The sequence below is a fragment of the Lytechinus pictus genome, chromosome 15 (assembly GCF_037042905.1).
Source record: "Lytechinus pictus isolate F3 Inbred chromosome 15, Lp3.0, whole genome shotgun sequence".
Lineage (NCBI taxonomy): Eukaryota > Metazoa > Echinodermata > Echinoidea > Temnopleuroida > Toxopneustidae > Lytechinus > Lytechinus pictus.
This window is the reverse complement of record NC_087259.1, coordinates 1,014,593-1,135,747: the sequence shown is the minus strand read 5'-3', so window position 1 is coordinate 1,135,747 and position 121,155 is coordinate 1,014,593. Positions and strand designations below refer to the sequence as shown.

Here is a 121,155-nt window from a genome sequence, read left to right as displayed (position 1 = left end):
TTCCCAGATTTGCTATGGTGTGCCCCTCACAATATTTGGATGATTACGATACACAACTGCATTGAATTTATGTGTTGTGTTAAAGCTATATAAATATACACGCAATTTGATTAAAATAAGTGGCCATAAAATGGCTTTGATATCAAGAGGTTCCGGGGCTCTGCCCTAGCTGGACCCCACCCATAAAGCACTGTTATATGGATGAGTTTGGACCATGGCCGGCCCCCAAAAGTTCTACAACCAAACCAAAAAAAATGAGGAAAGAAAGGAAAGTGTACTATATTTTTCTGAATATCTATCTTCGTTAGATTCTCATGAAAAGGTGATTTTTTTTATCTCGCTCGCTTCGCTTGCTCGGGACCTATATTAAGCTACTTCTTGCCAGAAGCGCCATTCTACTGTCATAGACGATTTCATTGAATACCTTGATCCTCTTTTAAGTTATCTTTCTCGAGGGGGTAAAGAAATCTTTCTCCTTGGAGATTTTAACATCAACCTCCAATCTTCAGATTCTCGAATTAGTAGCACATTTACCAATTTTCTTCATTCGTATGCACTATATCCATTAATAGACAAGCCGACACGCGTTGTTGGCTCCTCACAAACCCTGCTTGATAATGTTTTTACAAGTTCTTTATCTGAAAATCTTCAAAGTGGAATACTATATTCGGACGTCTCCGACCACATGCCAGTCTTCGCTTTTCATAAAACACACAGTCACCCAACAATAATCAATAATCCTAAACAAGGGCTTACTTATTTTAGAAAAAATACGCCAGAAGAAATTAAAAAAATTGAATAATGCTCTTTGCAAAGAGAAGTGGTCAGTAGTTTTTGAAGTGCAAAATGATGTCGATAAGGCCTATGATCTGTTTCTTGATATTTTATTTAAAAAATTCAATGAACACGTCCCACGTCGACTTGTGAAAGGCAATAGAAGGAATATAATTCGTAAACCGTGGATCACTAAAGGTTTACTTAAATCAATTAAGAGGAAAAACGTCTTATTCAAGAATTACATACGTAATCCAAGTGACTTATCACTACACAATAAGTTTAAAAGGTATCGTAACAAATTGAACGCCTTGATTAAGCATTCTCGAAGACAATATTATTTTAACAAATTGCATGCTGCATCCGGTAAAATCTCAGCAACATGGACAATTTTAAACGAGATACTAGGGAAAAGAAAAGGAAAAGATTTTCCTTCTGAACTTAATATGAATAACTTAAAAACTAGTGAACCAAACGAATTAGTTAATATGCTTAATAGTTACTTTGTCAACATCGGTGTAAATTTATCAGATTCTACAGGTAGTAATGAGCCGTCTCCAAAGGAGTCATTATTTCCAAGATGCAGCAAATCAATATTTTTCCAACATGTTACTCCTAGCGAGATAATATCCATTGCCAAAACTCTGAAAAACAGTAAATCATGTGGTCACGAAGGATTGAATACTTTTATTTTAAAAAAGATTATCCATAATATCGCTGATCCTTTATGTCATATATTCAACATGTCACTCACGACAGGAACTTTCCCCCAATCCTTCAAACTGGCAAAGGTAATACCAATTTTCAAAAAGGGTGATCGCAATCAATGTAACAATTATCGACCGATTTCAATATTGCCTTGTATGTCTAAGATTCTCGAACGGATAGTTTACAATCAATTATATGCTTTCTTACTTAAACATGATCTACTGCTTCCTACACAATATGGTTTTCGTAAGAATTACTCTACAGATTTGGCAATATTGGACATATATGATAAAATAACATCTGCCATCGCCAAAAAGCAATTTGTCGTAGGTGTCATGTTAGACCTGTCCAAGGCATTCGACACCCTTAATCATAAAATTCTACTCCATAAGCTCGAACAAAGTGGTGTAAGGGGAACGCCACTTGGATGGTTTAGTGATTATATTTCCAACCGGCAACAATATACTGAATTTGACAATCATAAATCCGATATCCTCAATCTGAAATGTGGCGTCCCACAAGGGTCTATACTCGGGCCTCTCTTATTCCTAGTTTATGTAAATGATATCTCACATGTTTCTCCCAATCTACAATATGTCTTGTTTGCTGACGACACAACCCTACTTTACGCTGATGAAAATCTGGATAATATTTTTTCTCTGTATAACACCGAACTCCCTAAATTATTAAATTGGCTTCGTTCTAATAAATTATCGCTCAATATCAGTAAGACCAATTATATAGTATTTCACAGTAAAAACAAACCAATCATTGATAACCCAAATCATAACATTATTGTAAACAATACTATCTTAGAAAAGAAGTCAACAGTGAAGTTCCTAGGTATTTTACTTGACGAATGTCTTACATGGAACCCCCAGTTTGAAAACCTTAAACTTAATGTATCACGTACGCTTGGCATCATGTCTAAGCTTAAATTCTACCTTCCCACTAAGGCGATGATTTTATTGTACAACTCATTTATCTTGTCTTCATTGTCATATGGAATTATTGTCTGGGGAAATTGTTATTCCAAACATATAGATATGCTGTTCAAATTACAAAAGAGAGCTGTAAGGTTGTGTACAGGGTCTCATTATCTAGCCCACACCGACCCACTTTTTAAAGAGCTTGGATTACTAAAAGTTGCGGATATAAATACCATCCAGACAGCACTTTTCATGTTTAGATTGAAAAATAAAATATTGCCTTCCCAATTCAATTCTATGTTCATATGTAATTACCAAATTCATTCGTATAACACAAGAGGCTCAGAAAATTACCATTTAATAAATCCGCGAACTTTGTTAACATCTAAATCAATAAGACACAGGGGCCCCGACGTCTGGCATTCACTTCCCACTGAGATCAAGCAATACTCATTTTTATCGGCATTCAAAAGAAAATTAAAATACCACATTTTATCTACATATTAGTAGGAGTTTTCTTGGGCAAGTTACAGTTAAGTTTATTTATGCTTTATTTGTATGTTATTTTATCAAGTTATGTATATGTATTTCTGCAATCGTATTCTTTAATTGGGAATAACCCCTTTCAAGCTCCTTATAGCTTTTTGGTTTTTCCCATATTTCTCTTATAAGTTTTTATAATCTCAAATTCATGTACCTGATTACTATATATGTAATTCAATTATTAACGTTTTATATTTTGAATGTATATATTTTGTATTGTTTTTTATCATGAGAAATAAAATCACTCAATCAATCAATCAATATACACTGTATATATGGAAAGCTAGCAACGTCAACATCTAAAGGGTACATGTTTGTTCAAAATATATTTTCTAGATGATGTATATTCATACATTCACTGTGTTCTTGACAATTCAGTATGCTTCTTTTTGTTTTCAAGGACATTAATTGAGCAAATTTCCAGAAGAAAAATTATGACATTGATTGATTTCATATACTTGAGATTGATCGGATCAGGGGATCAATTAATCGTAACTCTTTGTACGGGGCCGTATTCTGAAAATTGTCTTAACTTTTCTATAAGTCAGCAAGATAACAGCTCGCTAAAATTCTCCTAAATTGGTATTCTGAAAATTGTCTTATCTCTGTAAGGACGTCCCCTATTTTATCTCTGACGTCGCGCCCAATATTTCATTTATCAACCAATCATCAAGCTTGTTATACGCTTAGGTCAACCAATAGAAGCGTACGTCTCTTCTGAAAAATAATGAAGCGCATTGTTGATATGAGGCGTAATATCCTTGCGCTCTCAATGCTTATGCTTGATGCGCTTTCTCAGAGACGTATTTTCTCTCGAACACCAATTTTTAATTGCTGAAAAGTCTACCAATCCGTCGTTATAATGTCTCCTTTTGTAAAACATGTTCTCGCGGGATGCAACAAGAAATTAATATTGCAGACTGACAAATATCACATGCAACAATAAGTTACAATAGCCCCCTACCTCTTATATTTTTTCTTGTATTTTGCAAGGAAGTTAACGCAAAGATAAGAGAACTTTCAGACTACATATCTCGATATGTTATCTTGCGCAAATGGGTATTTATGCGCCGTTCTTTACTTTACGCATAATTCTAGCACTGACATCATACGCGCTCAGCGAAAGTTACAAGAAATGATACAAGAATTTTCGGAATACGGATTTTAATGTAACTCTAAAGATACAAGAATATTTCTCTTTAAGACAATTTTCAGAATACGGCCCCTGCATGGTCACTAACAAAACTGTATTGCCGAGCTTTCATGAATATGGCAAAAGATCTCCACAAACTTTGCATGCAGAAGCTAGTGTTTCCAGTTCACAGCGCAACTTTTCCCGAACCCGAATCCCTTCTTGGAATCTTCGGGTTTGATTTCAAACAAATATCAGGAAATACTACCGCGAATTCGAACTTACATTAGTCCTAGTGACCAAAATATCAACATATTACTTTATTCAAATATTTGATTCCGCTCTTGAAATTGCTTCATCATAGAAATGAGGTAATCTTGGATGAAACAACCTTAGATAAGTCAAATATTTGACTTTATCGAAGCAATTGTCTATACCCTGGACCTGTTTCATATAGTTACAACTATGGTAACTTTGTCATTATGGCAACTACCATGGATACCTGACCTATTGTGATTGGATGTTCAGGCCTGTTACCATAGCTGTACTAGTGGTAGGTGTCAAAACAAACCCCAGGTTATGCAAACATATACCTCTTCTAAGTAGCATAAATGTCTGTGGTGGTCTCAGAAGATTTCATGGAATTCATAAGAATTATGGGCTGTGACCCTCACTGCACACTGTCAAAGATGTACATTGGCGAACAAAACTGAGAGATGTTCTATTTTCCCTTTTTTACATCCATTTTGATCAAAATTTTAAGTGCAATGATCTCTTGACTTTTGTCTGCTCATGCTGCAAAATTCACTCAAGTGTCAAGGTCACATGATCGGAAGACCTAAATTGAAGTGATTTTCAATTGGAATTTTATACACACACGTGCATATGTTAGAACCAGCATACTAAGGAGCACAAGCTATGTTTATCAGTTCAAATAAGTTTATTTAAAAGTAAAATAAAATAAATAATGAAATACAAAAAGACCACATGTTAAAGCAGTACTGTAGTAGATGAAGCTGTGACATAATATGGAAATCAATGTGACTTTAAACTCAAGTCTCAAAATATGAAAATAATGGCAAAATAAACTGGCATAGTACAGGAAGTCAAAATAAAGAGTAATAGATGAATATATATATTGACAAACAGAAAGAAAACATTGCAGCTAATTAAAGAAGGTAAACCAGAAAGTTGGGTCAATCATTTTGGTCCATAACCCAGCTAAGAAATATGATCAATTTTTGGCTACCAGGTCATAATTAAAAAAAAATCACTCAAATAATTTTGATCTATGTTTATCTTAGTAACGATAAAAAACAATAGCTTACATTTATCAAAATAAAATTATGGAAATATGGACAAAAAAAGATAAAGCTACATGTATTAATTTCTTTTCTCTGTGGTATAAGTAAAACAGAAACTGAAAGGAAAGGTAGATGAAAGTATGTCCATGCATGTATAAGTAAAATCCTGGTATGAGAAAGAAGAAAAATCATATATAATGTACCAAATTTACAATTAAATGGGTAGCTTGCTTGCAAAGTCCTGTTTGTTTTGTTTAAGTATTAAGTCTCTTTTCAATAAGAGACATTATTATTTTGTCTAAACATCAGTAGCACGGTATCGGAGGTGCTTTTGTTTTGGGCCATTTGCCCTCTAACATTTTATCTTGGCCCCTGGACTTGGCTGCCATCCATGCATACACATCTTTTTATAATTATGTCCATGAATACTTTGACAGATATGATTATATCATTACTCATATATAAACAAAAGAATAATAAATCTTATCATAAACAAAAATAGAATTTAAAAAAAGTATTCAACAAATTAGAGAAGAAATTGCCAGCAATCATTTGATTCAGTCTCCTTTTATGTGCCTTAGATCAGATTCAAGTCAATGACTTAGCCTTGGCCAACATACTAAATTGGAAAGTGTTTTATCCATTCACAATAGCCTATGAAACAAAGAGTCCAATAACCCCTTTCAAAGAAAAAAAATCTTTGATTCCATTATAATGACCCTCTAGCTCATTTTGGAATACAAACTCCAAGGCTTTTTCTGATGATTTAATAAAATCGAACTTTAGACAAAAATACAACTCTCTGATCTTAATAATCAGCCCTTGCAGCCCTTGGAATGTTAACTACAACAAATTATAACTTGCAACAACAAATTGTTTATAAGTAAAAATAAAAAGAATATATCATGTTTTTTTTTCCAAATTTTATATTTGGCAAATACTGATATATATATATATCTGAAAACTGTGACAAAAAATATTACAATCATGTTTTTTTTCTTCTTTCATTCAAACATAAAGCAAAAAGTAAATGAACAGCACACAATCAAAATACTACAAAGTAAACCTGCTTTGATAAGATACATTCACTCTCTGTTCTTAACTTGAAGTATTTCATTCAAATAAAATATATTTTTTAAACATAATACATACTCTGAAAGGAATAAATTGATTTAGTTCTTAACACATACCTATCTCTAGGGGGATTTTTATTTTCATTATATCATCTGTTATTCTACAAATTTGACCATGTATTAACATTTTTATTCATTAGACAAATATATATGGCATGTTGGCACTGTTTTGTTAATTTCAGGGAAAAAGAAATTCTGAAGGTTTGGTCATTGTTTGAATACATTTTCCAGCTCTTATTCACATTATTGCATTGTATGAATATATGAAATTGAATTTTCTCAGTTGATGATATAGATTTGTCAAAGTTCAACAAGCAGCAAACTTGATCTTGCCATTTCTAAGTGACATGGGAGCTATCTCAGGTGAGGTCTGATGCAATTCTTTCTTGAGCTGGCGAGCAAGACGTGAAACAGTTACAGGTCTGGGGGAAGTGGATCCTCTCTTCCCCCTAGCTGGCTGCTGACGTCTCGATGCTGGTGACTTGACGGGAGATAGATCTGTAATGCCATCAAGACGATCTTGAAGTTCCTGTATATCAAATGATAAAACTTACAGTCAGGGATCACCAGGGACTTTGTAGTGTAGGGGGGGAATTGAGTTGGCAATATTGCTAGCCGGCTAGCATCAGCGCATCGTGCTTGCACGCACCCTTCGGTGTTTGCTCTACCCAGCTACTGCACACAGCACTGCACTTTGTTGATACAGGGATTTGTTGATACTGCGCATGCGCCATGACATATTTCATGAATATGCATGAGGTTGTAATGAATATGCATGATATCGGTCATGAAAACAAAAAAGTTATACAAGTTTCTTTTTCGTGATAAAGTACAGCAATAACATAGATATTTAATGAATATAATATTTTTTTAATTGTATCATTGTCCTTGTCAGAGATCAACCAATCATCCATTATAGCTTTAATTCAAGGCCCAAACAACAAAATATTGTTTTCTTTGAATGTGGGGAAATTAGTACTGGTCACACAAGTGTGCTATTACATAAGAGTACTGGTCAGGTGAGTGTGATATTACACACAGTACCGGTCATGGTGTGTGTGATATTATACATAGAGTACTGGTCAGGTGAGTGTGATATTACATCGAGTACCGGTCAGGGGAGTGATATTGCACACAGTACAGGTCAGGTGTGTGTGATATTACACACAGTACCGGTCATGGTGTGTGTGATATTATACATAGAGTACCGGTCAGGTGAGTGTGATATTACACACAGTACCGGTCATGGTGTGTGTGATATTATACATAGAGTACCAGTCATGGTGTGTGTGATATTACAATACACACAGTACCGGTCATGGTGTGTGTGATATTATACATAGAGTACCGGTCAGGTGAGTGTGATATTAAATAGAGTACCGTTCAGGTGAGTGTGATATTAAATAGAGTACCGTCAGTGGTGTGTTGCAAGCTAGGGAATATTTGCAATCAATATGAAATTTCTGTTGCACATTTACAATTGAAAGATCAATTTTGCTGTAGTTAATATCTTTAGACTCCTTGCTGACAGAAGCAGATTAGCAATCAATTGTAAATTTAAAATTAATTGCAAGACATATGACTGATCTGGGGACCCAAACATATTTCCAGTTGCTTGCAACACCTCAAGACACTTTAATTTTGGTTATAAATTTATTTGGAAATTGATCAAGTTCATCAAGGGTACTTCTCTTACCTTGAGTATAACAAGTTTCTTGGTTGCCTTCATTATTTTGGTTTTAGCCGTGCTCACAGGAGATGGAATGATAACATCATCAAAGTCAAGCTGACGTTTCACTTTCCTCATTGTAACATTGGCCTTCTTCAATGGCTTGGGTCTAAGATAAAGAATTTCTAGCTGTAAATTATATGCTATCAATGTTTTCATGAGTTAGAATGTTGAGTTGTCTAGTCCTTTACATCAATGCATTCATATACACATTCACTGCCTCTGTACCTTCACCGGAAATAGAAAAGATAACTGCCCAACAAGAGAAGCTGGAAATAATGGTATTATTTTACCCGTTGAATACTGAATTCTTTTTCAATAGGTTTAATCTAACCTGGGTCCTAACTTGTGAGAGTTGTAATCAATTAAAATTTGATATTTCAAATACAATACAATACAATACAATACCAATATACCAATAGCTTTTTATTGCAATTTGGTAACAAAAATGAGTTTAAGGAAAACGTACGCTGGTTCTCGTAGCCGATTTGTAAATCATCAAACAATGACAATGATTTATTTAAAGCTTTCTACTTGAGCTCAAGTCTTGCCTATTTTAGATCTTGCTGTTAATTTCTTAGTGGTGAACCTGTCTATATTGAAAACCTGTCTCAAGTGGCCACAAAATATACATCCCATTTGAAGAACTTGTCTATGAAGGCCATCTGTCTACAATGATCACTTTTCCGGTTTCCCTGGTTGGCCTTATTTGGCAGATTTGTTTTTCTTTTTCATTCATTCCACATTGAGCACTCTTAAGAGTGGAGTTGGTGCATTATAAATCTTTTCACTTACTTAGGAATGACTTCAGAGGCTGGAGGAATCTTGGCCAATTGAAATGTGACGATTGGTCCCTTGGTTGCCCTGGTAACTCGTGGTGATCTTCCTCTTGGTGATGGTTTGACAGGTGAGGGTGGGACAGTTCTCTTGGAAGCAGCTACCTGACGGGGCTGTCTAGTCTGTGGTTTGTAGGAAGGGATGAGTAGACATGTGAGAGAAAGATAGACAAAAGCATAGCAAGAAGAGAAGACAGATGAGGTTTTTAACTGAATGCTACATTGCATTGCCTATGGCCAATCAAGATCATTATTGCATGGCTAAAACATTGACTTTTAGGTACCTATCAGAATGGTTCTTTCATATTTGCTAACACAGCTTGCATTATTCTAAGGTGATAAAAACCTTAGTTGCCAACCTGAACAGATTTGCTGCCCTCAAACTTTCTGTTACCAACAGTGGTTCTTAGATATTTTTTTGAAATATTGCCTTGACCTGAGGCCTTTATAAGACCTTGAGCAACAGGTCCCTGGGGTAACAATTACTTTGTAGTGACAGACCGTTCAATGAATAAAGGAAGGGGCCTTTATATCTTTATGGATAGTTTGCCTTTAAAATCAAACGGCTGAGAAACCCTTTCACGACTGACCATGGACAGAAACCTTTCCTACCCCAGGTAGGCCTTGGTTGGACCTCAGGTAAGCAATTATCTAGATGTAAGGGGGGGGGGGCTTATAATGACCTCTTCTGCATTGGTGGTCCAACATCCCTGGCCAAATGGGAAAAGTCCTACCTTGTGTAGGTAAAAATAGTTGTAACAGCTAGGCTCTATGTTTCACTGTACCTTTTTTTGTGGTGATGTACTGCCCCTAGGTGCAGGTGGTTTACGGGCATTGGTCTTGCGGCCCGCTGACCGGGTCCTTGGGGGACTAAAGGCATCCGTGGTGAATGGAGATCCAGTGGACGCAGAGAAATCTGGTCTTGGCCACGTAGATGGACGCTTGACCACTGGCTGAAAACTCCTAGATGTAGAAAGAGAAGAAAGAGAACGGTTATGACTGGCAATTTATTCACAGATTAATTATTATTTAAGGACCATTAGACTCAAATGCAAATTGGAAAAAGTGCAAGCTCTTTGCATAAATCTTGCACATTTTCATGATGAAATTATTTTTGATACACAAATAAATAGGTGTAGGTGTTATAGTTCAATGTAAATTTTGAAACATGCTAAAATTGTCACTGTGTTTTATACCTAGAAAAAAAACCTGACACTCTATTTTGATTAAATGAACCCCTTTGTGACAATTGGTGAAGGTTAAGGCCAAAATAAGTGTCTTCCTCAGTAAGATCAGAATGAAATCATATTGTAAAGGAGTCACATTGCCTGATCCTCAACATGCTATAATTATGAGGTGTAAATCAATAGGAGAAATCTAGTGCTTGCTAAAATCTATAAAAAGATAAAGAGATAGAATGTGTTAGATTATTACTTCAAATTTTGAATTATCAAAACCAGAACTTAATGGTAATCCAAATAGTAACAGTTATTATTTCTCACTTCCACTGTAGTATAGACACAACATAGTCAACCATAATTTTGCATTAATTAGATATTAATATTAATTAATTAATTTATTAATATCATCCATACCTAGAAATACAAACAAAATATCTATTAACCCTAATTTAACCGGGTTATTTCATTCAGACCAGGATATATGGGGAGGGGGGGGGGGTCAATTGGACCCCCCTCCCCCCGCCCATCGGATCTTGGCTGCTAATTTTTTATTTTTTATTTTTTTAATGTTTTTGCCTTTAACTCACTTTATATAGCTAGTAGAATGCCAATTTTTCGTTAGAGTATCAGTTATTACATTTCCAACAAATATCTAGAAAATATAATAGTTTATTATGTATTCTATTGTTTTTTTTAATTCTTATGTATTTCTTTGTTTTTTTTTCATTTCTTTTCATTCCTTTTGCAATCATAAATAACAAAATAAATCCATTTAAACCAACAAAAGTAAAAGTGGTCATAAATTTATGATTTTGGTTGAAAAACACAATTTGTATTGACTTTGTACACGGAATCACGATTTTGAGCAATTTTGGGTCTGACATGCACTTACAAAATGTTGTGTAATTTTGGAACAGAGTTCCCCCCCCCCCCCGTTAGATAAGGGGTAAAGTATTAAAGGAGCAATCTTAAACTAATTCTAGACAAAAATAATATTACTGCTCAGATCCTAACCATTTGAATCATTAAACATTTACATAGAATTAGAAATTCCTTTTTCTATTGAAATTTTACATACTAGATTCATATCTACTTTAGATTGCACTCAGAAAATGTAATCGTTATTGAGTGGTTTCCAATCCAATTAATTAGTTTCTTTACCCCAAAAAAATCACTCTGGAAAAGTTTTTTTTTCCTTCAGAAGTTGTGAATGGTACATACATAGCTGATAGCTCACAAGGTTTTGGGTTCAAATCCCAGCCATGGGAGAAATATCCTCTTCTAGGACCTTTATGTGTCATTTTACCATGTCGTTGAATGGACATACATGTATATCCACTGCCTCCTAACTCTTTCCCACCCTCTTTCTGTCTCTTCTCTCCTGCAGATCTCTACCACATACACAACCAAGCACAATGCTACTTGCCCTTATCTAATAATAGTAGGGACAGTGATTTTCCATTTACTTACTTTCCATGTGAAAAGAAGATTAAATTTACCTTAGCAAAATGCAATTCAATTTTTGCTGTGTACATTTTCTCTGACAAAACAGAATTTCAATTTTAGACCAAGTTTGAAATTGATATAATAAATTTTGATCATTCAGGACTTTGTTCCTTTGTCTTTTTCATTACATTGTTGTTGACTGATCAAGGTAAATATATGAATCTTACTTTGACCTGTCTTCCAATTTAATGTAGTTTTCCTTAAGCTGACGAGATGGTGCAGTTCGCTTTTCCCTTCTGGATAGCTGTTGTGAAGATACTATCGACTTGTGTTTACCAATTAACCATTTCAAATCTGCATTAACAATAAAAAAATACAAAAATCATAGGTCTAATTCTTTAAAAAATTTACTTTCAGAAATATTATCAAAATGACACAGCTGCTACTGTATTAAAATGTTTTTAGTATCAATTTCTTGGGGAGAATCTCATTCAATGAAAAAAAAAACATTTAAATAAATTGCTCAATTATATCCTGGGGGATAGTTGCAAATCTGCCCTTGAAATATGCCCTAGGAGACAAGAGCCATGGAAAACTAAAATTACTGCCCCTGAAATTAACATAGGGTGAAATATAAAATGAAATGTTACAATGTAGCAAACTATGGATAGTAAGATCAAAAAGTGCATGAAGCTCTGGATTTTTTTTACGATGACTATAATACTGATCAGGGCTCCCAGCTTTTCAAGAAAACAAAATTCCCTGATTTTCCCCTGATGAAGTTTAACAAGTCCCTGAAAATTATTGAATCCCATCCCAGTTTCACAAGTTTTCTACGTTGTTGCAGTAAAATACATGTATTTTCAGTATAAAAATAATGAAAAACTAATTAGTACTATTACATAGGCATGTAATGGCCTCCCTTCTCCCAATAGCAATCCTTTCTTCACCTTATACAGAAAGAGGTTGAGTCAAGGCAATCCTAGTACATGACCATTAAATTACAACACACTGTTAAAGACACCACTTTGATATGCAACAAAATATAACAGAGTCTGACTGACTACCGTGCTTTCGACTTTTGGGCAGATCAAAATTCCCTGATTTTCCCTCATTTGAGGCATTTTCCCCTAATTTGAGGTATTTTTTTATCAAATTCCCTGATTTTTCCATGACTGGAAAAAAGTGAAATAATTTTCCCTGATTACCCTGCTGATACTGACTACACCTGCCCCCCCCCCCCTGCTATCAGAATAATAAAATAGGTCTGAGGAGAAAATGATATATACAGTGCGTCCCACAAAAAAACGAAACCGAGATTTATTGATGATTTATCATAACTTAATCACAAATACAATAGACAAGTGACCTACCATTGTATTGCTTAGAATCTCCTCTTTCATCTGAAATTACTTAGATTATTTCTCATTCATGCATGAGTGAGCAAATACAATTCGAAGAAAGGATACCAAAAACTCATTTGGCGGGGGGTATCTAAATTTCAAAAAGAAAATCACATGCCTAAAAGTTCCATATCTGCTCTTTTATTTGATACCTTAATCACAGAAAATGGTCAAGAAGTAAAAAAGTTCTGTTCCCTCAAAACAATGCTTGTATTTCCATAATTTCATTAAATAAACGTGTTTTCACCGGTTTCCCACAGAAGCTATCGCACAGTTAACAAAAGACTTAATGCATGGCTGATCGTCAAAAAAACGGAGTGTCGAGTAAATCTGAACGCTAGCCTGTAAAACCTCTTCATTTTATAAAATTATTGAAATTCAAGCCTTATTTCAAATAACCAGAACTTTGTTATTTCTTGACCATTTTCTGTAATTGAGGTATCAAATTAAAGAGCAGATATTAAACTTTTAACAAATGTGATTTTCTCTTTGAAACCCAGATACAGCCCGCCAAGTGACTTTTTGGTATCCCCTCTTCAAATTGTTTTTGCTCACTCATGCGTGAATGAGAAATAACTTAAGTAATTTCAGATGAAAGAGGAGATTCTAAGCTTTACAATGGTATGTCACTTGTCTATAGCATTTGTGATTAAGTTATGATAAATCATCGATAAATCTCGGTTTCATTTTTTGTGGGACGCACTGTATATATACATGTACCTTCTAATGTAAGAACTTGAATTCCCCATTTAGCGGCTACACCAACTGCATAAGAGCGAACTTCAGTCTGTGCAAGGAAAAATCATACATTTACACTGGATTAAGGAACATAGCACATACACACAAAAGAACTGTTTTGCTTTCAATATTGATTTTACAGTACAAATCAACACAAATGAATGACATTTGAAAAAACAGCAGTATATTTACTTTTTTTGTATGCAGCAAGTTTCAGCTGCTTTCTTTCTCTTTTCTTCAGATTCTTGAAATAACTATGATTCTCAAATCTTTTATTTTCTTCCAGCATTGTGCTCAATTTGTATGTGAACATGGGCTGCTGATCTATAATGAAATTAGCACCAATTAATTTACCAATAACTATACTCTCAATCTTCTTTAATACACTCATTTGAAAGAATTTGGAGAATTTTATTAAGAATACTCTTGAATCTTGAATATAGGTGCATTCATTTAATCTAAAAAAAGAGCATAAGATTATTACATGTATTACAATTCAACCCATTGGTTATGAAAACCTTTCTTTCGAAAGCATAAGAATTGAAGATGTGCATTTATATACTAAACCATTTTTAAGGCAATCTCTTTATTTTGAAACATGTCATATATGGTGCAAACAAGGTTGCACTCTTTCTCAATTTTCTATAACCCTTAAAGTCTGGGGGGGGAAGCATCTTTTTTTTCTGATGATTTGCAGCACTTATTTTTTTGGCTGCACAGCTTGTGCACTTTTATTTTCAAGTCCCATACGAGACCAACTTTGTGACCCTTGGCTACGCGATTACGTAAGTACACAACATAATGTACATGTCGGATCCTAAATCCAACAAATTTTGACAAAAACAATAAAAGAAAATCAAAATAAAAAAAAATCAAAAATACATAAAAAATCAAAAGTCAGCAATGCTATGAAGAATATTTACAACAAAAAGTAGAATTCTAGCAGCCATATTATGTAATTAGAGCAAAAAGTATGATTCATGAATAATTTAGCATAATTAATTCACACAATGAATTAACTTGAATCTACCTATGCTACTGTACAGAGTTCTTCATTCTTAAGCATCATTCAAAAAATTTTCATTAACGCGAGATCTGTGGCTGAGATCTCAAGGGGGGCATAATTTTAATCAAACAAAAATCTGCTTTCACAATTCTGTGCTTTCTGCCTTCACAATATATGATTTATTTGCAGTTCATGTTTGTGAAATTGGCTTCTCTGAACTAAACCCTCAAACAGGGATGTACCAATTATTATCATTATTTTTTTTTGGGGGGGTGGGGGTCACACAAACATTCAATGTGCATTCATAAAGCAAGCATAAATAGAACCCTGTAATACAGCTGCGGTCAATGCATTGTCTGATGATGCTTATTTGTCGTTCATATTATTATACATGACTTTACAAATAGCTGGTATGTCAAGTACCCTGAGGCGATACCAGAATATTTCGTGAAAGAGGATACGATTCCAAAACAGAGAGTTCAATTTATTTTTCAAATAAAAAGTCAAATTGTAGCATTGCCCCTTGAAGTGCAAAATAAGATTTTCAAAAAATAAGAACAAGTTACAACCCATATTTTGCTTGAAATATCAAGACCTCCTAAAAGTAATACATCACTTTTTGATCATGATACAACTTCAATACACTCTAAAATTCATATTGATCAGCATTCAGCATACCTGTTTATCTTGGTTGCTTCTTGTAACCATAGCCCTTCCCCTTGAATACTAAGAGGGCAAGACAAAAAACATTTACCAAAATTTTGCATTTTTGAATGGATCAAGGGGAGAGATGCTATTAAAAAACAAGTGGAACGCCTCTGGCAGTCTCGCCTGCATTACGTGATTTAATATAGCAGCAGTGCTAACTTTGAAAACTACTATAAAATTATCATTCACAAAAACACCATTCATATAATGACATAATACCACGTTCATTGACCATAACTGACATTTGAATGGTGACTTAAGACTTGTCAACTACACCCATGTCCACATTTCATTCACTCTATCCACAAACTTTCAAAGTTATGATGGCAATTCAACAATTACCCCAACATGGCCTAAGTTTATTGACCTTAACTGACCTTTGACCTTGGTTTTGTGACCTGAAACTCACAGGGGATGTTCAGTGATACTTGATTACTCTTATATCCCAAGTTTTATGAACTAGATCCATAAACTTTCAGAGTTAGGAACTTAGGATGGTAATTTAACAAATACCCCCAACACGGCCAAAGTTCATTGACCTTAAATGACCATTGACCATGGTCATGTGACCTTAAACTCGCACAGGATATTCAGTCGTACTTGATTAACCTAATGTCCACGTTTCATGTACTAGATCCAAAATTTTCAATGTTATGATAGTAATTCAACAAATACCCCCAACTTGACCAAAGTTCATTGACCCTAAATGACCTTTGACCTTGGTCATGTGACCTGAAACTCAAGCAGGATGTTTACTAATACTTGATTAACCTTATGCCCAAGTTTCATGAACTAGGTCCATATACTTTCTAAGTTATGATGTCATTTCAAAAACTTAACCTTAGGTTAAGATTTGATGTTGACGCCGCCGCCGCCGCCATCGGAAAAGTGGCGCCTTTAGTCTCGCTCTGCTATGCAGGCGAGACAAAAACTGCATCTTACACTGGTTACTATGAAGACAGACTATGGTAGATAAAAGTACTGGTATATGTAAACTATTTTTTGTATTCAAAGCATTCAAGATTTAATATGATGCATAACCCTACCAGTTCAGATTTATCTACCATGGTCTGATAATTGAAAGTTCAGCAAATTACTGAGCCAGTCTACAATGTGCTGTTCTACAAACGTGTTTAAGGTAGTAAGATTGATCAATCAAGGTCATCATAAATTATAAGGAGTTCATATTTTCAAAGAATTGTAATAAAAAGATTTAAAACAAGTGGAATGCCTCTGGCCGTCTCACCTGCATCACGCGATTCAATATAGCAGCAGTGCTGATTTTGAAAACTACTGTAACTCGCACAAGATGTTCAGTGATACTTGGTTACTCTTATTTCCACGTTTTATGAACTAGACCAATACACTTATAGAGATATGATGGCAATTCAACAAATACCCCCAACGTGGCCAAAGTTCTTTGACCTTACATGACCTTTGACCTTGATCATGTGACCTGAAACTCGCACAGGATGTTCAGTGATACTCGATTACTATTATGTCCAAGTTTTATGAACTAGACCAACACACTTTCAAATTTATGGCTGTAATTCAACAAATACCCCAATTTGGCCAAAGTTCATTGACCCTAAATGACCTTTGACCTTGATCATGTGACCTGAAACTTGCACAGGATGTTCAGTAATACTTGATTACTATTATGTCCAAGTTTCATGAATCAGATCCATAAACTTTCAAAGTTATGATGGTAATTCAACAGATACCCCCAATTCGGCCAAAGTTCATTGACCCTAAATGACCTTTGACCTTGGTCATGTGATGTGAAACTCAAGCAGGATGTTCAGTGATACTTGATTAACCTTATGTATAAGTTTCATGAACTAGGTCCATATATTTTCTAAGTTATGATGACATTTCAAAAACTTAACCTTAGGTTAAGATTTTGATGTTGATTCCCCCAACATGGTCTAAGTTCATTGACCCTAAATGACCTTTGACCTTGGTCATGTGACATGAAACTCAGGCAGGATGTTCAGTAATACTTGATTAACCTTATGGCCAAGTTTCATGAACTAGGTCCATATACTTTCTAAGTTATGCTGTCATTTCAAAAACTTAACCTCAGGTTAAGATTTGGTGTTGACGCCGCCGTCGCCGCCGCCGCCGCCGTCGCCGTCGGAAAAGCGGCGCCTATAGTCTCACTCTGCTATGCAGGTGAGACAAAAACTGAGCTTTCAAAAAATCACCATTAAACTGTCTTGGTTTTTATAAGTCCTAATACAATTGTTGACCTTGATTCTAATTGCAATTCCTCTGAATATGTCTGTGAACCAAATAAGAACAAAATTTATAGATACAAATGAGACCATCTGGGCATTAGACCAAGTGACCAAATGGTAATTAGACCAAATTTATAGTAGACCAAGTGGAATACGTAAAGATGATGTTGGATGATCTGTAAATTAGACAATCTGCTTGTAGACCAAGTGGATATAAACCATAATAAGAGGAAAACAAAAAAGCTGGACTAAGAAAAATTTGAGCAATTACCTCACTTCCCTTTCCCTTGCTCACTGGGGCACTTGATGCTCTTGTTTTCCTGATGAAAATAAAAAGATGTTCAAATTCAGAAATAGTTAATAAGGGAAGATTTTAAGTTTTAAATTTTTGATCAAGCCCTGGCCCAATATTTTGAAAATCATTTTATTTTATCTTAGTAGACTGTCATAATGACCAAAACAATCATTGGCTTGATATTGTAAACTGTGGACTTGTGAGCTGGTCCAGATGTGCTTGTACACTTCAACCAATTTATCACAAGTACGGCATCCAAATTTGTGAAGACAAGATAAAAGATAATTATTTTCAGAATATTGAACAGGGCCCCAAAGCTTTAAAGCTAATAATTTCTTAAACATAATTGGTGCAAATCAATCATAGATATTGGCTATTTGATCAAACTATGAGAAGCATTGCTCAATTTCAGCTTGCATCTTGACATTTCATGAAATATTGTATAGTGTGAAGTGTAGTATCACCATATGTCCTTGCCATTATTTGATATAGGCCTATCCCCTGGCACTGCCCTTCCTAAGGTTCAAACTTTCATTCAACTACATTCACATCACCTTTTTCTCATTCATCTTTAGAATCTTCATTTCCAGTCCAGATATGCTTAGACAGCTTAAAGCTGTAAATTTGGAGGTTTTAACATTAAAAAAAAACTTTTAGGTTTGTTTAGTTATGAGCAAGCTAAACAAAACAGCGTGTAGATCGAGGTCTAATCCAATAGTGTTTTTTTTTTTAAAAGGCAATTCTACTAAGTAAACTTCATGGACTTACAACTGTTGTAACTTTGCCATTATTGCCCCTTCCATAGTAACAGAGCTCAGTAGCAAATCACAATCAAGGTTTCCATGGTAGTTGCTATATAATTGTAAAGTTACAACTACATGTAAAACTTTAAATGAACAAGCACTGACATTATAACATCACAATTTTTGCCAAAGTCACTCAAGTCAAAAAAAAAATCAACATTTAAAGTTAAACTGTTGCATTGCATTTTGTACAAAATCCAAATGACTAATTTTGTAACCAATGCTATCTGAAACTGACAACTTTTCAATTACCGGTAACTTTATTGGTTAAAGTAAACTCAATTAAGTTACAGAAATCACCAAAGTGCCACCCCAGTTTGCAACGCTCAAGGCAACAGTCACTCATTCTATGAACAAGTTTATGATATAACCTTGTTTTCTGTTACTACTCCCTGTGTGGTGAAATAAGGTTGGCAATGTTTGGCTTATTTTCTCTTTCTCTTTGGGACAAATGCTTGATTTTTTGACACTGTCAGTTTCCATTAAGCTATTCATCATATAACTTGGCTCTTAAGTAAATTTGATTCTTTGAATTATTTTTTCTTAATTAAAAATAGAGATTGAAAAATGACAATTGTCTTGCCATATTACTTTCCAACAATAAAGGGCGTACACAAAAATATGCCCAAAATTCAAGTTTTTGAGCGCTCTGGTGAATACAAAAATGACTCCCAAGTTACTAATTAAAAATAAATTGCAACTGTCTGGAAAATAGTATTTTTGGTCACAAAAGTGATATTTTAATGATTTTTTAAATTGTGTGCTATGTACAGCATTGGCATACCATGGCATAGTCCTACCTGTAGATTCCCCACAGGCAGGATGGTAATGAACCCTTGAGTGGGCAACAGTCAACGCTTTAACATTGGATATTAGAACTTATAGGGTCTACATGCACATATAGATCTATATGACTAGACCTAGGCCTATCTGAAAAAGTTAAGGATATATCTAACTTAGATCTAAACCGAAAAATCAGTCAAATTGGTCAGGATATGCGCCTCCACTGTCACTGAGACGTCTTTTCGGCTGGATTTGCGGCATTCTCTCCTACCATTTTTTCCTGTTCTGATGCATTTCGGGCCAAAACGGAATAGGCCTAGACCTAATAATCTTTATTTTTGGTCCAGTTCTTTTTTTATATTTTTATGAAATAAAGACAAAAATCAATGAGCCCCGTCGGCGGGATTTTGCATTGTTAACCCCCCAACATTAATGGCAGGCGCACGATCGCGGGTCGTACCCATGGTCGTACCGGTACCTGGGTACGTGTACGAGGAGAAATTTAAAAAATGTTTAAAAACTCTTCAAAACAGACGGCTGCCAGCTATAGTACCGTATGGGTACTAGTATTCAACCCGGCATAATTCAAAGATTTTGACATATTCCCCAAAATATTTAGAAATAGGGAATTTATCTTAATTTCATACCTTTGTTATTTCCAGGGTAATCTGTTGTCGATATTTTCTTTGTCAATCTGTCGACTGTATGCGCGGAGGATCGGATTATGCGGCGATGGCCTTTTGCACTGAATGGTACTAGTATTCAACCTAGTGAGGATTGATAGCAAATCTCAAAAGGGTTTAGATTGCTAAATTAGATCTAGATCTATGTAAGTCTCTGGCTTTGATTAATTCCCTGTTAGGTCTCATCTCAAATGGTCTAGTCCATAGTCGGATGGGACAAGGGCAGATTGAGAGACAGGGCCATCTTTCATCGCTAGGTTGAATACTAGTGCCGACGGGTTGAATACTAGTACCAAAATCCGTCGCCGTATAATTCGATCGCCCGCGCACACAGTCAACTGGTTGAAGAAAAAAATAATGGAAAAAAAAAACCAGCATTTGCTCTTGGAAATAAGACAGGTCTGAAATTCAGGTAAATTCTATATTTCTATATATTTGAGGAAACTCTCCAAACGGGTACTAGTGCCCTTACGGTATCTATTTGGTTGTTCCTCTGAACTCCGTTGGCTCCACTAGATCAAAAGCTTCGGTCTCTGTTATATTGGTTGTTCTGCTAAACTACGTTGGCTACACTCACCAATTACAGAAATTAAAAAACAATGTTAAAAAACTCGAAACAGACGCCTACCGGCTGTCTAGATAGGCGGCGCCACATTCATTGGGCGCCACAGAATCTGATGCCGGCTACTAGCGGCGGTACCACGGTAGGTAGACAAGCCAAGACCAAGTTCCATTATCAGCTGGACCATAACCGAGCAGTCACATCTAGGTCTACTCCGAATCTAGATTCTAGTTCGCAAGAGGACCATGAACCCAACTATCGATTTGTAACTAAATAGGAAATTCAATACCTCAGATGCATGCAGAACACGTTACCAGAATTCTCCAAATTTACGGAATTTTTCCTGGCCTGAGCTGAGTCAATGTGTCAATTGGGTTACCGTATATCGCAGCTGATTGCGATGCGCACGTCAGATATACGGTACCGGTATCGAGCTTGGATGCGATTACACTAGTCTCGAGAACACCTGTAATCTTTAATGCGTAATCTTACATTATATATCATGTAAAATTACAGGAAATTGGTATTTGGTGTGTGGAACCTTAGAAATTTCCTTAAATAAAACACCCTTTCCCCTTTTTAAACAGACCAGTTCTGTTAAATTGCAGAACAATTCCTGTTATATGAATTTAAAGAATGATTCTGTTATTGCTTTCTGCAAAATCAGTGGTTTTTTTAACAGTGTAGGCAGGCTTCCTATACTAGGGACCTACCAGTCAGCAAAAAACGAGGACAAAAAAGATGGAGCTATAAAAAACAAAGTAAGCAAAAAAAGGCTTATGAGTTTGCAAATTATACCACAATAAGATTTGACCTACACACTAGTTTTGCAAAATGAGGGGAGGCAAGACTAGGTAAAGAATATCGGGGAGGGTCTATAATTTTCAAAGTTGAATTAAAGCCAAAGTAGTTGGCAAATTATGGAGTAGGCATATTAAAGAGGCAAAACAATACTACCAGTCGGTAAAGTGCTGTACAATTGCTGCCTAGTCGGCATAATTCAGATCTGAAAAGAACAGAACACAAGACTTAAGTTAAAGACTGGTAACTCGTGTTCAGCCATGTAATCTGCAATTGGCAAATTCATTAAGACAATAATAATAATAATATAGGGTATTTATATTGCGCACATATCCACCTTGTTAGGTGCTCAAGGCGCTCCTATATCAACAAGTTTGCAGTTGGCAAAAACACAAAAATGTCCGAAGTTAATAGTAGGCATACATTAAAAAATAAAAAAAATAAAAAAATATTGTCGTAGAAGATTTTTTTATTTCATAGAGTCGATTTCAATTCAATTCAATTCTTAATTCCATTTTCATTCAAAACATAACACAAAGTAATATAAAGTAATACAAATCAATTACAATTTTACAGACGAGCATTCTTACTTCGTAAAAAAAAACAGTATAATATTGGGCATAAATGGAAATGAGGGGGTCCACTAAAAAGCAAAGCTTGTATAGTGTGGATCCCCCTTGGAAATGAAGAAAATATAATGAAGAAAATATAAGTCAGAATGTGCTTGGGGTGGGATGGGTGGGAGTGGGGGTAGGTTTGGGTTGTAGTCAATCAAGTCATTGGTGCAATCAATTCCAGGCTTCCAACGTGCAGTTTGAAAGCATTCTAATCCCTTTTATTTCCAGAACTGACATAAAAATAAATCCACTTTACATAATCAATTTTAGTATGTTAAAATCATGATAAAACATACTTAAAATGGTGTCTGCCCATAATAAAATTACACCATGCTTTCCCAATCATCAAAAGAATCTATTAATCAGTCGCTAAATGCAATCCTTATTAGGTCCCTTACCTGGTAAGTACATGTATATTAAAAATTTTCAACTCGCGCTTCGCGCTCGCATTATTCAATTGGTGAGATATATATCCTATTAATCAGTCACTAAATGCAGTCCTTATCAGGTCCCTTTTCTGGTCAGTATATTAAAAATTTAAGCTCGGCAAAATTTTAGTTAGATACACAACTTTTTCATGACAACGAAAACTACTTGGAATGTTTAATTTTCATGTCCTATTAAATGTCCGAAAGTTTGAGCTTGCATGCGATTCGCGCTCGCAACATCTCGCGAGGATGCCCTTTTAACAGTAATTAGCGCCATAATTTACCAAAAAGCGAGTTTAACAACTAAGCCATAATTATTTTCTGACGACAACCTGTAAGATAGCAACTAATTAAGGCACAGTAGTCTTTCTATTTTGATCGAAAATGTGTGTTTTGTACAGCGCAATATCTTTAATTCTTTGTAGAATTCACCTGGTATTCACCAAATGCCACGAATTCAATTCTAAAAAGCAAAAGCCTTTAGCATATCCGAGGAGCCCCCACAGCCCCCCCCCCCCCCCCCCCCCCCTCTGCGCGCAAGCCGTTGGTGCTGTCGCGTCAAATTTAGCACTTTTGCACTCTATGTGATACAACAAAGCTGGGTGATGAATTTTATTATTTGTTCGAGTGTCCTGCATTTCTTAAAGCAAGAAACAAATATATTGATGGTTCCTATACAAGCCATCCAAATGCATTAATTTTTTTTAAGCTTTTCAATTCTTCCAAAATACCGACATTAATAGATTTATCAAGATTTTGCAGCATCATAATGGATAAGTTTAATAAATAAATGAAATATTTTTGTTAACACTTTTTGAAGACACGTTCATGTACAGTATATAATTATGTAAATAAACAATAATTAGGTAAAGGGAAAATAAGTCTCTCTAACTTTTTAAAATCACTTTTGTGATTCAATTTTTATGCCAAAGTTCAATATATATTACTTTTTTTATTCGCATATCGGTGCCTTTGCATTGCAGTTGCAACTTTTTCAATCCTATAACACGTATCCATTCGTATGTTTAACTATTAATTATCATTGTTGTTAGTACTGTTTCTGCTAACATTATTGTTATTGTTATTACCATCATTTATCTACTTTCTCTTTCCCTTTTACTTTTCCTTCTTTCTTTTCTTATTTTTCCTTCTGTCTCTCCCCCTTCTCTCACCAATCGATAAAGAAACACATCATTCCTTTCACTGACCGTTACGTCTCTTAATGTAATTTCATGTAGTATTTATCACATTACTCTGTAAATATGTGATTGTACATAATTACTTGTAAATTCTTTGTAAATATAATTGTTTATGTATGAAATGATTTTGAATATGTAATGTTCTATGATAGTGTCCCCAATACCCGAATTAGGGTGACATGGGTAAATAAAAATCATTGTCATTGTCAGCTGGTACCCCCCCCCCCCTCCCCAACATAATGCTTCTGGCCTCGGCCCTGACCTTAGGTACCGTATATTGAACCTTTCTATAAATGACAGGTGCTTTCACCTTCTGATAAATGACTCTTTTTGAGGCCTACGATACTACTATATTTTTAGATTAAAAAATGATTTTAGTTTTATGTTTACCGCTTTCTGTGGAGAACAATTCAGTTTTCCCTTTTGATGTATTTGTTTAATTTCACTCGTTTGACCATGTTCAATTTTATACATTTAATACTGTCATTTTTTTTCTTTACCCCATTTTCTCTTGACATGTTCCTTTCAAATTAATCGGTCCATAGAATATATGTTATTATTATTATTATCATAATTGTTATTAATATTATTATTAGTATTATTATTATTATCATTATTATCATCATCATTATTATTATTACTATTGTTATTATTGTATCATGTAATTACAAAAAAGGTCGCTTGCAGGACTATGTTTGCAATTCCGCGATGGTATATTGCCCGCCGGTAGATGGACCTACCTTCCCCACCCCCTAATAGAAACTCATATTGGTACCCTTAATCCATCGAAAGCAGACACCCTGTTGATTTGAAGTGTATATTATAAATCTTTTATAATAAATATTAGCAATCTTTTTCAGATTTTATTAAAGATGATAAAACGAATTTATAGTGCGCCGAAAAATATTACGTCGAATATTACATTTTTTTGGGGTGGCAACATGGCAATATGTTTGCCCCTGATATTATTATTAGGGGAGATCACCCCCCCCCCCCCTAAGTTATTTTGAAGCCTAGACCTACTTACCGTGGTGTAGATACACTTCTATTCGTGACAATGTATTCGACATCTTTGCTAAGGAATTTATCAACTGTCCCACCCAAACTCTTCAAATCTTTCTCGATGCTTCGTGTATTACCTCGTACATCCAGGAAGAACCTTCTTCCACAGATTTGTTCATCTCTACTATTAGTCGATTGACCTTTCAATGAAAAGACAAAAAAAATAAAAAAATAAATAAACTACCAAACTAATAGTTTTATCATGTCACACGGTGGAGGCTTGTGTTTCCTTCTGTTTGTTAATACAGCTATATGGCCTATTGAAAAAAGTTTGAGGCGCCAGTCTATGAGGGAGGGGGTGGGGGCAAAAGGACCAAAATATAAAGTCAGTTTTTCTCAATAAAATATTATGGGTATAGTATAAGAGTAGCGCTTTTTCATGATCCTCCTTCTTCTTTCTTACACCTCTGCATCCCTTTATTCTTTTTCCCTTATTGATAAAGCCCCGACCTGAAAAAATCCGGAATTGTTTTTTTTTTGTAGTTCCGTCTCTGAATATGGCCCTAAAAGTCTATGGTCGAGTCCGTATTTACTTTTTTTTTAAACAAATGAACACACAATGATTTATAAAGAATACAAACCTGCCAACTATTCTGATCTTATCAGAATTGTCCTGAATTTCAACTTTCAAAATGGTAAAAAAAGAACAGGGAGTGCTTATATAGAAACGTCGTTCCTATGTATTAACCGCTAAACAAGATGATTATTATTTCTGAAATGTATCATGTGAAAACAAAGAATGTGTGAAAATCATCAGAGACCGATTCATGCCCCTCAAATCCTCAATGCATCTCAAAGTAGCCCTTTTAGGGTTAATGTAAAATCATAGACCGATTCATGCCCCTCAAATCCTCACTGCATCTCAAAGTAGCCCTTTTAGGGTTAATGTAAAATCATAGACCGATTCATGCCCCTCAAATCCTCACTACATCTCAAAGTAGCCCTTTTAGGGTTAATGTAAAATCATAGACCGATTCATGCCCCTCAAATCCTCACTGCATCTCAAAGTAGCCCTTTTAGGGTTAATGTAAAATCATAGACCGATTCATGCCCCTCAAATCCTCACTGCATCTCAAAGTAGCCCTTTTAGGGTTCATGTAAAATCATAGACTGATTCATGCCCCTCAAATCCTCACTGCATCTCAAAGTAGCCCTTTTAGGGTTAATGTAAAATCATAGACTGATTCATGCCCCTCAAATCCTCACTGCATCTCAAAGTAGCCCTTTTAGGGTTAATGTAAAATCATAGACCGATTCATGTCCCTCAAATCCTCACTGCATCTCAAAGTAGCCCTTTTGGGGTTAATGTAAAATCATAGACTGATTCATGCCCCTCAAATCCTCACTGCATCTCAAAGTAGCCCTTTTAGGGTTAATGTAAAATCATAGACTGATTCATGCCCCTCAAATCCTCACTGCATCTCAAAGTAGCCCTTTTAGGGTTCATGTAAAATCATAGACTGATTCATGCCCCTCAAATCCTCACTGCATCTCAAAGTAGCCCTTTTAGGGTTCATGTAAAATCATAGACTCATTCATGCCCCTCAAATCCTCACTGCATCTCAAAGTAGCCCTTTTAGGGTTAATGTAAAATCATAGACTGATTCATACCCCTCAAATCCTCAATGCATCTCAAAGTAGCCCTTTTGGGGTTAATGTAAAATCATAGACTGATTCATGCCCCTCAAATCCTCACTGCATCTCAAAGTAGCCCTTTTAGGGTTAATGTAAAATCATAGACCGATTCATGCCCCTCAAATCCTCACTGCATCTCAAAGTAGCCCTTTTAGGGTTCATGTAAAATCAGGAATTTCAGGGAAACTTTCTTCTTGACTCCTGAATGGGGCTCAGTGCACATGGGATCCTACGGTGGTTTGGTCGGCCCCTGGACCCCCAGTCAATGTTTGTCCACAGATTTTGCATTTCTAAATGTTGGCAGGTATTAATATATCATAAATGTTATCTTAGGAATCGGTTTTATATCATAATATTTGCAAAATCAAAATAAATGGAGGCTGATATTAAATCTAGTTTCAATCTATATAGTCTAGATATAGCTCTTTATTTATTTATTCATTTATTTTTTATTTATTTCATTATTATTATTTATTTATTTATTTATTTGTTTGTTTATTTATTTAAACAGCTAGGGTGACTCATCATCAGCAACTATAGATATATTCGTTGCATGAGGCCCTGTTGATTAAAAAACAACAATAGCATAAAATAAACATAGTGTAATAAAGATCACGAATATAAACTATAAAAAAAAACAGCAACAAAAATTAAGAACATAAAATGTATACATAGTATAATAAAAGTATTTGTTATCCTCGAAATTAATGTTTTGTATGTGTTGTTTTAGCTTTGTTTATGGTTTATTTTGTTAAATTCCAGATCTACGATAATTATAATAGTTCAAATTATGATCGAAGTTATTTGTATTCCAGTTTATCGTGATTAAACAGTGAACCAGAATAGCCTGGCGGTTGAGTCGCTGCCCGGCAAGCAGTAGATGGCAGGTTCGAATACCACTGGCTCCGATTTTTTTCTGACATGATTTCCATTACAGATCGAGCATGCGATTTAAAATACATATAGGGGTGATGCCGAAACAAATGTGTTAACAAATCAAATTATGGTATTTAAGCTTACCTCTGGGTGCCATTTTATAGAGCTAGACCGTAGACAGGATACTTTTAATGATTTCTTTAACTTTTAATGCAACACTCGTTATGTTTTATTCATTAAATTATTTTGTTTAGGATGCATACGCATCATATTGTTACATCATCAATGCAGTGCGCATGACACGTACTGCGCATATATACCCATGCCAGGGGGGTGAGAGCTCTGAGTCAGTCCCATCATGTTGAAGGAAATTTCCCGAATCCGGATCATTTTCAGGTAATTTCGGGAAATGAAAAAAAAATCCAGGAAATTTCGAGGAATCAGAAAATTACAATTGAACTTCAATCAAACTTAACATCTTTCAATATTCATGTTATATAGAATTGTTTGTCTCATACGTAGCTCAAAATTTTCTGCTCTTTCTCCGCGCTCGCATTTTGTAATCTTGTTACTATTTTTTAAAAGAGCATTCAACAAAAAAGTTTAAATTCCTTTTGGTCACTTAGACCAAGTTCAGGCTCGCTTTGTTGTTGTCCGATTTTCTTAAACAATAAAATATGAAAATTCCAGGAAATGTTTATGAATTTCGGGAAATTTGTTTTTGATCTGTGGGATTGAAGACTGTGGTCAATCCTCAGTCAGTAGTATGTCGTTTGGAGCAGTACTTAACCGCAACCAGCTGAACTGGGATATCTTTTCACTCACTCTCCTTATATAAGAATAGATTTGAAATCAATCTATAAGATTATGGTGGGGGATATAATCCAAAATTAGACTGAGAATAATAGTTCTAAACGTATTAGATCTAGATTTTCTATCAAATTTTGGATCATTTCCTCAGAGTAAATGAAATAATGTAGAGCGTTCCATGAAAAGACTTTGGTGCCTTTCGATAATAATAGGTCGGCCTATAGACATAGGCTCTGGAAGCGGGGAAGGGGACAATTGCCCCCCCCCCCCCATGTGCCCCCTAAAATTATTTTTTAATCATTATTATTTAAATGAAACAAGACAATGACGGCTCTTGTCTAAATTGTCAATTAAAAACGAAAAATATTCTCCCCTGACGGAGCAAGTACAGGCCTACTTATAAGAAAATGATAGTGTGGAGATGGTATAGCCTCAGTTCTGTGGACGTCTATACCCCTGTATTGTGTTCCTGTAATACACCTTTTCACAAGCGCAAATGATTCGCTTGTACTTTTTTGGGCCACTTTCAGACAAGCTGCATGGAAGCATTATTAATAGTACCGACATCGTAAGATTTATGTCGATTAAAATGCAATTTTAGACAATTAACAATCAGGGCGAACTATTACATAAGATGATTGATATATGACGGCGATTGTTTAATATATCGATCAACTCAGATAGACCATCCTTAAAATAAGCCTCGAAATTATTAATACAGTGCGTCCCACAAAAAACGAAACCGAGATTTATCGATGATTTATCATAACTTAATCACAAATAAAATAGACAAATGACCTACCATTGTAAAGCTTAGAATATCCGCTTTCATCTGAAATTACTTAGATTATTTCTCATTCACGCATGAGTGAGCAAAAACAATTTGAAGAGGAGATACCAAAAAGTCATTTGGCGGGCTGTATCTGGGTTTCAAAAAGAAAACCACCTATTTAGAAAATTCAATATCTGCTCTTTAATTTGATACCTCAATTACAGAAAATGGTCATAAAACAACCAAGTTCTAGTTATTTGAAATAAGGCTTGAATTTCAATAATTTCATAAAATTAAGAGGTTCTGCAGGCTAGCGTTCAAACTCACTTGACACTCCGTTTTGCTGACGATCAGCCATGCATTAAGTCTTTTGTTACCCATGCTATAGCTTCTGTGGGAAACCGGTGAAAACACGTTTATTTAATGAAATTATGGAAATACAAGCATTGTTTCGAGGAACATAACTTTTTTACTTCTTGACCATTTTTTGTGATTAAGGTATCAAATAAAAGAGCAGATATTGAACTTTTTAGGCATGTGATTTTCTTTTTGAAATTCAGATACCCCCCGCCAAATGAGTTTTTGGTATCCTTTCTTCAAATTGTTTTTGCTCACTCATGCGTTAATGGGGAATAATCTAAGCAATATCAGATGAAAGAGGAGATTCTAAGCTTTACATTGGTAGGTCATTTGTCTATTGTATTTGTGATTAAGTTGTGATTAATCATCGCTTAATCTCGGTTTCGTTTTTTTTCTGGGACGCACTGTATAATAACAGAAGGCTAATTAATTGTTTGACGCACATAATAACCATTTTATTCATTGTAAAACTGTCTTGAAAATGAAGAGATCAATCTGTTTTTAAAATATGATCCTGAAAATAATGTGAATAGAATCCTAAAACCTGAAGTGTTTTGTTTTTGTTTGTTTTTTGTTACCAATTTCTGACTGAAAATAAGGAAATCGTGATGTTTCCCCTATTTTGGTCTAATAACACGAGTTTGCATACATTGTTTATTTCTAATTCAAAATTTCTTGAAAAGCTGATAACCTCATATAACAGTCTCTCAAAAATGATTAAGGATTGAGGGGTGAGGTGTCCCTACTCCTAGCATTATTATAGGCCAAAACAATAATATTATTGGACCTCGGAGAAAAATATCTATTTCGCCACAAATATGTATCTCAATTTATATACTCCAGCTATAATGTTTAACACTTAGTAGTATTATCTTACTCATTCGCACCAAAAGCTGCATAATAATGGTAAAATAAATATTTTGGTATTAATATCAAATTTTCTAATAAGTAAATTTAATTGCAATTCTTCATTTTTAAGGCTAAAATATGAATAAGGTCATTCTTTTAACTAATATTTGCCCAAAAATCTTGCTGTAGGTCTTAATGTATATTTCAAGAAAGAAACAATCAATGTCAGATTTATTGTGTTCTTGGCATATTGGTTAATAATCAGTGTTCTACAATGTGGCTCCTCTTAACAAAAATTAGTTTTTATTCTTTCAATTCTGAAAGTATCGTAATATTGCATAAATATACCCAGGGCCATATAGGGGTATTGATGTGGAAATTTGAAAAGAACAAGAAAAAAAAAATCACTACATATTGGAGGTTAAATTGGTCCCAAGAAATCTGAAAATAAAAAAAAGAGTTATCACTACAAATGAAGGTCATTTTGGTTACATTTTCCATTTTTACACATCTTCCAGAATTCCTGGGGTGCACCTTTGCTTCCAAGGGCCATGAATACACCGGAGATACACTAAATCCATGAACTGTATAATGATCAACAAATAATATATATGGTCAACATTTTTAACATAATTATGAGCCTTATTAAATTACTGGATGTTATAGTTTAAATATTATTCATGTTCATTAATGTCATAGTTGGCTTTTTTTCAGATAACACTGTTTCTCATTTTTGTTGTCAGTGTGATTCGGAAGTAATAGTAGCCCACGACGAGTTGAAAAGATCGTTATTCATTCTATTTCCATCCAAACGTCTTTACCATTTTATTTTCTTCTATGTTGACGTAGAAATTTATTGTGGAAAGGACAATAAAAGTCAGTCCTTGACGTCATACGTTTTCCCTAGACTCCTCCCTTAAGACTCTTTCCTATTGGTTCAATATCGGTCGGATTACGCAGCTGTACATCTAGATGAATATTCATGAATATGTCAAACCCAACTCAATGAACTTTAAACAACGTTATTTTGATGGTATTCTCCCTTAAGAGAGCGAACAGATTGCTTGAAATGCTGACTGAGTCAAGGCACAAGGGACAGATTATTAACTCGAGCGAGCGCACCAACAAGCAATCGTCCAAAACGTGAAGTCTGACTATTAATGAAGACCGAATAGTGTTTTATTCATCTAGCTGACGATAATCCATCCAATATTCCATCAAAAATGAATTTTTCATAGCAATTGTTGTTTGATTGAAAGTTTAGTGCGCAGGTAACGATTTTAATCCCCAGTACATACACGAAAGGGGGAAAAAATCAAGATAATTATTGCTTCTGATTTGGAAGGAAAATGAACAAGAAATGCATAGTGATTGCAACGCACATTCTTCTCTTCCTACGATGTTTAACCTTCGTCAAGACACTCCCTATCCTATCTGAGGAACCTGATTATGACACCGTCCACGACTACCATTACGAGACGAGCTTCGTGACACCTGATGACGACATCGACGAACTCGCCCATCTAAGATGGTCCGTCAATTATACGACGTCGTTGCTACGTTACATGCTCAGCGTACCGTTGTTCGACGATGACACTGCAGATGATACAAAAAGCAAGGGTGACAATTTTCCCGCCCTTTCTCATGCGGGTCGTGAATGGTTGGCTGTGGGAATGTCACCCTACGGTGCATCTACTGATGCTGATATGGTGACGTTTATTAAGGGATCCAATGACGTAATTACTATTTTGGTAAGTCGTCCCCACGATATATTGTCTAAAAGTTTCTTTTCTGAATAATTTACATAATAGGTTCGTGTATCATTTAGAAAATGTTGCGATATTTTGTATGAAAACTTTATATGTAATTGGTATGCTTGTACAATTGATCACCATCTATCTATCTAACCTATCAGTAGATTGAAATATTCCGGTAAAACTGGTCATTAACATGCACTACCGTCGTACTCCTCACAATTATCATCAGCATAACAAATATCTTCACCACTCTCATGACATAACAACCCGGGTACCAACCCCATGCAACAGTGATACGACATTTGCTCCTTAGAAGTTAGCTCCGGGCTGTAGGGTTAGGGTTGCAATAGGGTTAGGTTGAGAGTAGAAAACAGCTAGTGTTAAACACAGGGTTGAAGTTGAAGTCATTCGATTAATAATAATATTTAGAGCGAAGCCAGAGCAATATCATGGAACCATTGCCAAACAAAACCTCCACCACCACCAGCAGCATCAACAAAATATTTTCTACAATTATACACCCACCGCCACTACCACCCACCAATATCACCATCACACCAATAACACCATCACAACAATGCTACCATCACAACAATAACACCATCATACCAATAACACTATCACACCAATACCACCATCACACCAATAACACCATCACACCAATGCCACCATCACACAAATAACACCATCACACCATCATACCAATACCACCATCATACCAATAACACCATCACACCAATAACACCATCACACCAATAACACCATCACACCAATACCACCATCACACAAATACCACCATCATACCAATACCACCATCACACCAATACCACCATCACAACAATGCTACCATCACAACAATGCTACCATCACAACAATAACACCATCATACCAATAACACTATCACACCAATACCACCATCACACCAATAACACCATCACACCAATACCACCATCACACCAATAACACCATCACACCAATGCCATCATCACACAAATAACACCATCACACCATCATACCAATACCACCATCATACCAATAACACCATCACACCAATAACACCATCACACCAATAACACCATCACACCAATACCACTATCACACAAATACCACCATCATACCAATACCACCATCACACCAATACCACCATCACAACAATGCTACCATCACAACAATAACACCATCATACCAATAACACTATCACACCAATACCACCATCACACCAATAACACCATCACACCAATGCCACCATCACACAAATAACACCATCACACCATCATACCAATACCATCATCATACCAATAACACCATCACACCAATAACACCATCACACCAATACCACCATCACACAAATACCACCATCATACCAATACCACCATCACACCAATACCACCATCACACCAATAACACCATCACACCAATACCACCATCACACCAATAACACCATCACACAAATAACACCATCATACCAATACCACCATCACACCAATAACACCATCACACCAATGCAACCATCACACCAATACCACCATCACACCAATAACACCATCACACCAATAACACCATCACACCAATAACACCATCACACCAATACCACCATCACACCAATGCAACCATCACACCAATAACACCATCACACCAATACCACCATCATACCAATACCACTATCACACCAATAACACCAACACACCAAAGCCACCATCACACCATTACCACCATCACACCAATACCACCGTCACACCAATTCACAATCACACCAATACCACCATCACACCAATACCACCATCACACCATTACCACCATCACACCAATACCACCAGCACACAAATACCACCATCACACCAATACCACCAGCACACCAATACCACCATCACACCAATACCACCATCACACCAATACCACCATCATACCAATACCACCATCACACCAATACCACCATCACACCAATACCACCAACACACCAATGCAACCATCACACCAATAACACCATCATACCAATACCACCATCACACCAATACCACCATCACACCAATACCACCATCACACCAATACCACCATCACACCAATACCACCATCACACCAATACCACCATCACACCAATGCCACCATCACACAAATAACACCATCACCACCATCATACCAATACCACCATCATACCAATAACACCATCACACCAATAACACCATCACACCAATAACACCATCACACCAATACCACCATCACACAAATACCACCATCATACCAATACCACCATCACACCAATACCACCATCACACCAATACCACCATCACACCAATACCACCATCACACCAATACCACCATCACACCAATACCACCATCACACCAATAACACCATCACACAAATAACACCATCATACCAATACCACCATCACACCAATGCAACCATCACACCAATACCACCATCACACCAATAACACCATCACACCAATAACACCATCACACCAATAACACCATCACACCAATACCACCATCACACCAATGCAACCATCACACCAATAACACCATCACACCAATACCACCATCATACCAATACCACTATCACACCAATAACACCAACACACCAAAGCCACCATCACACCATTACCACCATCACACCAATACCACCATCACACCAATACCACCAACACACCAATGCAACATCACACCAATAACACCATCATACCAATACCACCATCACACCAATACCACCATCACACCAATACCACCATCACACCAATACCACCATCACACCAATACCACCATCACACCAATACCACCATCACACCAATACCACCATCACACCAATACCACCATCACACCAATACCACCATCACACCAATAACACCATCATACCAATAACACCATCACACCAATACCACCATCACACCAATACCACCATCACACCAATACCACCATCACACCAATACCACCATCACACCAATAACACCATCACACAAATAACACCATCATACCAATACCACCATCACACCAATAACACCATCACACCAATACCACCATCACACCAATTCACAATCACACCAATACCACCATCACACCATTACCACCATCACACCAATAAGACCAACACACCAAAGCCACCATCACACCATTACCACCATCACACCAATACCACCATCACACCAATTCACAATCACACCAATACCACCATCACACCATTACCACCATCACACCAATAACACCAACACACCAAAGCCACTATCACTCCTACCAAGGAGTTTTAATATATGGAGAACCATCCAACACTTTCCCTTTATAGCCACTTTGATGCAGCAATGATAAAATATGTTGCACATGATTGCGTTTTATTGCATACTTCTTGCAGATTGTAGACAGCCGATTCCTGCCTAACTACAGACTTACAGGCGAATTGCAAAACAAAGCATGCTTTTGTAATTTCTTTACGCTGCCTCTAGTCTGATAACATGAACAGACACATTGCTCACTTTTACAGGGGACAGCAAATTAAATGTTGCAATATTTCGTGAAATATTTTAATTTACTCGACTGGCCGCATTTGGTCGCAGTTTTGACACATAGCATCACAAATTGATACATTCCAACAAACTAGTCATAATATTTTTATAGTGTGGAAGTGATTGGGATTTTGTAAAATGTTGATTTTAAAAATGTCAAAAAATTATTCGGTTTTATCACATTTTAAAACGGTTATCATTCAATATTTCGCCCAATTTAAGGACACAATACGCATTTGATATATATTTCGTCATGTGTTCAAATAAAAAAATGGAGATATCCCAGTTTTGTTTCCAGCACAAATAATTTTTCAGTTTTCCCATGAAACTGGCGGCATCACAGGTCGCCATCAAAGGCTACATTGCACCTGTGTATTCGTTTGTACTTCTTTAGAAATTTGTATCGTTGTCCCTCCATGATCCTACTGAGGACTTGAGAGACTGACCATTATAACTTTTTACACCATGCTTTACACACGATTCAATAAAAACCGACCTCAAAACCATAACCAATTTCATCATTACCGCCCAAGTAATTCCCCTCATCACGGACGAAAGATAACAGCCAGACAGCCACTCAGACAATTTAATTGCAAACATGATCTAGATATTTTCATCGACATGTCCATTGACAAAGATCATGTAATCAACCTTTCCGTAATTACAACTTCACAGAGTCATTAATTGTTGACGTAATTGCTTCATAAAATTAATTTGTTTTTATCTTGTTAAACCGGGGCGGTGTATATGTATAGTGTGATGACTAAAAACCACCGCTTTCCATTAAATTAGAAATCAATTTTGTGTAACAAGGTTTTCGGACATTGTATCGTGTTGACTGCATTAAAAAAATACAATAGATGTTGTCACCAGGGGCGTTGCTAGGCCTTTTCAGCGGGAGAGGGGTGCAGTGGGGGTGGGGGCCCTTGATAACCGATAGATATTGGTCCCGATTACCCAATGAGGGAAGCATATTGTCAAGTATAAGGTTAAAAAAATAATCAGCAATTACTTTAGAATGGGCAAAATTTCAATTACACTGTATAAATAACAATGCCCATTGTTGGTTGGACACATCATGGAGCATTTTTACCCAAAATTTTTTAAAGTGTATATTAATTATATATATATGAACTACTTAAAATCCCCTTTTCATGACAGTTTATAAAATAAAAAAGTCGGCTCCCGATTTGCGCTCGCATTAATTGTTAAAAATATATTAACCCATGCATGGATCCTATTCATAATTACAAAAATGCTTAGAATGTCCAGTTTTCAGGCCATAATATCAAAAAATTTCGCACTCTCTTTAGGCTTATTAGATTAATAAATAAGATGATAACATTTCCATAAATTCCTAATACCGTGATTAACTTGTCCCTATTTTCAGAATGGAATATTGACAAGTTTCCTCTTGTGCTTAGAAAGAGGAATCGAAAGACAGTCATCATTTTCATATGATTACAATATGTCCTTAGAATGTTGCGGTCCTATATAGGTCAGAATAATAACAATAATTATGTAACAATACGCGTTGTTTAGTTATGTTACTTATTCTGTTCATGATTACAAAAAGTGCTTAGATTACCCATTTTTAGGTGAAATTTCGAAAAAAATTTAGCTCGCGCTTCGCGCTCGCACCATCTAAATAAGGCAAATGAGATTATTATATATTTATGTTGTTTCATCAGAATAAAGCTAAGAAGTGACTGTTAGGAGTTAGGACTACCCCTTCAAAGAAACAAACACAAATCAACTTTGAGCGGCTGGTCGGGGAAAATATAGGTAAAAATATTTTTCGCCCCCCCCCCTTGGCGAAAGCTGGATCCGCCCCTGCACCAGTCATATAAAGTGAGTGTGAAGAGCGATTTAAAAATCTTTTTCTATTTCCACCTCAAAACTGGATGTTCTAGGCCTATATACGCACTAACAAAAATGATGCGAGCGTAAAAAGCTAACTGAAATTTTTGATATTCCGACCTGAAAAACTGGACAGTTTAAGCACTTATTTAATAAAGAACAAGATGTGTGTCTCAATAAACCATTTTTTTTAATTCTCCGAATAATTATCTTTTAATTTCCGACATGAAAAATAATATTCTAAACAATTTTATTCTAAACGTAGGGATATGTCCAGTGGCATAACAGGTGGGGGGAGGCTGCCCCCCCCCCCCCCCGGCGGGTTTCACCGGGGAAATAGAAAAACCGGGAAAAAGAGAAAAGGGAGGAGAAAGAAAGGGAAAGAGGAAATGAGGAAAATGAACGAAAGAAGAACATGTGAAAAATATAAAATCATTCCAAAATTGGCCTCCTGATACATATTAGTAAGAAAGGGAAATAAATTAAAAATGACAAATTAGCTAACAAAAGCGAGAAATTGAGGTAGAATGAAATGAGCCAAGAGCTAATTTGGATAACGAAGAAAAGGGACAAACAAAGAATTTAATAACACGACCGGGCTGCCGAGGATTGAAATCAAGGAGCGGTCAGAAAGCCTGGACTGCAAATAACCAGTGGCGTACCGTGGGTCACGGTATTGGGGGGCACCAGCAAAAGTTTTGAGTCAATTAGTGAGCGCGCGAAGCGCGCTCAGTTGTCAGGTATACTGACCTAATTATAGAGACATTTTAAGGACAGTGCCATTAAACAGATGTGTATCTCACTGATCAAATAATGCAAGCTGAAATTTTTGATATTCAGACCTTAAGGACGTTCCACAGTTAAAATGAAGTCCATGTCATTTTCACCAAATTTTGCAGAGAGTTACTTTGGTATCTATGCATTATGAAAATGCAAAAAATAATATAGGTTCATGTGCTTATTTTTTTTCTACGGGTCTCCAAAGTCGCCGGATTTGAATGATATGCAATCTTGCGCAATCAAGAGAATTATGCCTCTCTTAGACCTCACGAATTTTCAAATGAGTTTAAATCATCTTTACTGAGTGGATACCGCATAAAATTTCATCAAATTTTCAAGATATATTACAAAGTGTATACCAAAGTAAGAGAAAGTCTTTTAAGTGGTAAAACTATATCTATTTGGAGTCATCAGCGCCCTCATTTGGCATCACTTTTAAATAATAAAGACCCGGTATTTTTATCATGGTTTCCATGTAGCCTCTTTTCCCCTGGCTGCTATTATTTCAAGCTTTCAGCTTACGATAGCTGGCCTCTGCATTTAAATTCATTTGTTATTGTTTACATGAATATTATGTCTATATATCTACTTAACTACTATACAATTGTCACCTTTGTAACTTGATCAGTATGTATGTTTCATTTTATATCATTGTTATAAATTTGTAATTTTGATTTATTAATAAATGCAGAAATACTGCTTTAAAAAGAATTGTGCAAAAACTCGGAAAAAGCAAATCTTCAAAGACGTGAATATACTAAAAAATTAAAAAAGTATTTTGTAATCTGCACTTTTTTCAAAATCCATGTCATCTTCATCAAATTCATCCAAATTGTAGAGGAATGCATATCGAAGGTGTAGGAAAGTTAAAAATATGGGGTCCATGTGCTCGTTTTTTAACTATGAGTGTCCGAAGTGATGCGAGTTGGCATGAAAATTGCCAAAAATGCGCCCAAAACGTGCAAAAGTCTAATTATGCCGTCTAAAATGCGAATGGTTCCGTAGTTTTGCCCCCGAACATTCAAAATCCATGTCATTTTCATCATAATCTCTAGATTTGTAGAGAAATATATTCTAAAGGCATTAAAATATCAAAAATATGGGGTCCATGTGCTCGTTTTTAGACTGTCAGTGTCCAAAGTGTTGCGAGTTGGCTTGAAAATATTGAAATCCACCTAAAATGCGCCGAAAACGTGCAAAAGTCTAATAATACCGTCTAAAATGTGAATGGTTCCGTTGTTTTGCTCCCTAACATTCAAAATCCATGTCAATTTCATCCTACTCTCTAGATTTGTAGAGAAATATATTCTTAAGGCATTAAAATATTGAAAACATGGGGTCCATGTGCTCGTTTTTAAACTATCAGTGTCTAAACGGTTGCGAGTTGGCTTGAAACAGCCCAAAATGCGCCAAAAACACGCACAAGTCTTATAATACCGTCCGAAATGTATAAAATAAGAATGGTTCCGTAGTTTTGCTCCCAAACATTCAAAATCCATGTCATTTTCATCATACTCTCTAGATTTGTAGAGGAATATATTTTGAATAAGTTAAGATATTTAAACTATGGGGTCCATGTGCTCGTTTACAAATTATCAGTGTCCAAAATATTGCGGGTTGGCTTGAAACAGCCCAAAATGCGCCGAAAACAAGCAAAATAATGTCTGTTAATACTGTATAAAATGCGAATGGTTCCGTAGTCTTGCTGCCAAACATTGAAAATCCATGTCATTTTCATCATACTTTGCACATAGATACTTTAGCATCTGAAAATTCCAAATATACAAAAATTTACATGGGTCCATGTGCTTGATTTTTTGCTATAGAGCTTCAAAGTTAACCCAAAATGAATGATGTTCTTAATAATTGCGCATCCAAAAGAATTTGGCATTTTTAGACCTCACGAGATCACGATAATAATGAGTTTAAAGCTCAATAACTCAATCAAAATCCATGAAGATTTCATCAAATTTTGCAATATGATTAATAATTGTATCCGTAAGATGGATCATTTATTTATTTTGCTTTCAATTGTTTGCTCATTGAAGTCTTACAAAACTCTCAGTTCTTAAAAATTGCGGGAAAGATACTCAACCTCAAAAAATTCAAATTTCAATAACAAACTTGAGAAGTAAAAGAAATGCTGCACTTTAGTCAAAACCCATGTCATTTTAACCAAACTTTGCCAAGTTGTAGAGGAAGGTATACCTTAGAGGGGCAAACATTGAAAAATATGGGTTCATGTGCTTGTTTTCAAACTATCAGCACTCTTATTAGAGCAATTTGCTTCTTAAAACACCCGAAAACGCGCCAAAAGCTTTGTATCTATATATGTGAGGAAAAATTCCGAACCACTTTTCCATTTATTCATCATACTTTGCAGCACAACAGAGAAACTATTTTGAAATTGTAGAGGAATAAATAAAATGGTCCATGGAATAATTCAAGTTTATTAGCTTCATAAAATAACACATCGGATCTGCAGTTAGTGCAGATAAGGAGAAAAATCAGCTCACATAACCTACAGCTGATTAATCACCAGTTCATCCATTGTGACGTCAGCGCGCAGAGTGTAAAATATGCGCAGATCATGATGCGCACAAACATAACTGTGGAACGTCCTTAAAAGGAACATTGTAAGCCAATTTTTGTAATCATGATACGTACCTGTCTCGCTAAACTCGATTTTTGGGTTTTTATTTCCCTATTTCCTCTGTTGTTTAAAATGTTAACTTATTGTATACATATATATATATATATATATATATAATGAGATGAGGCGAGGCCAACTCAACAGATGACGCAGGACACCATTATTTGCTTTAGCTTTCGTCTTTTAATTGAGACTTCGTCAGAAGCGTCTGAAAAATATAAGGAGATACAACATCCAAGTTTGTTTTGCACATCAATGAATTATCACCAAGTTGAATATATTCCATAATGACAAATTAATGAATGAACAGATAAATAAATTAATGAATAATAAATAATTAATTCAATTAAAATAATAATGATATAAATGAAAAAGACATACCTGTAATTACAGACTATTGTGATAGTTAAGTATGACCGTATCCTATCTCGTTCTTTAGGAAAGTGGCAAAAATTACAAAAAGAAAACATTGGTTGCTAGGTGGTGAAAGCGCAAAGCGCATTGGTAATGCGCATAAAATTTATGTCACAATGAGTATGAATATTCATGATATTAGATATCGTAAGCTGGAGGATGATGACGAAAACATTGTTTCTTACAAGCATAGTAATCAAATCTCTATGAAACGATATAAATTTTTGAAATCAAATCGAGTAAAGATTATAAATAAAATTGTTGATAATTCGCGTAATGACCTCGCCTCATCTCATTATGTTTAATATTCACAACTCAACAGCGATTGGTAGAAGTAAACTTATCATCACACTATATATATATATATATATATATATATTACATTTACAATTACATTTGCTCAATTATGTATTTTTATGAATTTGTATATTGTGATTTTTAATTGGAAATAAATGAGTTGAACTTGAACTAAATAAACAATACGAGCGAAGCGCGAGTTGAAATTTTTGTATATATTGACCCCAAACAGGGACATTTTAAGAAAGTATATTTTAGGAATCCATTAAGAGTACACAAATCTCACCATAGTCATTTAATGCGAGTGCCAAGCGCTTGCTGATTTTGTTAGAATTACTTTTAAACACATGAAGCACTTGTAGTCAATGTAATCAAGATTAACATACGCATCTCAAAATTTAGGAAATTCAGACCTGAAGAGGGGCATTCTAAGGCTTGTCTGTAGGATTTCACTAAGACCATACGTATTTCACTGAACAAATGATGCGAGCGCGAAGCGCGAGCTGAAAATTTTGATATTCAGATCAGAAAAAGGGACATTTTTAAGGACTGATATTAGGAATTCATGAAGAGCAGACATATCTCACCAACCCACTAATGCGAACGTAAGCACGGGCAGGAAATGATTTATATTAAGACCTTAAAATTGGGCAATCACTTTAAGTGGTCATGAAAAAAGAAGCAAATGTCACTACATAGAACAATAATAACTCGAAGTGCGAGGAAATATATTTAGTGTGTATCGACTATGAAACGGGGGGTTTTCGTACAACGGGATGATATATCTCGTTAAACAGACAATGCGAGCACCAGGAACAATGAAGACATAGGCCCTGAGCAAATTATGTTTCATAAAGTTATGAAAAAGATGTTTCTTGTGTAATATAACATAACATAATTATAATATAACATTATAATGAACAATAATTTCTTCTTTCCCACTACGTTTTTCTTCCTTTCTCCTTCTTTTTCTCCTTTTCCCCGTTTTTTTTGGCCAGCCGATGGGGGGAGGGGGTGGGCACGTGCCCTCCCATGCCCTCCCGTAGTTACGCCACTGCATATAACATTAAGCTTGCTAAATTCTATGTAATAATGGTCGCAATCAGGACAAAAATGACCGTAGCCAAAGCCTTGAAACATCCTCCTGATATTCGTTATATGCCCTACCTATATAGTTAAAGTTTTACGCTGGCAAGAGTTACCGTCAAAAAGTCTCTTAATGTTTACTTTGGCTAAACCTCCAACATGTCCAAAGCTACCGGGGGCTCCGCCCCATACCCCACGCAGTAGGGGCTCTTCATTTGTAACCTTTAAAAGGCTCTATACAGTGCGTATCAAAAAAAAAGTTTACACTTTGAAAAAGCCCTGGGAATTAGAAAATATACAACATGTGGGTAATTTTTTCACATATAATCTTGGGTTTGGGTCTCATCTATCCAATGAAAGTAAAAGTTTTGACAGAATGTTAAACTTGAGTGAGCACTGTCCATTTTTGTAAAGCTCGCACAAATCTGTTTGCGCAGAAATGCTTGTTATTTCACGCTGTGTCAAGGGGATAGGGCGAAATCAAACTTACCCTGCGAAACATTTCTCATACATTTCTCTTGCACTTTTAGAAGAATAGTCAATTATAAAACGGATACATTCAAGCATTTTTGTAACAATTTTGCCACCCAAATTGAAATGTCAACACTTAGTAAGCACAACCTTTACCCTTTTGTGCCAGCTGGATCTGAGGACGAAACTAAATCTGAACAAAAGTTTTTATCAGACATCTCCAGCATTTTTTCTCTAAGTTTTTATCATTTAAATTGGATTTACATTTCATTTTTAATTTAATACTTTTTTCTCAACACTTTTTCCAAGCTTGACAATGATTAACAAAATGAAAATCAAGCCTAAGCCATTTCATGTAAATCACAGCTCAGTGTAGAGCAAATATCGTCACGATGGCCTCGGTGTGTGGGGAGTGGGGTGGGGCGCAATGCACTCTTCGAAGTGTTTTGGGCAAGGAAACAAGTTTAAAAAGGTAAAATATATCTTCAAATCAATTTTACTGGCTAAATTCCACGTGTTCTTTATGATTAATGTCTACTTTTATTAGCATAACTATTTCAAAGTTCTGCGCAAATCATTTTTCACTAACTTTTCAAAAGTAAGTGATGCTCACTCAAGCGGAAATATTTTTCGACAGTTATATCGTCATTTGCTTAAATGGATCTGTACCAATGTTAAAATGTGGAAAAATCTTCAGGATGTTACAAATGTATAATTTTACTTTTACTTTTTCTAAGTGTAAACTTTTTTTGATACGTACTGTATAACGCTCCTGGACTATTCCTACATTAAGCTTTACGTTCAATCATTGGCGTACAGGGGGGGGGGTCTTGGTTTCACACCGAAGGGGAAATATAGAAAATAGAAGGCAACGTAATGAAATGAACGGAAAACAATGAAATATGTTGTTTACTGAATACAATGTAACAATCTATCAAATAAGTAGAATTTCATTTCAAATGGCCATTTTTTCTGGCTCGCTTCGCTCGCTTTGCGAATTTTTACAAATTATCCTACATTGCTATTTTGTGACCCCTCAAAATATTTGATTCATTGCGCGACTGCGTTGAATTAATGTTTGTGTAAAAGATATATACTGTATAAATATCTGCGATTTTATTAAAAAACAGCGACAGTCTGTAAGGTTTTAAAATGGCTTTGATATCAAGAGGTTCCCTGGGCTCCGCCCCGGAACCCACTCTCATAGCACTGGCGGTTTGACCATGGCCCGCAAAAGTTCTACAAACAAGAACACAAAAAAGAAGGAAGAAAGAAAAGCAAAGGAAAAGTGCAAGATATGATGTTAGGGCCTATTTACTGAATATAATCTCAAACATGTCTCAGAGATAGATTGTCATGAAATGGTTTATTTTTTCTCGCTCGCTACGCTCGCTCTGGACTTTTATTACGCAGCTTTTTGGCACATGCGCCATACTGTGCACCTCTTTTTTTTAACTCTTCACGCTACCGTATTAAGCGCTACATAAATGCAGAATATTATCATTATCATTATTACCGCCGCATAGATCTACGCGCAAAATCATTAAAGAATCCTGTTCACAGTGGCGTACAGACAAAAAAAAAGGAAAGAAAAGCAAGAGAGAAAGGTGAAAATTATTATCATTTTCTGAATACTGTAAGTCAAAATCTGTCACAAAATTTGATTTCTGTAATAAAAATGTCAAAGTTTATTTTGCTCGCTCGCTTCGCTCGCAACTTTTTTTTTTTATAAATTCGATACGCCATATCTGGCCCCCTCAAAAATTTTGCCTCTTTACACCACTGCCTGTTCATATCATGATTGTGACCTGGAAGTTTTTGGCTCTTGCCCCCCCCCCCCCCCCTTTCTGGCCACCGACCTCTGTTACGCCCCTGGATATGTCATGGTCAAATTCTTGTAAGAATTTAGATTTAGCGCGGTTGGGGAGCGACCAAGCGAGAAACTTTGCGTCTTTAGAATTCAAAATAAGGCCATTTTAAGCACTTTGACTGTATTTAAAGATGTATCCACACATTAATAGTAGCATTAACCATTTGATGATTTTATATAAAATCTGTCTTGAAAAGTGTGTGTGAGTGGGTGTGTGTGGGGGGGGGTGACTGTACATGCCACCCCCTGGCTGAAAAGTGGGGGGGGGTATATACCCCATCCCTCCAGGATTTACGCCCGTTGTAGGGGTATTAAACTATCTACACATCTCCTCTTTATACTTTCATTTCTTTCGTTCTTCCATTATATTCTTCTTGTTTGTTTTTTCCCCTCCTATTTTTCAACGAGTTTAAAAATCCTAGGGGACCCTATACCCACTTGGCGCCCCAACCCCAATGTAGCCTCATTTGTTTTTCTCAAAGAACAAAGGGTATTGTAATTATTTCATTCAATCTTACTTCAAAGCTCCCCTTCTTCCGTCTTCTTTCTTCCATGCTTTTCATCTCTCGAAACAAATTTATAAGGAGCGGTCATCCTTCTGTCCATGTGCCCTTATTCGAATTTTTGTAACTTTTATCAAGGACTGGCAACAATTGTTGGTGGTAATATATCTGGCCAAAATAAATCACAAAAAATGATGATAATAAGTGTGAATTAAAATGCAGCAGAATGATGGTTGACCTTAATGTCTCTCTTGTTGCACATTATTATATTTGCATGTTCCAACATAATTGCTATTTTGTCCAATCCTTCCTAAGATTGTAAGAATACACAGTTGATGTTTGCCCCCACACCAATATTGAATAAACAATAATAAAAATAACATAACAGATATGGATACCTCAATACCTTCATTCAACGCTAATTTTATTTTCCACAAATCAATAGTCATACAGTATATTTATGACCGTTGTCCCGTGTGGTCGGTGTTTTTTTTTCTCAATTTTACCTTTCAGTTTAAAATTGTTTAAAATGGTTTTCGATTCTTTTCATACATGTATATCTCCATGGGTTCGTATGCTATATTCACTTGTGGAATTAGATGTGTCGGAAATTGTATCTAAATGATGGCTTTGCAACTTGATATTAAGAGTCAAGTGCTAATAGATACAGTATTTCGAAATGAAAACTTTGGCAAACTGGAATATGAAACCAATTCATAAAGAATCGTTCTGAAAAAGAAACCGCCATCTTCTATAAACACATTTGATATGTATACCAATCTATATTATTTTAAAGCACACTTTTTGCATGAATTTATATCTAAATATCATATTTTGTGAAAAAAAAATATTTGAAAGAATGAACAAAAAAAATCCACGGATTCGATAAAAGCGCTTAATAAGAAGTTTTTATTATAATGATTTTCAGAAAAAACGCCGTTTCTAATATGAAGGATCATTTATTTTGTATCAGAATTATATTCATTTTATCTTTAAATGTTATGAGGTGAGGATTGTTAAGAGTTAATGTTTTTTAGTATAGGGTTCAAAATCATAATGATCAATGTCAATCGTCCGCCATATTTTAATACGGTTTGCGAAGCTTTAAAAAGCCCCCCAAACATTTTTTTTAAAACTTTGTAAAGGCGAAGGGTTGGGACATGCATGGATCGAAGCCCCCCGTTCCGGGGCCCCTATCCCCTTTATGACGCTTATAAATGACATATATGTGTATATAAGTGACTTTTCCTCTCACTATAACCCGGAAAATGGCCCATACCACTGTATTAAATACTTCCCACGCATACACATGAAATGATATACTATACAATATGTTTCAAAATGCTCCAAGCAAGACGCCATTTGTGCGAGTCAGCCTGAAGCAAAGTTGAGATTCAAAACTCAATTCCCCCGAAGATTTCTTAAAATTTTATTAAGTGATGGGAAAAAACAAGAGCATTCGTTTGACCTCTGTTTTCTCCTATTGATTTTTATCGAGCTGCTCTTTTCGGACCTAATTTCATAATACTCAAACATCAATATTTCTTCATGTTTATTAAACTATCCTACTTTATTTCTAACGTTTGACATGCCTGGTAAATGGATGGAAATATGTACGTCGGGTATATTTTTAGTCCTGGCAATTAAAAGAAAATTCTCACTAGAAATAAGAATGAAATTGAAAACGTCCTATTAATGCCTAAGTATCTTTATAGGGGAAAGACTACAAAAAGGCAAAGGACAACAGGAAGAAAAGCGCCCCATGACTTTTCAAGAAGTGAAAACGGGGGAAGGAGAGACAAGGAAGAAAAGAGGGAAAAGAAGAAAAGTATTTTAAAAATGAATAAAGAGAGGCCTGGTCGTGTTAACTCCACATATTTATTGAGGAAAAAAATGACGTCAACTTTAGGCATGTTAGGTGGTGTTTCCCCCTCCCAATCCCTCATATTATTACCCCTAGCCCTAAACTTTCAAAATTGTGGGTATTTTTTTATGAAATGTTATAGGACACGTATACAGATGAATATGGAGTGCTAACCGTGGACGACAAACAAGATTACAAGCTATGGAACGCTTGGATAAGGCAACCATCAAGCAATGAAGATGACGACAGCGACGGCGATGACGTGAAGAGAAAATGGCTGGTGATTGAGTACGGGAGAAAGATTGATACTTGTGATGATAAAGACTACTTAGTTGAGGTAAGTTAGTTTGGTTGTTTGACTTTGTTGCGAATGCCTTCAATGGCAGCACTGTTAAGGGGTAGGGACCGACTGCACCTTTTTTTATTAAAAAAAGGGGAGGATAATAAGGTAAAAAAAGTATCAAGAAGAGAGATCTCGATTTCACCCTATAATTCAATGGAACAAAAAAAATTGGGTTACATTCCCCTTTCAAAATACACCGACAGCGCCACTAACATAAAGTTAGGTTTGTAAAATCCGGGAACGGATCTTCAATATACCCCTCCCCCCCCAAAAAAAAAATAATAATAATAATAATAATAAAAAATTAAAAATAAAAAATAAAATAAAATTAATAAAAAAATAAATTAAAAAAGCGCAGAACATTGTATATTTCATCAAAACGAAGTTAGCTTCTGAATACAATTATAGTGTGATGGGAGCTAGTCAAACTTTTTTATCACGATATATATAAATATAACGAAATAAAGAAAGTGGTTTAATAGCCATACCCTGCTAAAATAAGACATAAGCAAAACAAGCAAACACTATAACGACCTTTCTCTCGACGTTTATTACTTATAATAGCACTTTAACTAAATCAATACATATATCGTCACAAAATTCACTTTGTTTAGACACAAATCTCCTCTGAATGTAGAAATTGAATAAGCATTATTGATTAAGAAATCATATCGTCTAACCACGAAAGCTAAAACACCTGTGGAGAGCGATACGTTGCGCGGGTTAAGCGAAACTAAACATGAGTATCTGCGGTATTGATCCGATTAAACGAGTACTTGAGATAAATGAGGCCACGATTTGTAAATAATTTGAAGAACGAAGTCAAGTTCATTGTCGATCTAGCGCTGCACAGTGGATGTTGGGCCTGCGATCAATAGAACCAAATGAAGTTTTAGATTTCTATTGCAATTTTGTATTTCGAACAATGAAATATGGATATTCTTTTTTTTTCACTTTTTTCATAGCTGAATCATGTGTAGATATGAAAGTGGCAAAAAATGTAATATCTGTTGTTTTTTCTATCAGCACGTATACATCATGGCTCACTCGTATGCATTATTTTTCACATTACTAACCTAAATATAGGAAATTGTTCGATGTTTAAATACCAGTTGACGTACCTTCTCCATAACAACACTCGGAAAAAAAACTTTCGAAAAAGAGCGCGCCCAATTTGACCTCGCTTTCCTGTTCAACGAAAATTGCGATGCGAAGCCAGCTGGAGATCGTGATTTCGCCTCTGAAAAGTAAAGCATAAACAGCACTCCCAGAACCATGTTTACGATTGGTGTTTTGAAACGACATTTGAAAACGCTATTTCTGTCCTCGCAATCGAAGCATAAACACACTCTTATACAAATATGCTTATTTCACTTCTATGTACACTTGTCATGTTTCATTCTCTGTATATCGACTGCTCATCATGATTATGTTGCAATGAATAAACCGATGATTCATTTTAATTGTGTGTATATTGAAAGACATAGGGTCAGGGAAATGTACACAAGCCATGTTATAAATAATTCAACGAATCAATAAATAGCAATAATAATAATAATGATGATAATAATAATAACAATAATAATGATGATGATGATGATGATTACATTGATAATAATAATAATAATAATATGTGATATATAATAAAAGCTTGATCTATACGCCCTATCGATCTTTTTTCCAGAGGATACAAAGCGCAATTATCATTACCCGGTTTCAGTACTAGCCACCATTTTATCAGCGACACTTATACCATTCAAGCAAAAATTTCTTACCAGGTACCCATTCACCTCACCTGGGTTGAGTGCAGCACAGTGCTTGCCGAAGAAAATTACGCTATGGCTGGGGGGTTTGAACCATGAACCTCTCTTTCAAATTCTGGACACTGATCCACTGGGCCACAATGCTCCACGTAGAATTCAATCAATGGATAAATAATAGACACACATAAATAAATTTAAAAAAAAAGAATAAATTGATAAATTATAGTATTTTTTAACTTTCATTAGAACATCGAGATGTAATTTCTAAAAGTGTTCATTCAAAGTCATTTCCAATGTATGCCGTTGATTTGAAACGTCAATTAAGCCTTCCATGTTGAACTTAAGTAGTCATGATGAACAACGTGTAACTCAAGACAAATCGATTTGTAAATGCAGTTCGATGTAAAGTTTCAATAGAAGAAACACCGCAGGGACCAATGGCCAAATGCACGTACTGAATCGAGTAAGGATAGTAATAAGGTTGTTCGTTTGCTGGGCTATGTTTAGAGGATCAACAGATGTGTTTAAAATGTTTGTGAGATGGGGTGTTGGTTACCCGCAGGACGGGATATATTTACTGCTATGGATACTTACTTCATATGCCCTTTTTCCATTTAGAGGATGAATAAACCTACGAAGGCAGATCCAGGATTCTCACTTTGGAAGAGGAGGGGGGGGGGGGGGGGGTACTGAACGCAAATAATTATTACAGGTGTATTTGTTTGTGTGCGGGGGTGAAATTGACACTTATTTGGGCCCTCAACGAGTATAATAATTAGTGGTGTTCCTGATAAAAATTCATTAAACTTCGTTAGGTGTGCGCACTCTACCCTTAATTTGATTTTATTTGGATTTCTAGCTCTGTCACTAGAATTATTTTATCTATCTCTGTATATCGTATCGTTATTTCAAAGCCTTTTTTTTTGGGGGGGGGGCTTTCGTCTGCTCCCCCTTTGTCTCTTTAAACTAAACTCACGAATTACAATTTTGTTGCACATTTTCTTATCCGACCTTGCCATTCATCCACCATTTCTTTTTATTCTGTCCTACATTTTGTGTCCCCGCCACGTTAAACATGGAGGTGGAGCTAATGAAGGGCAATATCTTCCGATTAGAGGTGGTATTAGCTCCATAGCCCGATTAGAGGTGGTATTAGCTCCATAGCCCGATTAGAGGTGGTATTAGCCCCATAGCCCGATTAGAGGTGGTATTAGCCCCATAGCCCGATTAGAGGTGGTATTAGCCCCATAGCCCGATTAGAGGTGGTATTAGCCCAATAGCCCGATTAGAGGTGGTATTAGCTCCATAGCCCGATTAGAGGTGGTATTAGCCCCATAGCCCGATTAGAGGTGGTATTAGCCCCATAGCCCGATTAGAGGTGGTATTAGCTCCATAGCCCGATTAGAGCTGGTATTAGCCCCATAGCCCGATTAGAGCTGGTATTAGCCCCATAGCCCGATTAGAGGTGGTATTAGCCCCATAGCCCGATTAGAGGTGGTATTAGCCCCATAGCCCGATTAGAGGTGGTATTAGCTCCATAGCCCGATTAGAGGTGGTATTAGCTCCATAGCCCGATTAGAGGTGGTATTAGCTCCATAGCCCGATTAGAGGTGGTATTAGCTCCATAGCCCGATTAGAGGCGGTATTAGCTCCATAGCCCGATTAGAGGTGGTATTAGCCCCATAGCCCGATTAGAGGTGGTATTAGCTCCATAGCCCGATTAGAGGTGGTATTAGCTCCATAGCCCGATTAGAGGTGGTATTAGCTCCATAGCCCGATTAGAGGTGGTATTAGCCCCATAGCCCGATTAGAGGTGGTATTAGCCCCATAGCCCGATTAGAGGTGGTATTAGCTCCATAGCCCGATTAGAGGTGGTATTAGCCCCATAGCCCGATTAGAGGTGGTATTAGCCCCATAGCCCGATTAGAGGTGGTATTAGCCCAATAGCCCGATTAGAGGTGGTATTAGCTCCATAGCCCGATTAGAGGTGGTATTAGCCCCATAGCCCGATTAGAGGTGGTATTAGCTCCATGGCCCGATTAGAGGTGGTATTAGCCCCATAGCCCGATTAGAGGTGGTATTAGCCCCATAGCCCGATTAGAGGTGGTATTAGCCCCATAGCCCGATTAGAGGTGGTATTAGCTCCATAGCCCGATTAGAGGTGGTATTAGCTCCATAGCCCGATTAGAGGTGGTATTAGCTCCATAGCCCGATTAGAGGTGGTATTAGCCCCATAGCCCGATTAGAGGTGGTATTAGCCCCATAGCCCGATTAGAGGTGGTATTAGCTCCATAGCCCGATTAGAGGTGGTATTAGCCCCATAGCCCGATTAGAGGTGGTATTAGCCCCATAGCCCGATTAGAGGTGGTATTAGCCCAATAGCCCGATTAGAGGTGGTATTAGCTCCATAGCCCGATTAGAGGTGGTATTAGCTCCATGGCCCGATTAGAGGTGGTATTAGCCCCATAGCCCGATTAGAGGTGGTATTAGCCCCATAGCCCGATTAGAGGTGGTATTAGCCCCATAGCCCGATTAGAGGTGGTATTAGCCCCATATCCCTCTTGGTGTCATCCTGGGTTAGTGGTATGAGTTCTGTTTCATCACAAAAAAAACTATATTGAATTTCAGCAATGGCGTTAATATTCTCAGCAAGAAATGTATATCCACATTGTGCTTCTCTCAATTCAGGCGAGGTGAATGGGTGCCTATGAATGCACATACATGGGGCATCTTAAAATGACAGGTTGTGTTTTTTTTTTCCTTAATTAATTTCATCAATTTTTTGGGGGATTTTCGGCATATTTACATTAAGAATATAAGGAAGAATCCCGGGGAAGGATAACAATTGAAACTTTTGTAAAATTGAAAAGAAGTTCATCTTTAATCTTGAGTTAAATTTTAGGGGCGCAAACATAGGGCCGTAATTGATATACTATGCATGTATTTTCCTGCAATTATTGGTGGTGGCGATGTCGCCATTAGACTCAACTTCTGAAGCCACCATTGGTCTATCACTAACGCAATGTTAGGTTACCATTTTCACTATTTATGCTACATTAATATTCATTATTTTTAGGGTTCCACTCAATGCACGTGTCATGAACAAACCATTTCCTGCAGCTCGAAGCACCTTCGACCCTCGGTCGTGATTCATCCAGTGTCAACCTCAGATCAATTAGATTTTGCATTTGATTAATTTGGTTGATTGTTGGTAACTTTGTAAAACCTTAGCCTTATAAAATTGCCACTTTGCTTGCCAAAAGAAGTTCAGTGAAAATATACTCTGAAATGCAAACGTACACTGTTGATTCTATTAAAATTGTTTAATCTCTGAAATTTGACAAAATAGCCGTACTTTCACACTTTTATTACGTGCATCAACAGTTGCAAAATAACACTTTTTTTCAATTTTTCAATGGAAAAAATACTATGCTATCTTAATTCCCCCAAATTACAATATAATGATTAGTAAAGGATAATGGGGAGAAAAGAGATGGAGTCGAAGTTTAGTATTATTTTGATAAAATGCCTAGGTAAAACGCCACCTAACATACCCCATGGAGCTCGCGTTGGGACATTCGCTATGCTGAAAGCTGCACAAGTTACCTAGTTATTCAACATACACAAATCATAACTATATAGAAAATAGCTGAAATTGCGTCCATCGAACTTTTCTGCCCTTCACTGGAGCAATGGTCGATTTACGAAAGATCCAATTTCACATACCCATGTACTAAGGGATATTAAACGTACAATCAGTCGATCGGCATTTCAGGTGATGCTATCTTTCAGTCGAATATCGACTTGAGGGAGAACGCGGATGGCCGGATATTTGAGAACCGTAATACTGTAATGTCAATCACTCAATCAATCAGAGTCATGGGTTTCAGTGTTTTAATTCTAGGTCTGAATCGAAGCATTTGTTCTATCTCTTTCTTTGTTCCGGTTGCCATTTTCGTTTGCACTCGTGCGTTCATGCGATTTTATTTCATAGGCCCGACTAGTGTTTGGTTTGTATAGCAGTTTTTTGCTTCGTGCTGTCCTAATCAGTTTGATTGTGTGGAGTTTAACCTATATTGTAAAGTTAATTGGAAACTCTCACTGCTTCACTCGGAATCTTCACCTTTAACCCCTTTCCTCAAAGTAAAATTAGATCATATGTTATTTAGGAGGTCTGTTGGTGATACAGTATCTTAAATGGTGAAGAAAACTAAGGTAACAATCTCTAAAATGATAATAATAAATAAAAAATACCAAATTATTTGTTTTATTATTTTATGATTTATTTATCATTCTCTTTTTATCATTTTTTTATTTCTTTAATTTATTTCTTATTCTATTATAATTATTATTATTATTGGGTGCTGTATTATGCCGTATTAGGTTTAAACTGAAAAATCTTTTTCTTTTTTCGTTTCATACTTCTTTGTCTTTCTTCATGGGTTTTACTCTCTTTTCCTTTACATTGCAACAGTTTAACGTTTTCATCGTCATGTCGATCCCATTCATTCAATCATAATTCAATTACCTTTTCTGTGTTCACACGACTCAACCTCCCATTCCAAAGGCCCCTCAAACGTCTCCCTCCCTTTCTTTCTCGTCTCTCCCTTTCTCTCCCCTCCACTATCTCACACATACACACACACACACACACCCTCCCACACACACACACATACCCTCCCTCCCACACACCATAACACACAGACACACTCCCCTCCCCCTCTCATAAATTATGCCCCTAAGTGTATCTATTTATTTCTTAACTTCGTACTATCTACTGTATCCCTCATCCCCCCCCCCCCTCTCTCTCTTCCTCCTTCCCTCAACAATAACACAGTTTGGATGATAAATCAGTGAGAGTATTATTATCTAAAGTAGATGAGAAACAACTTCACCTTGTTTGGAGCTTGTTCTCCTCTCTTCTTCACTTTGCCCCGTCCCCCTAATCCTGTCATTATGTTTACCCCCTTTTCCCTGTACCATACGTCACAGTCGGTTGTGTCTGATATACCCCCTCACTGGCCTTTAACAATCCCTGGAAATTGAATTAACCAATCAATACTCCAAGTATTTCAGCGTTTTAGCATGTTTAGAGGGTAAACATTAATGTGTCGCCTATAACTGTAGCGTAATGGGCCAACAATTTTTTGGGGGTCAGATATGGCGGATGAAGAAATGTTCTAACAAGATGTTATTAACACAAAATATTTTTCTTTTCGATAGATTTTTACATAATAGTCATAAAGTAATATGATATTTCACTCTTTTCCTTTCCCTTTCTTCTGTTTTGATGGTCATATACTCGTAGTGAAACAAGCCCTCTATCTACAGCCTAGTGTTTACTGGACCCAAAACCCACTGGTCATGCTGTAGCCACACCATGGAAATCAACTCCAAATCGTTTGATGGTGCATGGTTATATCGATATGCTTTACGTTTCGATAGTGTGATGTTTTTATTATTTTCTTTCTCGTGTACTCCAAGCTGAAAATAAACAGACAAATACAGCACTAAAAGTTTCATCAAAATCGGACAAGGAATAACAAAGTTAAGACATTTCAAAAGTTTTGCACTATTTCTGGTGAAACAGTTCTATGAATGTCTTCATGAATATGTAATGAGCAAGCTGATGATGTCATATACCCACTTATTCTTTTGTATTTTAATATTTATTCAAAGTTTGACCACCAAGAATGAAAGAAATTTAATTGACAACTGATTGAATGTTTAAAAATTATCATGGCTGCAACTTATTTTGTTACAAAGGAAACATCATACTCGCATGTATGAAAATATGAAAGAATAATTTCAGGCAGTTACATAAGAACAAGGGAAAGTGGGAACTTGACATCCACAGCAAACGTAATGAATATTTATAAGGAAGTGCATATAACTGTTTTCACAAAATATTGATAAACTTTAAAATTCAGTAAATTAGTTATTTGTATTCAGATTCTTGACTAAATTTTCAGCGTTTTGATTGAGGGACCGTTCGTTATAGCCAAACTGGGCATGCGTATGCCTTTTTAGGCGAACAATTCTGATATTTGCAAGAAGTATGCGATTCGATGCGTGAACTAGTCGTTAACTATTCGGATCCCCAAATCATGTAAGTGTCACTGCAGCATAATTCAAGGCAGACACTTGCACGACTTTTGGTCACGATTTTGTCGTGGCAAGTCATGCCATTATGGGGCACGAACCGGGAGGCTCCCGCACTGTTCACGACTAGTTCACGAATGTGTGCTCATCAGTGTCCACAATAAAACGAACTGTCACGACGAGTTCACGCATAGTTTGCGCATAGTTTACGTACTTCCCGCATTGACACAAGTTTACGCAATTCAAACTGTGTCGTGCCGACTTGGGCACGCCATAAAAAATGGGGCATCCACAACCCCTGGTCATTTTTTTATTGGCTGTAGAAGAGACAACATGCTGAATGTCAGAGACACAATCATTGCAGGGAAGAGAGGATGCCTAAACCTGGCCGCTGCTCTAGCCATTGTTGAAGAGCAGCAGAAAAGGCTGTAAGAGGCAGAAGAGAAAGAAAAGGCAACCCCATCTCGAAAAAATCCACAAAGGAAAGTGTGGGTCAGGGAATGAATTACCAGAAGGCACTAGTTTGGACAGTATGACAGTCTACTGTCCTGTTTCAAAGACATGGTTGAGAAGTTAACCCCTTGGAAAGAAATAAAGAGGAAAAAAAATCTTTAAAAAAGAAAAAAGGAAACAAGCAAAAAAAAATGCGAAAAAAGAAAAGGAAAAGAAAAGGGGGAAGAGAAATGAAAACAAATAATAAAAGAAAAGAAACCCCCTTCTCCCAAAACAAAATGAAAAAAGCATCAATGCGTGAAGTACACGTGCCCGTGTCGGTGGGAAGGCACGGTCACGCTGCGACGCGCACCAATTCGGGTACATGTCGTGACCTACTCGTGATCTCGACGTGAGCCTTCGTGAACCATTCGTGGTAGTTCGTGACAGTCGTGGCATGGCGCGCACTGTCACGCACTAGCACGCATCCTCCCTCATCGTCCCGATGAGTTCACGAACAGTTTGTGAATAGTTCATGACCCGGGGAGCGTTTCATGAAAGGACTTGTCGGACGTTTTATCCGACAAGTCCCATTTTATCCGACAGTTACCATAGTAACAGTACCTCTCAGCCAATCAACATCAGAGAAAGATGTCAGATCTGACAACTTGTCGGATTAAAATGTTGATGAAACACTCGCCTGGTCGCTAAATTTTGTGGTGACCAAAATTTTGAACATTTCAAAATTTTCGTCCTGACATGGCACGCAGTCACAACGGGTTTACGCACACTTCACGCCAGTTTACGACTAGTTTGCGCACTGGCACGACTCGTGACACGGAATCGTGCAAGTGTCAGCCTAGCTTAATAAATCACCTTGTCTCCCTCCCCCATCTATTACCCTTGTGTTGCCACTATTCCAGTTTAAGACAGTTTGACAATGAGTCATTTTCAACCCTACCACCTGCAGCGCAATGTCACGTGACCCTGTCAACCATTACCATCGATGAAAAGCTCTTCAATCGATTCCCACCTCGTTTATCAGTTCGACGTGAACTTGTTCCTGAAATGAGAATCAAGCCGCCGATGTCATGCCTAAGGCGGTCATCATTCAACAATAAGTTAATCATATCTGTTGTCTGCAGCACCACGTTGCTTTGAGCTATAACTTCAATAAACTCATTATCCATTAATCACTTAGATTTTGATTGCAGTTGTAACAAAAAATTGAAATATTTGGTGATGATAATTGTGCATGATTCATGTTACCACGAAACTGGTTTGACAATGCTTACAATTAGTGTATGTTTACCAAAGAATGAGGCTTTTGTAAATATTTATTTATGGTCATAATCATGGGTGTCGATCACGGGGGGGATGGGGGGGATATATCCCCCCCAATATTTCAAGTGGGGGGGATGGCCTGTATTATCATCCCCCCCAATAATTCAGGGTAGAAAAATTGTAATAATGATGATGAAAAAATGAAAAGTTTGATAATGATGATTATAGTGATGATTATAGTATGCCATCAATCAGTTTTTTTCCCTTGCAATTTGTGTATATTGTTATTAAATAAAAACATTCTTTTCCAGGGCTTTTAAACAGATGGGTGGAGGTTCAAGATGAAAAAGAATTAAATGTTTATCTACCGGTATATGATATTTTTTAAACACATGATATAAAAGGACCCCGATGAAAAAAAAACTTTTGTTGATAGGGTGTTCCATCCCACCAGTGGTGAATAAATTAATTTAAAGAAATCAATTAATTCAAAAGGGTGGAAAAATACACGGGTGGAAAACGGTGGCAAGATAAACAGGGAAACCTCCATGGATGTAAATCCTAGAGGGGTAGATCTTGAAAAAATAGAAACAACTTTTCTCAGATTTACCCCTCCCCACATCCAAGTGCATGATGTTTGTTCCATTTAATCTACAACCCTTTTGAATATTAAACATTTTATCATGTGACCCCATCAGATACCTCTCATGAAATTATTGAGGTTCAGTAAGCTCAATATAATATGATCATATTTTTACAATTTTTTAATAAGTGAAATCAATTAATGGTTTCAGAAAGAATAATCATTCATTTCTCTGTAAAGCGTATCTTCGGATATGAACATCGGAGGGTTTTTTCCATGTTATTCTTGTTATTGTTATGGACTTGCATAACTAAACTTGGTTGATTTTTTCTTATTTTGGCAAAAAGATATTTTTTTTTAGTTTGGAAAGGGATGACAGTTTTGCATTCTATATGAGCACACTCATGCGGTATATTAATTTCATTTTAACACATTATATTAGCTGATATTACACACTGATGATTCAAGAAGATGTTGGAGAAATATCATAACATGACAGTTGAGTTTTGATTGTTTTTATGTTTGTTTTGTTTCATGCACTTATAAAATATTTAAAACGTGTTAAAATCCAGGGTTAAAATCGTCTGACGGTAAGCCCGATGGCGCACGAGAAGCCACACAGTTTGTAATTTGTGCTAGTCTTAATTTGTCCGAATCTGCATTTTATCATCATGCATTAAGAAAACAAAAGATATTGCCAGTCGGGTTAGATTTAAGACAGAAGTTGTATACATCATGCTCAATAAACTGATCACTTTGTACATGGTCCAGACAATTTTTGTCATTTTTTTTCTTTCGTATGAGTTAAGAATAGGCTCACTCAGTAGGGTATCTACGGGGGGGCATCCAATCGGCTGACAAAAAAACGAGGAAAAGGAGAAAAAGAGGGAGAGAGGAAGGGAATGTAATGGGAAAGAAGAAAGAAGAAATTATTGTTCATTATGATGTTAGATTATACCATAATTCTGTTATATTACATAAGACGCATTTTTCATAACTTTATGAAACATAATTTGATTAGGGCCCATGTCTTCATTGTTCCTGGTGCTCACACTATCTGTTTAACTTTAACGAGATATATAATCCTGTGGCACTAAAACTTCCTGTTTTCAATATACTTCCTCGCACTTCGAATTATTATTTTATGTGCAATAGTATGCTTCTTGTCATGACTACTTAAAGTGATTGCCACATTTTAAGGTCTTAATATAAAACATTTCTTGTCCATGCTTATGTTCGCATTAGTGAGATATGTCTGCTCTCCATGAATTCCTAGAATCAGTCCTTAAAATGTCCCTTTTTCTTATCTCAATATCAAAACTTTTCAGATTGCGCTTCGCGCTCGCATCATTTGGTTAACGAAATACGTATGGTCTTAGTGAATTCCTACAAACAAGCTTAAGAATGTCCCTTTTCAGGTCTGAATTTCCTAAATTTTCAGCTCGTGCTTCGCGCTCGCAATATTTGATTATTGAGATGCGTATGTTAATAATCATGATTACAATGACTTCAAGTGCTTAATGTGTAATTCTAACAAAATCAGCAAGCACTTAGCACTCGCATTAGATGACTGTGGTGAGATATGTAGTGGATTCCTTAAATATAGTCCTTAAAATCTCCCTGTTTGGGGGTCAATATATACTAAAATTTCAGCTCGCGCTTCGTGCTCGCATTATTTCATCAGTGAGATACATATCTGTTTAATATATGGCACTGTCCTTAAAGTGTGTCTATTAGGTCAGTATACCTGGCAACTGAGCTCGCTTCGCGCGCTCACTAAGTGACTCAACATTTTTGCTGGTGCCCCCCAATGCCATGACCCACAGTACGCAACTGGGCCTACTTGTAACACAAATTGAATTTTGTGATTTTAGTGGGGGTAATATTGAAAGATCCCCATCCACAAGAATATTTGTGTCAATCATCCCCCCCAACCAAGAATACCGATCGACACCCAATAGATATCATTACATCGAGTTGGATCTATTTGAAAATGTAAACAGGTTATTTATCTATATATCTATTTTAATTAGTAATTGATTCATTATTTTATCCGTTCATTTATTCATTTATTTACTTATTTTGTATGCATTAACTTATTTATTTATCCATTAAATTCATTCAATTATGCATTCACTAATTTTCTAGTAATTAATTTATTGAATTCAATATTTGTTTATTAATCGATTAATTCATTCATTTAATGTACTGATTAAGTTCATTCAATGAATTCATTTATTTTATGCATTTATTATTTAATTGATTTTATCACTTAATCAATCTTTCATTTATCAATCAATCAGCCAAATTGACCAATCAGCTGTTCGATCAGTGTGTAGTAATTAGCTCAATTGGATGAGCCAGCGCCTATGAATGTTTTTAACAAAAATATGTCACAATATAAATGCTGTGGATCATCATTATCAACGATCAGTTATATTCAGTTTTATTAGTACACCCGAAATTATAATTTATTTTTTTTAATTTCAGAGGGGTACAACGCATCTGCTCTTTCTGCGCGGTCCTGGATCCTGGCCTTTAAACGATACAGTGGAGTCCTCTGTTACACCCTTCCATAACTCTTTAAGAAGGGTAACACTACTTAAACCAGATCGACCCATTCCAAGCTTTCCATCTGATACCAAAATTATTGAGGTTACCGTTGATGACGTAAGTACTTAACATTCCAATAATATTTTCTTATCAGTTATATCAAAATATGAATGAATATATTAATGAATTAGAAATAGAGAGGGTCTTTCTCTTTCTTATACTGAGTTTCATTTTGTTTAATACTGCATTTAAATTCTCTTATTAATCCACGGTAAGTTAGATAACAATGCATCTACCACAATAACACCTTGATCAATAACCGTCTATCTATCTATCTATCTATCTATCCATCCATCCATCCATCCATCCATCCATCTATCCATCCATCTATCCATCCATCCATCCATCTAGCTATCTATCTATCTATCGAGCTATCTATCCATCCATCCATCTACCTATCTATCTGTCTGTCTGTCTTTCTGTATATCCATCCATCTATCTATCTGTATATCTATCTATGCGTCTCTCTTTCTGTCTGTCTATCTATCCATCCATCCATCCTTCTGTCTATATATCTGTCTGTCTGTCTATCCATCCTTCAGTCTATCTATCCATATATCTATCTGTCTGTCTATCTATACATCCATCCTTCTGTCTATATATCTGTCTGTCTATACATCTATCTATCTATATATTTGCCTGTCTATATATCTATCTATATGCCTGTCTGTCTATCTATCTGTATGTCTGTCTATCTATCTATCCATCCATCCATCCATCCATTTTTCTGTCTGTCTATCTGTCTATCTATCTATATATCTATCTATCTATCTGTCTGTCTGTCTGCCTATCCATATATATATATCCATCTATCTGTCTGTCTATCTATATATCCATCCTTCTGTCTATGTATCTGTCTGTCTATATATCTATCTATCTGCCTGTCTATATATCTATCTATTTATCTGCCTGTCTGTCTATATATCTGTCTTTCTATCTATCTATCCATCCATCCATCCATCTTTCTGTTTATCTATCTATCGATCTATCTGTCTGTCTATCTACCTGTCTGTATATCTATCTATCTGTCTCTCTTTCTGTCTATCTATCTATCCATCCATCCATCTATCCATCCTTCTGTCTATCTATCTGTCTATCTATCTATCCATCCATCTATCCATCCTTCTGTCTATCTATCTGTCTATATATCTATTTATCTGTCTGTCTATCAATCCTTCTGTCTATCTATCTATCTGTCTATCTATATATCTATCTGTCTGTCTGTCTATCTATATATCCATCCTTCTGTCTATATATCTGTCTGTCTATATATCTATCTATCTATCTGCCTATCTATCTATCTATCTGCATGTCTGTCTGTCTATATATCTATCTATCTGGTAGGTAAGTATATAGTGATATACTGCAATATCTAATAGTGCTCGACTGTGTAGGAGCCGAGTATAAATAATCTATCTATCTGTCTATACATCTATCTATCTATCTATCTATCTGCCTGTCTGTCTATCTATATATCTATCTGTCTATCTATCTGTCTATCTATCTGTCTGTCTCTCTGTCTGCCTATCTGTATCCTGTTTATATTGCATATTTCTAATATTTACTAATTCGTTTGCTTTCATAATGAAGAAAAATGCTTCAGTTATCATTCCCAGACAATTATCAACAATGTGAGTGTTAATTTAGATAATAGAGTGGATTTATACTGTTAGGGATCTGTTCCCGAACTGGCTTTCCATAGTTAAACCTCAATTTAAAACCAGGGTTTAATTTAAACCCGAGTTCAGAATACGGGACATGGTGAACGTTGATTTGCTCATTGTCACGTGGCGAGTGACTTTTTTTTAAATTATCTACCTACTGCTGCTTGACACCAAATAAGCAATGCGTAAAACTGATAAATACAGTTAGTAAAAGATTTAATCAAATCTCTTTTGTCATTCTGTGGTTTCCTTTGGGTTTCTTTACAATGATTGTACATGAAATATACATGGATATAACAAAATATAACTTAACTTAAACAATAGTTGACTAGAGCCCCCATCATCTCATCTGGCTTGACATGCCCCACTCGGCCCTGGTGGTCGGTCCAGTTCCTGGCCTCCGCAGCTTGCGATGTCTCTTCCACTCGGCCTCGGCCTCCGCAGACAGTTGCCCCCTGATGAGTAGCCCTCAGATCAGAGATGTGGCTTCAACGAATTATTGGACGAGATCGAGCCCCCAATAATGACATGAGTTTTGACGAATCATGTCGGTGGAGAACCGGCGGCAGCTGGGGTCGTTATCTCGTCACCGACGTAGTCCCTCAGTTCTAACTTCGACTGCCTATATTAACATCCGTAGTCTATTCTAGCTTAGGTGGTTCTCCCTGAATACTGAAATTAACCTCCTAATATACCCTACCGTTACTAGGACTAACTGTAAAATTTCTATAAAGTAATTCAAAGAATTTCAATAACAGATGAGTGCATAAAGCAACACATTCTTAATAACAAAAGACTTCCTGTACATCTGTACACCTACATTCATCAATGCTAAAGCACAGTATTAGCTATTCATGACACATGTATTATGTGTATGAAAATGCTTACCTAATACGAAATCTCTAACACTTGAACAAAATTTGGCATCCACCTGATCTTGTACTCTAAGGGGGGGGGGGGTATCAAACGTTTCCAACGCTTGCTTTATGAAATATTCAAAACATGTACATTTTTACCTAGGCTTAAATATTCACAACACATGAACTATCTTTATAAACTCAGAACATGAGTCTAATCAAAGGAATTAGATTAAATAAATTTCTTCCCTGACACTCATGCAGCCTCTGTTTTATGGAACAAACTCCCAAATTTCCTGAAAGCAATTGATTCAGTTGAAAAATTCAAAACGGCCTATTCAAATTCAACAACCTCTACAAAGTGAACCAACCAACCAACACATCTTGTTCTTGTCTTTATTTTCTGAAGCGCATAGAAACGTGATTATTATGCGTTATGCGCTATATATAAACTGATTATTGTTATTATAATTGCAACAAAAATAATTTAATTTCAAGTGCAATGTTATATAATACCTTGGTCACATTTGTTCTACGGCGGCCGTACGGCGAGTCGAAAACAGCCGTTTTAACATTTTGTGTACCAACTACATATAGGTGGTTTGAAATAAAATTAATAAAATAATTTTACTATGCAGGCCTATGCTAGATTTAAGGGGGGGGGGGGGGGGGTTGTATACTTTCGATCCGAACACAAAGTTGTACTATCATGGTATATATTTTTATTGTCTCGCCTGAACGAAGTTCGGCAGAGACCTAATATAATCACTTTTCCTGTTGGTAAGTCCGTTGGTCTGTTCGAAAATGTAAAAGTTTTTGTTCACCTTGCTCTCATTTATTATTATTATTATTGCATTATGTCCATATTGTCGCTTGGTAATATCACATGCGACCACATGATAATGATGGGTTCAAATGTCATCTAGAGGTCAAACTGTCGAATGATGTTCATCCTTGTTTTAAGGTTTTTTTTTCCAACTTGCTCTCATTTCTTTATTTCTGACATTAATTTTGATCAAACTTGTTTAAAATGATACATGGGTAATACTACATGTGTGTCCATAAGGATAATGGGGACAAAGGTCATCTAGGGGTCAAAATGTCAAATGATATGAGGTCATGTTCATCCTTTCTTTTTTTGGCTGTTGTGCAATTTGTTCTAATTTCTTTGTTTCTGCATCAATTTCGATAGCAATTTCTGCAAATGATCATTCGGTAAATCGACATGTGTGTTGTTGAGGGTGATGGGGTCAAAGGTCATCTAAGGGTCAAAACGTCAAGTTTTTGTTCAAATTGCTCTCATTATTTATTTCTGCACCAGTTATGTTCACACTTGGTACAAATTGTCCATGGGTAATACAACATGTGTGTTGAGGATGATGAGTTAAAGGTCATATAGGGGCCAAAATGTCAATTTTTTGTTCAAATTGCTATAATTTCTTTATTTTTTCATCATTTAATTGTGTTTACATTTCGTACAAAACGATCCTTGGGTAATACCACATGTGTGTTCATGGGGATGATGGGGTTAAAGGTCATCTAGGAGTCAAAATGTCAAATGATATGAGGTCATGTCCATCCTTTTTTTTTTTTAAGTTTCTGCTCAACTTGCTCGAATTTATATACCTGTATCAATTGTTCTTATAATTGGTACATATGATCGTTTTGTATTACCACACTATGTTCTTGAGGATGATAAGGTCAAAAGTCATCTAGGGGTCAAAAGATCATATTGCATATCTTATCAGGCGAGACTCGTGGTTCGTGCACCACCTTGTGTTAAGTTGGAATAATTTTTCATTCTTTTATAGATTACTGTTCCAGGTGATGACACTACATATTGGTGTAAAGTTTCCAAGTTTCCTGACGCAGATGTAAAACATCACATTGTAAAGGTATTTTAATAAGCCTGTTCACGGATGTAAACTGCGCACGAGCAGAAAGGTCATTTGAGATAAACCATGAAGGTGGCTTTCAAATTCACTGATATAGGCATTTGGGATTTGATGATTATTCATGTATTCCTTTCAAAATATTCATTTTATCACATCCAAGCTGAAGAGTAATAAATAGAGCCTTCATAATCATTGGTATTTGACAGTAAACAATAGTCGAATGTGCCAAAGGCAAACAATAAAACAGATTTCCAAACTGATATCCCTGATGAACTATTCTAGTCACCTGGTCTATACAATGCCTTTTGTTCTTAGAATTTGAATACTCTACCGGTAAAGCTTACGCAACATCTACATTTGAAAATGATAGTGCTTATCCTAATGAAAAATCACAAAGGTCATTTGAGAAAAGTTGATCATGAGCTAATCGTGAGTGGCTTATTTCTAAGTGGCCATTTTTAATCAAAATAGCCATCTTTATCACGGTGGACGAAATATTTATACGAAATTATATTTATTAAAGATTGGAAATAAACATACTGGCTCCAAGAAGATAACAAAGCAGCAGTGACGGTTACACACACACACACACACATGTATATATATATATATATATATATATATATATATACATATATACATATATACATATATACATATATACATATATATATATATATATATAGGCGAAAAAATGACAAGACGATTTGACGTTGCTGTAGACCACAATTTAATCCGAGCTTTTGGCCTTAGGCCTTCTTCATGGGTTCTATTTTAACAAAAACGAACGAAACATATCAATAGTATAGAGGGAGGAACAGGTGGAAATATGGGCATATACATGTACATATATAATAACTGATAATAACATATGTAACAATGACGTCGTACGTATACAATATATGCACATACATATACATACATGTACAAATACATACATGCACATACGCATATAAATCTATGTACATAAATACACTTATACATATATATACATACATATGTACAAATACACAAACATACCCATGAAGAAGGCCTAAGGCCGAAAGCTCGGATTAAATTGTGGTCTACAGCAACGTCAAATCGTCTTGGCATTTTTTCGCCTAAGTATTTGGTACAAGACACAGTAGTCATGTTAAAGAGTGGATGCCTGTTTACATTTATATATATATATATATATATATATGTGTGTGAAGTTATACATGTACTACAGCTTTGGCAACTCTTTTATATTTAAATATTGTGTGAAAGAAATGGATGAAGAGAACAATATATATATATATATATATATATATATATATATATATATATATATACTATTTAATACATTATTTACTGTTATGAATTACCAAGCATGTGCTGTCCTAAAAATTCAAACAAAGATGTCTTTAATCATGTTAATGGTTTCTTTCTTGTCTCTTTCCATTATATTCTAGTATGAGGTAGAGGTAACAGAAGGCAACGAGGACCTCGTTCACCATATCGAGGTCTACCATTGCGACGTTGATTCCGACGTGGAAGTTTCCCTTTACCAGGGTCGTTGTGATGACCGCCCGGCTGGGTCATCGAGTCTAGCGTGTAGTCAGGTGATAGGAGCATGGGCTATGGGTGCTGAGGTTGGTTGATAGCATACACATATATTACTAGTTCGCGTTATTATATGGGTTATTATATGGTTGATAGTCTAAATATACTCGTAAATGATTCCTCATAATGGGGTAAGAAGCTGCCAGGTGGCGCGTCGGTGGGGGGGGGGGCAGCTACAGCGACCACGCCCCTTATGATTCTTCAAGAAGTTAAAATAAGAAAAAAAGAGGAAGGACAATACAAGAGTGAGAACTGGAAAGAAAGGATAAGACGATAGTTATGGGTTCTATGTTACCCCTGAAATTCTATTTAGAAAAAAGTGACATAATCTGTAGTTGATAACTCCCATGCACTCCCTATAAAACATCATGGTTTCCTCTAGAAGCCATCTTTGTTTGCGGGAATCGACGTAAAGCGATGATGTTGATAGTGGTGTTTATGGTGCATAATTTTCATGAAGTGGGTGGCGGTGGTGATGATGATGATCGATGATGATGACGATAGTGATGACTCTAATGATATCAATGGTAATGACGATAAAGGTGGTTATACGCCCTATACGTCTGTATTAAATGTAGAATATGTAAATGTGTTTGGCTCCCCAAATACATTTCAAATTGTATTTTCTCGCCATGAAAACGTAAACGACATTTTTAAATGTTTTTTTCTTACTTTGACCAACGTTCCACGATAATCACAAAGAAAATGAAAATATTTGCTGGGCACTTCTTACTTTTGAATGATTACAAAACTAACAATCAGAAGATAAAAGCTTTGTGTTTGAAACGTTCTTTAAAGTTACGGAAGTTGTGTGGTAGAGCCATGGTGTAGTGGTTCTGACTCTCGCCTTGTAAATGGAGGTTTGTGTGTTCGAATCCCACCAGGGTCTAGCATCCTTTGCCACTCTCGACCCAGGTGCGAAATGGGTACCCGTATACGTGAAAGTCATTGTAGCTTGTCCAGTACTGTGTGCGCCTCACCGGCGCGCCGCGGCGGAGCAAAACAAAATGAAAAAAGGGAAGAAAGAAATAAAAAAAGGAGGGAAAAGAGAGGAGAAAAAAAAGAAGAGGAGGAAGACGAGTGACAAAAATGAGATGAGGGGAAGACATGGAAATAAAAAGAATCTTTCATGTCACTATATAAAATTTTCGCTCGCGCTGCCTGTTAGGTGTTCCAGGGGCGGATCCAGCCTTCGCCAATAGGGGGGGGCCCCGGAAATATTTTTCAGCCATATTTTCCCCGATCGGCCGCTCGAAGATGATTTTTGGTTTCTGTGAAGGGGTAGTCTTCTTAGCTTTATTCTTATAAATCAACATAAATATATAATATCATAATCCTTATTTATATAATGTGAGCGTGAAGCGCGAGCTAAATTTTTTTGGAAATCTTATGTATTTTTGCACATTCTGGGCAATGTTTGTTTTCCCAAAAAATATGTGTATGCAAATAAATAATTACTACGAACGCGAAGCGCGAGCAGAAATGAACTGGTGGAAAAAGTACCCGTTAAAGACTGCATGCAGTTAGTCATGAAGACGTTATATATTTTAAAAATCAAATAATGCGAGCGCGATGCGCGAGCTGAATTTTTTTGACATTTTTACCTAAAGAATGGAAATTCTAAGGACTTTTTGTAACTTAAACAGAATATGTATATAATAAACAATTGATGCGAGCGCGAAGCGCGAGCTGAAAAATTTTGACATTTCTACATAAAGAATGGAAAATTTTAATCAATTTTTGTAATCGTGAATATGATAGCTATATAACTAAACAATTGATGCGAGCGCGAAGCGCGAGCGGAAACAAAATCGAGACTTAGACCTAAATACGGGACACTTTATTCATGTTTTGTAAATTTTGAAAAGAATGAGTAATTCCTACATTAATGAAGCAAGCACAAAGCGGGAGCAGAAAATTGTTTATATTGTGATCTGAAACTGGATAATGGTTTAATTAGAGAACAAGTTGAATATCTGAATAAACATGTGCTCGCGTGTTTCATATTTAGACCTAGAATCTAGGCATTCTAAATACATCTTTTATCATGAAAATCAAAGCGAGCGCGAAGCGTGAGCTTAAACTATTTGATATTCCGATCTGAAAAATGGAGTCAATTTCAGCTCTATATTTCAAGCACTTTGTAAAAAAATTGTAAGGTGGATATGGATCGCACAGAGCTGATTTTTTTCATTATAATTACTTTGAGTTTTGACATAGGACCGGTACATCCTTAGGACATGTAAGACATGTCATCATATGAAAATGATGACTGTCTTCCTATTCCTCTTGCTAAGCGCGAGATGAAACAAAAGGGACAATTCAATTATTAAATTAATATCTTATTCATTAATGCCTAATGGGGGCGCGAAGTCTGATGATATTATGGCCTGAAAACTGGACATTTCAAGCACTTTTGTAATTATAAATAGGGTGCATCAGTTAATATATATTTTAACAATTAATGCGAGCGCAAATTGCGAGCCTAAATCTTTGTATACATTGTCATGAAAAGGGGATATAATCAATATTGAGACATACAATCAAAATGCGAGTGTGCAGCGCTAGCTGATACGTTTTGACAATCAGACCTGAAAAGGGATATTTTGAAAACTTTATGGAATACACGAAAATAATAGGTACCTGATAAATCGAAATTTGCGAGCGCGTAACGCGAGCGGAAAATGTTAATATTCAGACCATAAAACTGTCATATTTACAGAGCACTTTTTAAAAATCAATTTGTAAATCACGCAAAATAATGAAAGTTTGATTTTCGAGATGAAATATGTTTTGTATATTGACTTCCAAACTTGATATTTAAACTCCATATTGAACAAGATATGAAAATCACCTAACAGGCAATGTGAGCGCGAAGCGCGAGCGAAAATTTTATATAGTGACATGAAAGATTCTTTTTATTTCCATGTCTTCCCCTCATCTTATTTTTTTCACTCGTCTTCCTCCTCTTCTTTTTTTCTCCTCTCTTTTCCCTCTTTTTGTATTTCTTTCTTCCCTTTTTCCTTTTGTTTTGCTCCGCCAATAGGGGGGGGGGGGGCCTCGGCCCCTCTCCCCCTGGATCTGCCTATGCATATGGATAGCAGTGGACATCGTTCTGTCGTTTCAATGGTTTTTTTTCAATTGGTCTAATGCCAACTCGTCTATCATTTTAGTCTACCATCAGTTCGTCTAATAACAAAGTTGGTCCAATTGCCATTTATTCCATATGCCATTTGGTCTAATTGAACTAAGTGTTAATTGGGCGAAATTAAGGAAAATAAAATTGATATTAGACCAACTAGTTATGAGACGAAATGGTCATAGACGAACTGGTGATTAGACGAAGTGATGACTGGACCAAATGGTTATTGGACCATATGGTTGTTAGGCGAAAAGTTAATGGATAGAATTGCATTGGACTAAATGAATGTAGACCCTGTTGTGAGTGGAGCAGCAGACGAATTGGTTTCAACCCGCATACCGCCCAGGCAAGCAAAACAAATTCACGACGAAATTGGCGACGAAATTCACGACGTCATGAATTTCGTCGTGAATAATTCGCGACGAAATTGGCAACAAAATTCACGATGTCGTGAATTTCGTCGTGAATATTCAAATTGACGACGAAATTCACGACGAAATTGGCGACGTCGCCAATTTCGTCGCCAATTTCGTCGTGAATATTCGCGATTTGGTTTATTTGCGATGTCCCTTCAGGGCCACCATACAAACCAACAAGCTCAGTATGGTGTGATAACATCGCATCTCTGGGCTAGACGACCGACGATGGGGTATGCATGGCCTACTTCAGCAAAACAAATCGTGAACGAAAAGAACTACCCCGCCCAACTTCGCACATCCCCTTTTTATACCTCTTAGCTCAAACCCCACGTGGCGAGAAAACCCTTCCCCAAATCGGTCCTATCACTTTTGGTGCAATACGCTAAATTAATCCGCCTGTAATATCAGTGTATAAAATGGAAATAATTATTAATGTGCGTACTCTGATTCCAAATTCAAGTTCAGCTGGACTGCCCAAAAAATTATAATTCAGTATTCAATTCTACTCTTCCAAATCCACTGAGTCCCGAAAAAATGCCGATTCTAAATCCCAGACAGCCTATAGCAACGCATGGCAACCATTCAGTTTGAATTCCTTCACTACATTCCAAACACAGCTGGCCTGACCCATAAAAACCTGCAACTAAAACTAACCATCATGGAATATAAACAGTGCAAGAAGGCAAACGAACTTTTTACCAAAACAACCAAATCTCTATTTTCCACCCCGCTATACTATTACTATTATCATTAAATTTAACAATTTTTTTCTTTCAGGCATTTGTGTATCCAGAAGAGGCAGGTATCGCTATAGGAGGACCATCAACATCAAGCTACATCATGATAGAGATCCATTACAATAATCCAGCTAGAAAATCAGGTATCAAACACACAGTATTATTGAAAGCTCGAATGTTTTGGACTACACTCAAATATGTCGACTTCCCTTGTATTCAGAGGGCAATTCTCTCCGGAGACACCTTCCTAGGGTGATATATTTTTTCTTTCCATAACAAAGATGACCCATTTTGAAAACTTGTGTCCCATTTCTCCAACTTGGCAACAAAAAGAACAAAAGTGGCGCTAACCTGTCTGTTATCAATCATTGTTGTATGCACACCGTTACCAGCTTGCATAATAAATTAATATTTTTTGTGAATTATTCATTTTCATGTATTCTATTTATCTTACCCTGTATCATGTTAGTTTAGAACAGGTGACCTGGGCTTATTGTTGTAACTTTCCCTTTTCTAATCAATTAAATGTGATTTATACAAATTAAAAAAAACTGACTTCTACTACTACTACTACTACTACTACTACTACTAATAACTACTACTACTACTACTACTACTACTACTACTACTACTACTACTACTACTATTACTACTACTACTACTATTACTACTACTACTACTACAACAACTACTACTACTACTACTACTACTACTATTACTACTTCTACTACAACAACAACTACTACTACTACTATTACTACTATTACTACTACTACTACTATTACTACTACTAATAATACTACTACTACTACTACTACTACTACTACTACTACTACTACTACTACTACTACTTCTACTACTACTACTACTACTACTACTAATACTACTACTACTACTACTACTACTACTTCTACTTCTACTGCTACTGCTACTACTAGTACTTCTTCTACTACTACTACTACTTCTACTACTTCTACTACTAATTCTACTACTACTACTACTACTACTACTACTTCTACTACTTCCACTTCCACTACTACTACTACTACTACTACTACTTATACTACTACTACTACTTATATTACTTCTACTACTACTACTACTACTACTACTACTACTACTACTACTACTACTATTACTAGTACTACTACTACTTGTACTACTACTAATACTACTACTACTACTACTACTAGTACTACTAGTACTACTTCTTCTTCTACTACTACTACTACTTATACTTCTACTACTACTAATTCTACTACTACTACTGCTACTACTAGGCTGCTACTACTACTACTACTACTACTACTTCTACTACTGCTACTACTACTACTACTACTAATACTACTACTACTACTTGTACTATTACTACTACTAGTAGTACTACTTTTATACTACTACTACTACTACTACAACTACTACTACTACTAGTAGTAGTACTACTAGGCTACTAATACTACTACTACTGATACTACTACTACTACCCTGAAATGACATTCTTCTCTCCTCCACAGGAATTCAAGATAGTTCTGGTCTTCGTTTCTACTACACTCCAACACTAAGATCATTCGATGCCGGTATCATAGAGCTTGGTCTGATCTACACCCCTAAACTATCTATACCTCCCGGTATGGATGAATTCATTCTCACTGGACATTGCCTCTCACCATGTACACGAAAGGTATAGTCAGTAAATAACATAGGATGAAATAGGCCTAACTAACGCATAATAGTAATTTGATTAGTACTTACTCCTCTACATTGACGTCAATAATAAATTGATTAAAGAACATCAAGTTTTTAATTCCATTTTGTCTCACCTGCATAGCAGAGTGAGACTATAGGCGCGGTTTTTCCGACGGTGGCGGCGTCAACATCAAATCCTAACCGAAGGTTCAGTTTTTGAAATGTCATAACTTTTAAAGTTTATAGATCTGATTCATAAAATTTAGACATAAGAGTAATCAGGTTCAGGTACATGTATCATTGAACATCCTGTGCGAGTTTCAGGTCACATGACTAAGGGCAAAGGTCATTTAAGGTCAATGAACTTTGGCCATTTTGCGGGTATTTGTTGAATTACCATCATAACTCTGAAATTGTAATGGTCGAGTTCATAAAACTTGGCCATAAGAGTAATCAAGTATCACTGAACATCCTGTGCGAGTTTCAGGTCACATTACCAAGGTCATTAAGGTCAATGGACTTCGGCCATGTTGGAGGTAATTATTAAATTGCTGTCATAACCTTCAAAGTTTATGGATATAGTTTATGAATTGTGGACATATAGGGGTAATCAAGTATCACTGAAAAGTCTTAGGTCACATGATCAAGGTCAAATGTCATTTAGGGTCAATGAACGTAGTATTGTAGTATTGTATCATTATTTTAATGGTGTTTTTTTGTGAATAATTATTTTATAGTATAGTTTTCAAAGTCAGCACTGCTGCTATATAGAACGCGTAATGCAGGTGAGACTTCCAGAGGCGCTCGACTTGTTGCTCAATATCTAATTTTTATGTGATTTATTTTGTCAATCCGTTTTCATGTCAGCTGCGGTTTTCCTCAAGGCTCTTTCTAGGACTACAACATTTTTTGTTGTTGCATTAAGTACACAATGATTAACGAATTCATCATCTGACCTGTAATTATTTAACGAGAGAAAAATTTATTTCAATACAGCATATATTTGTTTATCTTGTTTTATTTTGATCATAATTATGTAATATGTTGAAATATCTAATTATCGGTCAATATTTTGAACAAAAATATATGAACCCCCCTGCTTGCTTGCTACCTTGTTTAATCCACAAACTGGCAATGAAGATTTTTTTATCTACGCAGGTATTTGGTAAATTGTATTGTGTCGTTTTTTTTTATAACGAAACAAAAAATGTATTCATACATACTTGACACACTGTTCCCTTTCCCAAATTTTATTTTTAATAATATTTCAGCGATTGACTTAATGAAACTGAGACTTAAGCGTAAAAAAACTTTATCTCATGCATTTTTTTCCTTCATATATGACAACCGAAAATGTATTTGCAGGGGTTTCCTCAAAGGGGTATCAAAGCGTTTGCATCTCAACTGCATACCCATTTAACAGGCACTGCTGTATGGACCAAGCATGTACGAGACGGCAAAGAGCAACCAGAACTGAATAGAGATGACCATTTTAGCTCAGATTTCCAGGTAAGCAGTTAGAATTAGGGTTATACTTGTTAAGATTACGATGATGATGTTGATGACGACGGTGATGACGAAGACACTGTAATGTGGATCGCCAGTGTTTTATGACTATCATTCTGTTTAATTGGTGTTATCACACATCAACAGATAACTTCTAATCATTGTTTCCTAGTGACTCGTATTAGTTTGCAATCGTTTCAAAGGTTTCTCTAATTATCTCTATAGTACTCGTAATTTTTCAATCAGTTTTATATGTTATGTTTCAGTATTAATCAAGTTGTTATCGTTTTATGTTCAGTCTTTAGTTTTCATAAATTTTCCAATCATTTTTATGTGTTTAGTTTTTAGCATTGATAAATCATATATTCATTTTCATATGCACGATTGTCTAATAGAGAAACATCAATTTACTCTCTGACATTTCAATTTCTTATGTTCTCATTTACCTTGCATGCACCACTTTGTTCGAATTATTCGATAGATACGCAATCATATTTCATTAATTTGTATATTATTGATGTCTTTGTGAACGGTATATAATTTCTTCTTCTTTCTTTCTTCATCTCACTCTTCTTTCCCTTCTTTTTTTTTTGTTTTTTTTCTTCTATTTTCTTCCTCTTCATCTTCTTGTTCTTCCTCCTCCTCTTCTCCTCCCCTTCTCTTCATCTTTCTATGATCCCCTGATGCTTCTGTTCATGTTAACATAATATTTTTTTATTTCATATTGTCTGTTAAACACTTGTTTTTAATGTTTATTATATCAATTGTAAAGTATGTTCCACACGGCCCCAATAGAAATCACACTCTGAACTGTTTGGGCTTTTCAACCGTGTGTAAATAAAAATTTATCTTTATGATGATGATAATGATATTCATAAAGGGCTTTTATTTCTTGACAAATAAATCGGAACGACGTCTCTAAACACCTGTTGCTGTTGATGACGACGGCGATGAAGATTATCAAGTAGACAATGATGACGATGATTATAATCATGATCGCGATATCAGAGATTATCATCACCATCGATACATTATTTTCATCTTACTTGAGAGCGACATAGTGAAACAGTATAAGATGACTTACTTACCATATACCTATATGATATAGTTCTTTTGCCGAGTCTCGATATGGATTTTCGAAAACTACACGTGCGTTTTTCCAAATTGTTTCTAAAACAAACTAGACTTTTTTAAATATTCTAGATAGGCTGCAGATGTTTCTAAATTACAGCAGCAGACGGAGATAGAAAGTACTATGTGACGTGGGAGACACTTCATGGGATCCCACAAGATCCAGTCCTAGGGGCCGTTTCATAAAGCTGTTCGTAAGTTAAGAGTAACTTTTAAAGACTGGTGATCCTTTCACGTGCATGGTAAATGATGTTCACCATTATGTTCATTGGTGATTATTTAGCGCTTAAGAAGGTTCATCAGTCGTTCTTAAAGTCGCTCTTAACTTACAAACAGCTTTATGAAACACCCACCAAGTCCATATATACTTTTATCAGCTAATGGTATGCATAATATTTCATATCTCATTGACAGCTATTGAATGAATTTACCTCAGTGATAACTCTCGTGATTGTTTTTATCGTATTCAGATTGTTTGTGCAAGTAGCTTTGCATCCACATGATAATCATTCCTATGTCTTTCACAGGAAATCCGAATTTTACCCAAGCCGGTTCATATTCTGCCAGTGAGTACTTTTCATTGAGTGTTTAGATTATCCAAGATATTTCCGTCATCAGTTTATCAAGGGTTTTCATCTGTATGTGGATCTTAAATTATAGCAACTTACAAAAATAATCGTGATTTTTTCCCACAAGATTTACGTTATTATATAGGCCTACATGAAGCTACTTAATTCCTACAGAGAAGTTTTTCTTCGTCGGTTATGGTTGAAAAAAAAAATGAATTACAGTTAAGAAAACAAAAACTATTGAGATGAAATGCAATGTCATCTCCACGGTTTCTGTTTTCATGAATAGAACTCACAGAGCTTTACATTGAATTTCATCAAGTTAATCATTTGTTTTGATCGTATACTTTGAGAAATATTTCAGGGGGCACACTGTACTTTTGTATTTGAAACTTATTCCTATAAATAATTTCGCCCACTTTTGTCATTCATTAAATTCTGTTCATTATTTCTCTGTAGGGAGACACACTGATCACATCTTGCCAATACGACACTAGCAAGAAGGACAACGTTACCATGGTAAGGATGATCTTTATTATAATAGATTTTTTACCACGTATTACCCCTACTTTAGGGGCGGAGCCATGGTGGAGGGGGGTCAGGGATGGGGGCAGGGGCGGAGCCACAGGGGGCAGGGGGAACGACCCCTATTATTTTTTTTTGGCAAAAGAAGAGGAAAAAGAGAAGATATACAAATTGTTCCATTTTTTAAAAACCACACTCGTCTTGGAACTCATTTTGGAGCGATCTGATCGCCCTGTCGTACATACATGAATTCACTCCATAAAGATGTGAAATTCACACTCAAAACCATTTTACTGGCATATCACTGAGTTCATGGCTCTGTTCCATAGTACAACACTGCTCTCATTAACACCTAAACACCTTCAGACTTCTATGCTCCTAGTCTTCTTTCAGTTCCAAAATGTAAAAAATGTACGAGGGATTTGTAATAGCAAGTTTGTCGAAACATTTAAGATTAAGCTAATAACTTATCTCTCTAAATCCTTTTACCAATGATAAGTATTCCCTTGTTATTTTAGTTGCTCCCCTTCACTTGTGCGCCTTGAGCATCTCTAACGAGATGGATATAGAGCCTAATAAATTACATTATAAGGCCTATTATTATTATCATTGTTATTATTATCATTATCATCATCATCATCATCAGTATTAAAAAGAGATACCAACATGTTAAACCATTAAATTCTGATATCATACTAATAATATTATCCGTACCTCACTTATTGTCCAGGGTGGATATGGAATCATGGATGAGATGTGTGTTAACTACGTACACTATTACCCACGGACACCCCTTGAGGTCTGTAAAAGCACCATCTCAAAAAGGGTTCTCAAAAACTTCTTCTACTGGGCCAACGGGTATGTGAATATTAATTTATATCCAATGTTTTATTGCCTTAAATGATATGTATAATTGTTAAGGCTACATACGAAATGCATGGAAAGGGGGTGAGAGAAGAAATAGACAAATCAAAATAGGAAGAAGGAGACATGTGTTGCACCACAAATTGTCGCCCTGCCGCACAATGTGCAAAATTTGACACCACAAATTGTCGCCCTGCCGCACAATGTGCAACATTTGACACCACATATTGTCGCCTCGCGACAATTTGTGCTGCACGTGCGGGTCTCAATTTTTAAGCATATTGTGCCAATTTGTGTCGGCAAAAAGAAACCTAGAATCACATATTGTCGCCCATTACACAAATTGTCTTTAACACCTGTCTGATGTGTAGTGTTTGTGCGTCCAGATGTGAGTCGTTGGTTGTGTGCGTTATGTATATAAGAGGTGAGTGTTGTGTTGGTATGTGTGAGGGTGTGTTTGCGTGTGCGTATATGTGTGTATTACTATTATTTTATTATTATTTATTATTATTATTTTTTTTTTTTTTTGGGGGGGGGTTATATCCACTTGGTCTAGCAATAGCAGTTGGTTAAACTCTCTGATCGTCTAATACCACACGAGTTAAACCCATTTGCTCTAATATAATTGGTCGGTATAATTGCCGAATCGTTGAAAAGCCAAATGGTCTAATCGCCTTTTCGTCTAAATCCCAAATAAATATTTCCAGTCTGTTACAGGAATTGGCCAAGTGGTGTTAGACCAATTAGATATGAGACCAAATAGAAACTAGACCAAATGGAAATTAGACGGAATGGTAAATAGGCAAAATGACAATTAGAACAAAAGGTAAACTGGTTGTAAACGAAATGGAATCAGACCATGTATAGGATGAGGCTAAATGGTCATTAGTCAAATCGGGGTTAGACCAACTGGCAATTTACCTTTTGGGAGGCTAATAATTATATAGAGAACAGCAGCAGTGCCCGTGGAAAATTCGGATTTTATCCACTTGGTCCAACAACAGTTGGACTAATTCTCCGTTTGTCTAATAACACATGGGCTTAGCACATTTGGTCTAATTTGCAATAGGTCTAATATAGACTTGGTCTAATGACCAATTCGTCTGATAGCCAAATGGTCTAATTGCATTTGCAACTGCACATGATCTATTTTGTTTGTTTGTTAAGTGTTAAGTAAAATGGGGCCACAATTTGTGGTGCAACAACCCCATGTGAGAAGAAAAAGAAGAAAAGGAGGGAGAAGAGAAAGAGGAGAAATAAAGAAAAAGTAGAAGGGGGAGGAGAAGAAGAAGACGAAGAAGAAGAAGAAAGAAGAAGAAGAAGAGGGAGGAGAAGATGAAGAAGAAGAAAAAGAAGACGATAATGAAGAAGAGAAGGGTGACACGCAAGTGTGAAGGGAACGTGATTACCTCTCTCTTACATTTTCTCTTTCCTCTCCTCTTCAATCACTTATCTCCAATTCACTATACTGTCTGACTCTCTCTCTCTCTCTCTTCCTCCGCCTCTATCCGAATTCACCCGCCCTCATTTTCCCTCCCATGTCTTCTATTCTATCTCAGTCATGAAGAGGGCATTCCCAACGAACTACCTGATGACGAGATCGTTGAGAGATTTCAGAGTCTCGAATGGACCAGAGAAACAAAGAAGGTTTGGCAAAAGATCATCCACGAAACCAACGTCGACATGGATTGCTTGCGACCCGCTGGAGTTTCGTTCACGGTGAGTTTCAAACCGTTTCAACTTACTGAAACACTGTAAAAAATGAAGTGCTAAGTCGTATGCGGATCCAGCCCCCCCCCCCCCTATTGGCGGAGCAAAAAAATTTTTAAAAAGGGGGAAAGAAAAAAAGGGGAAAAGAAGGGAAAAGAGAGGAGAAAAAAAGAAAGGGAAACAAGAAGAGGAAGACGAGTGAATAAATTAAGATGAGGGGAAGACTTTGAAAATAGGCCTAATGAAAAAAAAATATTGCATGTTACTATATAAAATTTTCGCATTGCCTTTTAGGTGATTTACATATCTTGCTCAATATGGAGCTTAAGATATCAAACTTTGAAGTCAAACACACTTCAGCTCGGAAGTTGAACTTTCATTGTTTTGTTTGATTTACAAATTGATTTTTAAAAAGAGCTCTGTAAAAATGTCTGTTTTATGGTCTGAATATTAACATTTTCTGCTCGCGCTGCGCACTCGCAGAATTTGATTTGTCTATTGTCCTGTATTCCATAAAGTTCTCAAAATATCCCTATTGTCAAACGAATCAGATTGTCAAATCGTATCAGCTAGCGCTGTACGCTCGCATTTTGATTGGTACGTTATGTATATCTCAATATGAATTCTATAACAAACAACTTGAAATCCCCATTTTATGACAGTTTATCAAAAAATTCGGCTCGCAATTTGCGCTCGCATTGATTTTTGAAAATATATTAACTCATGCATCTTATTCATAATTACAAAGTGCTACAAATGTCCAGTTTTCAGGCAATTTAACAGATTTTGCGCTCTCATTAGGCTTATTAGATTAATAATTAAGATTTCAATTGAATAGTCAAATTGTCCCCTTTTCAGAACAAGTTTCATCTCGCGCTTAGAAAGAGAAATAAGAAGATAGTCATCATTTTCATATGATGACATAATCATCTTAGAATGTCCCGGTCCTAAGTCAAAATTCAAAGTAATAATAATGAAACATATTAGCTCTTTTTAACACTTTGATCCATATCCACCTCACAATTTTCCTACAAAGTGCTTGAAATACAGAGCTTAAATTGACCCTTTTTATATCACAATATCAAATATTCTAAGTTCGCGCTTCGCGCTCGTTTATTGATTTTCATGATAAAAGGTATTTAGAATGTCCAGATTCTAGGTCGGAATCTGAGACACGCATGTGCATGTTTATTCATCTACGCAGCTTGTTTTCTATTTTAATCATTATTCAGTTCAGATCACAATAAATTTCTGCTCGCGCTTTGCGCTCGCATTATTAATATAGGAAGATTTTCAATTACTCATCCTTTTCACGATATACAAGACATGAATAGAGTGCCCCATTTATAGGTGTAATTCTCGATTTTTTCCGCTCGCATCAATTGCTTAGTTATGTACTTATCCTTTTCACGATTACAAAAAATGCTTAGAATTTCCATTCTTCAGGTAGAAATGGCAAAATTTTCAGCTCGCGCTCCGCGCTATCATTATTTGATGGTTACGTTTTCATGGATAACTGCAAGCAGCCGTTAACAGATCCTTTTTTTTATCAGATCGAAACTTATATTAAAAATTTAGCGATCGCAGTAATTATTTAGTTGGATACACATCTCGTTTAAAATCACAAACATTGCCCAGAATGTTTAAATTTTAGGACAAATACATGAAATAAAACAAAAAATAGCTCGCGCTTTGCGCTCGTACTATTTAAATAAGGCTTATGAGGTTATTATATATTTATGTGGATTTATAAGAATAAAGCTTAAAAGTGACTATTAGGACTACCCCTTCAAAGAAACAAACAAAAATCAACTTCGAGCGCCGATCGGGGAAAATGTGGCTGAAAAAAAAATTCGTGCACCCCCCGCCCCCCCCCCCCCCATTGGCGAAGGCTGGATCCGCCCCTGGGTATAGTGACTGCACTGTAAGTGCTAAATTAGCACTTCATCTTTTTACAGTGTGTATGGGCTATTATGGAGATTTCGTATTGAACGACGGATCGATGCTATGATGTTTAATTGTGCCGTAGAGTTTTTTTCGTCCTGCTCATTGGGATGTATTCGCTCAACGACGTAAAGGGATTCAAGAACACGATAAATGTATTGAGAATTCCTGCCAATTGACAGAGAGCAGCTGAAAGGTCATTGCCGAAAATCGGTGAACAAGAATAGTAGATTGTCCTAAGTTTCCGAGCTGACAATAAATTGCAGTCAAGTAAGAAATTGCTGTTTTAATTGACGATTAATCGACAAAGACTTCTTGGTAATACATTTTCTCTCTTCTTGAATCCTCCGTACATCGCTGTGCGAAAAAAAGTTTTGATTTTCTTTACTTGATTGGGTGTTTCAATTTGTTTTCTTTCTTTATCTCTCTCTTTCTTTATTTCTTTATTCCCCCCTTTTCCCCTTTCATTCTGTCTTTCTTTCTTTTTCTTACGCAATCACAGGGAAAATGGAAGGACATGAAGAGGGAAAGTATTCGGACCCATTTATCGCAAACTCCTGATACATGCGCAAACAAATAGGCCTAAGATGGTTTTGAAACATTGCTTTGAAATTTTCAAAAACTGCTGATAGAAAGAATGCTGACGATTGACAAAAAGTAATGGCGGAATTTACACAGGTGGATTTTGCAAAATCTATCTTTATTTCGCTGATATTTGCATAAAAAAATATTGATTCGAAACTCTTATGTATAGCGGGTCATTATATTGCAAATTCTTATCTATTCAATGAAAGTTTGGAAGAAGACACTGTTCCGCTTGATTGGAAACGTACTAAAACATACGTACTGTAGATTAATTATGAAAGAGAGCCCACATTTTCCCAGTAAAAAAAATGAATACCTGGCACTTTTTATTTTAAAAAATTGTTGTTTTGTGTCATTATTATTATTATTTATTCGGCAAATAATATACAAAATACATTTCAGCGTAAACAATATAAAATAAGAAATATCAACCATTGGAACGCCAGGAACAGTAAAAGTTAACTTAATTACTGTAGCATGAAGCCTCCTGTCCCAATTCAAATGGTTGATTTACAATAAATATCAATAACTATATAAACAATAATAAAATACTCGTAATTATAAAGGGGTGTAGCATGCGATTAATAACATATATAAAAAAAATTAGTTACTTCTAACTGAAAATGAGTAGAAATGACGGGGGAAAGAGAAGAAAGATGAATGTAACAAAGAGAAAGGAAAGGAGATATTGGGAGAGAGAGAGGGAGAAAGAAATTACACAAATATCCATTAAAATTGTATTATGATGAGGAAGTTTGGGGTGGGGCAAGAAATGGGAATCAAAATACAGCAGAGGTAAATGACAGTATACTCTAAATATTAAAATCTGTGGATAGATGAAATTTTACAAAAAAAGGCAATAAACATTAACACAAATGACAGAAATTCTTCCAAAATATGAGAGACGGATAAAATATCGTAAAGCACTAAAAGAAAAAAATTGAATCGGTTTATAATCAGTGATCTTTTTTCCTTTGAAATAAATGTAAGAATTAAAATGAAAGGATAATTGCCCCACATAGGCCTATACATTTAATATAAAATTAAATATACAACACGATACCGCACTGTCGTCAAAGTTTCACAAGCATACTTTTGAAGCCAGTTTGTCAAATCTATTTAAGATCAAGTCCTCCCAAACAAAAAGTTGGTTTTTAAATGATGAATTTATAAAAAGTTATTCCATTTTAAAGTTCTACCTAGTTAAAAAGAATTTAAAAAAAATATATATGCACAAACCAATGGCACTAGGAAGTGAGTGTGCTGGGGTGTGTCAGCACCTTGCTATATAGAGATTTGACAAAAATCACCATTTTGAAATGAAAAATGAGTCGACGGTGTTATGTTTTCCTGGTTAAAATCACCTTCCTGTGGGAGTGAATAAAAAATAGGGGTTTTATTTTCTATTTTTGTTACTATTTTTCATTTCTAACTTTTATTTTTGGGGATGGGATGGGTTTAAACTTTTTTTTTCAAACCAAACCAGTCTCTTTAAAAATTGTCCCCCGTCTCCTTCGCAACACGTGTGTTGTGCAATTCACAGAATCAATGGTGTCATGCAACGACTATTCTTTTGTATTTTATTAAGGGTCCTATATTTGATTTTCGGTTTGTAGATTTGATTATTCATAAAAATGTTCTACTACTAAATGACAAATTCAAGACGGAGTCATTTTTGTCTCGCCTGCATAGCAGAGCGAGTCTATAGGCGCCGCTTTTCCGACGGCGACGGCGGCGTCGTCAACATTGAAATCTTAACCAAGGTTAAGTTTTAGAAATGTCATCATAACTTAGAAAGTATATGGACCTAGTTCATAAGGTTAATCAAGTATTATTAAATATTGTACCTGAGTTTCAGGTTACATGACCAAGGTCAAAGATCATTTAGGGTCAATGAACTTAGACCATGTTGGGGGAATCATTATCGAAATCTTAACCGGTTACACTTCGTAATTCGGAAGGTTCTTTATTCCGAAGGTTCCTAATTCCGAAACACGTAAATTGCCTATACCTCGATGTTCGTTAATCCGAAAACGTATAAGGGTTCGTTAATCCGAACATTTGTGGCGTTATTCCGAAGGTTCGTTATTCCGAAGGTTCGATAATCCGAAAACAAAATAGGTTCGATGTTCCGAAGGTTCGTTAATCCGAAAGCGAAATAAGGTTCGTTGTTCCCAACGTTCGTTAATCCGAAAACGAAATAAGGTTCGTTAGTCCGAACACAAAATAAGGTTCGTTAATCATTTAGTTTTCGGACTAACGAACTGTCGGAATTACGAACCTCATTTCTTTTTCGGATTAACGAACCTTCGGAATTACGAACCTCATTTTGTTTTCGGACTAATGAACCTTCGGAATTACGAACCTCATTTTGTTTTCGGACTAACGAACCTTCGGAATTACGAACCTTCGGAAATACGAACCTTCGGAATAACGAACCTTCGGAATATCCGAACCTTCGGAATAACGAAGCGTCGGAATTACGAATGTATGCGATCTTAACCAAGGTTAAATTTTTGAAACGTTGTCATAACTTCAAAAGTATATGGGCCTAGTTCATAAAACTTAGACTTAAGGGTAATAGTGTATCACTGAATTTCCTGCCTGAGTTTCACGTCACATGATTAAGGTCAAAGGTCACTTAGGGTCAACAAAATTTGGCCATGTTGGGGTTATTTGAGGGATTGTCATCATAACTTTAAAAGTTTATGAATCTAGTTCATGGAACTTGGACTAAGAGCAACCATATATCCCTAAATATAATGTGCGAGTTTCAGGTCACATGACCTAGGTTAAAGGTCACTAAGGGTCAACGAACTTTGGCCATATTGGGGGTATTTGAGGAATTGTCATCATAACTTTGAAATTTCATGGATCTAGTTCATGAAACTTGTACATAAGAGCAATCAAGTATCTTTGAACATCCTGTGCTAATTTCAGGTCACATGACCAAGGTCAAAGGTCATTTAGGGTAAAAAAACTTTGGTAATGTTGGGGGTATTTGTGGAATTGTCATCATAACTTTAAAAGTCTATGGATTTAGTTCATGAAACTTGGACATAAGAGCAGCAGTGTATCCCTGAATACCCTGTGTGTGTTTCAGGAACATGGCCAAGGTCAAAGGTCATTTAAAGGTCAATGAACTCTGGCTGTGTTGGGAGCATGTGTTGAATTGGCATCATAACTTAGGAAGTTTATGGTACTTGCTCGTGTAACATCGCCATAAGCAGATAAGGGTAATCAAGTACGAATGATAGTTTTGCACAATCCTTAGGTCACATGATCATGATCAAAGGTCGTTTTGGGTCAATCATCGGGACATAATATTTTATTATCTTATTAATGTTTTCTTCTGTGAATAATTATTCATTAGCTGTTTTTCAAAGGAAGCACTGCTGCTATATCGAATTGCGTAATGCAGGCGAGACTGCCAGAGGCGTTCCACTTGTTTATATTTTCGTTGGTTTCTAGAGCGATTTGTTGAGCTCCACGAAATCATAAACGTGAAGGACTGTATATGACTATTATTTTGATTAATTAATAGGTTGATAACTCCTATCTGTAATATTCTAGCATTTCATGAAGAAAATGAGCTACTCATTTTGGAAATAAAATCAATGAGAGAATTTGAATAATTATATTATTAGCTGTCTTGTGATTTTTTTCTTCAAGTCCGGCTTCAAGTACTCTGTATGCCTTTGTTTTCTCATTTTATGAAATAAAGGAGGGTAATTCCATAAAATGATCAGCCTTTTTGTACGTCCGACCCCCATTTTTCTCAAGTCTTGCTTCGCTTCATAAATTGTTATGGTCCTTTGAGATCATTACAGACTGTCAAAAGAACAAGAAATCAGAGAGGTCCCACATATATATAGGGGGTCGGATGAACATATTTTATGGAATTGTCCAGAAGTGGCTTCTCTAGGAAGGATTGGAGAGAACGAGAAACTAACAATAAAGAGTAATGATTTTGGGAGATTGAAGAAAGAAAATAAAGGGGAGATAAAGTGTGTGGGTGTGTGTGTGTGTGTACTGCAAATGGGGCGAGGGGAGTGAAGTACATATTAATAGAAAGTGATGTAGACCAATAAGGGAGTCGGAGGGATATTGATAAGGTGGGAGGATGCGGTTGAGTTTATAGATGATTGGCAGTGGCGGCACAAGGGGGGGGGGTATTAGCCCTATATTATAGTTATGATCATTTTATTATAATATGTTATTAGGCAGAAGACAAATAAATTGAAAAAAATCAAAGAAATGAAATACAGTTCTCCAAAAAAAGCCCTTCTCACTCTTCAAATTTTGAAGATAATCTCATCCGGTCATTGTTAGCTTTCAACACTATACTGTATAGTCACTAACATAGGTCTGTATATTGTGGCTATATGGCTTGACTTATCTGCATGACGAGAGGTGTGTATCGTGTTAGAATTACTTTACAATGCTAAGTTTTATCATAAAGATTTTTTTTTTAATCTTGCTATAATCCTACAGTATAGAGATCCGCTCCCTCGTAGACAGGCAAATGAAATTAAGTTTTCACAGGTATATTTTTCCTGATTACCTGATTTTATCACCAAAGAAAAAGGTTGCCTCGACAATGCTATATTCTCGTAACAAGACACACAACTATTCTAAGATTTTACTCTGTCTGATAAGATAATTCCTGAACCTGGAAAAATATAATGTTTATTATGCATGAAAAAAAGAAATAGAAAAGCAGACAGAAGTCAAATAGGGATAAGTTCATGCTATAGTTTTCATAGGCGGGGCAAATAAGAAAGAAAGAATGAAAGAAAGAAAGAAAGAAAGAAAGAAGAAAAACCGATTGAAGCTGGAGGAAAAAGAAAAGGAAAGATAAAAAGGAGTAAGATAAGTGAATTTAATAAAGGGGGGGGTGAATGAAATTAGACAATCTTTCAGGTCATTTAATATCAAAATCAAAATTTCGCCTATATACGCTTCGCGCTTGCATTGACTGTAGGTTGAGATCTGTTCAATAAGATAATAACGGCGTATTTACCCAGGGTAGCCACTTCAGTTCCGAAACTGTTCTCCCAGCGGGTCCTGCTATTAAGATATTATAATTATAAGATAACACTGGGCTTAAAATATTTACTTTTTAAGTTAATATCATATGCACAAATTATTGTTCTCGCGATTCAAGTTTTCATTATTTGCTTTTGAGAGATCTTGTTCATAATTACAAGAATTGTTCATGATTACAAAAAGTGATGAATATTGAAGGGGAAGTTCACTCTGACAAAATTTATTGTAAAAACAGCAGAAAACAATTAAAATATTGGTGAAGGTTTGAGGAAAATCCATCAAAGAATAAAAAAGTTATTAGAATTTATTTTTTGTTACTTGTGACGTCGTATGCCAGCAGCTTTTCCACATATTAGTCCGGCAGCCCAGGAGGTTTATTCAACCGAAAGCCGGACAAGCAAATGACCCCATAGCTGGATGGCATGGACCCTGAAGTTTACAAAAATGCATTGCTGCCGGGTTCTATTGGTGGTCTTCCCTCCGAAATGACGTGATATATGACGTCACTACAAAATGGCCCTATTTCACCATTTTTTTAGACATTCTACACATAGCATGAAGTCAAGGGAGAATTTCTCAGCCAAACCATGCTTGTTTTGTATGAAACTTTCAAAATATATTGTTCAAATAGTGCACAAGAGATATGCAAAATTTTACGAACAGAAATCATTGTTTACATATGCAAATTACGTAATGAAATTTGCATATCATTAGTTTGGGAGATTTCTTGCATCAAAAATTGTCGAAAATCGATTCAGAAATTTATTTTCTTTTTTAGTGCATTTTGTTTGATATATTTCCTCTCAAGCATAATATAATTCTCTTCATTTATATCTCTACTTTTAGAAAATATATGTCAGTAATTGGAAATGACATTATAGACTGTGATTTCAGCCCCCTTTTTAATATGATGCGCACATAGAAATCGTGCGTTTTTGGCCTATTTTCACCATATAGCCGAGGTGTGCGTACGATATGCCTACTTTATTGACGTTTCCTGCATTTTGCATGATATTAAATCTTCCAAACAACATATTTTCATCTTTATTATGTCTCTGCTGATGTCTCTTCTGATTTCAGCAAACATTGATTGCCCACTGGGTAGTCTATAGGCTTCGTTTTCAGCCTAGTTTCCAACAATGAACCTATACCATGTATGACTGCATTAATGTAGTCAAGTCGGAAATGGGAGTTCCTTTGCACCATCATAATATATTTTTCACTCAACGTTTTTGTATTTGCCTGAAGTGTCTAGTTAATGAATCTTGATGTTCCCTTTGCAAAATCGTGTCCAACGGGGTTCAAAATCTATATCTTTGGCGGGCCTCTTGGATTTTTTTAATGAAAAGTAATTATTTTCATATTTTTTGCACAGAGTGTGACAATGGGACAATCTTAAATGAATACGCATTTCACTATGATTCGGATAGTAGAAATCGATTGAATTCATTTTCTGGACAGCTAATATATTTTGAAAAAAAATTTATCCCGAAATTGCCTTGAATTTGGTCAAAAATTTGCATGTGCATTGATATCTATCTGTTCAATCATTAACATTATACAAATAGCGAATAGGCATGAGTGCGATGGTGCGAGATTTCGCATGAGGTGAAAGAAAGATGCTCTATTCAACGAGGCGTTAGCCGAGTTGAATAGAGTGTTTCTTTCTTTCACCGAATGCGAAATCTCGCACCATTGCACGAATAAGAATATTCGCTATTTGTGTTGTACAACGCCTCGGAAGTTAGCGAAAATATGTAAAAACAAAGAGTTTTTCCTGCAGTAATCTATGAAAAGGGAGCAAAAATATGGAAAGCGAAAAGCAAAATCCCACAAGCGAACACCTCGCTCGGGCAGCATTGCGCATTTAGCCAGCAGGTTATACGCGTATTGCACCTGCATTTTTACTGAGCGCAATGAATTGAATCGTATTGTGACGTCACCTCCTAAGCCGTGCAACGGTACATTTTGGACGGTACATTTTGGATGGTACGTCTTTTGTGCAACGGTACGGTACGAATGTTTGACATTCAGCCTCCCATTTGCTCGCGTACAACAAGCTAAGTAGGCATTGTACAATAACAACTATTGCACAATATCAGCATTCAACACGAAAGAGGATATAATATACCGATAATACTGAAACGCTTCATGACTGTTTGTAACTATGTCTTGATTTGCTTAGTTAAAGGGCAAATACCATATATTACCCGATATTGCGATAAAATGACACCAAAAAGCAACCTTTATAACAATATTTTTTCTCTATCAGCTACATTATAAAGAAATGAGGGCGCAGCAGAGCCTACCCCCCCCCCCTTATGGGACCACCGGAGTCTTCCATTATTTTTTCGTGCTTTGCCCATTTCTTGAAAAAATCGACATTTTTTGAGCCCCATTGAAGGGAAAAGACGTTTCTGCTTGGCAAAAAAGGTCACTTTTATTTTTGTTTACCACTTAGGGATAAAAGAGTAGAGTTTTCTCTATCTGCTACATAATTATAAAGAAGTGCTGGTACAGCAAAGCCTATCCCCTCTTGGGGACTGCCAAAGTTACCCACCCTTTTTACGTATTTTACCCATTTATGGAAAAATATGCTAATTTGAAGCCCCGATTGAGGCAAAAAACGTTTCTGATATGGAATAAAGCCACTCTCATTCTTTTGAAACTACATGGAGATAAAAAAAAGTGGAGTTTCCTCTATCTGATACATATAAAAAAGTGCTAGCATATTGAAACATACCCCCTTAAGGGAGCGTCGAAATCACCCACCCTTTTTTCATATTTCACCTATTTATGTGAAAATTTGCTATTTTCGAGCCCCCATTGAGGCAAAAAGTGTTGCTGCTATGTAGTAAGGCCACTTTTATTGTTTTTAAACTATATGGAGACGAAACAGGAGAGATTCTTCTATCTGCTACATATAAAGGAGTGCTGGTACAGCAAAGCCTATCTCCTCTGGGGACTGCTGAAGTTACCCGCCCCTTTTACGTATTTTGCCCATTAATGGGAAAATATGCTATTTTAGATCCCCCATTGATACAAAAAGTACTTCTGCTATGTAGTAAAGCCACTTTAATTGCTTTTAAACTATGTGGATACGAAAGAGTCGACTTTCGTGTATCTGCTACATATAAAGAAGTGCTGGCATATTGAACCATACCCCCTAAGGGGGTCGTCAAAATCACCTACCCTTTTTCCATATTTTACCTATTTATGGGAAAATGTGCTATTTTCGAGCCCCCGTTGAGGCAAAAAGTGTTTCTGCTATGTAGTAAAGCCACTTTTATTGGTTTGAAACTATGTGGATAAGAAAGAGTCGACTTTCCTCTATCTGCTACATTACAAAGAAGCGTTGGCATATTAAAGCATAACCCCTAAGGGGGTCGTCGAAATCACCTACCCCTTTTCCATATTTTACCTATTTATGGGAAATTTTGCTATTTTCGAGCCCCCATTGAGGGAAAAAGTGTTTCTGCTATGTAGTAAAGCCACTTTTATTGGTTTGAAACTATGTGGATACGAAAGAATTCACTTTCCTCTATCTGCTATAAAGAAGTGCTGGCATATGAAAGCATAACCCCTAAGGGGGTCGTCGAAATCACCTACCCCTTTTCCATATTTTACCTATTTATGGGAAATGTGCTATTTTCGAGTCCCCATTGAGGCAAAATGTGTTTCTGCCATGTAGTAAGGCCACTTTTATTGGTTTGAAACTATGTGGATACGAAAGAGTCGACTTTCCTCTATCTGCTACATTATAAAGAAGCGCTGGTATATTACAGCATAACCCCTAAGGGGGTCGTCGAAATCACCTACCCCTTTTCCATATTTTACCTATTTATGAAAAAATGTGCTATTTTCGAGCCCCCATTGAGGCAAAAAGTGTTTCTGCTATGTAGTAAGCCACTTTTATTGGTTTGAAACTATGTGGGTACAAAAGAGTCGACTTTCTTCTATCTGTTACATTATAAAGAAGCGCTGGCATATTAAAGCATAACCCCTAAGGGGGTCGTCGAAATCACCTACCCCTTTTCCATATTTTACCTATTTATGGGAAAATGTGCTATTTTCGTGCCCCCATTGAGGCAAAAAGTGTTTCTGCTATGTAGTAAAGCCACTTTTATTGGTTTGAAACTATGTGGATACGAAAGAGTTGACTTTCCTCGATCTGCTACATATAAAGAGGTGTTGGCATATTGGAGCATACCTCCTTAGGGGGTCGCCAAAATCCCCCACCCCTTTTCCATATTTTACCTATTTATGCGAAAATATGCTATTTTCGAGCCCCCATTAAGGCAAAAAATGTTTCTGCTATATAGTAAAGCCAGTTTTATTCTTTTGAAACTACATGGAATTAAATAAGTATACTTTTTTTCTATCTGCTGCTAATAAGTGGTTGCACAGCAAAGCCAATCCCCTCTGGGGGTTCCCAAAGTCACCCACCCCTTTTCCATATTTTTTCCAATATATGGGAAAATCTGCCAATCTTGGAGCCTCTGAAGAAGGTAGAAGTCGATATGCCAGCACTCTTTTTACATGTAGCTGATAGAAAAAAGCCTATTCTTTTTTTCCAAGTGGTTTCCAAAATCAAAACTAGCTTTACTATATCGCAAAAATGTCATTTTGCCTGAATAGGAGCTCAAACACAGCATTTTTTTCAATAAAGAGGGAAAATAGACTTAAAAGTTGGAAAAGTTCGGCAGCCCCTGAACGGAGAAGGCTTCAGTGTGCTACCACATCTTTTTGTAACTGATAAAAAAGATCATACTTTGTCATCTTTATGTGCTTACAAAACAAAAACAAGGGCTTTACTGCAAGGCAGAAACACCTTTTGTCTCAATGGTTCTCCAAAATGACGAATTTTCCGAGAAATTGGCAAAGTACGAAAAACGGATTGGGTGACTTTGGTAGCCCCCTGAGGGGTAGGCTTTGCTATGCCCTAACTTCTTTATATGTAGCTGATAGAGAAAAGCCTACTCTTTTACCCAAAACAAAATTTTGCCACATTGGGGGCTCCGAAAAGCACGATATCATAATAGTCAAGCTACGGATAAGGGTGTGGTATGTAACCTTCTACTGGCTCTTGTGGGACTATGCTTTAAGGTGCCCGAGCGTAATTGCATGCAAAATGAAAATGCAGAGCAAACGCCTCGATCCTCTATCTTTTTCAAGAGATTTCATTATTATAAAAGTTGCTTTGTGTAGAAAACGCTTTTTACCCTCATACACATGATACAATTAATACATACCTTTCTATCGATGGCTAAGCACGTTACATGCATTTCTGCATGTTAGGCACATCAACAAAGGCAATGCAAGATAAAACAGAACAGATGTCAATGCACATGATTATTTTGGTTCAAATTTTTTTGATGATTTCTTGTTTTTCCAAAACCGGACTATTCAGAAAACAATTTCAACCGATTTCTACTATCCAAATCATAGTGAAATGCGTATTCATTTAAGATTGTCCCATTGTCAGACTCTGTGCAATAAAATATGGAAAAAAAATATTTTCACTAAAAAAAGTCCAAGAGGGCCGCCAAAGATATCCATTTTGAACCCCGTTGGACACGATTTTGCAAAGGGAACATCAAGATTCATTAACTAGACACTTCAGGCAAATACAAAAACGTTGAGTGAAAAATATTTTGATGGTACACAGGTACCCCCTTATCCCACTCGACTACAACGATGCAGTCATACATGGTGTATGTTCGTTGTTGAAAACTAGGCTGAAAACGTAGCCTATAGACTGCCCAGTGGGCAATCAATCTTTGCTGAAATCATTTATTTATCAGCAGAGACATAATAAAGATGAAAATATGTTGTTTGGAAGATTCAATATCAAGCAAAATGCAGGAAACATCAATAAAGTAGGCATATCGTTCGCACACCTCAGCAATATGGTAAAAATAGGCCAAAAACGCACGATTTCTATGTGCGCATCATATTGAAAAGGGGGCTGAAATCACAGTCTATAATGTCATTTCCAATTACTGACATATATTTTCTAAAAGTAGAGATATAAATGAAGAGAATGATATTATGCTTGAGAGGAATTATATCAAATAAAGTACACTAAAAAAGAAAATAAATTTCTGAATCGATTTTCGACAATTTTTGATGCAAGAAATCTCCCAAACTAATGATATGCAAATTTCATTACGTAATTTGCATATGTAAACAATGATTTCTGTTCGTGAAATTTTGCATATCTCTTGTGCACTATTTGAACAATATATTTTGAAAGTTTCATACAAAACAAGCATGGTTTGGCTGAGAAATTCTCCCTTGACTTCATGCTATGTGTAGAATGTCTAAAAAATGGTGAAATAGGGCCATTTTGTAGTGACGTCATATATTACGTCATTTCGGAGGGAAGACCACGGATAGAACCCGGCAGCAATGCATTTTTGTAAACTTCAGGGTCCATGCCATCCAGCTATGGGGTCATTTGCTTGTCCGGCTTTCGGTTGAATAAATCTCCTGGGCTGCCGGACTATATCGTATGCTACTAAAAATCAATAAAATGTAATTTTGTCAGAAAATTGGAATTGTTTTTTTTTATTACTATTCCTACATTATATTAATAGGTAACTCATTTCACATTCATTCCTGAAAGAAACCATAAAAAAATGAAATTCATGAATTTTATATTACATAACATATGGGGCAGCTGCTCGTACATTACGTCACAAATCAAATTCTAATAACTTTATTAATCTTTGATAGATTTTCCTCAAATCTTCACTAATATGTTTCATTATTTTCCTGTTATTTTTACAACAAACTTTTCGTCAGGGTGAACTTCCCTTTGAAAATTTTCAGCTCGCAATACTTGCTCATGATTAAGTTAGTAAGTTCGTTACCCATCTTGTTCATGGATAAAAAAAAGTGCATAAAACCTCTAGTTATCAGCTGAGATTATATGAAATATTTTCAGCTCGCGCGTCGCACTCACATCATTTATCTTAGGAGATGTGTATCCTTTTCATGAGTCACTGTAACAATTAAAAAGTTACGTTTCTAGAGTACAGTATTTCTTCGCGCTCGACGGTGAAACATGCAAAAAAATATTAATGTCTGCTTATGCCTCCCTCCCAATTTCTCTTAATAACCCCACACGTGCCCCCCCCCCCCTCAGTTTAAAAATCCTGGCGCCGCCACTGACGATTGGATCCCCGTATCTTGACCACAACATATAGCCCCAGACAATGCTTTTACAACCTTGTGTAGGACCCAAATCCTATTGACCATCAGTAGGCTTATACAAACAATTCTAAATTATTATATGTATGTTGTTTGTCAATACGTAAGTTTTGAAATGGATTAAAAATAACAATGAACGGTTTGGTTAACAGAACTTTCAATCTCAATGTAGAAAAAGGCGATAGAAATATGAAAACCGAAGAAGAAATTCACTTGAAAACACAGATCTTAAGAACATGTGTTGTGCCCTCTAACGATTTCCACATGGCATGCATGCGATATTGAGCAAGCTAGATGTGTAATATATGTGACGTGAGCCTTCTCCTCATCAGACATGCCTGGATCTGATCGCATCCGCGATCTTGAACAATTCTTGCAGGGCGGAGAATAAGAGACACAGGCGGATTATAAATCATTCGACTTTCTAATCTGAAAGAACAAAGGGAAATTGTTAACTGACGTGCTTCTCTAGGACAAGGGCTGATGAGTGGGAAGGCAAGGAACGAAGAAGTTGAATTGATGGCGGAATCAAGCTTCGGTAACCAGAAGCAACGCATCACGGCCATCCCTGCCGATGGCCGTGCTGAGATCATCGGAGGTAAGTGCATCCAGCCAACTCTGCTCAACTCTGCATGATTCACAATCGAAGTTTTAATCTGATTTTTGTTGTGTTTGTAGCTTGAAGTTGGGGTTTGGGAGGCCAGTGGTCGATGAGAGGGTTTTGTGAGTATAATTATTGTGTTGGTGATTGTGTGTGTGTGTGTGTGGGGGGGGGGGGGTGCATGTAGATCTTTAGGGGATTTCCCCTCTATATCTCTCCCTACTTTTCATGTTGATATACCTTCATACTTTTTTCTTCATTGTAGTGTTGGATAATAGAATCTGAGTTAGGGAGTAGGTTAAAACATCCCTATGTTTGAGTGAAATGAGAAGAATGATAGTCGATGATAGAACAAGACTGTGGAAGAAAGGGGGGGGGGGGTAATCAACTTATCAAGCATCATTTCTCAGGATTAACCCACCCCCAACAACAACAAAAAGGTGCCATTGTGAGAATGTGCAGACTTGATGCTCAGTTTAGGATAATTATCATTATTTATATTAATATCATTTATTCATTATTGATTTATTAGGCTCAAAATATGAAGTTTTGCACTTACTATTAATATTATGAATATCTATAATTGAATTAATATTAAAGGACAAGTCCATCCAGTTCATCCCCCAAAATAGTTGATTTGAATAAAAAGAGAAAAATCAAACAAGCATAATAATGAAAATTTTATCAAGTTCGGATGTAATCTAAGAAAGTTATGACATTTTTAAGTGTTGCTTAATTTCACAAAACAGTTATACTCACATCCTGGTCAGTATGCAAATGAGGAGACTGATAACGTCATCCACTCACTATATCCTTCATATCATCAGGGGGAGGGGGGGGATCAACTAAATCATCTAGTTCTTATTAAGTCTAATAAATACGGGATGGGACTATTTTGGAATCGGCTGCTTTGGCATTTGAATTGGTTGTACTTATTATCATTAATATTATTATTACAAGTGTTACATCATTTATTATTAAATTTTTCTTAGGCTCAAATTTTTTTACAATTGGCAAGAAAAAATTAGGAATGATAAATTATGTTTTGAGGCCTGAGATTTTCTCATTTTTTTAATCAAATATTTTACAAAACAGAAATGACCAAAAGAGTAACATTTATAACCAAATGTAAATGGTTAAAATCTTTGAGAATGAAAGACTCATAATTCATGAGATTTTGCAGAGCTGAATTCAGCCATGAGAGTATTTGGATGAATCTTGTATATTTGCTCATTAGCTTTTTAATAGTGAATTGCTGTCTGACTGATATGTAGTCTCATTCATTTGAGGTGAATTAACACCCTTACAAAAATACAAGTTTCTGAATGAGATTTTATCTCTTCATACCTGTGATGTCCTAAGTTTAAAGGGAAAAACACAAGATGTGATGTAAGGCACAAAGGAATTCAAAAAGTATTGTTTGCCAGAATGTATTGAGATTGTTGGGAGATGGATTGAAAGAATTTGTTATGACATCACCAGGATTTGGTGCAGTGTTGGCATAGCAACTATGTTCCGTTTGAAATACAATTCTAGTACTCACATCAGACATCTGAATAATATGGATGAGGGATGGTGCTCATGAAAAATGTCTGCTTCACCAACTCTGTATTGCTGTTACCATTCAAATCATTAGCAGTGTTGGATGGGACACCTCACAATAAATCATGAAAATAAGTAGGCCTACTGTAAAAAAACAACAACAAAAACTGGGAGAAGCACCAAATGAAGAACCTGAATTGCTAGTGGAGCTTCACTGCAGAACTCATATGATGTAGACAAAGTGAAGTCCAGTGATTCTTTGATTGAAATCCAGTCTACTTCATCAATTTATATATACAATATTCAGATGCATGCACAATTCAAGATCAAGGTTGTCCCCCTTCCTCTTGAAGAAGAAGAACCAATGGTGATTAGCCATTTTGTTTGAATGGCAATGATGAGTGGACAACAGTCTTTTGAATATAAAGGAAAATAATTCATTAGAAACACATAGTATGGCAATGCAAAAAGTATTTGTGACACTGGAAAATAAATTTTAAAGAATAAGTCTACCCCAACAAAAAGTTGATTTGAATAAAAAGACAAAAATAAAACAAGCATAACACTGAAAATATCATCAAAATCGGATGTAAAATAAAAAATTTATGACATTTTAAAGTTTCACTTAATTTCACAAAACAGTTATATTACATCCTGCTCGGTATGCAAATGAGAAAACTGATGACGTCATCCACTCACTATTTCTTTTGTATTTTATTATATGAAATATATGATATTCTAAATTCTCCTCATTGTCAAGTGATACAACGATTAATTCCTCCCTGAACATGTGAAATTAGCCTTGTTTAATACTATATGTTTCAGTCAAGTTGTACCTTATTGTCAAATCTAAAAAAAAATGAAATATTGTATAATTCAAACAATAAAAAACAAAAGAAATAGTGAGTGATGGACATCATTGACTGAGTCACCAAGTTGTGCATATCACTGTTTTGTGAATAATAAGCGAAACTTTAAAATGTCATAACTTTCTTATTTTACATGTACATCCGATTTTGATGAAATTTTCAGGACTATGCTAGTTTGATTTTTCTCTATTTATTCAAGTCAGCATTTTCCTGGGGTGGACTTGACCTTTAAGAGAAGAATATAGGCCAGGGTTAGAATGACAATAATCATTGAGGATATAAATCAAAGGAGTATGGATAGTAAGAATAAAATTAAAATGTAAGATAAACATTCAGAATAATTATGACAAAACAAGCTGGTACATGCTCAGCATCACATACTAAATATAATTGAGGAACAGTGGCCTGTTCATATCAGATGATAGAGCACCATAAAAATGAAAACTTGGCGATTTGAATTTTTATCATTATAATATTGCACAGTGATTTGCTCCATCACTATGAGCTGCACTAAGTGAGAAAACAAAAATACTAAAATGCATCATCTAGTCCAATGGAGACATCTAATACAGAGTTCTCATTGCGCTTTCTAAAACTAGTTTACTGGAAACCAAATCAGGAAACCAGTTTGGAAGATTGTTTTGCTAGCGTTCCCACTTGATCACACGAAAGTGTTTTTCAAAATCTCTCCACGTAAAGCGATCTTGTTGCTATGGAAATGCTCTCAGTGGGGTGACACGTTTCGCACAAAATTTGAAACTGCAGCGTAGGCATTCTACACCTGTCATGTGGAGTAGCGCGCTCAAAATGTGCGAAGATCGCTTCCTGAAGAACGGTTGTGTCCTCACGCTAAAACTGGTTTAAAGAGGCAAAGCGATTTTGAAAACTACATTGCGATGTGGTTTTTTGAACCGGTTTGGAACATCTCTTCCAAGATCGCTTCGACCATTCTCACCACACATTAGTTTCCACTAAACTAGTTTCCAGTAACCTAGGTTTAGGAAGGTAGTGAGAACAGTGTCTATGATGCTCCATAAAAGTAGACTATTCAGAGTTGTATTGATAGTGCATGCTCCTTATCTGAATCACCAGGGGCCCCATCTGGTAAAACCTGAATTATAGTAACAAATTTGCTATTAACATTTTTAAAGGTAAAAGAAAGTTGTTGCTGCACACAATTATTTCCTGAAAAAGTCTTTAAAATTGGTTAATTATTATCATATATCTACATCCCGTGCATTTATTTTTTGTTTGTTTGTTTAAACCTCCTTTGTTCTTTGAGCCATAGTTGAAACTCTGACTGTTTCAAAACATTGACTTGTAAAGCTCTGACCGATTGGAAAAAAGTTGCAAGTTGACCTGAATGACACCGTTCTCACTACCTTCCTAAAAATGGTTTACTGGAAACTAGTTTAGTGGAAACTAGTTTGAAGGTAATGAGAACGGTCGAAGCAATCTCCCGAACCGGTTCATAAAACCACCTCGCAATGTAGTTTTCAAGATCGCTTCGCCTCGTTAAAATTGGTTTTAGCATAAGTGAGGACACAACCATTCTTCGGGAAGCGATCTTTGCACATTTTGAGCGCGCTACTCCACACACTGTGTAGAATGTCTACGCTGCAGTTTCAAATTTCGCATGTAAATTGTCACCCCACTGAGAAAATTCCCATAGCAACAAGATCTCTTACGTGAAGTGATTTTGAAAACCCCTTTCGTGTGATCAAATGGGAACGCTAGCAAAGTGATCTTCTAAACTAGTTTCTTGAACCGGTTTCCAGTAAACTATTAACTAGTTTCAGAAAGAAAGCGTAATGAGAACAGGGTCAATGATTTTGTACAATAAACCTTACCTGAATCATAGTATTTGGCAGTTCTTTGCAGATTTGCTAAAAATGACAAAATGGTTTCTACGTACAGCTACAACATTACTGTATTTAGATACATGTAAAAGAATATAATGTTTAAGTATGGGTTACCAGGGACAATGCAGATTTCATGTACATGTATTATTGCACTTAATTCAACACATTCACTGAGAAATGTACAAAAATAAATGCTCACTTTTGCATAGGGCACTAAATGTATGGTTGTTGCCATGAATTAGTGTCATTTACCTAGATCATGCATACATTTTTTATGCCCCCACAGACGAAGTCCGTCCCCTCACTTGGTTTTCTGCGCAATAACTCGAAAAATATTTAATGGATTAAATTTTTTTTTGGTGTGTAGGTAGATGACACCAAAATACAGGCCAAGTTTGAATTCGGAGTCTGCAGGTCAAAGGTCACAGCTCATTAAATATGCAAGTTGGTTTCCGCGCGATAACTTAAAAAATATTCAATGGATTTTAAAAATGTTTGGTGTGTAGGTAGATGACACCAAAATACAGGCTAAGTTCGAATTCAGAGTCCGCAGTTCAAAGGTCAAAGGTCACAGCTCATTAAATAGGCGAGTTGGTTTCCACGCAATATCTCAAAAAATATGAAATGGATTAAAAATTTTTTTGGTGCGTAGGTAGATGACACCAAACAGGCTAAGTTCGAATTTGGAGTCTGCTGGTCAAAGGTCACAGCTCATTAAATATGCAAGTTGGTTTCCACATGATAACTTATGAAATATTCAACAGATTTTTAAAACATTTGGGTGTGTAGGTAGATGACACCAAAGTACAGGCTAAGTTTGAATTCGGAGTCCGCAGGTCAAAGGTCACAGCTCATTATATATGCGAGTTGGTTCAAAGGTCTAAATTTGTTCATTGTATATATTTATGCATATTGGTTTCTGCACGACATTAAGTTCAATCATATTGAATGAATTTCTGATCGCGTAAAGCGGGGGCATCTGTGTCCTTGGGACACGTCAAATTTCTAGTTCTAATACATGAATTACTATAAATTAACCGCTGAATTAATCACAATTGTATACAGAAAGTCTGAACAGGCCTTGGTTCAAACCCATCCTGGTAAAATTCTCTGATGGAATTCAGCCTTATAATTTCAGGTTTTTTTTTTCAATTCCTATTTCCAAATTTTTACATATTTTTTTTTGTTCTGAAGTACTAATTGCTATGGATAGATATGAACAAATAGTGTTGAAGAGCAATATCCTAGTAATTCTTGTGAATGGTCAGAATAGAAGAACTGCCAATAACCCTTGACTTACTTGCTGATTTTATTGACTTGATTTTAATTGCTCTGAGTAGATATGAAGGGTTTATTCATGCTTGGATGATATAAAGTTGATAAAACAATTTTCTTTTGAGTAAAAAGAATAAAACTGCTGACAAAAAAAATCATCAATCATTTGTACGTGTGCATGTTTCAATAGAAGTGATTTGAATCAAAGATTTTTTGAAAAAAATCATAGAGATTTAAATCGCGATTTAAATCATGATTTAAATCAACATGATTTAAATGAGCCATCCCTAATATTGGTGACCCCAAATTTTCTTTTTGACCTTCCTGAAATCAGAAAGTATGAACTGGCAGTTAGGTCAAAATCAGCAGCCTGTTTCATAATTTGAATTGTAATCAAATTAAATTTCACAAGTTCCTGTTACAAGCTTGTGAAATAAAGCCATTGTATTGGCTAAGAGTAAAATTTTCTGCATTAGCTTTTGATTAGAAATTTTATGAGACATAATCCTATGAACAGAGGACACGCATTGTCTGTCATATGGAAAGATAGCCATCTGTTTCTCTTCTTTTCCCTATTTCCACATGTTTCTATGGCCTACAAATCTTTGTACAAGTAGGCAAAAGTCAAATTGAGAAACGGATCTGGTCTGGTGTTGACTATGTATTAGTAAAGGTATTCTGTAGAGTGTACATTGTCTACATATCAAACATGTTGACTTGAAAACAAACCCTACTCTTATAACATATTTCTGGAATACTATTTTTAATTTTGTACCAACATGGGCAGGGTATAGCACATTTTTAATGGTGTGTTTAAAAATTAAAACACGTTTTAAAACAATGTATAGAAAGATGTGTTTTAAAACACCGCATAGACTTGTGTGTTTTTTGTGTGGAAATGTGGATGTGGATTTTCCTCTAACTAAAACTATTTATCCACATCCCTCTTTTTCTCTTTCTTTCTTCCGCTTTATTCTTCTTTTCTCTATCTTCTATTCCTCTCCTATGTTCCTTTCCTCCCTTTTCAGTTGTGCACATCAGTCCATAAAAATGTTAATAATTTACATATAGAAATGCAGAAACATAATCATTTCACCAGATATATTAGGTATGGTTTTCATCCTGTAGATTGCTGACTTGCTGATATTATGTAGTTTTATTAAGGTACAGAAAAAAATTCAAATGAAATCAGATTGGCTGTGGTTAGTGGCCCTCTGAATGGATTTAGATTCAAACCTTGAAGATTTGAATTGAAATCATTTGAGATATTAATTTAAATCTTCAGGAATCAACATGATCTTGAGTTCTACTGTTAAATACTCACAGCCAATCTGGACTGGCTGATTATAATGCAATACAATTATACAATCACTTACACTGATACATGCATCATGAAGGCATGATATTTTATTACAGTGATAGAATTTTAATTCATTCATATCTGAATGGTTCTGTTGTGATTATGACTAGCAATGCAAATACAAGCACTTGCACTCAAACAAAATGTATCCATGTTTGTTTTACATGCATTTATTATGCAGACATGTGTACAAAGAGAGTAAATTGATAATGGAAGTAGGTCCTTAAACATGGCAAACACTGATGGATGAGATGAATCGATTAGGCTTTTCCATTTGGAAGTTCTGATTGATTTTGTGTACAGTGAAAACAAATGCAGACCAGCTTCAATGAACAAGATGAGGATAACCTCATTCAGACCAGTAGTATATATTCATAGTTCATTCAGATAGGTGATGTCATTCAGATAATCATGTTTATGTAAATTATACTGACATTTTGATATTTTCATTTGTATTGGAAAAAACATAGCTGTGTTGTGACTTCTGAACTTTTCAAATTCCCATAGACTTTCTAGAGGGATGAAGTGGTTTATTTAGCCAAACCAAATGGGTTAAGATTATTAAGGAAGGGACCTGGCTCAAAGTGTCTGACTGTGAAATTAAAAATTGTGGATTCAAGTCTATCAAGGGCTGCAGGACAAAAATATAAAAATAACCATCTAATTATGATTTTTTTGCATTATTACCCCCCCCCCCCCACTTACGGTTCAATCAACTCCCTCCAGTTTCAAAACCGTTCCGCGGCCCCTGTCTATCCCTTGACGGATGACTGCAGCCTGTGTTGTGTGTAAATGTGCCACTCCCATGTTTCATTGACACCAAATATGTGATAGGGAACACACTTTCCCTTGGATAGGATGTAAAGTGGAGACTCTGTGAAGAGGAGATTCATTATCCTTGCGCATTATTTGTCTAATCAGTGGTGGGGGGGGGGGGGGGTGGGGAACCGCATTGCCGATTCTTTCCATATTTAGCACCCAAAGAGTAAACATTTAGAATTAGCATATTTAATATGTAAATACTGCCTGCTAAGAAGTATTCAACAAACATTTATTTATATTAATTATTTGATGAAAACTGTTTTGTATGCATGTACATGTGTGTACAATGAAAACTCCAGGCCAGTTTTGTTGACTAGATTAAACACGGTCAGTTCAGACGTGTCATGTTTTTACTGTTTAATTACCAATCATGATAATAATGGTGACGATGATGATGATAATTATGATGATGATGATGATAATGATAGCAATTCTATACCCGGGGGGGGGGGGGGGCACTTCCATTGATGAGTGGATACCATGCGCAACCATGGGGTCTCGAAAAGCACCCTAAACACGTATTTTCCATATTCTGAAAATGCAACCCTTAACAAGTATTGGCGTGTGAATCCCTACCCTTAACAAGTATTGGAAACAAAACGATACTATTGGCAAGTATTCCCTGAAATGAACCCCTAAACAAGTACAGCTATACTTCAATTGTTATATGCCACGGGCGACGTCGGTTTTACCTACATCATTGGATTTAGTACAGCCCAACCTCCCAACACCTTGCGCAAATTGTACTCTAAACACGTAGTGTTGACTCGTGGGGCAAAAAGTACATCCTTTATAAAACATTTTAGTCTTAATTTTTTATACCCTCGCAAATTTGACCCTAAACACGTAGCTTTCCTATAAAAAATAGATACCCCTTTTTCATTATTTTTGTGTTTTGACACCCTTATTACGTTATGTACGTAACGTGCCCTATCTTGAAAAAGACATAATTTTTACGTATTTTTTTGGTCGCGCATGGTATCCACTCGTCAATGAAAGTGGCCCGCCCGGGATTCTATAGCACCATATTCTACTACACACAGTAGGTGCAAAGTGCATTACACAAAGACAAAAAGTTATAATGAAGAAAGAAACCACAAATGTAGCTTTAAAAACAAAACGGAAATGAAAATGATAGTCAATGAAAGGCCAATGCTAGTTGTGGTAACGATGTCAAAATGAGTTTGACTAGAATCCAATGAAATTACCACCATAGTGTTTGCAGCTCAATGGTGTTTGTATGTTTAAATAAAAAATATGTGCCAAAAGCTCTGGAAGAAAATGCATAATTGATGAGAAATTAGCAAAATAAGCACAGAATTCCATTAACCAGGACAAATTTTCCAATTGAATTAATGCTGGGTACTTTTAGAAGCAATATTAATACACGGTCCCACATATGCTTTTTCTCTCGCCCACCAGAGGTGAAGGCGAGACTTGGGGATCCAAATGTCGTCCGTCCGTCACAAACCTAATGACACATAACTCCACAACTGTAAGTCGCTTTTCAACCAAACTTGGATGGTAGATGGACTTGGGGGACCTGCATGTTATGCTGCAGTAGGAGGTCACATGGTAAGGTCAAAGGTCATTTTCAGGTCAACGTTAAAGTTTACATGCAGGTCAACGTTAAAGTTTACATGCAAGACTCTCTCTTATGACACCTAACTCCGCAACCGTAAGTCACTTTTCAACCAAACTTGAATGGTAGATGGACTTGGGGGACCTGCATGTTATACTGCAGTCGGAGGTCACATGGTAAGGTCAAAGGTCATTTTCAGGTCAACGTTAAAGTTTACATGCAAGACTCTCTTATGACACCTAACTCCGCAACTGTAAGTCGCTTTTCAACCAAACTTGGATGGTAGATGGACTTGGGGGACCTGCATGTTATGCTGCAGTCGAAGGTCACATGATAAGGTCAAAGGTCATTTTCAGGACAACATTAAAGTTTACATGCAAGACTCTCTTATGAGCTGAGATTTCATGATTTTACAAAGATAAGTTTACATTAATGTACCAGATCTACATTAGATGTATGATAATATTTTGAAAATTAACCTTGATTTGAAAGACTTTCTTATGACATATTTGTTTGCTACAACTACTGTCTTTAACCTTAATTTTTTTCGGTTAACTTGCTTCGGAGCCATAGCAAATTAAGTCCCCATGAAAAGACATGATGTTCATTCTCAGTCAACTTTAACAGGTTTTTGATTTGTCTTAAATACGTCAAGTGAAACTGCATTCTTGATAAAGTTGATAGCCAATGATAAAGTCCTGCAACAAATTTGGTCTCAACCAATCAAATCATACCATTCCAGTCACATATAAATGCAATATGTTGATAGCATTCATTGCAATTTTGATGAAACAGGTTCCTTTAAGATAGAGGTCATTGACTCTATGTAGAGAATAGGACTTCAGAGTTGTTAGAGTGAGTAGAAAGATATGTCAGTTGGATTGAATCAGGTATGTGTGAAGGGCATTGAGTGGTATATCTTCTCCAGATTTTATGTCTTCCCTGTATTATTTTTGACCAATTCGGATTTACTGTCTACAGATAAATCAACCATCTCTGCTTGTTACAAAAATGTTGTGATAAAGTGACCCATGATTTGATTATGACAAGTGGGGGTGGCGTGGTCTAGTGGTTACGACTTGTCTTTCAATCAGATGGACGTGGGTTCGAATCCCAGCCATGGCGTGTTTTTCACAGCAAGAAATTTACCCACATTGTGCCGCACTCGACCCAAGTGAGGTGAATGGGTACCCCGTAGGATTTTTTCCTTGAATGCTTTAGCCCTATATCATGATGGCGGCTCAGCTACAGCGGGGGTAATAATATGATACCAAGTATCAAGCGCAGTAGAGTATATGCAATTGCTGTAGCTGCGCTATATAAATGGACCATATTAAGTAAAAAAAAAAGGTATAAAGATATGAATAAAATATTTTATACAACACATATGTTCCATATACATATTATCCTTGACAGCTGATTAGATGAATGCATGTCACATAACATTCAGAGGAATCAGCTGTAGCACACCAACACATAAAAGCAACGTAATAGATTACTATTGCGCACCCTCGAACATCATTGCGCTGCATACTCCATGCGCAGTTAAAATTCAGCAAAATAAAAAGCTAATGTTAGGCTGACGTCGATCTATACTTCTATTAGATCAAGTCCTAGTACTATTCCTCCATAGGTCTAACATTCAATCTATTTTATTTATTTGGTCTTGTTAGACTTGCCGCCCTTTCACACTGTAAAAAAAATCATAATTTGAATGATGATTCCAGTGAAAAATAAGGCTAATGACAAATTTTTAGCACGTGTGAAACCAAACTAAAATCACAAACGCTAATCACAGTCACAAATTCAATTTCTCCTCCGAAGGTGAATTCCAGTTAAGCTTCACACAAATTATGGTACAATTTTTGTGTGTGAAAGTCTGATGATTCTAAAGACGAATTGCAGTCATCATTACAATGATAATTCAAGATTCACGTGTGAAAAGGTCCTACGTCTACAAAATATTTGTGTTTGCAAAAAGTTTGTTGTATAAAACACTATTCAATGTTTTGTCATTCGTGCAACCATTTGAATATTACATTCTCTACATTGAAGGCATCAATTCAACTTGGCTTCGTATTGTTGATTAGACTTTCAATTTGCACACTTGTAATATTCAAAACGATCGCACTCACTGCCCTTTTACATGGTAAAAAAATCATAATTTGAATGATGATTCCGGTGAAAAATACGGCGAATGACGAATATTTAGCACGTGTGAAACCAAACTAGAACATGATTAGAATCATGAACGCTAATCACTGTCAAGATACTAGTAACAATAGCAATCATCATTACAATGATGATTCAAGATTCACGTGTGAAAAGGCCCTCAGAAACATTGAATATTTGTACAGTGTACCATCAGAGTCTGGTAGAAAATGACTAGCTGTCTAGTAATTAGCAAATTATATGTGCCACTCTTTTATTTTATTGAATTTTCCGACAAAGATTATGTGTTCACTTGTGTTTACATGTATGTTGTCAGGTTTCAGCACATTTAAAGGCAAAACACAGTAGTTGCAGCAAACAATTATTTCATGAGAAAGTTTTTTAAATCAAGGTTAATTACCTCCAAATTGTCATAGATCTAGATCTGGTAAATTGAAATGAACTCATCTTTGTAAAATCATGAAATCTGAGCTCAAAATTGATAATTCTGATGATAACTAACACAGAAAAGCATATGTGTAGTAATATTGCTTCGAAAAATACCTGACATTTGATGGAATTCCGTCCTTATTTTGCTCATTTCTCAGCAATAACGCATTTTTTTCCAGAGCTATTTGGCACATATTTTTTATTTACACATACAAACACTTTTTTTTGTATTTTCATTGAATTCTGTTTGTACTCATTTTGATATCATTACCAAAACTGGTATTTATCTTTAAACCTACTGTTAGATTTCATTTTTGTCTCGCCTTCATAGCAGAGTGAGACAGGCGCCGCTTTTCAGATGGTGGCGGCGGCGGCATCAACCTCAAATCTTAACCGAAGGTTAAGTTTTTGAAATGACAGTATAACTTACAAAGTATATTGACCTAGTTCATGAAACTTGGACATAAGGTTAATCAAATATTAATGAACATCTTGCCTGAGTTTCAGGTCACATGACCAAGGTCAAAGGTCATTTAGGGTCAATGATCTTGGACCATGTTGGGGGAGTTGATATCGAAATCTTAACCTAAGGTTAAGTTTTTGAAATGTCAGCATAACTTAGAAAGTATATGGACCTAGTTCATGAAACTTGACCATATTACTAAACATTCTGCCTTAGTTTCAAGTCACATGACCAAGGGCCAGATGAGTTTAAATGCCGTGGCGTGGCGTCCGTCGTACTTCCACAAATTCAAAATGTTTCTTCTTTGTCATTTCAAGTCCGATTTTAATTCAGTTTGCTTTATATGATAGCATTAGGTGGGGGATTCAAAAGTTCCACACAGTATTTTGAAACTAATTAAATATGCTAATTTATGCGCATTTATCAAAATTTATAAAAAATGCTTCTCCTTCTTTATTTATTGACTGATTATGATTTTTCTTTCTTCTATCTGGTAGAGCTTTATGAGGTTCACCAAACTTCTGCACAGAATTTTGAAATTTTGACTAGAAACATTTTAATGCTAATTCATGCATATTTTTAAAAATTTGCATAAAATGCTTCTTCCTCTTTATTTGTTGACTGATTTTGATTTTTTTTTAGTACATAGTTTGCTAAACCCTTTTTTTTTTCAAAATAATTTCTCTCTGAAACTCCTCAAGAGTTTTTAAAATTTTTATTCCTCAATGTGGTTTTAAACTTATAATGATGAATGTTTACTGATATTCTTACATGTATATTCTGATCTGGTTATCGCAGAGTGAATAGGGAGACTCTGTTCAAGTATTTGTGTTTATGTGTGCTTGGTCAGCTTGATGATTATACTTTCTCATCATCTCTTTAACAAGATTTCATAGGGTAATGGTCTCTTGGCTTCTTGTCTGTGTAAGCATGACCTCAGATAAAGTGCAACATGTTTCACTTGAATAATAAGTAGCCTCTTGTCAGATGTTTTTGTATGTGTGGGTGCATGAAGGTGACGGTGATAGATAGGCAAAGATAGATGATTGATTGAGGCAGAATGAGGAAATAGAATGATGCAGAGAGAAAGAGAGGCTTCCGCACAGAAACGCTGTTAGTGGCAGTGTTGTTAGCGTTAACAAGCCACTAACACCATGAGCAGAATGAAAGCACAGAAAGCGCTGTATGACGGAAGTGTTGTTAGTGGGTTTGAGTCATTGAGTTAGGCAAAAATCTATGATTTGTGTGTAGTGATCTATGTAGAGTGTGAGGGACCTTTTTGGATTTGACTACACTGATTCTTAATACCCTTTCATAAACCCAATAAAACCCAATTATGCGGCTAATAGCAGCATAATTTGGTCGTAAAATCAGAGGAGGACAAGAGTTATCCGCATTATTCTGATGCTGCTATTATCCGCATAATAGCGGCATCGGGACAAGATTTTGAGTTTATGAACGTATTTCCAAATAATGCGGATAATTGCCATGGTGCGGTCACAAGGTCACCCTTTTCCAACACAACCGCATCGGAGGGGGCGTGTCCAGTTGTCATGACGATTATCCGCCTTTTTCAGGACGGGCGCTCGTAAACATAATGCGGATAATTTTCGGAGTTTGTGAACGCAATTTTTATTGAATTATCCGCATTACTCTTTAATAGGCGGCTAATTGGAGGATAGGTTTTATTGGGTTTATGAAAAGGGGTATTAGATTGTGATGGCATTGCACCACAGTGTTTATTACCGATTATTATTCGCTATTGGTGCCCTCGGCACTGTTGTGAGTAGTTCAAACATTAGCCCTACTGTTCTGTGCGGTACATGTAATGTTAGTCTAACTGCGCTGGTTAGTGATTCTGCTAACATTATGCTTCTGTGCGGCCAAATTCTTGCTAAAGGTACTGTTAGTGCTCTGTCAGCGCTAACAACGTTTCTTTGAGGCCAGTACAGGAAGAATTAATTGAAAGAAGGGCTGATAGGAGCAAGCAAAAGAGAGATAGAGAGAGAGAGAGAGAGAGAGAGAGAGAGAGGAGAGCGAGGTAAGAGATTGAGGTTGACAGAAGATCATTTCTCATCTACTTTAGATAACACAAGAATTACATTGTTGTTATATTTAAATTATTCATAAGGTGGAGAAAGAGAGGGAGGGGGGTGTGGGGGTTGAGAAGAGGGAAATTTTTAAAGGTAGAGAGAACAGGGAAAGAGAAGATTGTCAACAGAAAATGATATTGTTTCTCATCTACTTTAGATAAAAAAATAGATCATTGTGTTCAAAGTTTGTGGAGGGTTGTGTTGGAGATACAGAGACTAAAGGAGTGGTAAGAGAAGGGTATAAAAAGAGAAAAAAAAAGAGTAGAGGAGAGAAAAAAGAACAATGTCAACAGAAGATGAAGTTGTTTTTCATCTTCTTTAGATAGCATATGAAATATGTCATTATCCCAACCATTAACACATTTGCAAAATTCTAATGCACCATTAACTACTTTAAAATATAAATGGAGGACATTTCACAATGGAGTATCAATTTTCATTCAATTGAAATTTTTTAATCAAGAGTTTGGTAACTATAATTATTTTTTTAGTTATGTTAGCTTTTTTATATTCATACAATTTTAATCAATAATGCTTCTGATAGAAGTGAACACACTGGTATTTATATTTGACCCAAGTTTAAGTAGATTCAATAAAAGGAAGCTAAAGATATTTTAGGACAAAGATATTTTAGGACAAACATTTTTTAGTAGGAATAACGTAACCCCCACCCCCAAAAACAAATAACATTGAGGGTTAGTTAGACATAAGTGGGAACAGGGGGGGGGGGCAAGCACCCATATTGTGAAAATATAAAAGATGAGAAAAAGTTAAAAGATAGAAAAAAGAAAAGGTAAAGAAGCAAGGCATAAAGAAGAGAGGTTTGGGATGCGTAACTCTACCGTATTATTTACTTAGGTTGTCTTGTCCCCATATCACAATACTGTGATAGTATACCTCAAGGTGAGTAGTAATATGATTGCTGTAATGTGTAGTATATAATGTTAAGGAATGAATATTTGACATTAGCATTATGCCTAGCTGTACTTAAGTGATTTTTTGAATTTCCTTCAGATAGATTTTCAAGCTTCACTGCAAAATTTGTTCAGAACCCCAATGAAATACATGGCAATAACAACATTGAAGTCAAGCATGACAATAACACAATTGTATAAAAAAATAAAAATGTTACACTTTGCATGTGTGCTGATAAACCTGCCAGCTATGGGGTTCATGTGTAGCATACCTTATGAGTAATCAATACACCATAAGAGCTACTTTGGGAGCTTATAACAGCATTAGGAGGCTTTTTGCTATTATACTTCAGTATGTGCCTTGCCCCAGGCGGGGAAGATGTATTGAGTTTATGCAGCTCTAGCGCTAGTGTTCAGTTTAAGGGTCAATACAACCATTTGGGCATTATGCCACATTTAAAAGTAAAGAGTAGCAAATTTTCTTGCATATTTCATCCATTGATTTTGTTGTATGTCATTTGTCCATGATGTAGACGGGAGTAATTTTTAGATTTGTAGCATTTGCCAACAATTCTGACTTGTTTAAAGGAACATGTCATAGAAGGGTTTTATTTCCGTGTGAAGCTAGTAGAAAAGAAATAAGTTAAGAAAGTAAGTTCTTGTTAACTTGCAGAGTCCATTTGAGAGGTTGAAATATCTGTATACAATCATGTTTATTTATTGTGAATTATTATACAGTCACCAAAAATCTGAAATGCTTTAGAGGAATGACTTACTGTGTTAAAAAGTCAGAGTTACATTTTTTGTCCAATCTAGAACTTTTCCATCTAATGCCACTAGAATTTTGAGAATGCAAGATTTCAATAAATCAACTTCCGACTCTTTTCATAATTTTGAAAATTGCCAATTTTTTATTGATGTTTGTCTAGTAATCCTATTTTGGAAATGATAATTCAGAGTAAAGTCAGATCAATCATTGATAGAATGTCATTTAGACTTGATTTCTATTTTAACCAACCCAAAAGTTAATTGACCAATTGGTTAAAAAAATTCTGGATTTATTTTGCGATCAGTTTTGTTTTGACTAACATTTGGTAGGTTCATAATTGAAACAGTTCATAGATTGGTTTTATTATAGTGTTGTACTACATGTATTGGCTTTCTCAAGGGCAACATTAGTGTGCTAAGGACAAATTTTTGTACTTATTGTGAACTCAACCATATTAGTAATTAAATTTCTCTTTAATTCTGGTAGGATTAGCTTTCCAAAATAACAATATACTCCTTTTATTGGGTCTGTGGGCTTCAGCCCCTTTTTTCCAAAACCATGTACAAAAACGTAAAAATCACCATCTGATTTTTTGCATGGTCACCCCCCCCCCCCTCACTTTCGGCTCAGCCACTTTCAAAACCGTTCCGTGGCCCCTGTATATTGCTATTATCCTGCCCCCTTTACTGCTCTGACCAGATTTACATGTCGATTTCAGCGACCATTTTCTGATAGTGTATTTAAAATGCATGAGTTATGTCACTTGCTGTAATGCATCCATGACAGATTTAACACTTGATGTTAAATTTGAAAATTGTTTCTTGACATACACATACTACTATAGCCTATATAATATGAATTTCTTTGTATTAGTCTCTGCCACTTTAGACTCCATTTTTAAAGATACAATAAACTTATGATTATGTATGAATTTGCTTCTTTAAGTTTCTTTCATATACTTGTAAGCACAATTTTTGAAACAAACATACTATGAATTTCCTATCTTAATTGTATAGATTTAGAAACTAGTGCATTGCACTATAATTGTGTGGAAAATCTATGTCTGATGTTTTTTTTAATTTTGACCTAGTTTCTTGGGTTTTCAAGTGCTATGTAGATATTTACTTTGAAAATGTGACCACTTATTAAAGTACATGCATATAAATTAGTTTAGAAACTGTAGTTTTGCTCTTAATTTTTGCCCCTAATTACTGAAGAAAATAAGCAATACTAATTTTAGGGCTCGCTGGGAGAACAGTTTTTGTCTCACCTGCGTAGCAGAGTGAGACTATAGGCGCCGCTTTTCCGACGGCGGCGGCGGCGGCGTCAACACCAAATCTTAACCGAAGGTTAAGTTTTTGAAATGACAGCATAACTTAGAAAGTATATGGACCTAGTTCATGAAACTTGGCCATAAGCTTAATCAAGTATTACTGAACATCCTGCTTGAGTTTCATGTCACATGACCAAGGTCAAAGGTCATTTAGGGTCAATGAACTTAGACCATGTTGGGGGAATCAACATCAAAATCTTAACCTAAGGTTAAGTTTTTGAAATGTCATCATAACTTAGAAAATGTATGGACCGAGTTCATGAAACTTAGACATAAGGTTAATCAAGTATTACTGAACATCCTGCTTGAGTTTCATGGCACATGACGAAGGTCAAAGGTCATTTAGGGTCAATGAACTTCGGCCAAATTGGGGGTATCTGTTGAATTACCATCATAACTTTGAAAGTTTATGGATCTGATTCATGAAACTTGGACATAATAGTAATCAAGTATCACTGAACATCCTGTGCAAATTTCAGGTCACATGACCAAGGTCAAAGGTCGATGAACTTTGGCCATGTTGGGGGTATCTGTTTAATTACCATAACTTTGAAAGTTTATGGAGCTGATTCATGAAACTTGGACATAAGAGTAAGGTCATTGGGGGTCAATGAACTTTGGCCAAGTTGGGTTTTTTGTTGAATTATCATAACTTTAAAAGTGCATTGGTCTAGTTCATAAAACTTGGACATAATAATCAAGTATCACTGAACATCCTGTGCAAATTTCAGTTCACATGACCAAGGTCAAAGGTCAATTAACTTTGGCCATGTTGGGGGTATTTGGTGAATTACCATCATAACTCTGTATAAGTGTATTGGTCTAGTTCATAAAACTTGGACATAAGAGTAATCAAGTATCACTGAACATCTCATGCGAATTTCAGGTCACATGACCAAAGTCAAAGGTCATTTAAGGTCATTGAACTTTGGCCATTTTGGAGGTAATTATTAGATTGCTGTCATAACTTTCAAAGTTTATAGATATAGTTCATAAAATGTGAATATAGGGGTAATCAAGTATCACTGACAAGTCTCGGTCGCATGATCAAGGTCAAATGCCATTTATTGTCAATGAATGTAGTATTGTATCGTTATATAAATGGTGTTTTTTGTGAATAATTATTTTATAGCAGATTTCAAAGTCAGCACTGTTGATATATTGAATCGCTTGATGCAGGTGAGACTGCCAGAGGTGCTCCACTTGTTTTTTGCTAGAGCAGTTCTAAATACTGCAATTATTGTATTCCCACCTTAAGCGATTTCAACCAGGGGCCCGTCTTACAAAGAGTTGCGATTGATCCGCAATCACAACTATGGAAAGCCAGCAAAGTCAACATATACACTGCATGTTTGTTCAAAAAAAAATTATAGATATGCCGATGTATATCCATAAATTCATTGGTTTCTTGACAATTTGGTGTGATCTCCTTTATTTAAAAAGGAAATTTTGCAAATGTTGTAGAAAAAAATTATGACACTGATGGATTTCTATAGAGTTATGATTGATTGGATCAATCGTAACTCTTTGTAAGACGGGGCCGAGGTCTACATCATTATACATGTATCATTGATGTTCTCCATTTCTGTACACTTGTAAGGCACTCATAAGATTACTCCTCAGACCACACAAGCTTCTTCTATGCAGAAGACCATGGAAATCCCATGCTTTCAATTCTGTTGCCTAGCAACAAAATGATGATGCAGGATGGAGGAAAAGAAGAGAAGTGTAGCCATAAATGGTAAAGTTATTGCTCTGCTGTTTTTATGCATGGTTGTTTGTACACTGAGAAGCGTTGAATGTGAGCAAGGATGCTTGACAAGTTATCAAAGGATATTACTACATGGATTACACACAAGACTGTCTATAGCTTTGCTATAAATGGTTAGTATTCCAATGCCTTCTATTACAAGAGTGTAGTGGTCATTGGAGGTATAACCATCCATTAGAATTCAAATTTGGCATTTTTAGTGATAGAAATTCTAATTTGGCATCTAGTGCCCTTTCTGGGTATTTTTTTTTAATTATTTCTTTTATTTGTGCTTAAAAATTAGAATGATGTAACGATTACAGCTGATTTTTTCAGCCCATTACATGCTTGACAAGGGGTTTTCTATAAAAAAAAATTTTTTCAATAAAACACATTTTGCTTTATAACCTTCCCATTATAACTGTTTAAGGGCACATATATAATGTAGCAATGTTAATGTCTTAATATAATGTAGCAATGAATTTTTATTATGACATGCACTTTTTGAGATTTACCCATACTGAAGGAAAAGACTTTAAATGCATTTTCAAGCCACAGGTTAATTTTGAATGGCTATCATACCATTTTCCCAGTACCATAATGCAGGGTGCTACACAAGCACTTGTCCGATTGCCTGGGGCAAGTAAAATTTAGAGTCGGGCAAGTGTTTTGGAGTAAAGACCAAAACTACTTGCCTGAATTGGGTAAGCAAAATTCACACAGTAGAAAACAAAAATCTCACAGTAGAATGACCAAAATTAGGGTCGATATGATATAATATTGACCCTAATTTTGGTCATGGCAGGCAAGATAAAATCACTTTGGAAAGAGGAATGCAATAACAAGGTAGATCAGTTTCATGTCAAAAGAGAGAAAAGGGTCAATGGTTTATAAAACCGCAAAACTTTCTTTTGCAGAGGTAAAAAAAAATTTCAAGGATTTTTTCGGGGAAGTGAAATAGATTTTTGGGCAAGTATATTCCAAATATTTAAAAAGTTATGTAGCACCCTGCATAATGGATTTCCCCCAAAATTTTAATAATTCAATCTTACATAAATTCATAATGGAAGGATGCAGACTTTAAATGCAAATAATGGAAAATTACACAGATGGCACCAGCGATTACTTCTCCTTGATATCCTTCCATCTTGATCTTTGCAAAAGACTTCTGTTCAATTTACCCCAGAAACAGTTATAAAGCTCCATAAACATCTAAATGCTACTGCTAGTGTCATTTTTGTGTCAAATATATGCATGCATATTTGCTAATATTTTGAATTCGCTGCTTTGGCTCCCTATAAAGGATCAGATATTTTTAAAGATTTTGTTGCTTGCTGTTCATTATGGATCAGCCCCGATACGATCTTCCTTTTAACAATTACTTTAGGTGTCTATGCTCTCTGACATCTGCTTCACTTGTGGTTCCGTAAGTTTTGTAGGGGAAATATCCTTTACCCGTGCGTTCCCCATATATACTGTGGAATAGACTTCATGGAGAAATCTGATTACTCCTGTCATAGCTGGATATATGGCTATGCATAAATGATTTAATAATTCCCATAAAAATGATTTAAGGTCTTTAAACTTATGCAGTTGCCATGGTAATTGGAAATCAGGAATGGGAATGGTATCCATTTGCATGAATTTAACATAATGACATGATCAGATATGGCTTTGATGTTAAGAGAGAAGAGGGTCATATGTAATACTGGGTTCAGTCCCCAAATGACCATGCCCAACTCATCTGGATCATTGTTCAAAGACTGAAACTTTTATGACGTTTAAATCACCCTTCAAGTCATTACCTAGTTTGTAAAATATCATGTAAGTCGAAATCATATTTTTTTAGATTTCACTGAAAAATTACCAATATGTATTTTGTGATATTGATCTATTTTTTTGTAATGTGTTCCAAGTCTAGAGGGTATGGTGATAAGCTTCTATATGAACTGCACTGGAAATGATTTTCTCTTATTATTGCCAGCATACAGTCTTCTTTTACAGTCTGTGGGTAACAAAAAAAGATAGAAGGGAAAGAAGTTATTAAAAAGTCAAAGTTTTCATGAATCTTTGTAATATTTGTTACTATGGTACTTGTATGTGAAAGTGATCTGATTAATGATATGCATCAGGGTAATGGTCTTCCATGATGTTCTTGTAATCCATCTTAAATCCATTGGGAAGATGCCGTAATTAAATAGCCTTGTTGACACATACATGAATATCAGTAAGTGGGCACAGACTGTAGCCTGAGGAGATGCTGCTTGTAGAATGCTCCTCTGGTGCCTTGAAGCATGAGTGCTCACGCTTGTCAGATGGGGGAAACGCCATGCGTTGTCTAATTTTTAATGTACCTACCAGAGGTATTAAAGGGGAAAATTACCATCATGCTCAGTATGCAGATTCTTTAATATTTGAAAAATGCAATATATTTTCTCTCTGCATCTATGGTAAGGGATGAAGCTACATTGTGTTCAGTAAATCAGAGATAGACATTAAGAATTCATTAGACTTAATTTCAGTTCATTGGCTGAACTGGTTTGATAATTAATAATACACCATTAATGAAGGTATTCCTACTTTATCTCTTCTGACTCAATGCACATTTTGTAAGAGGCAAAAGGGTGGCAATATTAAATGAAACTAAAAAAAAGTCAGTGGCTAGAGCATATTTAAATTACAATAATAATAATAATATTCCGCATTTATATAGCGCTTAATACATCGGAACGACGTCTCTAAGCGCTTTACAGACATATTATTACCCCGGTCATCGGATCCTTGCATGCCCGCATACAATGTATGCACCTTCTCCACTCCCTGGGGAGCATTCCAACAAGAGTTCCAAGACTCAATTGCTAGGCATAATACATATAGGCTTTCACATCCTACCGGGTACCCATTTAACACCTGGGTGGAGAGTGGCAAAGTGTGGATTAACGCCTTGCCAAAGGACGCTAGGCCATGGTGGGATTCGAACACACGACCCTCTGATTACAAGGCGAGAGTCAGAACCGCTACACCACGACGCTTCCACAATACTAGTAGTAAAGGCAGAAACTGAACTACAAGTAGATGGGACTAATATGGCTAAAAAATTTTAAATCATACTTTTAATACTAAATACATCATTCACTATCATAACGTCTCTAGCTACAAAGATAATTCATTTTTTTAAATTTAATATTTTTTTATTTAAAAAACTTCTAATCACTGATATCTTGTTTGATGATGGTACACTTTACCTCCGTATAAAAGCATCTAAAACACAGACACTTCAAATTAAAACAAATTAGCATTCAATATACATAGACCCAACTAAACACAGACTATGCATGCATCTCACTATGAAAGAAATTTTGAAGCCTTCCATATGCATGCCAAAGCAAAAGTTTGTAATTGATTATCGCAATGCATATTTTTGATATTTGCGGGGGGATGCATTACTATAAAAGCATGGTAACATGTGCAATACAGCATCTCCTTGAAGCTTTATATTCTGGGTCAGATTAGAAGAGCCTTGAAGTAGAAGGCATAGTAATTGCTTAATATTTATGAAATATTAGGGCCAATGGATTTGAATAAAGGGGGATATAACCTACCTGTTCTCAACTGATTATTTTTTTTTCCTGACCCACATAAGGATGAATGGAATATATAGTTTCTCTTCTTGTTCCCTTTGGATATGTGAATTCATGTTATGGTATTAAAACATTAAACAAATTTTTTTATTGATATAAGTAATTTATATGTTTTGATTGATTGTCTTTTACATAATTATGTTTTAAAACATGCAAATGTTTGAGCTATCAGCTGGATTTATTAAAACGTTTTAGTTTTTAAAACAAGTTTATTATTCTTTATTGATAAAGAATGCATGAATGACTTGGCAGATGAGGTACATCTACATATGATTTTGTGTGATGAATGATTTATTCTAAAAAATACAAACTGTTAGTTACAATGGCCTACATAGCTCAATTTCATCATTGCATGACATAGTATTATCTGATGAAAATGTTCAAAATAGAAAAGAGGCATAACTTTTTTTTTATAACCTTTTCCCCGTTTTTAAGATGGCATTAATGAAATGATCGGCAAATCCAATATTAATGACTGTTTCATGGCAATTTACACAAAGTTTAAGGATCAATCATGCAGTGGCATTTTACTATTGAAAATAATGCAATGAATGATAAATCCACCCTATAATCAATCAAAAAGCCTAGATGTGCATATATTCTGGGTGAAGCTTCAGCCTCAATTCCAAATTCAAGAAGCAGTTGAAATTAACCTTCCAAAATTTGTATTGCTGTGGAAACACTATTTTTATCCATGAGTACACAATTATGTGATTCTCAGTTGGCAGTAACAGTAGTTTCTTCTTTCAATAGATACCTTCTGTTTATCCCAATGGGACTGCTCTCCCTAAAGATGGGTCTTTTATGCCCCCAGCCTCTCTTTTTCCTCCTAGCAATTTTTTGGTAACTCCTTGTTCCCACAAAGGCAAAATGATGGATGTAATGGCAATCTGTTACTGAATTGCATGTTGTTTGTTGCTAATAGCCATCGTGCTGAAAGCTTGTTGTGATTTGGATTATTATCCTTTCAGAGATGGGGTAACACTGTCTATTTAGGTGATCTGTCAATTGACAGATCAACTATTAATTTCGTACGAATTTTCTTTTTTATTTACTTATTATTTCTTTTTATTTTCCGCCCTTTTCTTGTTAGCACAAAATCTCCAAATCTACACCATCAATTATCTTCAAAATATCATCAGATATTAAGACTTATCATGTGATGAGTATAAAGCAAGTTCAAGGTCAAAAGGTCATCATGACGTCATCTAGACGCCATTTTGTAAAATCACATTATCAATCATATCTTTATTATCAATTATCAAAAATTAACATTAACTTCAGGTCAAGGGTCAACTGTCCATGTCATCAAAGGTCATGTAAAGGTCACGACGTGCGCGTACGTGTGCGTCAAAATTTTAAAATGCTCAAAATCACTTTTTGACCAAAGTAGAGTACGAATCAGGTCATTTTAAGCATTTCAAAAATTTGCACGCGTGCACGGTTACGCGCGCGTTCTCGCGTGTAATGGCACTATAGAGCATAGGATTGCCATATTTTTTAATATCAATGCATTGATAATATAATTCTGAGTAATTTGATACCTTGATCAACCTTCTACGACAAATAATAACGGAATTAGCCTCCATCAAAGTTTACAGCATGCGCGCGTGCGCACTAACCATAGACAATATATGTGCAAAAACATGCCTGTACAAAATTTATTATAGCTCTTCAGGTAATCCGTTGACCCCCAATTTTTTATTTCATATTCAAATAGAGTATGGATGGGAGATATGATTTCATGCCACATTTGACCCTTAATTTTATCATGACGTCATCAAAATGGCGTCGGAACTCAAAATTTCCACTTTGCTACTTATGACGTCATCATAGTTATGCAAATTTGACTCTAACTCCGTAAATATTGGTCAATTTTCGCTCAGTTTTCAATATGTTGTAGATGAGGACATACTCTTTCTAACTTGATGGCTATTTCTACTTGTAAAGGAATGGATCATCCTGAAAAATGGCAAGTTATAGATGCATGTAATTTTCTCTCATTTTGTGTGCAATCTCTATGGGAAATGACTTTTTCTCAAAACTGGATTTTACATTCCTCTATTTCGCGAGCCATATCTCCATTTGTTTTTGTTCTCTGAGCTTGGAGTATGTTGTAGCTGAGACTCTAAGCTATTGCAAATGTGGTCTCCATTTTCTGATCAGATGCCGGGATCATGCCCGTATTTCTCTTGCAAAATTGGATTTGAGATCCTCTCAATTTGCTTATGTGTAAAGTCTATGGGAAATAGTGTAGCTCAGTTGATAAGGCATCAGACTTGCGTCCTTAGGGTCCAGGGTTCGAGCCCAGGGGTGAACATGAGAAATTTTTTTTCTTTTTGTTTCTTTTCAACACTTCACAGATGGTCCTTTATGACCATTACAAGGTATATAAGACCCCTGTTACATCTGAGAGATTCCCTACCTCGGGCCGGGCCGGGGCCTACCTCGGGTCGGAAAGAAATCAGATGTAAACATCCCAAACCTACCTCGGGCAACCTTTTAGCGAACCTACCCGAGACCACATCCAGAGGTAGTCTCGGGTAGGTATCGGGCCGGCCCCGGTCCACCGATTCGTAGATGTAAGCGCACACAAGCTTTCGAACCTATCTCGGTCCGTTCGCCAGCTGTCAAATTACGTCATAGCGCGCGCTATCCCCTCCCCAGCCCCGTCGTTCTTCAAATTAAGAAATTGCTCACGACTTTCCCGAATCAGGGAATACACATTAATATTCTTCATAATGTATTCGAGGGTCTGTACTTTTCGGGGTTTTAAATATCTAGAAATAACAACTAACGTACGCTATCCGATCGTAACCAAATGGCGAGCTAGTAGTCCAGTAGAAAGTTTTCATACCTGGAAAAGTTGTTAAGTACAAAGTTTTTTTGTTGATTTGTGTTCTAGATGGGTATTGAAGTAAATTCAGCTTGGTTGCCACCTTGGCAACCTTGAGCAATTTTTTTAATTAGCATAATCATCTAATTAGCATATAACGATATGTAATATGCTACTTCTCTTAAACCAGAAAGATTGAAAACATAAATAATATAATTTTACTAAGAGGTCCTGTGACGAGGAATCGATTCATAGCAATAATTTAAATATTTAAGTTATGCAATTATCGTAATCAGCCTAATTAGCATAATGAGCTAATTAGCATAAGTGTTATCTATACGTATTTGTGGATGTCTATCCAAAAAATACCCAATACGTAGATAATGCATCTCTTTTAGGGTTTTCTATAGCGAGGAATTCATTTATGACATTATTTTTCAATTTTAACCAATTTAATTGCTGTAATTAGCATAATTAGCATAATGCAATAATTAACATATATATATATTTATATATATATGTGTAATACATATAACAATATATATTCTTTGTCATTTCATATTGAGAAGGTCCGAAAACATGATTAATACAGCTATCCTCTGGTTTTCTATGGCGAGGAATTCATTTATGACATTATTTTTCCCTTTTACCAATGTAATTGTCGTAATTAGCTTAATTAGCATAATACGCTAATTACCACATATGTGCAATATATACGTTCCTTTGTCATTTTATATCGAAAATGCCCGAATTCATGTATAATACAGCTATCCCATGGTTTTCTATGACGAGGAATTAATTTCTGACATTATTATTTCCCTTTGTACCAGTAATTGTCGTAATTATAGTCCAGGAAAAATAACTGATTTTGGGGGTCAACCGCAAACAAATTGCAATAGAATTTATTTTACCACAATGCATTTCCCTGAAGTCCCCAAAATGACATACTAAAAGTCCAGAAAAATCCCAGTAGTGGAAAGACGTCTAATTTGCATAAATCCAAAATGGCCGCCAAATTTTCAGAAAATTTGAATTTTCGTACATAGATTTTGACATGAACATGTAATTGCCACAAAATTAGTGTCATATGAAAGAGAAATAAATTTCCTACAATTTGGTACTACGTATAGGGGATAAAAAGATAGTTTGGCTGAGATTTTTTAGTAGAAAACTGCATTTTTGTCATTTTTTCCCAAAAATTGAAAATTTTGGAAATACGTGATTTTACATAAATCTGAGAAAAATTAAG

The 121,155-nt window shown here is 35.9% G+C and overlaps 2 protein-coding genes across 5 annotated transcripts; one reads left to right on the top strand and one right to left on the bottom strand.

The window, feature by feature from the left end:
- Positions 1-5,007: 5,007 nt before the first annotated feature.
- LOC129277168 (protein piccolo-like) lies at positions 5,008-21,497 on the bottom strand. 4 transcript variants are annotated; one of them, XM_054913380.2, is made up of 9 exons: positions 21,226-21,394; positions 18,082-18,130; positions 15,541-15,588; positions 13,839-13,905; positions 11,943-12,069; positions 9,874-10,051; positions 9,048-9,211; positions 8,220-8,361; positions 5,008-7,052 (listed from the first exon to the last, which is right to left on the bottom strand). In XM_054913380.2, exons 1-9 carry the CDS (start codon positions 21,234-21,236, stop codon positions 6,831-6,833), a joined length of 1,008 nt encoding a protein of 335 aa, XP_054769355.2. In that variant the 5' UTR covers positions 21,237-21,394; the 3' UTR covers positions 5,008-6,830. The 4 variants fall into 4 exon arrangements, with proteins under 4 accessions (XP_054769355.2, XP_054769354.2, XP_063966283.1 ...); XM_054913379.2 differs by having other exon boundaries at positions 21,003-21,329; XM_064110213.1 differs by lacking the exon at positions 21,226-21,394 and adding an exon at positions 20,952-21,158.
- Positions 21,498-31,694: 10,197 nt separating this feature from the next.
- Positions 31,695-84,968, top strand: LOC129278136 (dopamine beta-hydroxylase-like). Its single transcript, XM_064110611.1, has 13 exons — positions 31,695-32,096; positions 47,534-47,728; positions 60,389-60,568; positions 64,844-64,927; positions 66,361-66,540; positions 70,850-70,952; positions 72,324-72,490; positions 73,861-74,004; positions 75,660-75,698; positions 76,161-76,220; positions 76,957-77,084; positions 78,650-78,809; positions 81,247-84,968. Exons 1-13 carry the CDS (start codon positions 31,695-31,697, stop codon positions 81,322-81,324), a joined length of 1,920 nt encoding a protein of 639 aa, XP_063966681.1. The 3' UTR covers positions 81,325-84,968.
- The last annotated feature ends 36,187 nt before the right edge of the window (positions 84,969-121,155 follow it).

Bases quoted from the DNA above. Each gene is read 5' to 3' on its own strand.
- LOC129277168 (XM_054913380.2), bottom strand. The intron at 15,589-18,081 runs GTAATTGCTCAA...TTGCCCTCTTAG, and splicing joins GCAAGGGAAAGGGAAGTGAG to TATTCAAGGGGAAGGGCTAT. The intron at 9,212-9,873 runs GTACAGTGAAAC...TACAAACCACAG, and splicing joins GTACATCACCACAAAAAAAG to ACTAGACAGCCCCGTCAGGT.
- LOC129278136 (XM_064110611.1), top strand. From the start codon at position 31,695: ATGAACAAGAAATGCATAGTGATTGCAACGCACATTCTTCTCTTCCTA. The intron at 64,928-66,360 runs GTATTTTAATAA...ATTATATTCTAG, and splicing joins TAAAACATCACATTGTAAAG to TATGAGGTAGAGGTAACAGA. The intron at 66,541-70,849 runs GTTGGTTGATAG...TTTTTCTTTCAG, and splicing joins CATGGGCTATGGGTGCTGAG to GCATTTGTGTATCCAGAAGA.